The 144,179-nt window shown below is 46.9% G+C and overlaps 5 long non-coding RNA genes and 3 pseudogenes across 10 annotated transcripts in view; 1 reads left to right on the forward strand and 7 right to left on the reverse strand.

Moving 5' to 3' along the window:
- Positions 1-3,665, reverse strand: part of LOC129634788 (uncharacterized) — a 12,329-nt gene extending 8,664 nt beyond the window's left edge. For 4 of the 6 annotated variants that reach the window (XR_008705902.1, XR_008705900.1, XR_008705901.1 and 1 more), the window contains exons 1-4: positions 3,357-3,665; positions 2,942-3,120; positions 2,298-2,391; positions 1,075-1,210 (exon numbers count right to left, since the gene is read on the reverse strand). This is a non-coding gene — a long non-coding RNA (uncharacterized LOC129634788). Of the gene's footprint in view, positions 1-1,074; positions 1,211-2,297; positions 2,392-2,941; positions 3,121-3,333 lie in introns of all 6 variants that reach the window. The other 2 variants (XR_008705899.1, XR_008705903.1) reach the window with 2 other exon arrangements.
- A 1,322-nt stretch (positions 3,666-4,987) lies between these two features.
- On the reverse strand, positions 4,988-7,989 carry LOC129634790 (40S ribosomal protein SA-like; annotated as a pseudogene).
- Positions 7,990-31,408: 23,419 nt separating this feature from the next.
- On the reverse strand, positions 31,409-36,299 carry LOC129634791 (uncharacterized). Its single transcript, XR_008705904.1, has 3 exons — positions 34,536-36,299; positions 33,880-34,133; positions 31,409-33,378 (listed from the first exon to the last, which is right to left on the reverse strand). It is a non-coding gene; the product is annotated as an uncharacterized LOC129634791 (long non-coding RNA).
- On the forward strand, positions 35,443-37,224 carry LOC129634792 (uncharacterized). Its single transcript, XR_008705905.1, has 2 exons — positions 35,443-35,576; positions 36,299-37,224. It is a non-coding gene; the product is annotated as an uncharacterized LOC129634792 (long non-coding RNA).
- Positions 37,225-41,127: 3,903 nt separating this feature from the next.
- On the reverse strand, positions 41,128-44,868 carry LOC129634793 (uncharacterized). Its single transcript, XR_008705907.1, has 3 exons — positions 44,145-44,868; positions 43,472-43,565; positions 41,128-42,913 (listed from the first exon to the last, which is right to left on the reverse strand). It is a non-coding gene; the product is annotated as an uncharacterized LOC129634793 (long non-coding RNA).
- A 2,122-nt stretch (positions 44,869-46,990) lies between these two features.
- On the reverse strand, positions 46,991-65,160 carry LOC129635083 (40S ribosomal protein SA-like; annotated as a pseudogene).
- Positions 65,161-97,145: 31,985 nt separating this feature from the next.
- Positions 97,146-97,944, reverse strand: LOC129635084 (40S ribosomal protein SA-like; annotated as a pseudogene).
- Positions 97,945-124,194: 26,250 nt separating this feature from the next.
- On the reverse strand, positions 124,195-126,023 carry LOC129635193 (uncharacterized). Its single transcript, XR_008706143.1, has 3 exons — positions 125,828-126,023; positions 125,363-125,453; positions 124,195-124,733 (listed from the first exon to the last, which is right to left on the reverse strand). It is a non-coding gene; the product is annotated as an uncharacterized LOC129635193 (long non-coding RNA).
- Between the last annotated feature and the right edge of the window lie 18,156 nt (positions 126,024-144,179).

Raw genomic sequence — 144,179 nt, forward strand, 5'->3', positions numbered from 1 at the left:
AACCTGAAATTACAGGGGAGGCATATTTAATCACTCAAGTGAAACAAGAAGTGTGTTCCCCAGACCAGCCTGAAGCGCAGTCTTAGTGAGGGGAGTGGGTGCGACCCCGCACCCGGCCCATGGGCCCCTTCTGGGGTGGGGTGAGCAGGAGGGAGCCTCCTCCGGGTGTCTAACCTCCGGGTGTCCCTCCTCCGGGTGTCTCTCCTCTAGGGTAGGTGAGAGGGAAGGAGCCTCCGGGTGTCTCTCCGCCGGCTCCTACCCAGGACCCACTCCTCCTCCCCAGACTCTGCTGAGACCTTTGTGCTTTGCCGCCAGGAGGCCCGTTTCATGCCCTCCACTGTCCCCCGCCTACCGTCTCTCTTTCCTGGATTCTCTCGGCTGCCACCGGCCAGGCTGGAGACACAGGCATCACAAGACCTTCCCCGCAGCCCGTGAGCTCTCCTCGCCCCGCCCTCCTCCTTTAGCGCTGGGTTCACGGGGTGCCTGGTGTTCATTACTGAGACCTTCCTTGCTCGCAGTTTCCTCCATTCCTGATGGTGGGATGCGCAGGGCAACTAAAGACATTTCTGAATTTCCCTGAATGTGGATGCTAGATGAACCTAGTTTGCTTATAGCAGAATCATGTCGTTCTAAAGAAAGATTTTTATATTCCTATTTAAAACCACTGGAAAACCCCAAACAGGAAATGGTGACACCTCAAAGTCACACTGTTACATGACAAAAGCAAGTTCTAAAACAACACACATTATTTGTCTAACTGAACTAAAAATGAACCTATATTATCTGCGTAAATAAATATATATTTGAAAATGTATTTTAAAAAGCTGGAGGAATATATACAAATGAACGACAGATACTTTGATAAGGATGAAAGAGAAATTCTACTTTCACTCTAAATTATCCAGTTTCTTTTTGGGTGTACTTTTAACTCAGGAGGAACTTGAACAAGAGTGTATATTGTTTGCATTTAAATAAACACTACATATGATTGTACAGAACCAGCTTATCATAAAAACTGAACCAATGTATTTCAGAGTCAAACAAATGATAAGCTGCGTAGAAGAGAGTGAATACCTGCTGAAGGGCTAGAGACAGAAAGAGCACACGAGCAGCACAAACAGTGAGACGCCGGCTCCACGCTGCTGTGCCTCCAGTCACGGGCCTCTCCCTGAACACCGGCTGGGTTTAAGGCAGCCTGGAGGTCAGTCACCTGTGCAAGGCAAGTCTGAATTTATGCCAGGCCCATAGTAAAGACATGTTTTATTTAGTAGCTCTCAGAGGTAGAAAATGTACACTGTATTCTCTAAACTTATTTTGGCCTGTTCTATAATGGATTGTTCCATTAAAAACAAAACACTCAAACCAACATTAAAAACCACCCTTTTGGTGTACCTGAAAGCTTTTGCCATTTTAGAGCTTTCTCTTTTTCTGTCATCTCTTAAACACATGTAAAATAAATACAGTCAAGTCCCCAGCAGGAGGGGCCACTCAGGGAGCTCTGGGCCTCAGTTGTTACTAGGAATAAAAGTGGCAAAGAGCATTTTTGCTCCAGAACTCTAAAGGCATTTTGGTGTTGGATAATCGGGACCTGTGGAAAGCATATGATAGCCTGGTACTGTTTCTTACATCTGCCACAGCTCAGTGATTTTCAATATCTTACTTTCTGTAACAAAAAATTTAGAATGCTCAGGACAGAGCATAAATATAACTACATAACTCGTTATAAATAGCATATAAGTAGAAAGTATAGTTAGATGTGAGTCTACTACTACTAAGTCGCTTCAGTCGTGTCCGACTCTATGCGACCCCATAGACGACAGCCCACCAGGCTCTCCAGTCCCCGGGATTCTCCAGGCAAGAATACTGGAGTGGGTTGCCATTTCCTCCTCCAATGCATGAAAGTGAAAAGTGAAAGAGAAGTCGCTCAGTCGTGCCCAACTCTTAGCGACCCCATGGACTGCAGCCTTCCAGGGTCCTCCATCCATGGGATTTTCCAGGCAAGAGTCTGCTAACTGCTAAGTCACTTCAGTCGTGTCCGACTCTGTGCGACCCCATAGACGGCAGCCCACCAGGCTCCCCCATCCCTGGGATTCTCCAGGCAGGAACACTGGAGTGGGTTGCCATTTCCTTCTCCAATGCATGGAAGTGAAAAGTCAAAGTGAAGTCGCTCAGTCGTGTCCGACTCTTAGCGACCCCATGGACTGCAGCCTACCAGGCTCCTCTGTCCATGGGATTTTCCAGGCAAGAGTACTGGAGTGGGGTGCCATTGCCTTCTCTGAGGCAAGAGTCTAACTTACCTTAATATCCTAGTTCCTGTGGCTGTCAGTCCATAGGCTCAGACTACATTCCTCGGGCACCTCTACAGATTGGACAGTAGGTGGCACTTTCAGCCTGTTTAAAACACAATTCACGGGCTTTGGCTTGTTTACTTACTTTTCAACTGTTTTACCACCATTGCACAGAAAACAGAGTAATTTGGTACATAAGTGTATGAAGTCCAGATCAATGTCATGGGAGCAATTTCAGAAGAACACAAAGCCATATAACTCAATCTCCAGGAAGCATTTACAAATATCCACAGAAAAAAACCTCTCCATAGATCTAAACTGAAAAAAGAAAGTGAGAGTCACTCAGTCCTGTCCGACTCTCCTCTGCCCATGGAATTCTCCAGGCAAGAACACTGGAGTGAGTTGCCATTCTCTTCTCTAGGGAACCGTCCCAACCCAAATTATCCAGTAATAAAATGCTTTTAGGGTTTGTGTCACAGATGCTCTTTGCTACTTTGATTCCTGGTAATGACAGAATCTCAGGCCGACCTGGGACCCGCCCTAAAGTACTTTGTGTCCTGTGACCCTGGTCAGGCACATAGACTTTAGTTCGGTTTTCTTGTTTGGAAACAATTTGACCTAGCTGCTCACAAGCGAAAAGCAAACTACTAGACCTTAAAATGTTCCAGTGGAGTACAGTCAAGTGCTCTTGATTCTAGGAACTTCAAAGGATGATTTTAAGCCTTGTCAGCCACCAGCTTCTCTTGATTCTGAAAGCTGGGTTTACTAGGGACCGGCAGTAGTGGAAGTGTGATGAAATCACTTCAGCGGTGTCGGCTTCAAAGCACAGGATCTGTACAGACCAGGAACAAAGATAAAATATTCTGAAGGGGTGAATCCAGGGCATTTACTCTTATCTGAACAAAAGCTTGTGCACAGATGCGTTTTATGCATCACTTCAGGGAGGCCACAGGCTCCCTGGGCTCTCCAAATCCCTCAGGTTAAGAGCTCCTGGCCTGGGAGTGAAAGAAAGCAAAGGCAGCCCTTCCATCTTCCCCATTCCGACCTCTGGTCCCATCACGTTCCAACCTCTGGTTCCACGAGAGGGACGGTGGACACTCAGCGCGCTTTTCCAGCCGCAGGGCGGCCAGAGGAGTTACAGGAGCGGACCTGCCCAATGGCGCCGCTGCTTGCTGCCTGCTGCCGCGCGCTGTGATAGGCCCCAAGGAGATCTAGGAAAAGCAAAGGGGAGTCCAACTCAGCAGAGCAGCCCCGAAGCACAGGGAGCTAAAGAAACAGGAAGCACGAATCAGGTCAAGGAAGGACCCTTTTCTGCCGGCTGCGCTGATAACGGGTGTGGCTGAAGAGTCCTGCTCCCTGCGCACGGGTCTCTGCGTCTGCAGGCACTTCCGGTTTGCCTCACCGTGAGCGGCCGCTGCTGGTCAGAAGGCAGATCTTTTCCACCATCAGTAAGCTGTCTTTTCCCTGCTGTCAGCCCTGTAATCTGGCACTATATGCGCCTTGCTCCATTGGCTGCTAACACTTCTGTAAAGGGAGATCTAACTCTCGAGAGTTCAAAATCCCAGGGGTCTGTGAAGTCCCGCCACAAATTCACCCCCCAGAGTTGTGTTTGAATCAGGTAAAAGCTCTCATTACAGGCTTAGGATTGAAGATATAAAGTGAGAACATGAATGAATTTAGAACGTTTGGAAAGTCTGATTTTAAAAGTATTTGTTTATCTTTAAAGTCCAATAAGAAAATTTTACTCTTGCTTATTGTGTCTGAGGAATAAACATGGAAAGATACTTACTGAAAAAAAAAAAAGCTACAAAATTTGAGGCTTTGAAGAAGGGAATTAAAAGAGAATGGGTCTCATGAAGAGTAACTCCTTTCAGATGGAGAAGCTGAGAGGAGAAAGAAATTGATTTAAGAACTATTAGAGCTGAGGCCATCTGCCATTTAGTCAAATTTTCTTTTCTGCATGCAAGGTCACCTTATACAGACTCGGGCAGACACACAATACAGCTACCATCTCCAATGATACGCAGAGGGGTGCCCTGGCCACCGCTTCAGACCACCTTGTGGGCACTTAGGATGCTCAGGACTCTGTCTTGCGTGTCCCTGGGAAGTGACTTCCAGGAGGTCCATCCACTGAGCCGAGTTCCACTCTATTTTCAAACAGCCCTTTCAATCCCTGAGGCCAGCGCCCCTCTCTCTCACCACATAGTGTTCCCCCCTGTGTCACTGCTCCTCATCAACATGGCTGCTTCTTTTATAATCAGTCTTAAGATATGGTCACCAGATTCTATTATTTTTTATTATGCTGAAGTCAGTCAAGTGTCTTATATCTTACTAGCATATTAATATGTCAGATTCAGAGAAATAATTCAAGGATGAAGCCAACTGATTATCCTCCTATCCATATGAAGTATAAATATAATCTCTGGGAGTTGGTGAAGGACAGAGAAGCCTGGTGTGCTGCAGTCCATGGGGTCGCAAAGAGTTGGACATGACTGAGTGACTGAACAATGATAAAATATTATCTCAATTGATAATGAATGTACAGTGCATAGGGGAAAGTGGGAGAAAAGTGTTTTAAAAATTGGATCAAGCTTAGCTAATAAAATTAGTGGTTGCAAATGTTGTTTGGGGGAAGAACATAATGATTTATGAATTAGGAAATTTTCCTCTTATGTGAAAGGAAAAAAGCAAAAGTCACAGAACATTCTCATGAGTAGACATATTTATTTATTTAGAAACTGCTTATTTTCTGTCAACCAACTTCCATTTTAAGAGTTTGTGGGGTTTCCATAATGCCTCATGGTAAAGAATCCTGCCAATGCAGGAGACATGAGTTCAATGCCTGGTCCAGGAAGATCCCACGTGCCTTCAGAGGAACTAAGCCTGTGAACCACAACCATCGAGCCTGTGCTCCACAGCCTGGGGCCACAGCCACTGAGCCCACCCTCTGCCACCACTGACGCCTGGGGGCCCTGGGGCCCACGCTCCATAACAAGGGAAGCCGCTGCAACGAGAAGGCCAGGCACCACAACCAGAGAGTGCGCCCGCTCACCGCAACCAGAGCACACCTGTGCAGCAGCAAGGACCTAGTATGGCCCCCACCCAAGAAAAGAGCCTGTGAAAGAACAGCTGAAGCCCACGCAGTGCTGTGTGTACCCGTCCAGTGGCCTGAGCAGTGGGCGCTGCAGGCCAGCCTTCAGGGGAACTGCGGAGTAGGCAGCGAGCTCGCCTGCCCGCCTGTGCACTAGGCCAGCACCTCAGATCCAGTAGCGTTGCACTCAGCTGCTGAAGTGACCCATTCACGGTGAACTCCTCCTTGGTCAGAGCTTGCTCAGCTGCCACCTGCTCTTCCCTTTTAATCTCTTCAGAATCTGCAGACGTAGAGATCAGGCACGACCTCCCAAGAGTGTTCACAGGAAACGGTGCGCTGGGCAGAACTTCCCGGGTGAGCATCCGCCAAGTCAGACCCACCGACTGAGCTCCCTGGTTGCCGGGAATGGGTGGTCTCCAGAGTGCAGAGGAGAGTCCGTGTCACACAGACTGATGGTAAGAAGTTCACATACATGCCTCTGTGAGAGGCTGGTGGTCAGCCCAGGGATCGTAACCACCAGGAGTCTTGGCTCCTGGAAGCTGCCTGGGTCTGGTTAGTGGAGGCTCCAGGAGCAAAGCAGCCGACCAGAGGAGCGGTGGCAGCAAACTGCAGCTCAGCTCGCTGGCGAGGGTTCCTGAAGGACGCAGCAGGGACAGCAGCTGGGTTTTCAGTGGCAACGATGGCAGGAGCTGCCTACAGAAGCTTCTCCCAGGTTCTCTTCGGATTCCTAGTGTAGACGCCGTCACTTTTCCTTGTGTAGATGTACTGCTCGATTGGGAAGTAAAAGTCGGTGCCACCTAAGAGGGCTCCTGCTGCAAGGAAGGTGATGACGTCATCCTTCATTTGCCGGACATCAAGGACCCAGGATAGTGTAAAAGATTCACTTCACGTTATGACAAGAATCCAGACAGTGCCATATGGACCACTGTCTTAGTAGCGTGGGAAAAGCCTGAGAAGGTGTTTTAGAGAAGCCAGATAATCTTTCTGATAAAACAAACTTGATTTTCACTGTTTGTAGAAATAACGCTGAGTTTTATTCTTTAGAGGTTTAAAAATTTTTTGTAACATCTTGGCGTTTCTGAGAAACTTACAATACATGTACAAGGCTCAAGAAACTAAAAATATAAAATAGTTCATATTACATTGTTCTTCCTACCCCCTCCCTTCTTGTCAAGGCCCTGCTGCTTCCACAGTCAGCCACGTGTTTTGTTTCTCAGGAATAGCTTCCAGAGGTGTATTTTTTTTTTCTAAGTATTTATTTGGCTGTGCCTGCAGTATCTTTTCCATGGGAACTCTTAGCTGTGGTATGTGGGTTCTAGTTTCCTGACAAGAGATTGAACTCAGGCCCCTACAATGAGAGTGCAGAGTCTTAGCCCCTGGATCAGGAGAGATGGCCCAGAATGTCATTTTATGGACACAAGCAACTATGAATATCTATTTGTTCTTCACTCCACATGTGGTGCTAGTGGTAAAGAACCCACCTCCCTGTGCAGGAGACATAAGGGACTCAGATGGCATCCCTGGGTCTGGAAGATCCTCTGGAGCAGGAAATGGCAACCCACTCTAGTATCCCTGCCTGGAGCATCGCCATGGGCAGAGGAGCCCGGTGGGCTACAGTCCATAATGTCACAAAGTGTCAGACATGACTGAGTAACTGAGCGCACAACCACTTTTAAAACCATAAATGGTCACATACTGTGCACAATGTTTTATGGTATCTTGCTTATATTCAGCTGACAATATCTTGGGGACTATTCTCTCTTAGGACACTATTTTCCACAAATCAGTCCAGTGACTAGATGATGTACTATAATACACTTTACTGGTCCACACTGGAATAAACACTAATATAAAATAACATCTTGACATCACAGAAAACAATGTAATGCATAACCGTAGCCTAATTTATTCCATTGCAGGAAAATGTATCAATTTCTAATGCATTAGGAATTTCTACAAATCTAATGGATTTGTAGCCTGAAGTATTTTCAACTGAAATACAGCATCTGATAGGATGTTGCTGGTAAACTAGCACGTTGCTGGAGTCCCTCACCCCCACCCCCCTGAGAAGCTATGCAATGATCATTTCTCTTTCCTCAAGATTCAACCTCTCCTCTCCCAGATTTCTCCCTGATGTGTTTTTAAAAACATTCTCCAACCTCTTCTGCCCTTGTGACTTCTCTATAATCTGCTTTTCTTCTTACCATTGTCCTTCATTCGCACGCCCTCATTGCCTGGCTTGGTCTCTACCTGCCATGTCAACATTGCCCATTATTGCTCCACCCACTCCCCTGGAGACAGTATCAATACGGCCAGATAGATGGTTGAGTATAGAAAAATGGTTCATGGGTGATATTGAATCACTGAGCCTGGATGAGAAAGAGACATCCACAGGGGAGTCTAAGGTAGCTGGGGAAGAAGGAGAATTTAGCTTTTATCTGTGGTCTTCATTCAGGGGAAGATGCTACAGGGCCCACCAGGGAAGAAGAAGTCAGAGTCAGAGGTAAATACTTGGGAGGTGGTGTCCAGAAATTCCAGCAGGAACTCTGGAGAGAAGAGTGAGGGAGAGCGCCTGCTGTGAAGCTGCTGTGAGTGTTGGGCAGGGACACACACGGGGCAGCAGAGAAAGAAGCAGGAAGGTAATAACAGGCTTCCCAAAGGAGGGGAGGGTGTCACGGTGATAGTGATGTGCACATAGTTACACATGTCACGGAGAGACGAGGGAGGATGGAAAAGAGCCAGTGAGAGGGGAGGGTGAATGCAACTAATACATCCTGTACGCTGTTACATGAGAGGCCAAGAGCAGAGGCGGAGAGAGAGGCTGAGCCAGAGCACAGGACACAATGAAGGAGACATCAGTTCAGTTCAGTCGCTCAGTCGTGTCTGACTCTTTGTGACCCCATGAATCGCAGCATGCCAGGCCTCCCTGTCCATCACCAACTCCCGGAGTTCACTCAGACTCACGTCCATCGAGTCAGTGATGCCATCCAGCCATCTCATCCTCTGTCGTCCCCTTCTCCTCCGGCGCCCAGTCCCTCCAATAGACTCAAATCACACAAAGGAACTTTTTCCTGTCACAATGCAATGAAACAAAAATTAATAGTAGAAGGAAAAGTGGGAAAATCCACAAGTATGTGAAGATTAAACACACTCTGAAATAACTAGCAGGCTAAAATAATAATAAAAAGGAACTTAGAAAATACCTGGAGACAAATCAAAATATAAATGGAACATACCAAAATGTATTGGATTCTGCAAAAATATCACCAACAATGAAATGTAAAGCTGTGAATGCATACATCAAAAAGAAAGGTCAAATAAGCGACCTATCTTTACACCTGGGCAGAAAAGGGAGAGCAAACCAAACTCAAAGGTAGAAAAAGGAATGAAAATAGTAAAGATTGGCTCTCAGATAAATATACAGAAGAGGAAAACCAAAGAAATCAACTTTAAACAAAAGTTATTTCCAACAGGTCAACAAAAGTAGCAAATCTTTAGCTATATTGACTAAGAAAAAAGACAACTAAAATCAGTAACAAAGAGGAAACATAACTGCTGATATCAGAAAATAGCACAGCAAGGGAGAACTCTGAGCAGCTGAGTGCTGTGAGATGGGATACCCTGGTGAAATTCTGTTATTCAAGCCTCAGTCTGTGGTATTCTATTCTGGCAACCCTAGCAAACTAGCACAGCTTTATCCTCTTTCTTGCAAATAAAAGTTATGAAAATAGTGCCAAAACCCACAAAGTATATAAAATATCCAAAAGGAGGAAAAAAGAAAAGGACAAACTACCTAGGGTGTTGAGAAAAATCTTTTCTTTGTTTCTTACCAAAGTTAAAATAAAAACATCAAAACAACCAGAAAAGACTCATGAATAGACATTTTAGAGAAGCCAAACAACAACCATGGTAAAACAACCAGACAGTCATTCAGTTGATAAAAACTGTAAAATAATATAGTAAAATAAAAACAGTAAAATGCATTTTATTCTTTGGAGGTTTTAAAAAAAAGTCAATTTATTGAAAATTCCAAAGAGGTTATAATACAGGTACATGATTCAAGATACTGAAAATACACTTTGCCTTAATCTGTGCCTCCTGTCATTTAGCCTGTGTGCCCAGGGCCATCTGGCCACCATAGGTAGTATTTTGTTTCTTACGGATCCTTCTAGAGTTCCTTGTAAGCAAACATGAAAATATATTTCTCCTTCATGCCCTAATTCAAAACATAAATAGTGGCATATTAAGCATGGTGTTTTGTTACATGTTGCTTTTATTCATTTGACAATGCCTTGGAAGTTGCCCTCTATCAGGACATAATTTCCTGCAGAGCAGTGCACTGAGTGGATGATGTAGTAGTATAATCCTTCTTGCCCATCCACATTGGGAGGAACACTGATATGCAACACTCTGTTTATATTACGAGCAATGCTGCAATGGAGAACTGTGACCTGTGCTCTTCTGCTGTGAGCAAGTGGAGGATATATTTCCAAAGGATTTGTAACCTGGAGTACTTGTAACTGAGACAGCATTTGATAAGATGCTACCAGTAAGATCCTTCAGAGCCAGCAATGAGCCTTTGTCCTTAAACTGCAACTTCTCTATCACACAACTCCCCCACCTGTGTTTAAAACTGCTTTCCAATGCTTTCTAACCTTCAGAAACCCTCTACAGTCTTTCCTATAATCAGCACTGCCCTTTATTCTCAGTGCAGTTACAACCTCACCAGGTACGTACCTGTTGTCTCCACTCTTCTCTGGGTCCATCACTGCTCAACTCACTTCTTTAGACCTGAAGCCAACATGGCCAGATAACTCCTTGAGTGTAGAGAAATGGGTCATGGATGATCTGAACCAGGGAGCCTGGTGCCCAGGAGAGAGGGAGGGTCCATAAGGGGTGTAACTGGGGAGAAGCAAAGGTATATTAGGTTTGATCCATGGTAATTTTTCAGGTGAAGATTCTACAGAGCCCAGACATGGGAGCAGGAGTCTTGGTTAGAGAATTTGTGCTTGGGAATTTGTACCCAAATAGCACAGCTAAAATAGGAGGCGGGGACTCCAAAGGGAACAGCATGTGAGTGAGTCTGCTGTGAACCTGCTGTGAGTGCCAGGGAGAGATACACATGGGGACAGGATACAGCAGAGAGGCAGGAAGGCAACAGCAGGCATTCCAAAAGGAAGGGGAGAGCGTCATGGCAATAAGGACGTGTCACAGAAGCATGTGCCACAGAAGGGTGGTGGTAAATGGAAAAGGGATCAGAAGTCATTCATAAGTCCTGGCAAGTTGCTTCATGAGAGGCTAAGGGCAGAATCAGACCATAGGATACAATGAAAAACAGATAAAATCAGTAGGTAACCCATTCATGTTCAAATGGAGATTTTGTTAAAATGTTCTTTTAAGGAACATAGAAATGCAATCTCAGATGGGAGGACGTTGAAGTTCAGGTGATGGCTGACAGAATGACTCCCTGCCTAAAAGAGATAACATCAGCAACAGTTCTGTGCAGAGTCAGGCAGAGAGCCCATGACACCGGCGGACAGATGTGCTGGGAGACACGTGTGGAAAAGGCTGGTGACCGGAGGTCTTCAGGGAAGAGGGAATTCTTGCAGACTACATGCGCCACTGGGCAGATAACATCAAGGGGGAGCTATTTGGGTCTTAGGAATCACTTAACCTGAAAAAAAATTACTTAAACTGAATTATAAATTGGCATCATGTAAAGTGCAATGGCTTCCCTGGTGGTTCGGGTCGTAAAGAATCTGCCTGCAATGCGGGAGGCACGGGTTTGATCCCTGGGTCAGGAAGACCCCCTGGAGAACAAAATGGCAACCCACTCCAGTATTCTTGCCTGGAGAATTCCATGCACAGAGGAGCCTGGTGGGCTACAGTCCATGGGAAAGCATGGTAGAAATAAACCCAGCAATGTTAGGAAGTGTGCTGTGTGCTGGGTTTTTCATCAGGACAAAGCCTGCGGGCTTTGGATCAACCCCTTTTGTCTCTGAACTTTTCTTGTATTTTAGTGTCTTTCTCTTTTATAATTTAAAAGCCACATTCCTTAAACTTTCCAAGCAGTTTTCCTGGTGCGCTTTCTCCCATGGAAGAAAGATTTCTAGGCATGGGTTCTATGTTTCCTTTCTACATAAACTTCATAAAAAGCCCAACTTTTTTTTGAGGCAACAGTTCTTCAAACTGTAGAAATAAATTTATTTTGGTCCATACTGGCCAAGACTACAAAAATTGCTCGTCAGTCTCCTGAGTTTAAAATAGGCTCTGTGGTGCCATCAAGGTTCCTGCTGATCTCAGATCCTGTGATCTTGCTGGTGCCTTGACTACTGCATGCACTCTGTCTGACTGCCAGGGCCCTGCGTCATCCATCTGTGTGGGCACGTGGCATCAATGTGCTGTATTTATGGAGAAGTATTCAGAGCGGGGTGCCGGGAGCCGGCATATTGCATATTGAGTGCATATTGCATATTGAGTGAGGATCTGTAATAGCTCAACTGGAATTCTATCACTGCCGGGAGCCAGCATGAGGCACTCCGCCCATGACAAAGGTCATGAGGAAGGAGGCTCGGCATACGCAAAGGCGTGATCGAGCCTCAGGAGTCCCCCTGGAAATTCTCGATCATCTACCCCCAAACCAGAGTCTGCCTACTTTCTGCTTTGTGCTTTCACCTACACCTCTGACTTTACGGGGGGCTGTCTCCCACTACCTCTCTCTGAAAAAAGAGTTAGCTTACAGCTCCAGTTAATAATTCTTGGATGTGACAGTGTTTCAACCTACAAACTCCTTTGGAAATCCTCTAGCCTGCCTGAATGGGTTTTTCCGGCCACATGTGATTGTTCAGAGCCTCCCAACTGTGAGAGGCAGGAGATGTTCTAAACTGCCTAAACACAGATTCCTTTGAGTAGTTAAAAGATTGATTAGAAATTGTATTGGTGAAGGGTTTTTCACTTGTTGGGCCAATGTTTGCTGCTAAGTCTCCATACTCCTTACCTACTGTGTCCTTGGCAGTGTATTGATTGATATAATGGGTGTATAGAAATGTAAAATGCAGCTTTGTCCAATGCTTTTTGGAAGGCTGGTGCCTGACTTTGGAATAATGACCTTTAGAGAAAAATAAGTTTCTTAAAATGTTAACAGGCCTCCGGGCCAGAAGATGATGTCAATCACCTGAACTTTTGCATATGATAAGTTTGCAGGAAGAAAGCCTGGCTTGCTGCATGACTCTACCCCTTCCCCCATTATCCTCTATGCATAACTTAAGGTATAAAAACTACTTTGGAAAATAAAGTGCGGGCCTTGTTCACTGAAACTTGGTCTCCCCATGTCGCTGTCTCTTTCAACTTCCGGCTGAGTCTCCATCTGGAGCGCAGAACCCGCCATGCTTGCTAATTATGCCTGGGCTTCTAAGATCCGACCGGGGAGGCCTCAGTGTCTCCTCTCCTTCGGGAGAACGGAAGGACGCCTGCGGCCTACGTAAGTGGTGCAAACTTCTTGTCTTGAAGTTTTATTGGTCTCCCGCGTAAACCAAGCTACTCAGCCTCTTTTCTCCACTGAATTTTCCTACTGAGCTATCCTTATTTCAGCCGCTTTTCTCCACTGAATTTCCTCACTGAGCTATCCTCATTCTATTACTGTTTGTATCCTTAATTAAAGTGTAATTAAGCAGTTGTTTCCTGACCCTCGCCTATGCCGTCTCTCCTTCGAATACCCTGGATCAGCCGGGGCTGGTCCCCGGCAGCGGGGTCAAATCCCGGGATCAGGGCCTGGCAGCACTGAGCTAGCACTGACTCCGCCCCCCGTCGTCCGCCCCGCCCCGACCCCTCCCCTTCACCACGTGTGCGCCTTCATGTCAACTCAGCCACCGCGTGTTTCCACCCTCCAAGTTGGTGCCCATCTCAGGGCCCTTGTCCCTGCTCTTCCCTCTCCTAGAATGCTGTTGTCCTAGAGCTTAAAGTGGCTGCTGTTTTCTGCTCATCTGGATGGCAGCTCAGATATTAACCTCTAGGATGAGCATTCTTAGACCAGCCTGTCTAATGCTGGTGCTTCCCCTTTACCATCCCTCGTGATCCTGATGTTTTCCATCAGTGTTGTTGTTTAGTCACTAAGTCATGTCTGACTCCTGCGACCCCAGGGACTGCAGCCTGCCAGGCTCCTCTGTCCATGGGATTTCCCAGGCAGGAATACTGGAGTGGGTTGCCATTCTCTTCTCCAGGGGATTTTCCTGACCCAGAGATTGAACCCACGTCTCCTGCTTGACAGGTGGATTCTTTACCACGGAGTCTCCTGGAAAGCTCAGTTTTTTCTCTATAATGCTAATCAAAACTTTTTCCCCAATTAAAATTTTTATTTATAAGAGTCTGTGTACTCCAGAAAGTCACATGAGGTCAGGGTCCCTATCTGCTCATTTATTAATGTGCCTCCAGTGATTACAATTCTCAGTTGATAAGTATTTATTGAGTAATGAATACAAGAGCTTTAAAGGTCCCTTTAATTCAAATTCATGGATTAGAAATGAGAAGTGAGCTACCAAGTGTCCCACAAGTGGTCACCTCAAGCCAATCCAGAGATAGTGAGCTGCACACTTTAGAGCAGAATGAACTGCTAGTGACTGAAAAAGAAGATGGACACTGGGATTCAGGTGAAAAAAATTCTCCACAGTGTAAACCGTGGGAAAATTTAGTGTGACTTATTAGACCAACAGATCTTATGAAAACAGGAGCAAAAATGGCCTCAGTGACTTGATATACCTGAAGGATTCAAACTCAGAGACTCCTAAGACCTTACCCAGGATTTATTGGCATAAAGTTCTTCTGGGGGGGGGGGGGGAAGCCATCTAAGCATGTCTCCTGCTGTTTCGTTTTATTTTAACATGTCCATGAGCAAAACAAAGAATATGAAACAAAGGACACCTTCAAGCCTGTATGGTTAGGCAATTTTAAATTATTGATTCAAAAGTATAATTTTCTCTGGAAATGTGATTTCTGCTTCTAAATACAAGAAGGAGTGTCTGGACTTCTTCACCTACTACTGGTAATTAGGAAGCTGAACAAAATACATGAAATGAACCCTGAGCCAGAATGCTTGGCCAGATGCAACCTGGAAACCAACCCCATCACCATAAAACCTGAGACTGCACGTCACGTGGCAGAGAAGTCCCCTGGGCTTCCTCACCCTGCTGCTGTCCTCCTGGGTGCCCTTTCCAATCAAGTCTCTTGCTTTGTGTCAGCAGGTGTGAGCCCACTCTAGGGCCCCAGAAAGGGTTCCCCTTCCTGCAAAGATAAGAGGAACAGCGTCTAGACTTCCTCACCTACGATTGGGAATTAGAAAGCTGAACAAAATAGGAAACGGTTCTCAGACCCTAAACAGCGGGCAGTGTTAGGGTTCCAGGGCTAGGGTCCTCGAGTGAAGGTGAGCACACACATCAACCTGATGACTCCGCAGCTCTCTGCCTTCAGGGGGTTTTCACGCTGCAGCTGCAGGCAGAGGAACCATAAACATTCTGGCAAAAATCTGAATTGAGAACACTGGTGAGCTGGGAGGCCACGGAGGCTATAATCTGTGTGGTAGCGCATCAAAGAGGAGGGAGCTACTCAGAGAAAAAGTTCCACAACTGCTTATGCTATGCTAAGTCACTTCAGTCGTGTCTGACTCTGTGCGACCCCATAGAGGGCAGCCCACCAGGCTCCCCCGTCCCTGGGATTCTCCAGGCAAGAACACTGGAGTGGGTTGTCATTTCCTTCTCCAATGCATGAAAGTGAAAAGTGAAAGTGAAGTCGCTCAGTCGTGTCCGACTCTTAGCGACCCCATGGACTGCAGCCTACCAGGCTCCTCCGTCCATGGGATTTTCCAGGCAAGAGTACTGGAGTGGGGTGCCATTGCCTTCCTCGCCACAACTGCTTAATGATCCCTTTAAGTCTATCAAATATTAATATGAAGAGACACAGGTGAGATTCCATAATGAATAATAACATAAAACATTGGTCTCACAAGTAAAAAAACAATTCCTTCTACATTAATTTTTTTCAAAATATGGCAAATGAAGGCTAGTGCACAGTACACACATACATAAATGGATATGTTTCTAGAAAGCAATTTTAAAAAAGACATTAATAAACCTCTTGTCATTCCAATTTTAGAATTCTACTAAAAAAGTGAAAAAATATATGTCTTTGCATACAAAAGGCATTCGAATAGCTTTAGTATTCTTTCTTAAATTTTATTTTAATTGGACAATTGTTTTACTGTTTTGTGTTGGTTTCTGCCATACACGCATGCAAATTAGCCAATGATTATATATATGTATATATTTATATCACTTGCTTCTTGAGCTTCTCTCCCTTCCTTCAATAGCTTTAGTTTTAGGATGGAAAAGTTATAAGGAGCCCTACATTTAATGTCTAAATACTAAGGAAATCGTTAACAATGTCACACATGTTCCTAACTCAGTATTATCCTTCCATTATGATGTTTATGAATATTTAAAAATACAGATCAGTAAGTGCATTGAGAGGCTACTATTTGCATTGCAAGGAGTCAGCCAGCACCACTTGAATTAGGGCTCAGACTATGGGGTAGGCTTGAGTGCTGGCAAAACAGGAAGGCACGTCCTGCTCAGGGCTTGTGATGTAGGGAAGTTGGAGGCAGGCGGCCAGGAACAGGGGCACCCACGAGCTTGCTTAGAGGAACATATTCCCGCCGATTTGTTTCTAATTGGGAAAGATGAATGAGGAAACAGTCACTGACCAAGACCGGACCTTGAGGCTTATTGCTGCAGAGTTTGGGGGTCTGGATTTCCAGAATAGTTGCTGCGGGGCATGGGGCAGGGCCTCGTGGGTTGCAGTTTCCTCTCCTTTTACTGAAACTCTTTGGTCATCTTCAACTGAGCAGCTAGCTATTTTGTGGGTCAAGTTTATCATTAACTACACACAATAGTAATAATGACAGCAGCGTCGAGTGATAACGGTAATAGTAATTTTCATTATAGATTTCATCTTTCACGTAAAATCTACACTAGAGCAAATTTGAAAGCACCTAAGTTGTCTGGCTATTTGGTCGACCTGTCTGCGGTGATCACCCGGCTACAACCAAACAGCATGAACGCCAGCGGGACGAACCCGAATCGCAGGGCGGAGAAGGCACAGCACCACCATTCCGCACTCGTTTCCTCCGAGTTCGCCGGAGGTTGCATTTCTCTCCCCTAAGCGTTCTCCCGTCCGCGCGTGCTGAGAGGCTCTCCCGGGATTGAAGACCGCGCCAGGCAGGCTTGCGTCTCCTTGTACCCTCACCGGACGGCCCCGGCCACTTTCCGTGTCTCATTTGTTTGGCCCCTCTGACCACCGAGCCCGGGCAGAACTAGAGCCGCGCGTTGGGCTACCTCCTTGCTCGCCCGCCTCGTTCCCTGTTGTCACACGCGGCGAGGGACCTGTGTGTGGTCCACACAAACGCCGAGCCCTCAAGGTGAACAGAAGAAACTACAGACGTTCCCCGCGAAGACGCAGCCCGGCCTCGGACGATCGCAGAGCTTGGCGAGGACGTCCGGCCGGGAGATCCAAGCACGGGGATCTCGGTGCCGCGTGGAGGGCCCGGCGCGCAGCCCAGCGACGCTTTTACGCGTGTCCGGCCAGGCCCCACTCCGTGTGGGGACGCCCGGGATCCAGGGATGGCCGGCGTGAACCTTGCGCCGTCCGCCTACAGAGACACGCGGCCATTCCCAGCCGAGGCGTGAAAACCGGAAAGTGGGGCCCCAGGACACTGCTCCGGGCACCATCACTCTCCTGGACGCAAGCGGTAACCCAGGCGTCCCCGCGGGCGGAGAAAACGTTCGGATCGCCGTACAGCTTGTAGAGACACGGCCGTACTCGCCACGCAAGCCTCACCGTTCAGGTCCAGCGGGAGCATGACGCGTCCAGAGTTGGAGACGGGGCCCAGGCGCCCCCGCCAACGAGCCCTCCAAGCACGGACACGGCCGGTCTGGCCAAGCTCTAGAGCCTGGAGCGGGGTACCGAGGATGGGAAACGAACGCCCCTAACGGTGACCCAGGAGCCTGCCCGACGAGCCATAGGAACTACGGTGCGAAGACTCTCCCCTGCTTGCTCCAAGGCCCCGCGGATAGAAGGACGAGGGGAGATGCTGGTCGACCCCAAGCGCCAGTCACCTCATCCCGCCGCAGCGCCAAGCCAACTCACGAATTCCTGCAGAATCAATCTTCAACAGGAGCAGGCGTGCCCAGGTCTCCGAAGCACCGGGGTTATCGCCGCCAGTGCTGCCGGCCTCTGGAGCTCCGCCTCGCTTTCGCTGGCTGAGTCGCAGCCCTTATGAAGGTCGCCGAAGGAAAGGAACGCTCTGAAAGCGGCCGCCAGGGGCGCCCGACAACCGCTTCGAGTGTCCCCGGGACGAGGCGCCGGCAGGCCTCAGCGGCCCCGACCGCCCTAACGCCCGAGCTCGCCCCGGGCCTCTGCCTCGGAGGGGGCTCCCCGCTCGGGACAGCGCGACGCGGCGTCGCGGAGCGGCCCAGGCGGCAGACGAGGGCGGGCGGAGAGCGGGAGGCCGCGGCGGAGAGGCCCTCCCCTCGAGACTGCAGGGCCGCAGCCAAGATGAGCAAGGGAGATTCTGCAGGAGGCTGGGCTGTGTGAACTGTGAGCTGAAACAGCGAAAGTAAAACAGAAAGAACGAAAGCACGGAAGACATCTTATTCTGTAGTTTCAGAGTTGAGATGTTACTAAAGTACAAAAATACAAGGTTCAGAAGCCAGGAAGGAAATGACTGAAAACTTGACTATGTAATTGGTCTTTTAGTCTTTACCAAGCAAAACCAGATGACAAGAAATGGGTGTGTGAGAACATTTGTGCAACTACATGTATATTAAGAATGTTGACGTCAGCATTACGTAATAACAGAATATTTAGAAAACACGGCAAGGGACCACTTAAGTAAATTTTCAATGCATTCACATAACACAAGACTATCAATTTGCTTTTTGGTTTATTGCTGTTATTTAAATGAGTTAGATCCATAGATATTGACTTGGAAAGATGTCGATGGCAAACTGTCAAATGAAAACAAAGTTTTAGCACTTCCAGTGGTATATGTATATATATACCTTTTTAAAAAATGAATGGAAAAATAGAATAGCTAAAGCGGTTTTAAAGAGCAAGAATCAAGTCTTCCCTGTAGCCTGGTGTCTGGACAGAAAGACGCGCCAGAAACAAAGATGGGCCACACTACGTGCTTCTCTGCTCCCTCCTGCTCTAGTCTTGGGAAGGCAGCTGGCATCTCAGCCCCTGCACCTCTCTGCTCCACTAACACCCACAGCCCCTGCAGGCAATAGAACTCTGACTCTGCAGGCCTGGGGTCCCTATGTACACAGTCTCTTCCTTCACATCAGGAGCCTCGAGCAGTTCACTTGGTTTGCCCAATCCTCCATGCCCAGAGCAGCTGGCTCTAACATACACCTGTGTAGTCCTTCTCTCCATAAGCTTTGAGCTAATATCCCAAGGGAAGACCATTCCCCTCACAAAACAGGTATGAACCACAGAAACAACCGGAAGTTTGCACCTGGACCCATTATACAAACTCTGTGTGCACACTCAACTCCCAAAGACACTACCCTTTTCACTGTGCTGTTTGCATGGCATGGCCATTGCTTACTTGAAGCATCCAGGCTCACTTATGCGGCAGGAAGAAATACGAAGTACACACAAACGCACGCGCACACACACACGCATGCACACACACCCACGTACAAACATAGAGGCACACACATACCCCAGGAGCTAATCTGGATCCTGCTAGGGCTGGCAATGGTGGGAGCAGAAAAGAGATCACTGTTGCTGCTTCTCGGGTCCTCTGCGCTGGCAGACCCTGATTGCTTTGCTGATTTCACCATGGGGGAGTGCGGGCTTGGGGCGTCCTAGTCTGCAGTTTGCTGTCCAGCGCCCTGCGCTTTATTCGGCCCACTCTACCCTTTCTCCTCAATGCAGAGTCACTGTTAAGAAGTAAGAATCGACACACATTGCATTCAATTTTCAAACTTGAACGAAGTTTAAGAACAGAGAGAAACTGAGTTAATGTGAAGAAGGTAGTGAAAACTTTTATTTATCTTTTTTGTAGCTACCAAAATGTTCAAATATAGTCTATAAAAGCTTAATATTTTTTAAAATTAGGAAAAGTAAATAATCCCTCCTTACTCCTTCTTGCCCATCACCACCTCTGCCCCAGCTTCTGTCACACTGGGCTCACCTGACGACAGGCCTGTTCTCCTGGTTGGAGACTTCTGTCACACTCATCACTGTCCTCTATGCTCACTGCACACCTGAGGCCATGGTAGCCGTTCACATGGTAAGTCAGGGGGTTTTTCTCTAGTGAGCCTGATGGTTGTATTTATTCTTTCTTTTAATAGAAACCTCTCCCATCTCTCCTCTAAAGTGACAACCTTTGCAGAAGCTGTAACAAGTGGGCGTGAATGACAGAAAGAGGCTGTTTCCATATCAGTCCCTGAGCTGCCATATGCCTAACACAGTGGTGGATGTTACTGGCATTAGTATTTCCTGGGTGGTGTTAGAAGATCCAGGCCGAAAGGAGAAACCAGACAATTTGGCAAGACACAGATCAAACCAGGAGCCAGAGCAAGTCCCTCTCATTGTTTCAAGGTCAAGAACTCAGCCACCACTGTCCTCCTCTGCATCCTCATGCAGGATGGTTGAAACTGACCAGATAAAGCTGAGGAGATGGAAAGAAGTTATGAGAGCCAAGCCTCTAAAGCCCTGCTAGATACTCCAAGCATGAGTTCCCAACCACTCACCTGAGGCCAAAAGAAATTAATCAATTAGTTAATTTTTTAAAAGACTGAATCCAGCAAAAAAAAAAAAAAAAAAAAAAAAAAAAAGAATGACATTCCATTTCTCTTTATTTTCATTCTTCTTCTGACATTTTGTATCTGATTCTGTTAGATATTTCGGATGCTTACAAAACCCCAGGTCACAGAAAAAGAGGAATTTCCAGTGTGTTTAGTGTCTCAGGGAACAGGCACACATCACTTGTGCTGAATAGTCCAAGGAGATGTGAGGGAAGCAATGAGCCAAAACCACCAGAAGACCCCAAGAGGAGAGTAGCCCATGGACCCTGGAGCAGCTGTCTGCGGGCTCACTCAGGGGCAGCAGAGGACCCGCAGGCTGGCCAGGCTTCCTGAGCCCCCAGACTGCTGGGGAAGGCTGCCATCTTTCAATGATGATTCAGACTCCCCATCAGGAAAACCAGGCCTGATCTCAGCATCTCTGACTCAGTAAATACCTTCAGGATCCACCCCAAGTCCACCCTCTCCTCCTCTCTCTCAGGCAGAATGAATCGACTGCATTCAGTGTGGGCTAGGTCGCTGATCATCCTGGGGTGCGAAGGCCAGGGCTGGCCACATAACTCACCACCTGGGGATTCTTGGGGTCATAAGAACTTACCTACTTCCTCATTCAGGGTGAGGAACAGCAGTGGCTGTGACAGGCAGGACGCCCCAATAAGGCAAGGGACAGGCAGGGTCAAGGTGAAACGACAGGAGGCTGTCTGTGCAGGAAGCTGACCAGGGCACCATGGCCAGCCCCTCTGTTCAGGGACAGGCGGGTGCCCTTGTCACCAGAAGCAAATGCAAATCAGCCAGTGTTCCAGGGCTGTGACTCACAGCAGGTAATGACATCAGCTTCTTGGTCCCTGTACCAGATGGGCACTTGTGAATCTGGGATGGCCAAGGAGAGCCAAGCCAGGTGGAAGATAGGCCCATGGAGCCTGCAGACCTTGACACCCACTGGGCAGAACACAGAGAGAAGGGCTGACTGGTCACCAACTCTCAGTGAGGGGAGGTGGCAGGAAGCTTTGGCCTGAGTCTCATTCCTAGGACCTACCTACAAGGTTAAAGGCTGACCTGACCGTTTCTAGATTCTTTTTACAGAAGCCCAGGGTTCATACTATACCCAGATTCTAATGGGCCAAGGTGAAGATGGAAGCAAATGTTAGCATCATTCCTTCTTGGATTCATTTGTAAATTCATCCTATATTTACTGGACATTTTTTTATCACTAGTGATAAAGAACAAAATCTCTCTTTGAAAAGCTCATTCTCTGCTGGTAATACAGAAAGTAACCCCCATGACAGGGCAGTGGAGCGTCCACTCGCTCCACCCAGGAGTCTAGGGGCCCTGACAGTCTCATAGAGGAGGGGAGGTTCAGGTGAGTCTTTAAAAGTGAGACTTTTTTTACCTGGAGGTGGAGGCAGCTCGTGTGAAGAACGGGAACGTTTGTGAAAATGAACCTCTCCCCCTCCCCCACCCCCGCCTTCTCCTCTCAGGTGCTGGACCACATGGCACCCTGGGCTGTTCTTTGAAATCCCCACCCCCCACCCCCACCCCCCAGTTACAGAGCATTTCCCTTCTCTCTGAAATTCCCCTGAAACACACTTCTCTTCCAGCGACAGACAGCTCATTCCTCCACTGGCTTCAGGCCTTTACATAAACGCTCCCTCCTGGGGGAGAGATCCCACACCTTACATGGAAGCCATCAGCTCCATCCTTCTCTTCCACTTGTCCTGCTGTCTGGCTCTCTCTCTTATTTCTTGCATCTCTGACAGCCTCTAGGGATGGGGCTGTGGGTGAAGGGAGATGTGGGGAGAGGGTAGGGTGCTATCTTCTCTCCACAGGCTTTGCTGGAAAAGAAGCTGTTTTTCTTCAGACAAGGCATGAATATAAATTGCAGGTAAATTGAAACAAATTGAAGGTGTTAATAAATTGCACATTAAGTGTGAAAGACAAAAAACATGAAACCTTTTGGAGCATACCTAACAGAATGCTATTATTATGTCTGGGGGATGAAGAACTTCTTTAAAGAGCCAAACAAATTTGTAATCAAAAAATGGATAAATATGATCATGTTACAAGTAACAACTGCTGCTCATCAGAAGACATCATAAAATGAGGAGAGCAAAAGCCAGGCAGTGGGAAGTGACATGTGCAACAAGTGTAAAGGTCTTTCACCAATAAATATTTTTTAAAGTAGATGTCAAAAACACGCTAACAGGCATTGCATGGAAGGTGAAAAATGGAACCAACGAACACTTACAATGTGATCAATTTCACTTGTGATAAATTAAATACTAGATAAAATTGCAACAAAACACCATCTCACAGCTCACAGTTGAGCAAACATTTGTGAGTGACTATGAAAGGCTGGCTCAGATGTGGAACAGAAGAAGCTGTCATTCCTTGTTAATCAGAATGGCAACTGTTGTAACACAGCAGAGCTGGACAAGTGCACATCCTAGGCTTCATTAATTCCCATCCAGCTCATAAAGCAGATACACGTGAATGATATTCTTAACAGCAAAGAGGTGTAAACAGCGCCAACATCCAGCAATGATAGAATGGATAGATTTGGTACATTTAAAGTATGGACTACTATATAGCAGTAAAAGTAATTCAATTGCATGCATACGAATGAATGAACCTCAGAAACCAATACCACACACAAAATAAATATTATGTCACAAAAGGATAATCACTGTGATTCTATTTACATAAAGGGACAAAAGAGGAAAAGCCTGTCTACTGTTTAGGAACTCATATGCATGTGCAAATCTCAAATAAAAGGCAGAGAATGACATAGAATTGAGATATACAGAAAAAGTAGAATCTTTTAAAATGAGAGTGGGTGTTGAGAACATGAGAATTTGCTTTACTATTATTCTGCAAATTATGTACTTATATTACCTACAAGCTTTTCTTTGTATAATCTATTTCTCAGTAAGATTTGTGCCACATATCAAAATAAATTCCAAGTGGCATTTAATATAAAATTTGATACCATAAACCTTAAGAATAAAGTATAAATATGTATACAACCTTGAGATGGGGAAGACCTTGATAAACTCTGATGGACTGGGTTGTGTCCCCCCAGGGAGATGTGTGGAAGTGTTAACCTGCAGGGACTCAGAATGTGACTGTATCTGCAGACCGAGTTTTTAAAGAGATAAATAAATTGAGGCCTTTAAGTTGTGCCCTAATCCAGTGTGACTCTTGTCCATGTAAGAAAAGGAAATTGAACACAGAAAGACACCCCAGGAAGGGTGCACACAGAGGAAGGGGCAAGTGAGGACCCAGAGAAAGTCCTTGTCTGCCAGTCAAGGAGCAGGGCCTTGGGAGAATCATCCCCATCCACACCATGATCTTGGGTGTCCAGCCTCTGGAGCTGTAAGAAAACAAATGTCTGCCATTCAAGCTTCTGGGGATGTGCGATTTTGTCATGGCAGCCCCAGCAAACTAATATATAAGCATTACATTGAAGGGCAAACTACATAGAGAAGTCGTCGTGGGTTTTACTACAACATTGCTAAGCACTTACATGTCAAAAAGTAAAAGGAAAATTACAAACTCAAAACTATAATACACTTGACAAAAGTCTGACATTACCAATACATAGCTCCTATAAGTGTGTAATAAAACAAGTAATCTAGCAAAAAGTTTGGCAAGATCCATAAACTGAAATGTTCATATAAAGAAATACACATGCTTGTTAGATGACAGAAAAAAAAAAAAGTCAACTTCCCTCAACAAATTAAGGCTGAGATATTATTTTGTCTTCTATTAAATAGAGAGAAGTGCCTCATAAAGTAACAGCATACACATTTAACACAGACTGTAGCTATCATCCTTAGCAGATCTAAGTATTCAACATTCCTTCTTGTTTGGTCCTTTGAAAGTACATACAGATCAAAGAGCTGTAAAAATGATTTATGTTTGGCATGGAAATTTTAGTCTTACTTCTGGGAATTTATACCAAGTAAATAGGTAAATATTCTGATGATTAGAATATGTAGTCTAAAATGAGAAATAATCTTTACTCTCAGCATAAGGATTTGGTTAAACAAAGTACAGCAACTTTCACACCATGGAAATGTTTAAATTGGAAAGGAAATAAACCAAGATATGAAACAAGATCATCTCTGATAGGTAGATTTTCTGAATTGTATACAAGTACATTTAAATGTCTTCTTTCCTAGTTATCAATATTTTTCAAAGTTTGCTACAATAAACTATAGATTGCTTTGATAATAATATGGTGGTGGTTTCTTCACTAAGTTGTGTCTGGCTCTTTGTGAACCCATGGACTGTAGCCTGCTAGGCTTCTCTGTCCATGGATTTCCCAGGCAAGAATACTGGAGTGGGTTGCCATTTCCTTCTCCAGGGGATCTTCCTGAATCAGGGATGGAACCCATATCTCCTGCACTTCAAGCAGATTTATTACAGCTGAGCCTCCAGGGAAGCCCAAGAAATCTATAAAGTCAGAAACACAAAAGCAATTGCTGAGGCGATCTGAGTAGAATGGGAAGTGGAACTCTTGTGGGTCTGAGACCCAGGGACAGGACTCATCTGCATTTGAATCGTTGTCACTCTCACTTGTTCTAATCTTGGCTGGGTTTCTAAAAGTACCAAAGTCTGAGTTTTGTCAGCGGCCTCAGAACCTTGTTTCCTGAACTCAAAGGGCTCAGAGTGGGCACAGAGAAAGGCTGCTTCTCACCAACTTCTCCAACCTTGTACAGTGAAAAGTAGATTTTTAAAGTTGAGAGTAATAAGGTCTTTTGAACCAAGGGGGATGCAGAAGTAGAAACAGGCCAGATGGATGGAAAGAATCCAAAGCAGGACCAGAATCCAGAGGCTGCTAAGCATGATCCCCCTGTGCTCAGTATCACGAGTCATTCCCTGGGATCTGGGGGGATTGCTAGCTACCCTCACAGATGTGAAGAACTGATTCACTGGAAAAGAACTTGATGCTGGGAAAGATTGAAAGTAGGAGAAAGGGACGACAGAGGATGAGATGGTTCCATGGCACCACCGACTCGATGGACATGAGTTTGAGTAAGCTCTGGGAGTTGGTGATGGACAGGAAGGCCTGGTGTCCACGGGGTCACAGAGAGTTGGACATGACTGCATGACTGAACTGAACTGAGCTACCCTCATATAAGTGCCAGTACATGTCTTATCTCATGTAATTTTCCACACAGCTCTATGATGCAATAGGATTGTCATTTCTACTCTAGAAGTAAAGAAACAGGTGATTAAAGACACTACGTGTCCTGTCCAAAATCACACAAGTAGACAGGGGTAGCGATAGGATGTGGATGTTTGTGTGACTCACAGCCAGCTTGTGTTCCCTGCACTCACACAAGCACAGTTTACTTCAGGCTTGTGGACTGAGAATGACTGGCTTCTTACCTCAGCATTTGATAACATGTTGCTGTCACTTTCAGCTAGGTGTCAGAAGAGAAAGATGCAAAGCTAAGTTTACATGGGGCATGTTGTGATATAAGGTCATTTCCCCCCCCCCGCCCCCCCCCCCCCCGGTTACTCTTTCCCTCCAGTGGGACCCCCACCCCCACCCCCACCCCTCCGGTTCTAGATGCTCATCTTTAAGGGACGGCGCTCACCTGGTGGTCAAGATGCAGGTGCAAGGCCCCAGGAGCCCCTTGTGTATCACCCTGTCTCAGCTCAGCTGTCTCCAGATAATCTCCAGATCTAGGTAAGATCAGGAGCACACACCCTCCCAGCTATTTCCCGGAGGCTCCTCTGCCCACAGTCCCTTTCTGCCCCCAGGGAAGGCCTTTCATATCTACCCACATCTTCCCTTCCCTCTTTCTCAGGAGAGTGGCTTCTGAATTGCTTTTCCTAGGATACATATTATGGAATTACCTTTCCTCATTCTAACTCCCTGATACAAAGAAATTCTTCCTACCAGTAGGGGGGCCATGTATCTTTAAAAAAGATACATTTCCCTACCTATATTCATTTCTTATTGTTGGTATAACAAATGAGCACAAGTTCACTTTCTCATCCGTCTGGACTTCTGGTTCTGAATTGCTTTTCTGAGGATACATATTATCGAATTACCTTTCCTCATTCTAACTCCTTGATACAAAGAAATTCTTCCTACCAGTAGGGGGGGCCATGTATCTTTTAAAAAGATACATTTTTTTAAAGAAAACATTTTTAATTTTAAAGATATTCTTCCTACCAGTAGGGAGCCATGTATCTTTAAAAAGGATACATTTCCCTACCTATATTCATTTCTTATTGCTGGTATAACAAATGAGCACAAGTTCACTTTCTCATCTATCTGGAGAAGTCCAATATAGATCTCGCTGTGCGGAGAAGGCAATGGCACCCCACTCCAGTACTCTTGCCTGGAAAATCCCATGGACAGAGGAGCCTGGTAGGCTGCAGCCCTTGGGGGTCTCGAAGAGTTGGACACGACTGAGCGCCTTCACTTTCACTTTTCCCTTTCATGCATTGGAGAAGGAAATGGCAACCCACTCCAGTGTTCTTGCCTGGAGAATCCCAGGGACGGCGGAGCCAGGTGGGCTGCCCTCTGTGGGGTCACACAGAGTCGGACACGACTGAAGCGATTAGTAGTAGTAGTAGTTGTGGACATGGAGGTGTTGGCGGCGCTGGGTTCCTTCTGGAGGATCTGGGGGTGTTGTTTCTATGGGTCAGCGCACTGCTGGCTTGTGGGCCCAGCAGCCACTGCAGCCCCACTGTGGCTCATGTCCTCACGTCTCCTTCACCAGCTGTGACCCTCCTGACTCCCTCTCTGACTTCTGAGGACCCTTGGGACTACATTGCACCCTCACCAGTAACCCAGAGGGCCTCCGGGTGTAGATCCTTTCTTTAATCACACCCACACAAGTCCCTTTTGCCATGTGAGTTAACAGTCACAGGTTCTGGGGATTAGGACCTGGACATATTTTGGGGGAGGGAAACTGTTGATCACACTACTCTTTCTGCACAACTTGAGAGAAAATTATCTTAAAAAAATTGCCAAGTACCTTCACAACAGCTCAGAGTATAATCACCTACGAAAATATGATATACAGCTAATAAAACAATTGGGTCATAATGTGGGTCACAATAAACAGGCCTAGAAGAATGCTTTCCTAATTTTTCACCAGCGAGAAACAAAGATTAGATTGTATTTGGTTGACACCTGTCGGGGTATTTCCTGAAGCCTGAGGTCGGGGAGGGTGGGTGGGGTCTGCACAGACAGGGCTGAGCCTGGAGAGGTCCCAGTGAACACAGGCACAGAATTCAAGGGACAGCTAGGCCTCTGCAGGGTTCAGGCAGGAGGAGGGGAGCCCCAGCATTAGGGTGGGAGCTGGGTGGGCAAGAGGTGGCTGCGGGTGTGGGGATCCCTGAGATGCCGCGTCTTCTTACCACCTATCTGTGCAAGTGCCCACCCTCTTTAACTGCTAGTTACCCCGTGATGTCCTGATCTACAGCGTCCATTCAACACAAAAGCACAAGGTAGTAACAGCAGCGTGGCAGGACTGCAGAGGGCGGTTCGGACCGCTGAGATCAAGAAGCACTTGAGAAACAGCACCACTGCTGAGCCTGGAGCCCCGGGAGACGCCTTCCGCCCCGGCTAGTCTGTGATCCCCAGTCCCAGAGCTTCCCGCTCAGGTCCTCTGCTGGAGAGGGGCCCGGGCGCCCGCACGTCTGAGCCCTGGGCCCCGCGACCGAGCTCGAGTGTGCCGCGCGCGCCCCTTCTCCCGGTCCTCCGCTCCCGGTTCCCGCAGCGGCCGGAGGCCCAGGGTCGGGCCCGGTGAGGCGAGCGGGCGGGGACGCGCGCCCCGTGGGTGGCCGCGTGCCGGGAGCCGGTGCAGTTTCTCCCCGCGGGGCCGAGCCCGGTCGGTCGGAAGCCCTTAGCCCGGCGGAGGGCCGCTGTGCCGCCGGCGGGATCCCCGGGTCCTCCGCATCTCCGGCCCACGGGGGATCGGAACCGTCTCTGGGGCACGGAGACCGCCCCGCTCTCTCCCCGTCGCTTCCCGGCTTCTTGGGGCGCACCCGGCTGCCGGGTTCCAGCGGCGGCCAGCGGCCCGGAGCTCCTGCGGGGACGAGACCCCAGATCCCGCCCGGCGCCGGGCCCTCCCTGCGCGTCGCCTGCCCCGCGGGCGCGGCTTCCCGGAGCGGCCGGCCGAGAGGCAGCCCCAGCTGGGGAGATGCGGCCGCTGGAGGCGCCGTCGGACGGGGACACGGGGCCGCCTCGGCTTCTGGCTCCGCCGGCCGCCCCGTCTGCAGCCCGAGGGCGAGGGGACACCAAGCGAGGCGGCTTGGCCGTCTGCCCCCGGAGCGCAGGGGCGGCCCCGAAACTAGGACTTGGGGTCAACTGCACGCGCGCCGCTTCTTTGATCCATGTCTCTGGTGTGAAAGAACCCAGATTTCTCACCCTGGGCGGAAGAAAGGTTCTTTATAAATGTTTTGTAGAAGGCGTTCTTTCCCCGGCCAAAAAAAGCCGGTTGGTGATTTGAAACGCCACCGTCACCCGCACAGTTGGCGCTGAGACTGAAGGGCAGGTCTGAGCCCGACCCGCTGTGGGTGCGCAGAGCACAGAAGACTGCCAGCCTAGGCTGGTCATCAGCCGTCAGAGAGTCAGACTCTCAGGGCTGGACTCCAGCTCCAGGGCTGGGGCTGGAAAGGCGGCTTCTGTCCCTCTGGGAGCCTCAGCAGGTACTGACGACTTGATGGGTGAGGAACTGTGCCCAGCAAGTAACTGCTGCTCAAAACTCAATGGGCGCCAGCGCGCAGCAGGAAAGGGCGTACCGGACAGGAGAGCTTCACTCCCTGCTGGATGCTGGCGACGCACAGATGAGGTTGTTGCAGCAAAAATAGAAATGAAGTGTTTCCTCACCTGAGAACAAGGACAGTATACAGCGAAGACTAGAGAAGAAACATGACCGGTCGTCAGAGTTATTTGCTCCTAGTTTTATTTGAAGTGTTACTAACCTGTAGTGTGTGTAATCAGAAGTCCCGTAATTCTACGTAATTTTCATCCTGTACCGCATTTTTGCTCTCCCTGCACCCTCCTGTAGCAAGTCACCCCATAGGGCTGTTTGCGTTTCAGAAGGAAGTTGGCAGGCTGAGGGACCCAGGAGACCCCGGCTGTATAGAGTCTCTCAGGTCCCCCAGGTGGGGACAGGGCACTGTTCCTGGGGTGCTAGCCTGCTGTGTGCTCCCCTTGGCCAGCTGAGGAGTAAAGTCGTCTACTTCCTCCAAAATTCCATCTCCGTATCTTTTAATTGGGCATTGGTGGGCAGAGAAATGCAAGATTTTGGCAGTAACAAGGCGGCCACGCATGAGCGGGAGGTGGGGGGTGGGGGAGCATCCGGGTGGGGGGAGGACTTGAACCCCTCACACCTCAGGCAGATTTTTGGTAATTTGGGTTTTGATTTTTGAGTATAGGTTTCATAGTTACAGCACATAGCTCAATCCCTCTGTTTTGGAATGGTGGTCCCTATGGGTGGGAGAGTCCACTATAAATGGATAGAATAGGCCATTGCGTCTTAGGTCCTATGAACCAAATTCCACTCCCAGATTGTGCTGGTAGGCCCTGAAAGCTTAAAATGGTTTTTATATCTTTAAATGGTTGAAAATAATTCTTAAAGATAATATTTTCAGCATGAACATTATATTCATTATACTCATATTCATCCAGATTTTGTAGTGCTTTCTTGAAACAGGCTCTTTCATGTGCTTTTTATTTGTGGTGCTTCTTGGATACAATGACTGAACTGAGTGGATGCAACAGATGTCATATGGCAAAGCTAAAATACTTACTCTCTGGATCTTTATAGAAGTTTGCCCACCTCCACTGTAGAAATATGGTAGGTTTTTTGTCTGTTTGTTTGTTTTAACACATATGCCGAGAGGTATAATTTAGAAACATTGTGAATTATGTGAATTTAATTCACATTACATTGTGAATGTTGTTCTTTGAAACAAACCTCCTGTAGGGAGATGTAAAACTGGTTACATTGCTCTCAGTGATCTAGGCCAGTGAACACTGTGCCTGTGTACTCAGTTGCTACTCAGTTGCTAAGTTGTGTCTCTTTATGACCACATGGACTGTAGCCCTGCAGGCTCTTCTGTTCATGGGGATTCTCCTGCCAAGAATACTGGAGTGGGTTGCCATGCCCTCCTCCAAGAGATCTTCCGAACTCAGGGATCGAACCCAGGTCTCCCTCATTGCAGGTGGATTCTTTACCATCTGAGCCACCAGGAAAACCTCTCAGGAGAATGGTCAAGCTGAATCGAGCTCTCAGAGTGATGTTTACTCTACTTTCTGTCTTAAATGTCACCCCTTAATTGAATCTCCCATCCTTTCCTGCCTTGATTTGTCACATTTTCCATCTCTGCCTGCCCCCTCCCCCAAAGGATCTCTCTGCATTCCCTCCAACCTATCCTTCCTACAGCAGAAAATGTAACTAAAAAAAATAAAAACCCAAATCCTCCTTAAAAACTTCAGTAGTTTCTCACTACCACCAGGCCGAAGATTCCAGGACCTTCCATGAGTGACCCCTGTGTTCCTCCTCACTCTAATCTCCCCGCCACCCTGGACTTCTTTTAGTGCCTGGCACCATGTTTCCCCCTGAGTCATTGCTTTATAGACGCTGTTCCTCCCGCCTGGGGAGCTCTTCTCCCTACCCCTTGTTCCACCAGCTCCTCATCATTTCATCTTCATGTTCAATACTCCTTGTTCAGGGGAGTCTTCCCTAACCCTTCCATCAGCTCCCAGAGCACCTGTATTGACCCTCTGTAACATTCATCAGATTGCCAGTTCTCATGTAATCTCCTGCTGCACTGAAAACTCTGCGAGAGCAGGGCTGTGTCTTGCTCACGGTTCTTTTCCTGGCTCCTGACACGAGTTGATTCTCCGTCACTGTTAAATGGATGATTGACGGATGAGTGACAGGGGTGTGCTGGAAAGGGCCTGGCTCTAAGATGATCTGGAGATGCCACACATCTTCAGAGGATTTGGAAACTGGACTAGGTAATTGCTAACATTCATCAGCTCTGACATGTATTAATATTTAGGCTTACCCCCAGCCTGTTCCATTTGCTCCTAGATATTTGGTTGAACATTCATTGTACTGAACTTGAGATTCAAGATTAGGCTGTGGATAAAAGAGTTAAAAGTGACAGTTGCTTGGTACACACATAAAATAATCTGCATAATTTCTGTGATCTTTCTCCAGTTACACAGTTCAGAGAATAGTCACCAAATCACATTGTCATGCACTTGGCCATAGTTTCCTGGGTACTAAAGCACTGTAGCCAAAGAACCAAGTGTTATCTCTGAAGGTCTAGGAACTAGCCATGCTTGGACAATGGAGAAGTTAACTTATGGCAGTTTTTATCTTCCGGTAAATACTGACACTGGAAAGTGAATGATGATCAACTGGCTTTAATTCCCTCACCCCAGGTCCCTCTGGGGGGACTAATCAATCAGGTTGAAACGTGTACTCTAGAAACACAAGGGGTCCTTCCCAAGGGAATTTCACTTTATTCAAAGCTTTTAACAATCTCTGAAATGGGAAATATTCAGGGCAAAACTCTGCCAGCCATACGTGCAATTAGAATTTGAGAAAGAGTTAAGATCTTTGCTGGTGGCTTTTTATATGAGTGAATTCTCATTCCTATCTGTCCATAGATTCCAAGAGCACAATTAATGTTTCCTGAGTTACAGAAGTCAGTTCTGCACCACCTAGGATTAGGGCAGGTTCAAACCCACTCCTGTGGTTTATTTAATGTAAAAGCAACCTTCTGTAAAGGCCTATAGAACATGTGAAGTTTTCATGGTTTGCTGGCTCTGTGACTAAAATCTGGGGGGAAAGTCTCCTACGGAGTTGTTTTCCTGCCAGATGTTTGATATTTCAAAGGGAGAGATTCAGGTCTGGACTTGTGTTTCCAAACAGCAGTTGCTCTAATTAATGAAGCATTTATCAAAGGTGATGTCCATTATCACGATTGTTGGAAACAGAGTGATTACTGAGTGACCACACACTTTACTGATGTGGAGTGGAAGTGCCCCAGAGCCACACAGCAGGGCTGGGAGAATCTGCCCCATGACAGGTGGTGGGAGGAGATCACATTCCCATCTTGCCGAGTTTACCATCCACTGAATGATCATTCTCACACAGCAGCCCCAGACTCCACATGGAATGTTGAGAGGGTAACAGATCCAGGACCTACTAAGACCTGCACTAGTCTTACAGGTGCACAGAAAAAGGGTGAGCTCACTTACATGTGGCATCTTAAAAAAATAAATAACTAAAATAAAAGGCAAAGCACCAAGGTCCTCAATCCAGGGCACAGATTGGTGTTTGCAGAAGGTGGGCTGTGGGGGTGTGTGAAGTAGGTGAAGGTGGTCAAAAGGTACAAAGTTCCAATTACAGAAAAGTAACACATGGGATCATTATGTGTAGCATGGCAACTATAGCTAATAATACTATTTTTTTAAAAATTATTTTGTATATTTGAAAATTGCTAAAAGAGTGGATCTTAAAAGTCCTCATCACACACACACACAAAAGATGAAACAATGTGAGATGATGGACGTCGATGGACTTATCATGGTGATGATTTTATAGTACATACAAATATTGAGTCATTAGGTTGCTCATCCAAAGTGAATATGAAGGGATATGTCAACTATGCATCAGTTAAAGAAAATGGAGGAAAGACGATATGCACTCTCACAATTGCTGAGAAAGAGGAAGCACCGAGCTTTGCCTCAGGGTCTGCAGTCTCCCTTCCTCTCAGTGATGTAAAGGATACTTACGGCCTTGGGCGCAGCAGATGGGATAGGTCTGGGGCTCTGCGTTTCTCACAAGCTCCCAGGAAATGCCAATTCCTGCAGATCCCTGGCTGCACGTTGAGTAGCAAGGTGTTAAAGCTCCTGAGGGTGGAGATTAGCTGGGCTGGTTTCTAAGGGATCCAGTTACACTTATGAGTACAGCACAGGGGCTTTTTAGCCTCCATTCCTGACAGTGTGAAATAGCTGCGGGGTGAGCCGAGGTGGTGTTTCCTTTGCAGAGAAGAGGAAAATGGCAACTTTCATCAGACTGGAAATGATGCTGTTTCATGTTCATATACCGATCTCCTCAGACAAATGGGGCCCACCAGCAAAGACCTTCAGAAATAAAGGCCAAAAGACCATTATGACTTCTACAGTATTATTTTGGAGTGCTATCCACAATGAATAAACTAGATTAAAGGAAATGATTTTATGTCACAGCTCAAGTGGCCTAGGAGCTTTTTTTTTTTTTTTAAGTTTTATCTTGAACCCTTCTTAGAAGTGTCTACAATTACATGAGGGCTTGATGGAGTGTGTCGCTGCTTGTTCAAAGGTCTGGTGGCAAATAAAATATACAATGACAGGAAGGACCCTTCACTACACTTGTTAAAATATGGAAGGGCCCTCCTTGGGAAGCTATAAATTATTGGTTACCGCGAGGAGTAGAAAGTAAGCCTGCAGAAGACACAGCTGGGCACAGGAGAGGAGCCGGCTGAGCTCCCGCCCCTCTCAGCCCCTCTGATAAAGGCTCTGTCTAATCCCCAGACCCTCAGACATGCCTCCCAGGGCCCACAGGCCCTGAGAGGCCTGGCATGGGTCCCGGTGCTGTCCTCTGACCTGGGGGAGGAAGCGTTGGGCTCAGGAGAGACCCTGGGCATGGAGTGAGGGCCCAGGCCCGAGCTGCAACACGCGCCGAGGGACACCATCTACGCGCTCCGCTGGTGTTGGCTTCCACCTGTGTAAGACGAGCGGCCCGGCTGCTCTTGGGTGTTTCTTGATTCTTCAACGGTCCTTGGGCCTCAGCAAAATTGGCAGAAGTCAGAAATGTGTTATCTCAGGCATCCCTGCTGACTCAGTGGTAAAGAATCTGCCTGCCAACGCAAGAGACACAGGTTCGATCCAGAAAGATCCCACACGCCGTGCAGCAGCTAAGTCTGCGCACCACGACTATTGCTCCTGTAAAGCCCAGAGCCACAACCCCTGATGCCCGTGCCTCCCAGAGCCTGTGTTTGCAACAAGAACGTGGGGGGCCTTCTTGGAGTGAAAGCTGCTCCCCCACAGCACGGACAGTGCCTAGATGAGAGCCAGATGGCCCAGCAAGCCTGACGGGGGAGCCACAGCCTTCAGTCACCATGCAGGTGAGCAGTGAGCACCTCTGGGCCTCAGAGAGTCGTGGAGGGTCGTGGGGCCTGGATTCCTGTCCTCAGGAAGCCCTGCGCCTAAAAGGGGCATCAGACAAGACATACGTGCCCCACCATGTGGCACGTGCTCACCGAGAAAAGGCACACAGGAGCAGAAGAAAGACAAGGAGTTACGACACAGCCCGAGTAAGTCAGAGGAAAATCAGCAGAGCAGATGGTTCAAGCCAAGGCCTCAGAGGAATGCAGTTCAGCAACCAGGAATCCAGAGCCAGGACCCAGTGGTAGGTGCAACAGACAGCAAGTTCCCTCAGAAAGGCAGATGTGAAGGCAGAGTGTTCATCTCAACTCCTGGATGATGTCAAAGGCGGTGTGGACTGCTGGGTGGATGCAGGGGGTGAGGGCTGGCAGAGGAAGGGGGCAGGGGAGAGAGAGTGAAAGGCATTTAGAGCCTGGCCTGGGGTGCCACTATCCTTCCTGGGAAGTGGGAGCCACTCAGATGCTGTGAATAGAGAATGGAGATTTCAGAACTGCAGTTAAAGCAGATCAGTTATCACAGGGAGAAAGCGAACGGGAGGGCAGAGGGGCTGCAGTCAGAGGGTGGTCAGGAGCCCAGCAAGAGCGCCGCTGAGAGGAGCCCAGACTGAACTCAGGAGGCGGAGCTGGAGGGAGGAAGCCCATCAGAGCAGGGGGAGGAGAAGAGGGGAGGGTAGGAACATGGAGAGCAGCTGTTGCAGAGGCTGAGGGTCCTCATTGTTTAGTGATGAAGCGAAGCTCAGAGAAGTCAGTCCCTGAAGGAGGAAACCTGACTCCTCATCCCTGTCCAGATGTTTGTTTGCCTACAGACCTTAGAAGGGTAAGAACCAAACAAAACTCAGGATAAGATGTGTTTCTTGTATGAATTCTTAAAAAAAAAAACCAATCCTTTATCAATCACAATTTTTAAGTTGGAGTCTAGTTCCCATATCATAACATTTACTCTGTAATATGTGCAACTCAGCGATTCATCATCTGTGTGCAAAGTTGTGCCGCTATTGTTGCAGGAAGGCGGATGCCTTCCAGGGCCCGAAACTGGTCTCTTGTCTAACACTCAGAAATGAATTGTCCAAGGAGAGACATGTGCTGACAAAGCAAGAGATTTTATTGGGAAAAGGCACCCGGGTGGAGAGCAGTAAGGTAAGGGAACACAGGAGAACTGCTCTGCCACGTGGCTCGCAGTCTCGGGTTTTATGGTGATGGGATTAGTTTCAGGTGGTCTTTGGCCAAACATTCTAATTCAGAGTCTTTCCTGGTGGTGCACGCATGGCTCAGCCAAGATGGATGTTAGTGAGAGGGATTCTGGGAAGTGGACGGACATGCGTTGTCTCCTTTCGACCTTTCCCGAACTCTTCCTGTTGGTGGTGGCTTATTAGTTCTGTATTCCTTATCAGGATCTCCTGTCATAAAACAACTCGTGCAAATGGTTACTACGGCGCCTGGCCAGGGTGGGCGGCTTCAATCATGTGCTCCCCCTAACTCTATCACCGCTATCTAAATCAGAGCACTTCATCTCCTCACAGAGAAGGCCACTACCCACTAAACAGGCACTTCCCCTTCCGCCTTCCCCCAGCTTTTGGCAATTGTCTGTGTGCTTTTTGACCCTAATGATTTGCCTATTCTGCATATTTAAAGTACATGGATTTGTACAACTGTGGCCACGTATGCTGGTTTCGTACACGTGGTGCTATGTCTTTGAGACTCATCTATGGTTTAGCACACGATTCATTCCTCTGTTTGACTTGACAATTTTCCTTTCTAGGCCATTATAATACACACACACACACCCGAGTTCTTTTTTTTTAATTGTGAAAAACTCACAGAATATAAAATTACCATTGTCACTCCGTCCATGTCACTAGGAACCATCTTTGTGCAGGAAGCCTCTTTGCTTCATTGACCCTGAGCCACCGGCGAGCATAGAGCAACCAGCCCAGCCATGACACCCCTTCTCGGGACGCTCCGTGCCACCCACCCGACCAGGACTCCACATGGGCCTCCCCACGGCGGCCTAAGAAGAGAACTACATGGGGGTGGGGGGTGGGCGGGCAGAGGTGGTGAAGGAGAGAGAGACCCAGGAGAGAGGAGAGCAGAGGCAGGTGGAGGAGCCGCCCACGCTGAGCTCCTGTCTCAGATGGGTGTCTGCCAGGCCAGCCCTGCTTAACTGCTGGGATCAGAAATGGTCAGATGGCTGAGGGAGCTGTGACCACGGATGTCAGCAGCTTCAGCCAGACACCCGACAGTCTAAAGTGCAAACCTGCCAGGCCCAGCTCCACTCCCGGGCCAGCTTCAGAGCCCCAGAGCCCCAGCCTCATGTGGGGGGCTATCCCAGCCCCATCCTCCAGAGCGCCACATCCCAGCTCTCAGGACGGTTTTCTGAGCTCCCAGGAGATCGTGTCCACTCATGATGTATGACAAGTGGCATTAGGCTGGGACCAGCTGGAAGTGGCCAGAGTGAAATCCAGTTTTTCTGTATCTCTTCTGCCCCTGAAGCGCCCACTCTCTCCTACTCGCTCATGCCTGTTTTGTCCAGGCGTCCCCTGAACACAGCCAGGCTGCAGCGAGGGGTTTCAGGGCAGAGCAAGAGCTGCAGTGTCTCACGGTGAGCAGGGCTGGCCACCAACTCACGCCCGACTCAGGGAGAGCATCACTGTGGGTCAGAAACTGGCCCTCTGAAGTCACAGGTGACCACTCCTGGATCACACGGGGGCTCCAGAACTCAGGTTTGCCTTGTGACCTCTACAGCTGGCTCTAAAGGACAGAACATCAGCAAGGACACATCTGGACGCTAGTAATCACAGTCAGGTTGGTTAAGTACAAAGGGGGTGGGGCGGGGCAATGAGGATGGGGGTGGGCGCCGCCTGCCTCTTCTGCTTCACACCGCCTCCCCCCACCCCCCCGCCCACACCAACTCCCCTGACCTTCTCCTCCTCAGCATCCTACCCCCTTATTGGGCTTTCTTGGCCCAGCACAACAGAAGTGATCATTAAGTTACTCAGTATTCAGTGGAACAGTCACGAAGTGACTTCAAGTGTAAAAAGAAATAAAATGGAAAATAAAATCCACCCAGACTGTTAACGTTTTGGATGATGTTAGTGTCATAGAAGATCCTTGGGCTCCTGGTAAAGGTCCCCCTGAAACTCTGGCTCTGGAAGGAGGGAAAAGAAGATGACCTTTGGTGAATATGACCTAAGCCTGGTTTGTGTTTGACCAGCTCATTGATTTGATTATTGGTCATCTTCACATTTTTTGAGCCCCGTTCTGCATCTGCTCGAGGTCCTCACAGGGCTTACATGCTGGAGAGCTCATCGCAGTGTGCTTAAAGACTCGAGGGGTCCTGGGTGAGGCAGAAAATGGTGCGGGCAGAGCATGGGATCAAAAAAGGCATCGTCGACCCGGTTTGTGGAAGCGATAAGGGGAATGTTAGTCAGGCGGGATGTTTTGGGTATTCTTTAGTTGAGATGGCATTTGTACTGGGGCAGGAGGTGATAAATCCTCTGGACAAGGGGTGATAACTCCCAGGTAGATGCAACCAGCCTGGAGCATCAGGGCGGGACCTAAAGTTTGGTTTTGTTTTCCCCGAAGTTAGATGATTCAGCAAGGGCCTATGAGACTGCTGTTTTCTTTTCTAGGCCCAAAGCCTCTTTCACTTGTCAGAAGCAACACTCACCTGTGCCCCTCCCTGATCAAGCCCAAGCAAACCAGCTGCCCTCACCTGAAAGGGTGTTAGTCTCTCAATCATGTCCTTATGACCCCATGGACTGTAGCCCACCAGGCTCCTTTGTCCATGGGATTTTCCAGGTAAGAATACTGGAGTGGGTTGTCATTTCCTTCTCCAGTGGATCTTCTCGACTCAGAGATGGAACCCAGGTCTCCTACATTACAGGTGTATTCTTTACCATCTGAGCCACCAGGGACATGCATAAGAAACTGCTACCTCCCAAAACTGGGGTCAGAAGGCTGGGCATGTGGTTCAGGCTCTACAAGGCATTTCACATCCTCCTAGTATCTCCTCTTGTCTCCCTAAGAAGCTCTTACATCTCGGGACACCTCTAACCAATACCCTCTTTTGGTGGGAGCTAGTGCTCAGCGGTTAATATTTTCAGCCCAGAGAGACACAGCCTGTGCTTTAGACCATGGCGAACCCTCCCAGCTAGCCCCAGTCCATGCAAATCTCTCCTGTTCCTCAGATCCCATGGCCAACAGGCAGTCCCTGAGTCTGTTCAGCAGACAAGCTCCCCCAGTGTCCAGAGCTGAGGCTTCTCCCACTCCCATGTTCCCTCAGCCCTGCACAATGAGCCCACACTCCTGGGAATGGAGGGTTCCCTGTGCACTTCTTCCAGGGATGCTATTGGGACTTCTTCCTCCTTCAACCAGAGCAGGGAATTGGCTCGTGCAGGCCCTTGAGTAGGGGGAGGAGGGGATGAGCAGTCAGTCCCTGTGTCTTCTGCAGGCTGCGGCCCCTGGGAGGAGGCGCTGGGGGCTGAGAGCGGGCTTGGCCTGCTCAGTGGTCAGGACTCAGGGCACATTCGGGGGAGGCTGAACCTACTGGGGAACGGTGACAATGTTGACGGTGACAAGCTGTTTCCATCTCTGTACGAGCTGGTCCAGTTCACCAAATTCTCCCCAAACTAACATCCGTATATCAACACTCTTCCTCTGGCAACAGGGGGTGAGCTGAGTGTTTTCCAGGAAACTCCTCACTAACCTCTGGGAAAGATTCTGACAGAGTCTCTGATGATGCAACAAATGTCCGCTTTGGTTAGGAATCAACAAGGACTCCCTGCTTGGCACATGGATGTCAATGCTATGTAGCAGCCTGGAAGGGAGGGGAGCTTGGGGGAGAAAGGACGCATGTGTGTGTTTGGCTGAACTGTTCCCCTTGGTGTCACTTGAGACTGTCACAGCACTGTTTGTTAATGGGCTACACCCCAAACACAAAGTAAAAGTTAAAAAAGTCAACAACATGTGACCAAACACTCACCAAAAGAAGACACTGGATGATTTGAACATTGGCTTCAAAAGTGCATTTTGGTAACACAGAAAACTACAGTATTTTAAAATCCTAGTTTATGATTTAGAATCTATGATATTTAGGTGACTGATCAATTGTTTAATACAGGCACTGATAAGAATACAAGCTAAAGGCTAACCAGTTTTAATATCATAAATTTCACCCTACACTCTAAAGCCAGGGTACATAAGTCTATTTATCTGTCTCCCTGCCTCCAACTCCCTCTCTCTGTAGTTTTAAGATTTGTGTCACCAGTGAGCTCGCTCAAGCTCTCCTGCAACACACACCCTTCATTCTGTGGGAGAAGTGATAACACTCGTTTACACTAGTGTAAGTGAGGAGGTGATGCACGGTGACAGAAGGAAGGAGACTGGCGGGGGGCTCGGCCCGGCCTCGGCCTGGGGGCTTTGCCTGGACCCTCACTCCCTCTTTCACTGCTGACCATAACAGGGCCCTGGGAAAGCCTGTGAGGAGCCATGGCCAAGAATCTTCATGCACGTTTTGCCATTTACATCGTGAGCATGGAATTTGCACAAAGATCTTCAACTTTCTGTTTTTTTCTGACCTCTTTAGTCTTCATTAGTCTTCTAAATGTTGTTAACTAAAGCAGCTTATATACTAATATTAACATATATCATTGATCTATAAATATTACATTAAAATAATAATAGTACATAACATTTTATATTTATTTACATTATACATGCATATACTTATGATGATGCTGTGAAAGTACTGCACTCAATACGCCAGTAAATTTGGAAAACTCAGAAGTGGCCACAGGACTGGAAAAGGTCAGTTTTCCTTCCAGTCCCAAAGAAAGGCAATGCCAGAGAATGCTCAAACTACCGCACAATTGCACTCATCTCACATGATAGTAAAGTAATGCTCAAAATTCTCCAAGCCAGGCTTCAGCAATATGTGAACTGTGAACTTCCTGATTTTCAAGCTGGTTTTAGAAAGGCAGAGGAACAAGAGATCAAATTGCCAACATCCGCTGGATCATGGAAAAAGCAAGAGAGTACCAGAAAAACATCTATTTCTCCTTTATTGACTATACCAAAGCCTTTGACTGTGTGGATCACAATAAACTGGAAAATTCTGAAAGAGATGGGAATACCAGACCACCTGACCTGCCTCTTGAGAAATTTGTATGCAGGTCAGGAAGCAACAGTTAGAACTGGACATGGAACAACAGACTGGTTCCAAATAGGAAAAGGAGTACATCAAGGCTGTATATTGTCACCCTGTTTATTTAACTTCTATGCAGAGTACATCATGAGAAATGCTGGACTGGAAGAAGCACAAGCTGGAATCAAGATTGCTGGGAGAAATATTAATAACCTCAGATATGCAGATGACACCACCCTTATGACAGAAAGTGAAGAGGAACTAAAAAGCCTCTTGATGAAAGTGAAAGTGGAGAGTGAAAAAGTTGGCTTAAAGCTCAACATTCAGAAAACGAAGATCATGGCATCCGGTCCCATCACTTCATGGGAAATAGATGGGGAAACAGTGGAAACAGTGTCAGACTTTATTTTGGGGGGCTCCAAAATCACTGCAGATGGTAACTGCAGCAAGGAAATTAAAAGACGCTTACTCCTTGGAAGGAAAGTTATGACCAACCTAGATAGCATATTGAAAAGCAGAGACATTACTTTGCCAACAAAGGTCCGTCTAGTCAAGGCTATGGTTTTTCCAGTGGTCATGTATGGATGTGAGAGTTGGACTGTGAAGAAGGCTGAGCACTGGATAATTGATGCTTTTGAACTGTGGTGTTGGAGAAGACTCTTGAGAGTCCCTTGGACTGCAAAGATATTCAACCGGTCCATTCTGATGGAGATCAGCCCTGGGATTTCTTTGGAGGGAATGATGCTAAAGCTGAAACTCCAGTACTTTGGCTACCTCATGCTAAGAGTTGACTCATTGGAAAAGACTCTGATGCCGGGAGGGATTGGGGGCAGGAGGAGAAGGGGATGACAGAGGATGAGATGGCTGGATGGCATCACTGACTCAATGGACATGAGTCTGAGTGAACTCCAGGAGTTGGTGATGGACAGGGAGGCCTGGCGTTCTGTGATTCATGGGGTCGCAAAGAGTTGGACACGACTGAGTGACTGAACTGAAATGACTGATGTTATAGTAAATTAAATTAATAAATATAAATAAAGTATCATAACGATATGAGTATATATTACTCCTGAGAGGCAGACCTTTGCCTTTTATGCAGTCAACTCTGCCTGCTGACCATATTTTGTTTGCCAGAAAAAAATGAAGACTGAGGGCAGAGTGAAAAGTGAGGGGAAGGTAGGCAGAGAAGACCCAACCTGAAATTACAGGGGAGGCATAATTGAATCACTCAAGTGAAACAAGAAGTGTGTTCCCCAGACCAGCCTGAAGCTCACAGTCTTAGTGAGGGGAGCGGATGTGACCACACCCGGCTAATCTCATGGGCATCTTCAGGGGTGGGGTGAGCGGGAGGGAGCCTCCTCTGGTGTCTCTCCACCGGCTCCTCTGAAGACCTGCTCGTCACCCCAGGCTCTGCTGCGCCCTTTGTGCTTTGCTGCCAGGAGGCCCGTTTCCTGCCCTCCACTGTTCTCCTCCTACTGTCTCTCTTTTCTTGATTCTCTCGGCTGCTACCAGCCAGGCTGGAGACATAGGCATCACAAGACCTTCCTTGCAGCCCATGAGCTGTCCTCGCCCCGCCCTCCTCCTTTAGCACTGGGTTAACGGGGTGCCTGGTGTTCATTGCTGAGACTTTCCTTGCTTGCAGTTTCCTCCATTCCTGATGGTGGGATATGCAGGGCAACTAAAGACATTTCTGAATTTCCCTGAATGTGGATGCTAGATGAACCTAGTTTGCTTATAGCAGAATCATGTCGTTCTAAAGAAAGATTTTTATATTCCTATTTAAAACCACGGGAAAACCTCCAAACAGGAAATGGTGACACCTCAAAGTCATACTGTTACATGACAAAAGCAAGTTGTAAAACAACACACATTGTTTGTCTAACTGAACTAAAAATTAACCTATATTATCTGTGTAAATAAATATATATTTGAAAATGTTTTTAAAAAAGCTGGAGCAATATATACAAGTGAACCACAGATACTTTGATAAGGATGAAAGAGAAATTCTACTTTTACTCTAAATTATCTAGTTTTTTTTTGTGTACTTTTAACTCAGGAGGAACTTGATCAAGAGTATATATTGTTTGTATTTAAATAAATACTTTACATATGATTGTACTGAACCAGCTTATCATAAAAACCGAACCAATGTATTTCAGAGTCAAGCAAATGATAAGCTGCGTAGCGAGTGAATACCTGCTGAAGCGCTAGAGACAGAAAGAGCACACGAGCAGCAGAAACAGTGAGACGCCGGCTGCACGCTGCTGTGCCTCCAGTCACGGGCCTCTCCCTGAACACCGGCTGGGTTTAAGGCAGCCTGGAGGTCAGTCACCTGTCCAAGACAAGTCTGAATTTATGCCAGGCCCATAGTAAAGACATGTTTTATTTAGTAGCTCTCAGAGGTAGAAAATGTACACTGTATTCTCTAAACTTATTTTGGCCTGTTCTATAATGGATTGTTCCCTTAAAAACAAAACACTCAAACCAACATTAAAAACCACCCTTTTGGTACACCTGAAAGCTTTTGCTATTTTAGAGCTTTCTCTTTTTCTGTCATCTCTTAAACATGTAAAATAAATATAGTCAAGTCCCCTCAGGAGGGGCTACTCAGGGAGCTCTGGGCCTCAGTCGTTCCTAGGAATAAAAGTGGCAAAGAGCATTTTTGCTCCAGAACTCTAAAGGCATTTTGGTGTGGGATAATCGGGACCCGTGGAAAGCATATGAAAGCCTGATACTGTTTCTTACATCTGCCACAGTTCAGTGATTTTCAATATCTTACTTTCTGTAACCAAAGATTGAGAATGCTCAGGAGAGAGCATTAATATAACTACATAACTCGTTATAAATAGCATATAACTGGAAAGAATAGTTAGATGTGAGTCTAATTTACCTTAATATCCTAGTTCCTGTGGCTGTCAGTCCATAGGCTCAGACTACATTCCTCGGGCACCTCTACAGATTGGACAGTAGGTGGCGCTTTCAGCCTGTTTGAATCAGTTCACGGGCTTTGACTTGTTTCCTTGCTTTTTAACTGTTTTACCACCATTGCACAGAAAACAAAGTAATTTGGTACATAAGTGTATGAAGTCCAGATCAATGTCATGGGAGCAATTCCAGAAGAACACAAAGCCATATAACTTATCTGTAGGAAGCATTTACAAAAATGCACAGAAAAGACTTGACCTCTCCGTAGATCCAAACTGAAAAAAGAAAGTGAAACTCACTCAGTCTGACTCTTTGGGATCCCTTAGACTGTAGCCAGCCAGGCTCCTCTGCCCATGGAATTCTCCAGGCAAGAACACTGGAGTGAGTTGCCATTCTCTTCTCTAGGGAACCATCCCAACACAAATTATCCAGTAATAAAACGCTTTTAGGGTTTGTGTCACAGATGCTCTTTGCTACCTTGATTCCTGGTAATGACAGAATCTCAGCCCCAACCTGGGACCCACCCTAAAGTAGTCTGTGTCCTGTAACCCTGGTCAGGCACATAGACTTTAGTTCGGTTTTCTTGTTTGGAAACAATTTGACCTAGCTGCTCACAAGCGAAAAGCAAACTACTAGACCTTAAAGTGTTCCAGTGGAGTACAGTCAAGTGCTCTTGATTCTAGGAACTTCAATGGATGATTTTAAGCCTTGTCAGCCACCAACTTCTCTTGATTCTGAATGCTGGGTTTACTAGGGACCGGCAGCAGTGGAAGCGTGATGAAATCACTGCAGCGGTGTCGGCTTCAAAGCACAGGATCTGTACAGACCAGGAACAAAGATAAAATATTCTGAAGGGGTGAATCCAGGGCATTTACTCTTATCTGAACAAAAGCTTGTGCACAGATGCGTTTTATGCATCACTTCAGGGAGGCCACAGGCTCCCTGAGCTCTCCAAATCCCTCAGGTTAAGAGCTCCTGGCCCGGGAGTGAAAGAAAGCAAAGGCAGCCCTTCCATCTTCCCCATTCCGACGTCTGGTCCCATCACGTTCCAACCTCTGGTTCCACGAGAGGGACGGTGGACACTCAGCGCGCTCTCCCAGCCTCAGGGCTGCCAGAGGAGTTACAGGAGCAGACCTGCCCAATGGCGCCGCTGCTTGCTGCCTGCTGCCGCGCGCTGTGATAGGCCCCAAGGAGATCTAGGAAAAGCAAAGGGGAGTCCAACTCAGCAGAGCAGCCCCGAAGCACAGGGAGCTAAAGAAACAGGAAGCACGAATCAGGTCAAGGAAGGACCCTTTTCTGCCGGCTGCGCTGATAACGGGTGTGGCTGAAGAGTCCTGCTCCCTGCGCACGGGTCTCTGCGTCTGCAGGCACTTCCGGTTTGCCTCACCGTGAGCGGCCGCTGCTGGTCAGAAGGCAGATCTTTTCCACCATCAGTAAGCTGTCTTTTCCCTGCTGTCAGCCCTGTAATCTGGCACTATATGCGCCTTGCTCCATTGGCTGCTAACACTTCTGTAAAGGGAGATCTAACTCTCGAGAGTTCAAAATCCCAGGGGTCTGTGAAGTCCCGCCACAAATTCACCCCCCAGAGTTGTGTTTGAATCAGGTAAAAGCTCTCATTACAGGCTTAGGATTGAAGATATAAAGTGAGAACATGAATGAATTTAGAACGTTTGGAAAGTCTGATTTTAAAAGTATTTGTTTATCTTTAAAGTCCAATAAGAAAATTTTACTCTTGCTTATTGTGTCTGAGGAATAAACATGGAAAGATACTTACTGAAAAAAAAAAGCTACGAAATTTGAGGCTTTGAAGAAGGGAAGTAAAAGAGAATGGGTCTCATGAAGAGTAACTCCTTTCAGATGGAGAAGCTGAGAGGAGAAAGAAATTGATTTAAGAAAAGATATTATTAGAGCTGAGGCCATCTGCCATTTAGTCAAATTTACTTTTCTGCATGCAGGGTCACCTTATACAGACTCGTCCAGGCACACAATACAGCTACCATCTGCACTGATCCACAGAGGGGTGCCCTGGCCACCGCTTCAGACCACCTTGTGGGCACTCAGGATGCTCAGGACTCTGTCTTATGTATCTCTGGGAAGTGATTCCCAGGAGGTCCATCCATTGAGCCGAGTTCCTCTGTTTTCAAGCAGCCCTTTAAATCCCTGAGGCCAGCGCCCCTCTCTCTCAACACATAAAATGTCCCCCTGTGTGTCACTGCTCCTCATCAACATGGCTGCTGCTTTTATAATCAGTCTTAAGATATGGTCATCTGATTCTATTATTTTTTATTCTGCTGAAGTCAGTCAAGTGTTTCATATCTTACTAGCATATTAATCAGAGAAGGCGATGATGGCACCCCACTCCAGTACTCTTGCCTGGAAAATCCCATGGACGGAGGAGCCTGGTGGGCTGCAGTCCATGGGGTCTCGAAGAGTTGGACTGAGCGACTTCACTTTCACTTTTCACTTTCATGCATTGGAGAAGGAAATGGCAACCCATTCCAGTGTTCTTGCCTGGACAATCCCAGGGACGGCGGAGCCTGGTGGGCTGCGGTCTATGGGGTTGCACAGACTAAGACACGACTGAGGCGACTTAGCAGCAGTAGCAGCAGCAACATATTAACATATTAATATGCCAAATTCAGAGAAATAATTGAAGGAAGAAGTCAACTGATTATCCTCCTATCCATATGAAGTATATAAATATAATCTCTGGGAGATGGTGAAGGACAGGGAAGCCTGGTGTGCTGCAGTCAACGGGGTCACAAAGAGTTGGACATGACTGAGTGACTGAACAATGATAAAGTATTATCTCAATTGATAATGAATGTACAGTGCATAGGGGAAAGTGGGAGAAAAGTATTTTAAAAGTTGGATCAAGCTTAGCTAATAAAATTAGCAGCTGCAAATGTTGTTTGAGGGGAAGGACATAATGATTATGAATTAGGAAATTTTCCTCTTATGTGAAAGGAAAAAAGCAAAAGTCACAGAACATCCTCATGAGTAGACATATTTATTTATTTAGAAACTGCTTATTTTCTGTTAACCAATTTCCATTTTAAGAGGTTGTGGGGTTTCCATAATGCCTCATGGTAAAGAATCCTGCCAATGCAGGAGACATGAGTTCAATCCCTGGTCCAGGAAGAACCCACGTGCCTCAGACGAACTAAGGCTATGAACCAAAACCATCGAGCCTGTGCTCCACAGACTGGGGGCCACAGCTCCTGAGCCCATGCTCTGCCACCACTGAAGCCTGGGGGCCCTGGGGCCCACGCTCCATAACAAGGGAAGCCGATGCAACGAGAAGGCCAGGCACCACAACCAGAGAGTGTGCCCTGCTCACTGCAACCAGAGCACACCTGTGCAGCAGCAAGGACCCAGCACAGCCCCCACCCAAGAAAAGAGCCTGTGAAAGAACAGCTGAAGCCCACGCAGTGCTGTGCCTACCCGTCCAGTGGCCTGGGCAGTGAGCGCTGCAGGCCAGCCTTCAGGGGGAACTGCGGAGTAGGCAGCGAGCTCGCCTGCCCGCCTGTGGAGTAGGCCAGCACCTCAGATCCAGTAGCGTTGCACTCAGCTGCTGAAGTGACCCATTCACGGTGAAGTCCTCCTTGGTCAGAGCTTGCTCAGCTGCCACCTGCTCTTCCCTTTTAATCTCTTCAGAAGCTGCAAACGTAGAGATCAGACACGACCTCCCAAGACTGTTCACAGGAAACGGTGCGCTGGGCAGAACTTCCAGGGTGAGCATCCGCCAAGTCAGACCCACCGACTGAGCTCCCTGGTTGCCAGGAATGGGTGGTCTCCAGAGTGCAGAGGAGAGTCCGTGTCACACAGACCGATGGTAAGAAGTTCACATGCATGCCTCTGGAAGAGGCTGGTGGTCAGCCCTGGGCTCATAACCACCAGGAGTCTTGGCTCCTGGAAGCTGCCTGGGTCTGGTTAGTGGAGGCTCCAGGAGCAAAGCGGCCGACCAGAGGAGCGGCGGCAGCAAACTGCAGCTCAGCTCGCTGGTGAGGGTTCCTGGAGGACGCAGCAGGGACAGCAGCTGGGTTTTCAGTGGCAACGATGGCAGGAGCTGCCTACAGAAGTTTCTCCCAGGTTCTCTTTGGATTCCTAGTGTAGACGCCGCCAATTTTCCTTCTGTAGATGTACTGCTCCATTTGGAAGTAAAGGTCGGTGCTACCTAAGTGGGCCCCTGCTGCAAGGAACGTGATGGTGTCATCCTTCATTTGCAGGACATCAACAACCGAGGATAGTGTAAAAGATTCACTTCAAGTTATGACAAAAATCCAGACAGTGCCATATGGACCACTGTCTGGGTAGCATGGGAAAAGCCTGAGAAGATATGTTAGAGAAGCCAGATAATCTTTCTGATAAAACAAACTTGACTTTCACTCAGTTTGTAGAAATAACGCTGTGAGTTTTATTCTTTAAAGGTTTAAAATTTTGTTGTAATGTCTTGGCATTTCTGAGAAACTTATAATACATGTACAAGGTTCAAGAACCTAGAAATATAAAATACTTCATATTACATTGTTCTTCCTACCCCCTCCCTTCTTGTCAAGTCCCTGTTGCTTCCACAGTCAGCCACTTGTTTTGTTTCTCAGGAATAGCTGCCGGAGGTTTATTTGTTTTGTTTTTTTTTTCCCTAAGTATGTATATGGCTGTGCCTTCGGGACCTTGTTCATGGGAACTCTGAGCTGTGGCATGTGGATGCTAGTTTCCTGACAAGGGATTGCACTCAGGCCCCTACAATGAGAGTACAGAGTCTTAGACCCTGGATCAGGAGAGACATCCCAGAATGTCATTTTATGGACACAAGCAACTATGAATATCTATTTGTTCTTCACTCCACATGTGGTGCTAGTGGTAAAGAACCCACCTCCCTGTGCAGGAGACATAAGGGACTCAGATTCAATCCCTGGGTCCCGAAGATCCTCTGGAGCAGGAAATGGCAACCCACTCTAGTATCCCTGCCTGGAGCATCGCCATGGGCAGAGGAGCCCGGTGGGCTACAGTCCATAGTGTCACAAAGTGTGGGACATGACTGAGTGTGAGCACAACCACATTTAAAACCATAAATGGTCGCACACTGTGCACAATGTTTTATGGTATCTTCCTTATATTCAGCTGACACTATCTTGGGGAATATTCTCTCTTTGGACACTATTTTCCACAAATCAGTCCAGTGACTAGATGATGTACTATAATACGCTTTACTGGTCCACACTGGAATAAACACTAATATAAAATGACATCTTGACATCACAAAAAACAATGTAATGCATAACCGTAGCCTAATGTATTCCATTTCAGGAAAATGTATCAATTTCTAATGCATATGGAATTTCTAAAAATCTAATGGATTTGCAGCCTGAAGTATTTCCAACTGAAATACAGCATCTGATAGGATGTTGCTGGTAAACTAGCACGTTGCTGGATTCTCCACCCCCCTCCCCCCGAGGAGCTGTGCAATGATCATTTCTCTTTTCTTAAGACTCGACCTCTCCTCTCCCAGATATCTCCCTGATCTGTTTTCAAAAACATTCTCCAGCCTCTTCTGCCCTTGTGACTTCTCTATAATCTGCTCCTCTTCTTAGCACTGCCCTTCATTCTCACGCCCTCATTGCCTGGCCTGGTCTCTACCTGCCATCTCGACATTGCCATCATTGCTCCACCCACTCCCCTGGAGACGGTATCAATATGGCCCGATAGATGGTTGAGTATAGAAAAATGGTTCATGGATGATATTGAATCACTGAGCCTGGATGAGGAGACATCCACAGGGGAGTCTAAGGTAGCTGGGGAAGAAGGAGAATTTAGGTTTTATCTGTGGTCTTCATTCATGGGAAGATGCTACAGGCCCCACCAGGGAAGAACAAGTCAGAGTCAGAGGTAAATACTTGGGAGGTGGTGTCCAGAAATTCCAGCAGGAATTCTGGAGAGAAGAGTGAGGGAGAGCGCCTGCTGTGAAGCTGCTGTGAGTGTTGGGCAGGGACACACACGGGGCAGCAGAGAAAGAAGCAGGAAGGTAATGACAGGCTTCCCAAGGGAGGGGAGGGTGTCACGGTAATAGTGATGTGCACATAGTTACACATGTCATGGAGAGACGAGGGAGGATGGAAAAGAGCCAGTGAGAGGGGAGGGCGGATGCAATTAATACATCCTGTACGCTGTTTCCTGATAGACCAAGAGCAGAGGCCAAGAGAGAGGCTGAGCCAGAGCACATGACACAATGAAGGAGACATAAAAGTTGATAAATAAAAACATAGGTATTCAAATCAAGGTTTTGTTAAAACACTCTTTTAAGGAATACAATTGGGATTTTAAGGAACTCCTTTTAAGGAATGTAGAAATAAAATTGCAGGTGAGATGATGTTAGTTCTTAGATGATGATTCACAAGAAAGACAACCCTGCCTAAAGAGTGACACCATCAGAAGCAATTCTGTGCAGACGTGAGCTGGGAGATGGCACAGCACAGTGGTGGAGACACGTGGTCGATGGAGACACTGGGCCTTCACGGGAGGAGGGGGTTCCTGTAGACCCCACACGCCGGTGTGCTGAGAACATCGAGCAGGAGTTATTTGAGCCATTGAGAGTCACTGTACTTGAAGGGGTTTTTGTTTACATATAATTTTATTTCTTTCTGGCTGCCCTGGGTCTTCTTGGCTGCCTGCAGGCTCTCTCTACTTGTAGCGAGCAGGGCCTGTGCTCTAGTTGGGTGGCTGGGCTTCCCGCTTTGGCGGCTTCTCTTGCTGTGGAGCACTGGGCTCTAGGAGGCCTGGGCTCAGTATTGGCGGTGTACAAACTTAATTTCTCTGTGGCATGTGGGGTCATCTGGGGACCAGAGATCGAACCAGTGTCCCCTGCACTGCAAGGTAGATTCTTAACCACTGGGCCACCAGGGAAGCCCCTGTACTTGAAGTTTTCATTGGAGCTACCTAAAACATGATAAAAGTGAGCTCAACAAAAGGGGGAAGGAGCAGCGAGTGCACAGCCTGCCTTCCAGCAAAGAGAGCCTGCACATCTTAGATCCCTTTCCATTTGTGAACCGCACTTGCCATTTACTCACTTCCTCTTTCTCCACCTAAAACCCACACATCTCTTAAATTCTCCAAGCAATCTCCCTGGTGGCTGTCTTCCATGGAAGTAGAATTTCTAGGCAAAATATTCTATGCAATCTTTCTATGTGAATATCAGAAGAAGGTAAACATTTTGTTTGAGCTAATTGTTCTGGAAATTCAGAATTAAATATGTTTCAGCTCACATTGGCCAAACGTGCTGTACCTGGCCTCAGCCTCCTGTATTTTTGTTGGCTCACTGGTGTCATTAAGGTCCTGGGATCTCTCTAGCCCCTCAACCACTGCATTCCACCTCCTACAGCATGGCAAAAAAAAAAAAAAAAAAAAAAAAAGGCTCTCTGGTACCATTAAGATCCCTGTTGATTGCAGATCCTGTGATCTTACTGGTGCCTTGACTTACTGCAGCTTCCTAAGTCCTTACCTAGGATTTGTTGGTATAAAGTTCAACCAGGAAAAACAGAAAACAAAACCTTTTTAGTGTGTCTCTTGATATTTGGTTTTGTTTTTACATTTGCAAGAGCAAAACACAGAAAATGAAGCAAAAGATACTTTCAAACATATATGGTCAACTGATTTAGAATTACTGATTCAAAGAGTGTTTGTAAAAATAAAATGTGACTTCCACTTCCAGTTTTAAGAGGAACAGTATCTGAACGTCCTCATCTGGCACTGGTAATTAGAAAGCTGAACAAAATACTGGAAACAACTGTTCTCAGATCCTGGACAGCAGGCCATGCAGGACTAAGTGCCTAGAGTGAAGATGGATACACAAATCCATCTGATGACTCCCGGCTGTCTGCCTTCAAGCAGTTTCCATGCTGCAGGTACAGGGAGGGGAAGCCAGATGCAGCCCAGCAAAGTGCTGATCTGAGAACACAGGTGAGCCAGGAAGGCACAGAAGGTGATATGTGTTGGGCAGGGGATCGAAAAGAGAGAGCTACTCAGGCAGAAAGAATGATTACAAGTACCTAATGAGCCCACTGAGTCTCTGTCATCTGATCACACACATGTGAAATTCCACAATGCTGGGCAGGAACAACTTTTGAGGAAAGAATTATTAGTGGAGATCTATACATTGAGTGGGATGGATGCCATGATCTTCGTTTTCTGGATGTTGAGCTTTAAGCCAACTTTTTCACTCTCCTCTTTCACTTTCATCAAGAGGCTCTTTAGTTCCTCTTCACTTTCTGCCATAAGGGTAGTGTCATCTGAATATCTGAGGCTGTTGATATTTCTCCAAGCAATCTTGATTCCAGCTTGTGCTTCCTCCAGCCCAGCATTTCTCAGGATGTATGCTGCATATAAGTTAAATAAGCATGGTGACAATATACAGCCTTGATGTACTCCTTTTCATATTTGGAACCAGTCTGTTGTTCCATGTTCAGTTCTAACTGTGGCTTCCTACAGGTTTCTCAAGAGGCAGGTCCAGTGGTCTGGTATTCCCATTTCTTTCAGAATTTTCCAGTTTGTTCTGATCCACACAGTCAAAGGCTTTGATATAGTCAATGTTTTTCTGAAACTCTCGTGCTTTTTTGATGATCCAGGGGATGTTGGCAATTTGATCTCTGGTTCCTCTGCCTTTTCTAAAATCACCATGAACATCTGGACGTTCATGGATCATGTATTGCTGAAGCCTGGCTTGGAGAATTTTGAACATTACTAGCGTGTGAGATGAGTGCAATTGTGTGGTAGTTTGAGCATTTTTTGGCATTGCCTTTCTTTGGGATTGGAATGAAAACTGGCCTTTTTCAGTCCTGTGACCACTGCTGAGTTTTCCAAATTTGCTGGCATATTGAAAGCAGCACTTTCACAGCATCATCTTTTAGGATTTGAAATAGCTCAACAAATAGATGGAGAAACAGTGGAAACAGTGGCTGACTTTATTTTGGGGGGCTCCGAAATCACCACAGATGGTGATTGCAACCATGAAATTAAAAGATGCTTATTCCTTGGAAGGAAAGTTATGACCAACTTAGACAGCATATTAAAAAGCAGAGACAGTACTTTGCCAACAAAAGTCCATCTAGCAAAGCTATGGTTTTTCCAGTAGTCATGTATGGATGTGAGAGCAGGACTATAAAGAAAGCTTAGCATAGACGAATAGATGCTTCTAAACTGTGGTGTTGGAGAAGATGCTTGAGAGTCCCTTGGACTGCAAGGAGGTCCAACCAGTCAATCCTAAAGGAGATCAGTCCTGGGTGTTCATTGGAAGGACTGATGCTGAAGCTGAAACTCCAATGCTTTTGCCACCTGATGTGAAGAGCTGACTCATTAGAAAAGACCCTGATGCTGGGAAAGATTGAAGGCAGGAGGAGAAGGGGACGACAGAGGATGAAATGGTTGGATGGCATCACCAATTCAACGAACATGAGTTTGGGTAAAATCAAGGAGTTGGTGATGGACAGGGAACCCTGGCGTGCTGCGGTTCATGGGGTTGCAAAGAGTCGGACACGACGGAGCAACTGAAATGAACTGAACTGAATGGATTGAAAAGTGTCCAACATTCATGTGGGGCTAAGAATCCTCACCAGCCAGAGTGAAGAGACCTCCTTGAATATGTGGGGCATTCAACTGAGACAGAAAATGCATGTATTAGAGCTGAAACTAAAAAAAGAGAGAGAGAGGGAGATGAAACTAATCACAAGCCTTAAAATAAAGGGCACATAGAATTGCACTAACAAGCCTTAGCAATAATCCTCAAAAGTGTCTGTTATGAAGGTAATCATTTCCTACCAGGAAAAAGCAAAATTAGCACTTTCAGAAGAAATACAAGAAAACAAACCCAAAGACATTTCTATCACCCAGGAAACTTCAAGACATTTAGGGGTCTTGTGTCAGACAGCAGGTCCGATGTATATTTCATATTATCTCATACCCACCCACAAAATAAATATAAACCCCTTTATACACTGCAAATATACTAGAATATTCAAGAAATTGACTACTTTCTGGAAAAATATGAATTCTCAAGACTAATATTTAAAGCAGCTGTAACAAAAGAAAAATAAGCAAGGAAGGCTATAAAATAAATTGTTTTCAAGAATTACTTCTGAAAATCATGTGAAGGTTTTGCAAGCAAAGAACAACTGACTACAAAAGTACCACATAATTTTAGAGAATCAAGAATAGAAGAACAGAAGAAATCTGTATTTTGTGAATATAATTTAACCCTGATATGAGTCAGACAGGACTGAGCGACTTCACTTTCACTTTTCACTTGTGTGCATTGGAGAAGGAAATGGCAACCCCTCCAGTGTTCTTGCCTGGAGAATCCCAGGGGTGGGGGAGCCTGGTGGGCTGCCATCTATGGGGTCGCACAGAGTCAGACACGACTGAAGCAACTTAGCAGCAGCAGCAGCATGAGAACTTGACATAAGTGACAGAAAACAAAACCACACACCAATTTTACCTACTATTCTTGGTCTCCTAATCCATTAAATGCTGATTAATGATATATGAATCATTGCAGAGAAATGCTCCATCTCTAAAAAAACTTAGGTTTACTCACAATTTTTGTTCCTTTAAAGTAAGTCAAGCTGTACAGTCTAAGAAGTGCTTGCTCCAGAAGATGTGGAATATATATACAATGGAAAATTACTCAGTCATAAAATCAGATGAAATAATGCCATTTGCAGCAACATGGATGAACATGGTGATTTCACTTTAAGGGAAGTAAGTCAGACAGAAAGAGACAAGTATCGTATGACATCACACATGTGGAATATTGAAGAATGATACAGATGAACTTATCTACAAAGCAGAGGTCGAGTCACAGACATAGAAAACACGCTTATGGTACCAAAGAGGACACGGGGGTGAGGGGATAGGTGAGTCAGGAGTTTGGGGTCAGTACGCACACACTGCTGTATGTACACCAGGTGGCACAAGGAGCTGCTGTGTAGTGAGGGAGCTGTACTCAGTATCTTGTGACGACCTGTAACGGGAAAGAATCCGGAAGAATATATAGTCGCTCAGTCGTGTCCAACTGCTTGGGACCCCAGGGCCTGTACCTGCCAGGCTCCTCTCAAAGGAGGGGTCACAAGGAGCTGGACACAACAGAGGGACTAACCACACGAGTCCTACTCTGCTCGTTCTTAGCCATCTTGGAGAAAGACATGACACCTTATCAGCGCTGCAGTAAAGTTTTGCTCTAAGATGCCTGCCCTGTAGGGAACAATTTGACCATATTCTGAATTTCAATTGTGCTTGCAAGTAATTTTGTCAGGAGAAACAGTTGGTGAAAGAAAGCACAGCTGACCCAGAGGAAACTAACCAGGTGGGAAAACACAAAACACACGCTTAATACACAGTCAAACATTAGACTGATTGAGGACATTGCGGGAAGTGTCCTAATTCATGCTCCATTTGTCCACACTTCATTGAGTGTGCTCAGTTAAGACACTCTGTGTCTACAGAGTGTGCTGTCATTCTGGGCTAATTTAAAATATAGTGTATTAATAGGAAATTGGAGGTGTAATAAGGCAAACAGATCAGGAGACAACTGTCCTCGAAAAGAGAGTTGATGACTTAGAGTTCCCAAGAGGAGGGACAGGCCACGCCATTGGGCCACACGGGAAAGGACCGGCCTTGTCCAGAGAGGGAGGGAGGGGAACTCAGCACAGGGGCCTTTACTGTGACTCCTCAGGAGGGAACAGTGAGCTGGGTGCGCAGGCTCAGGACTGGCTGGTGCGTGTGATGTTAGCGGCCATCCTCGGTGTCTGCCTCTGGGTGACAAGGGAAGGGGACAGTGGCCCGGAGCACAGCTTAAATGTCACCTCCTCAGAGACACGTCCCCATGCGCATCTGCGGTGACAGCTCCCCCATGTCTCCTGCCCTTACCACCTCGGTCCTTCACGGCACCAGGGCCAGCCCTGTCAGCACCCACTGGGGCTCCTCACCCATCAGTTCTCGGGCCCCAGGACTCCTCTCCTCCCCGCCCTCCTCTGCCGCAGCCACCCCATCCCGCTGTGCCGTGTCCTGCCCTTCACTCCATGGAGCTGATTCTTCTACAAGCTGTTCTGTTTATTCCTTGTCTCCCTCCACAGCGTCAGCTCTGTGGGAGCAGCAGGATGGTTTCTTTCTAAAGTGTGGTGGTTTTCTGACTTGCTCTCCTCTTGAATGTCAAGGACTGTGAGGTGTCATGGCTGGACCCCTGCCCCCAGCACAGACCTAGCACACAGCATATGCGCTCTCAGTATTTGGGGATGAACACACGAGTCACTGTACTTAGCAGTTCAGTTTAGTCGCTCAGTCATGTCCGACTCTTTGCGACCCCATGAATTGCAACACACCAGGCCTCCCTTTCCATCACCAACTCCTGAAGTTCACTCAAACTCATGTCCATCGAGTTGGTGATGCCATAAAGCCATCTAATCCTCTGTTGTCCCCTTCTCCTCCTGCCCCCAATCCCTCCCAGCATCAGAGTCTTTTCCAATGAGTCAACTCTTTGCATGAGGTGGCCAAAGGACTGGAGTTTCAGTTTTATCATCATTCCTTTCAAAGAACACCCAGGACTGATCTCCTTTAGAATGGACTGGTTGGATCTCCTTGCAGTCCAAGGGACTCTCAAGAGTCTTCACCAACACTACAGTTCAAAAGCATCAATTCTTCGGCACTCAGCTTTCTTCACAGTCCAACTCTCACATCCATACATGACTACTGGAAAAACCATAGCCTTGACTAGACGGACCTTTGTTGGCAAAGTAATGTCTCCGCTTTTGAATATGCCATCTAGGTTGGTCAAAGCTTTTCTTCTAAGGAGTAAGGGTCTTCTAATTTCATGGCTGCAATCACCATCTTCAGTGATTTTGGAGCCCCCCAAAATAAAGTCTGACACTGTTTCCACTGTTTCCCCATCTATTTCCCATGAAGTGATGGGGCCAGATGCCACGATCTTTGTTTTATGAATGTTGAGCTTTAAGCCAACTTTTTCATCTTGTTTTTCACTTTCATCAAGAGGCTTTTTAGTTCCTCTTCACTTTCTGCCATAAGGATGGTGTCATCTGCAGATCTGAGGTTATTGATATTTCTCCCGGGAATCTTGATTTCAGCTTCTGCTTCTTCCAGCCCAATGTTTCTCATGATGTACTCTGCATATAAGTTCAATAAGCAAGGTAACAATATACAGCCTTGACGTACTCCTTTTCCTATTTGGAACCAGTCTGTTGTTCCATGTCCAGTTCTAACTGTTGCTTCCTGACTTGCATATAGGTTTCTCAAGAGACAGGTCAGGTGGTCTGGTATTCCCATCTCTTTCAGAATTTCCCACAGTTTGTTGTGGTCCACACAGTCAAAGGCTTTGGCATAGTCAACAAAGCAGAAATAGATGTTTTTCTGGAACTGTCTTGCTTTTTCGATGATCCAGCAGATGTTGGCAATTTGGTCCCAGGTAAATAGCAGAGATGGAACACAGCACCAGCCATCAATAGAAAAATGGATTAAAGATTTACTGAGCATGGCCCTGGCCATCAGAACAAGACCCAGTTTCCCCCTCAGTCAGTCTATCCCATCAGGAAGTGTCCATAAGCCTCTTATCCTCTCCATCAGAGGGGAGTCAGATTGAAAACCACAACCACAGACAACTAGCCAATCTGATCACATGCACCACAGCCTTGTCTAACTCAATGAAATTAAGCCATGCCATGTGGGGTCACCCAAGAGGGATGGGTCATGGTGGAGAGGTCTGACACAATATGGTCCACTGGAGAAGGGAATGGAAAACCACTTCAGTATTCTTGCCTAGGGAACCCCATGAACAGTATGAAAAAGCAAAATATAGGACACTGAAAGATGAACTCCCCAGGTTGGTAGGTGCCCCATATACTACTGGAGATCAGTGGAGAAATAACTCAAGAAAGAATGAGGGGGCGGGCCCAAAGCAAAAACAACACCCAGTTGTGGATGGGACTGGTCTCAGAAGGTTTGATGCTGTAAAGAGCAATATTGCATAGGAACCTGGAATTTTAGGTCCATGAATCAAGGCAAATTGGAAGTGGTCAAACAGGAGATGGCAATGAAGGAGGAAACAGATAGAACAGGCTCCATTTGAAGGCAAGACTGCATCTTGGGCCGGACCGTGGACTTTGAGCTATATTTCCAGTATCTATGGAAACGACATGCCAACTGGAAAACCAGGCCCCCTGGATGGAAGAGCCCCAGGGGTCGTACCTAGACTCTCCGTTTCCTAAAAGAATACCCTAATTATCTGTGTAACTGAATAGAATCATAAATTCTATTATGCTTATTGGGGTATGACCTATTGATAATTGTCCGCTGTTAACTACCTAGGCTTAAGGCTTATGAATCACGGGTTAACTTTGATTGTATCTTTCTTTTGCTTTGTTCAGACTAGTTTCAGGGAATTTGGGGAGGTGAGTTTGGACACGTACACTTAGGGTATATAAGGTTTTCAGAAAAACTGGTCAGCATCCTTGGAGAAGAGGAGACTCTGCCTCGGGCCCGCCGGTGTGATAAACTGCACTCCACTCTCTGCATCGTCCTTCTGGGTGAGTTTGTTTCACAGAATGTGTGGCTACAACAGCAAGAGTGAACATCGAGTTGGACTATAAAGAAAGCTGAGCACTGAAGAATTGATGCTTTTGAATTGTGGTGTTGGAGAAGACCCTTGAGAGTCCTTTGGACTGCAAGGAGATCCAACCAGTCAATCCTAAAGGAGATCAGTCCTGGGTGTTCATTGGAAGGACTGATGCTGAAGCTGAAACTCCAATACTTTGGCCACCTGATGCGAAGAGCTGACTCTTTGGAAAAGACCCTGATGCTGGGAGGGATTGGGGCAGGAGGAGAAGGAGACAACAGAGGATGAGATGCCTGGATGGCATCACCAACTCAATGGACATGAGTTTGAGTAAGCTCCGGGAGTTGGTGATGGACAGGGAGGCCTGGCGTGCTGCAGTCCATGGGGTCACAAAGAGTCAGACACGACTGAACGACTGAACTGAACTGAGTTTGTATTGGGGCCAGGCCTTTTGCAGGGTTAAAATTTCCAGTTTCTGAGAATGTAGCCAAGGGGTGAGTCTGAGAGAGGCTCCCGGGACATACCAGAGCTCACTCTTAGCCTATCTGCCATAGAATGGGGTACTGAGAGTCACCGGCTGACAGAAAGGCATCCCTTTTGTCCCAGTGATCTCCCTGTGTGACTAATGCACGGAAATGGCCGACCGACCCAACAGTCGCGCCCGACAATGAGAGGTGACCCCTAAGAACCGTGCAGCTAGGGCACTGTGTGACCCGGACAGAGACAGATTCCATCCTTTTCACAAGTGCAGGGGAACATTCTCCAAAATTGACCATATGTTAGGCCAGAAAATAAGTCTACTCTAAATAGACTCAAATCGTACAAAGGAACTTTTTCCTGTCACAATGCAATGAAATGAAGTTAATAGTAGAAGGAAAAGTGGGAAAATCCACAAGTATGTGAAGATTAAACACACTCTTAAATAACCAGCAGGCTAAAAAATAATTTAAAAAAGAACTTAGAAAACACCTGGAGAGAAATCAAACTATAAACAGAACATACCAACATGTATGGGATTCTGCAAAAACATCACCAACAATGAAATGTAAAGCTGTGAATGCATACATTAAAAAGAAAGCTCAAATAAGCAACCTATCTTTACACCTAGGCAGAAAAGGGAGAGCAGACCAAACTCAAAGCTAGCAGAAGGAATGAAAAGAGTAAGATTAGTTCTCAGATAAATATACAGAAGAGGAAAACCAAAGAAATCAATTTTAAACAAAAGTTACTTCAAACAGGTCAACAGAAATAACAAATCTTTAGCTATATTGACTAAGAAAAAAGACAACTAAAATCAGCAACAAAGAGGAAGGGTAAATGTTAACGTGACACAATAGGACAACGAGGGAGAGCTCTGAGCAGCTGAGCGCTGTGAGATGGGATAACCTGCTGCAATTCTGTTGTTTAAGCCTCAGTCTATGGTATTCTATTCTGGCACCCCTAGCAAACTAGATAACTTTATCCTCTTTCTTGCAAATAAAAGTTATGAAAATAGTGGCAAAACCCACAAAGTATATAAAGTATCCAAAAGGAGGAAAAAAGAAAAGGACGAACTACCTAGGGTGTTGAGAAAAATCTTTTTGTTTCTTATCAAGGTTAAAAACGTCAAAACCACCAGAAAAGACTCATGAATAGACATTTTAGAGAAGCCATACCATAACCGTGGTAAAACAACCAGAAAGTCATTCAGTTGGTAAAAAACAGTAAAATAATATAGCAAAATAAAAAGAGTAAAATGCATTTTATTCTTTGGAGGTTTTAAAAATTCAATTTATTGAAAATTCCAAAGAAGTTATAATACAGGTACATGATTCAAGATACTGAAAATACACTTTGCCTTAATCTGTGCCTCCTGTCGTTTAGCCTGTGTGTCCAGGGCCATCTGGCCTCCGCAGGTAGTATTTTGTCTCTTACAGATCCTTCTAGAGTTCCTTGTAAGCAAACATGAAAATATATTTCTCCTTCATGGCCTAATTCAAAACATAAATAGTGGTATATTAAGGATGGTGTTTTGTTACATGTTGCTTTTATTTATTTGACAATGCCTTGGAAATTGTCCTCTATCAGGACATAATTTCCTCCAGAGCAGTGCACTGAATGGATGATGTACTATTATAATACACTTTGCCCATCCACAGTGGGATGATCACTGATATGAAACAATCTGTTTATATTACGAACAAGGCTGCAATGTAGAACTTTGGGCTGTGTTATTCTGCTGCTAGCAAATGTGTAGGATATATTTCCAAAGAATTTGTAACCTGGAGTATTTGTAACAGAGAGAGCATTTGATAAGATGCTACCAGTAAGATCCTTCTGAGCCAGCAATGAGCCTTTCTTTTTAAACTGCAACTTCTCCATCACACCACTCCCCCACCTGTGTTTAAAACTGCTTTCCAACGTTTTCTAATCTTCAGAAACCCTCTACAGTCTTTCCTATCATCAGCACTGCCCTTTATTCTCAGTGCAGTTACAACCTCTAGGTACGTATTTGTTGTCTCCACTCTCCTCTGGGTCCATCACTGCTCAACTCACTCCATTAGAGCTGGAGCCAACGTGGCCAGATAACTCCTTGAGTGTAGAGAAATAGATCATGGATGATCTGAACCAGGGAGCCTGATGGCCAGGAGAGAGTCAGGGTCCATAAGGGGTGTAACTGGGGAGAATGAAAGGTATATTAGGTTTTATCCATGGTAATTATTCAGGTGAAGATTCTACAGAGCCCAGACATGGGAGCAGGAGTCTTGGTTGGAGAATTTGTACTTGGGAATTTCTACCCAAATAGCACAGCTAAAATGGGAGGCAGGGACTCTAAAGGGAACAGCATGTGAGTGAGTCTGCTGTGAACCTGCTGTGAGTGCCAGGGAGAGACACACACGGGGACAGGATGCAGCAGAGAGGCAGGAAGGCAACAGCAGGCATTCCTAAAGGAAGGGGAGAGCGTCATGGCAATAAGGACGTGTCACAGAAGCATGTGCCACAGAAGGGTGGTGGTAAATGGAAAAGGGATCAGAAGTCATTAATAAGCCCTAGCAAGTTGCTTCATGAGAGGCTAAAGGCAGAATCAGACCATAGGATACAATGAAAAACAGATAAAATTGGTAGGTAAAACCCCATTCATGTTCAAATCAAGATTTTGTTAAAATGTTCTTTTAAGGAACATAGAAATACAACCTCAGATGGGAGGACGTTGACGTTTAGGTGATGGCTGGCAGAATGACTCCCTGCCTAGAAGAGATGCCATCAGCAACAGTTCTGTGCAGAGTCGGGCAGAGAGCCCACGACACCGGCGGACAGATGTGCTGGGAGACACGTGTGGAAAAGGCTGGTGACTGGAGGGCTTCAGGGAAGAGAGGGTTCTTGCAGACTACATGTACCAGTGTGCAGATAACATCAAGGGGGAGCTTTTTGGGTCTTAGGAATTACTTAACCTGAAAAAAATTACTTAAAATGAATTTTAAATTGGCACCATGTAAAGTGCAATGGCTTCCCTGGTGTTTCGGGTTGTAAAGAATCTGCCTGCAATGCCGGAGGCACAGGTTTGATCCCTGGGTCAGGAAGACCCCCTGGAGAAGAAAATGGCAACCCACTCCAGTATTCTTGCCTGGAGAATTCCATGCACAGAGGAGCCTGGTGGGCTACAGTCGATGGGAAAGCATGGTAGGAATAAACCCAGCAACGTGAGCAAGTGTGCTGTGTGCTGGGTTTTTCAGGACAAAGCCTGCTGGCTTTGGATCAACCCCTTTTATCTCTGAACTTTTCTTGTATTTCATTGTCTTTCTCTTTTATAATTTAAAAGTCACATTCTTTAAACTTTCCAAGTAGTTTTCCTGGTGGGCTTTCTCCCATGGAAGTAGGATTTCTAGGCATGGGTTCTACGTTTCCTTTCTACATAAACTTCATAAAAAGCCCAACATTTTTTTTGAGGCAACAGTTCTTCAAACTGTAGAAATAAATTTATTTTGGTCCATACTGGCCAAGACTACAAAAATTGCTCCTCAGTCTCCTGAGTTTAAAATAGGCTCTGTGGTGCCATCAAGGTTCCTGCTGATCTCAGATCCTGTGATCTTGCTGGTGCCTTGACTACTGCATGCACTCTGACTGCCAGGGCCCTGTGCCATCCATCTGTGTGGCCACGTGGCATCAATATGCTGTATTTATGTGAGAAGTATTCAGAGCAGGCTCAAATCCCGGGATCAGGGGCCTGGCAGCACTGAGCTAGCACTGACTCCGCCCCCCACCATCCCCACCTCCCCCCACGCCCCCTTCACCACGTGTGCGCCTTCATGTCAACTCAGCCCCCATTTGTTTCCACCCTCCAAGTTGGTGCCCATCTCAGGGCCTTTTTACCTGCTCTTCCCTCTCCTAGAATTCCGTTGTCCTAGAGCTTAAAGTGGCTGCTCTTTTCTGCTCATCTGGATGGCAGCTCAGATATTAACCTCTAGGATGAGCATTCTTGGACCAGCCTGTCTAATGCTGGTGTTTCCCCTTTACCATCCCTCGTGATCCTGATGTTTTCCATCAGTGTTGTTGTTTAGTCACTAAGTCATGTCTGACTCCTGCGACCCCAGGGACTGCAGCCTGCCAGGCTCCTCTATTCATGGGATTTCCCAGGCAGGAATACTGGAGTGGGTTGCCATTTTCTTCTCCAGGGGATTTTCCTGACCCAGAGATTGAACCCCTGTCTCCTGCTTGGCAGGTGGATTCTTTACCACTGAGTCACCTGGAAAGCTCAGGTTTTTCTTTATAATGCTAATCAAAACTTTTCTCCAATTAAAATTTGTATTTATAAGAGTCTGTGTACTCCAGAAAGTCACATGAGGTCAGGGTCCCTATCTGTTCATTTGTTAACGTGCCTCCATTGATTACAATTCTCAGTTGATAAGTATTTATTGAGTAATTAATACAAGAGCCTTAAGGTCCCTTTAATTCAAATTCATGGATTAGAAATGAGAAGTGAGCTTCCAAGTATCCCACAAGTGGTCACCTCAAGCCAATCCAGAGATAGTGAACTGCACACTTTAGAGCAGAATGAACTGCTAGTGACTGAAAAAGAAAATGGACACTGGGATTCAGGTGAAAAAAATTCTCCACAATATAAACTGTGGGAAAATTTAGTGTGACTTATTAGACCAACAGATCTTATGAAAACAGGAGCAAAAATTGCCTCAGTGACTTGATATACCTTAAGATTTCAAACTCAGAGACTCCTAAGGCCTTACCCAGGATTTATTGGCAGAAAGTTCTTCTGGGGACGGCGGGGGGAAAGCCATCTAAGTGTGTCTCCTGATATTTCATTTTAACATGTTCATGAGCAAAACAACGAATATGAAACAAAAGACACCTTCAAGCCTTTGTGGTTAGGCGATTTAAAATTATTGATTCAAAAGTATAATTTTCTCCTAAAATTAAATGTGATTTCTGCTTCTAAATACAAGGAGGAGTGTCTGGACTTCCTCACCTACTATTGGTAATTAGAAAGCTGAACAAAATCCATGAAATGAACCTTGAGTCAGAAAGCTGGGCCAGAGGCAACCTGGAAACCAACCCCATTACCATAAAACCTGAGACTATACATCACGTGGCGAGAAGTCCCCTGGGCTTCCTCACCCTGCTGCTGTCCTCCTGCGTGCCCTTCCCAATCAAGTCTCATGCTTTGTCCACACGTGTGAGCCCACTCTAGGGCCCCAAACAGCGTCTAGACTTCCTCACTTACTACTGGGAATTAGAAAGCTGAACAAAATAGGAACCGGTTCTCAGACCCTGAACAGCAGGCAGTGTTAGGGTTCCAGGGCTAGGTTCCTCGAGTGAAGGTGAGCACACACAACAAACCTGATGACTCCGCAGCTCTCTGCCTTCAGGCAGTTTTCACGCTGCAGCTGCAGGCAGAGGAACCATAAACATTCTGGCAAAAATTTGAATTGAGAACACTGGTGAGCTAGGAGGCCAGGGAGGCTATAATCTGTATGGCAGAGCATCAAAAAGGAGGGAGCTACTTAGAGAAAAAGTTCCACAACTGCTTAATGATCCCTATAAATCTTTATCGAATATCAATATGAGGACACACAGGTGAGATTCCATAATAAATAAAAACACAAAAACATAAAACAGTGGTCTCACAAGCAAAAAATCAATCCCTTCTACATTAATTTTTTTTTCAAAATATGGCAATTAAATGAAGGCTAGTGCACAGTACACACATACATAAATGGATGTCTTTCTAGAAAGCAATTTTTTAAAGATGTCAATAAACCTCTTGTCATTCCAACTTTAGAATCCTACTAAAAGTGAAAAAATTAACGTGGCAATATGTCTTTGCATATAAGAGGCATTCGAATAGCTTGAGTATTCTTTAAAAATTTTTTTTAATTGGTGGAAAATTGTTTTACCATTTTGTGTTGGCTTCTGCCGTACAATGCAAATTAGCCAATAATTATATATATGTATATATTTGTATATCACTTGCTTCTTGAGCTTCTCTCCCCTCCTTCAGTAGCTTTAGTTTTAGGATGGAAACGTTACATAAGGAGCCCTACATTTAACGCCTAAATACTAAGGAAATTATTAACAATGTCACACATGTTCCTAACTCAATATTATCCTTCCATTATCAGGCTTATGAATATTTAAAAATACCGATCAGTTCGTGCATTGAGCAGCTACTGTTTGCATTGCAAGGGGCCAGCCAGCACCTCTTGCATTAGGCTGAGACTAGGGGTACCCATAGGAGTGGTAGCAAAACAGGAAGGCATGTCCTGCTGAGAGCTTGTGATGTAGGGAAGTTGGAGGCTGACAGGAACAGGGGCACCCACGGGCTTGCTTAGAGGAACATATTCCCGCCGATTTGTTTCTAATTGGAAAGGATAAATGAGGAAACAGTCATTGACCAAGACCGGACCTTGAGGCCTAGTGCTGAAGACTTTGGGGGTCTGGGTTTCCACCATGGTTGCTGCGGGGCATGGGGCAGGGCCTCGGGGGTTGTAGCGAGTTTCCTCTGCTTTTAAACGAATATTTAAGACATACTGAAACTCCTCTTTGGTCATCTTCAATTGAGCAGCTAGCTATTTTGTGGGTAAACTTTATCATTAATTACAGACAATGGTAATAACTACAGTAACGGCGAGTGATAATAAGTAATTTTCATTATTATAGATTTTAGTATCCTTCATCTACTACAACCTACAGTATAGTGAATTTGAAAGCGCCAAAGTTGCCTGGCCACCTGTTGGCATTGACCATCCAGCTACGACCAAACACCATGAACGCCAACTGTACAATTCCAGAACGGAGGGCGGAGAAGGTACAGCACCACCACTCCGCACTCATTTCTCTCCCCTAAGCGTCCTCCCATCCGACGCATGTTCAGAGGCTCTTCCAGAACTAAAGACCGAGCCAGGTTCGGTATCCTGGTACCATCAACGGACGTCTCTGGCCACTTTTTGGACCTCAAAGTTTTGTTTGGCGCTTCTCACCACCGAACCCTGGCAGGCTAGAGCCTCGCATTGCGCGACCCCCTTGCTCGCCCGCGTCGAGGGACCCGTGTGTGGTTCACACAAACGACGACCCCTTAAGAACAGCAGAAACTACAGGCGATCCCCGCGCAGACGCAGCCCGCTCTCGGACGGTCGCAGGGCTTGGTGACACGACAGCGTCCGTCGGGGAGCAGCTCCCCCGCCCCCCGGCCCTGGTGCGGACCTGGGCCCTCAGGCGGCGAGGACGTGGCGCCGGGAGATCCGAGCTTGGGGAGGGCTGGGCGTGCAGCCCGGAGCAGCCTTGTTCCACGCGTCCGGCCAGGCCCCACTCCGGGGTTGGACGCCCGGAATTCATGTATGGCAGGCGGGAACCCTGCACCGTCTGCCGACGGAGACACACGGCCATTCTCAGCCGAGAGGGGAAAACAGGAAAAGGTGGAACCAGGACAACGCGCAAGGCACCGTTACTCCCCTTGCCGCGAGCTGTACCCCAGGCGGACGAAACGTTCGGATCGCCTCACAGTTTCTAGAAACACGGCCCGTCCTCGCCACGCAAGCCTGACCGTTCATGTACGGCGTGAGCAGGACGCGTCCGGGCTCGGAGACGGGGCCCAGGGGCTCTCGCCAACAAGCCCTGCGAGCAGCATCTCGGCCAGGCTGTCCAAGACCCAGAGCCTGGAGCGGGGGACCGCAAAGGAGAGACGAACGCCCCTAACGGTGACCCAGGAGCGTGGCCGCCGAGACCCTCTCCCTGCCCGCTCCAAAGCCCCGCGGATGAAAGGGCGCGGGGAGATGCTGGTCGACCAGAGTGAGCGGCAACTTACGCAAGGCTGCAGCACTAGACCGCCTCCCGTAGTCCTATAGATCCAATCTTCCGCAGAAGCAGGCGTGCCTAGGTCTCCACAACACCGGGGATATCGCCGCCAGTGCTGCCGGCCTCTGGAGCTCTGCGCCGTTTTCGCCGGCTAAGCCGCAGCCCTTATGAAGGTCGCCGAAGGAAAGGAACGCTCTGAAAGCGGCCGCCAGGGGCGCCCGACAACCGGTTCGAGTGTCCCCGGGACGAGGCGCCGGCAGGACGCAGCGGCGCCGACCGCCCTAACGCCCGAGCTCGCCCGGGGCCTCTGCCTCGGAGGGGGCTCCCCGCTCGGGACAGCGCGACGCGGCGTCGCGGAGCGGCCCAGGCGGCAGACGAGGGCGGGCGGAGAGCGGGAGGCCGCGGCGGAGAGGCCCTCCCCGCGAGACTGCAGGGCCCAGGCCAACCTGAGCAAGGGAGATTCTGCAGGGGGCTGGGCTGTGTGAACTGTGAGCTGAAACAGCAAAAGGAAAACAGAAAGAAAAAAATCACGGAAGACATTTTATTCTGTAATTTCAGAGTTGAGATGTTACCAAAGTATAAAATTACAAGGCTCAGAAGCCATAAAGGTAACGACTGAAAACTTGACTATGTAATTGATCTTTTAGTCTTCACCAAGCAAAGCCAGGTGACAAGAAACGGGTGTGTGAGAACATTTGTGTGACTACATATATATTAAGAATGTTGATATCAGCATTACGTAATAACAGAATATTTAGAAAACACGGCAAGGGACCAGTTAAGTAAATTTTCAGTGCATTCACATAACACATGACTATCAATATGCTTTTTGGTTTACTGCTGTTATTTAAATGAGTTAGGTCCATAGGTATTGACTTGGAAAGATGTCCATGACAAACTGTCAAATGAAAACAAAGTTTTAGCACTTGCAGGGGTGTACATCGGAGAAGGCAATGGCACCCCACTCCAGTACTCTTGCCTGGAAAATGCCATGGATGGAGAAGCCTGGAAGGTGCAGTTCGGACACGACTGAGCGACTTCACTTTCACTTTTCACTTTCACGCATTGGAGAAGGAAATGGCAACCCACTCCAGTGTTCTTGCCTGGAGAATCCCAGGGACAGGGGAGCCTGGTGGGCTGCTGTCTATGGGGTCGCACAGAGTCAGACACGACTGAAGTGACTTAGCATAGCATAGCATAGCGTAGGGGTATATATATATGTATGTATATATATATATACATACATATATATACCTTTTTAAAAAGTGAAGTGGAAAAATAAAGTTAGAATAGCTAAAGCGGTTTTAAAGAGCAAGAATCAACTCTTCCCTATAGCCTGGTGTCTGGACAGAAAGACGCGCCAGAAACAAAGATGGGCCACACTACGTGCTTCTCTGCTCCCTCCTGCTCTAGTCTTGGGAAAGCAGCTGGCATCTCAGCGCCTGCACCTCTCTGCTCCACTAACACCCAGAGTCCCTGCAGGCAATCAGAACTCTGAGTCTGCAGGCCTGGGATCCCTATGTCCACAGTCTCTTCCTTCATGTCAGGAGCCTCGAGCAATTCACTTGGTTTGCCCAATCTTCCATGCCCGGAGCTGCTGGCTCTAACATACACCTGTGCAGTCCTTCTCTCCATAAGCTTTGAGCTGATATCCCAAGAGAAGACCATTCCCCTCACAAAACAGGTATGAACCATGGGAACAACCGGAAGTTTGCACCTGGACCCATTATACAAACTCTGTGTGCACACTCAACTCCCAAAGACACTGCCCTTTTCACTGTGCTGTTTGCATGGCATGGCCATTGCTTACTTGAAGCATCCAGGCTCACTTATGCGGCAGGAAGAAATACGAAGTACACACACACACATGCACACACACCCACATACAAACATAGAGGCACACACATACCCCAGGAGCTAATCTGGACTCCTGCTAGGGCTGGCAATGGTGGGAGCAGAAAAGAGATCACTGTTGCTGCTTCTCGGGTCCTCTGCGCTGGCAGACCCTGGTTGCTTTGCTGACTTCACCGTGGGGGAGTGCAGGCTTGGGGCACCCTAGTCTGCAGTTTGCTGTCCGGCGCCCTGCGCTTTATTCGGCCCACTCTACCCTCTCTCCTCAATGCAGAGTCACCATTAAGAAATAAGTATCGACACACATTGCATTCAAGTTTCAAACTTGAACAAAGTTTACTAACAGAGAGAAACTGAGTTACTGTGAAGAAGGTAGTGAGGAAACTTTATTTATCTGTTTTGTAGCTACCAAAATGTTCAAATATAGTCTATAAAAGCTTAATATCTTTTAAAATTAGGAAAAGTAAATAATCCCTCCTTACTCCTTCTTGCCCATCACCACCTCTGCCCCAGCTTCTGTCACACTGGGCTCACCTGACGACAGGCCTGTTCTCCTGGTTGGAGACTTCTTTCACACTCATCACTGTCCTCTATGCTCACTGCACACCTGAGGCCATGGTAGCCATTCACATGGTAAGTCAGGGGGTTTTTCTCTAGTGAGCCTGACGGTTGTAGTTTCTTCTTCTTCTTCTTCTTTTTTCTTCTTTTAATAGAAACCTCTCCCATCTCTCCTCTAAAGTGACAACCTTTGCGGAAGCTGTAACAAGTGGGTGTGAATGACAGAAAGACGGTGTTTCCATATCAGTCCCTGAGCTGCCATATGCCTAACACAGTGGTGGATGTTACTGGCATTAGTATTTCCTGGGTGGTATTAGAAGATCCAGGCTGAGAGGAGAAACCAGACAATTTGGCAAGACACAGATCAAGCCAGGAGCCAGAGCAAGTCCCTCTCATTGTTTCAAGGCAAGAACTCAGCCACCACTGTCTTCCTCTGCATCCTCATGCAGGATGGTTGAAACTGACCAGATAAAGCTCAGGAAACAGAAACCATCATGAGATCCAAGCCTCTAAAGCCCTGCTAGATACTGCAGATATGAGTCCCCAACCACTCATCTGGGGGTGACCCCTCCTACCAAACCACAGGCATGCAGAGATATTGGGAACCCTCCTCTCTGGGGTCAAAACAGTATGGGCTACTCCCCACATAAACAATGTAGTAATATTTCCATTTTACACAGGAAAAAAAAAAAAGAAAGTCATGAGCTGTTATACTCTGATTAGACCTACTTCTTCAGAGTTATTTAATTAATATTCAATTCCTATGATTTACATCAAATCCCAGGAAACCCTCACAGTGATCACTTGGGGAATCTTGACTCCACAGAACAAACACCACTCTCAAACATTTCCATAACTAATTCTTGATCAAATGCATCAGGCTTTGTTCTCTGATACCCACTGAAGTCGTTTAGAGTCCCCACCCTTCCTGCTGTGGCCTCCCCTGACCCTCTGGATGCAAGTGCCTTCAGTCATCTTGAGTCCTCCCCATGTGGGAATCAGGCAGCTTTGGAGCCCTAACCTTACTTCTGTCATGGCCTCAGATATGTGGCCAAGCCACTGTGAACCTTTTCAGTGGCGGGTGAAACAACCTCAGGGGTCATGTCTTGGTGGAAGGTCAGGCACTCTGGCTGCACAGATAAGCTCTTAAACCCCCGTGCACAGGAAAGAAGCAGGAGCACGGACATCATGGGTCCCCTGGTGGGTGTCACAGTCCCACAGGGCAGACACGCTCATCAAATGCAGAGGAAGTTTACTTTGGGGTGAAATCTAGTTGACACCTTCAGAGACATGGTGAAATACTACATGGATTTCTGTCCTGCTAAATATTATTGGCAGAAACATTCTTCATTTCATAATTTTTGTATAAGAAGGTATTTGTCTCTAAGGAAGGAAAATTAAAATAATTACTTTCTTCATTGAACAAATTTGTGTGCTCACTCAAAACATATTCTGACATTTAGTTGACACTCTCCATCTTCTTCAAAGATAAGAAATATAATCATTTGTTTCATTTCACCCTGCTCATCTCCAGGTTTCCCATTTTCCCAGAAGGGTGTGCTTCCTCTGAGTACAAGTCTCACCTACTCTCTTGTCTTCATAAGAGAGCTTAAGCCTCAGCCATAAGTTCAGCGTTTGAAATAAATACCTCAGATGATCTAGTCACCCCAGGAGAATGAGAAGCTGTCCCTAATGTGGTGAGAACTTGAGTTCCCTCCCCAACTCATCTGCCAAGTCTCCCCTGCTCAGGGCTATTGTCCTAAATGATGTCTGTGGACAGCAGCTTATGTGAAAGAGAAGAGTGTGCCCAGAGGCCCAGCACCACCCCATTCTGTCCCCAGCAGCTCTAATTCTGGGTCTGGCTTCTTGTTTCATTATTTTATCACGAGCGCTCTTTCCAGCCATCCTAGGACTTCCTTTAGAGCAGTTCTTTAAAGACCCCCAACCACCAGTGACCGCGTTTGCCACTGCTATACTTCCCTTCTGAAACTAAATTCAGTTCTTTCAGAAAGATTGAGTCCGGGGACTTCCCTGGACGTGCAGTGGTTAAGAATCCACCTGCCAATGCAGGGGACACAGGTTTGATCTCTGGTCTGGGAAGATCCCACAAGCCACAGAGCAACGAAGCCTGTGCACCCTGACCACTGAAGTGTATGCACCCTGGAGCGGCTGCTCCACAGCAAGGGAAGCCGCCACAGTGAGAAGCCAGGCGCCGCAGTAGAGGAGCCTCTGCAGGTCACACTACAGACAGCGGGTGCACGGCAGTGACGGCCCAGTGCAGCCAAAAGAAATCAATTAGTTAAATTTTTAAAAGACTGAGTCCAGCAAAAAAAAAAAAAAAAAAAAAGACATTTCATTTCTCTTTATTTTCATTCTTCTGACATTTTGTACCTCGTTCTGTTAGATATTTAGGATGCTTACAAAACTCCAGGTCACAGAAAAGGAGGCATTCCCAGTGTGTTCAGCATCTCAGGAAACAGGCACATGTCACTTCTGCTGAATAGTCCAAGGAGATGTGAGGGGAGCAATGAACCAAAACCACCAGAAAACCCCACGAGGAGAGCAGCCCATGGACCCCGGAGCAGCTGTCTGTGGGGCTCACTCAGGGGCAGCAGAGAGCCCGCAGGCTGGCTGGGCTTCCGGAGTCCCCCGACTGCTGGGGAAGGTTGCTGTCTTTCAATGATGATTCAGACTCCCCATCAGGAAAACCAGGCCTGATCTCAGCATCTCTGACTCAGTAAATACCTTCAGGACCCACCCCAAGTCCACCCTCTCCTCCTCTCTTTCAGGCAGAATGAATCGAATGCATTCAGTGAGGGCTAGGTTGCTGATCATCCTGAGGTGCTAAGGCCAGGGCTGGCCACATAACTCACCACCCGGGGATTCTCAGGGTCATAAGAACTTACCTACTTCCTCATTCAGGGTGAGGAACAGCAGTGGCTGTGACAGGCAGGACGCCCCAATAAGACAAAGGGACAGGCAGGGTCAAGGTAAAACGACAGGAGGCTGTCTGTGTGGGAAGCTGACCAGGGCAGCATGGCCAGCCCCTCTGTTTAGGGACAGGCAGGAACCCTTGTCACCAGAAGCAAATGCAAATCAGCCAGGGTCCCAGGGCTGTGACTCACAGCAGGTAATGACATCAGCTTCTTGGTCCCTGTACCAGATGGGCACTTGTGAATCTGGGATGGCCAAGGAGAGCCAAGCCGGGTGGAAGATCAGCCCATGGAGCCTGCAGACCTTGTCACCCACTGGGCAGAACACAGAGAGAAGGGCTGACTGGTCACCAACTCTCAGTGAGGGGAGGGCGGGAAGCTTTGGCCTGAGTCTCATTCCTAGAACCTACCTCCAAGGTTAAAGATGGACCTGACTGTTACTAGATTCTTTTTAACAGAAGCCCAGGGTTCCTAATATACCCAGTTTCTAATGGGCCAAGGTGAAGATGGAAGAAAATGTTAGCATCATTCCTTGGATTCATTTGCAAATTCATCCTATATTTACTGGACATTTTTATCACTAGTGATAAAGAACAAAATCTGTCTTTGAGAAGCTCATTCTCTGCTGGTAATACAGAAAGTAACACCCATCACAGGGCAGTGGAGAGTCCACTCGCTCCGTCTGGGAGTCTGGGGGCCCTGACGGTCTCACAGAGTAGGGGAGGTTCAGGTGAGTCGTTAAAAGTGAGACTTTTTTTACCTGGAGGTGGAGGCAGCTCGTGTGAAGAACAGAAATGTTTGTGAAAATGAACCTCATTCCCCGCTTCTCCTCTCAGGTGCTGGACCACACAGCACCCCGGGCTGTTCTTTGAAATCCCCACGCACCTCCAGGCACAGAGCATTTCCCTTCTCTCTGATTCCCCTGAAACACGCTTCTCTTCCAGCGACAGACAGCTCATTCCTCCCCTGGCTTCAGGCCTTTACATAAATGCTCCCTCCTGGGGGAGAGACCCCCACGCCACACATGGAAGCCATCAGCTGCATCCTTCTCTTCCACTTGTCCTGCTCTCTCGCTCTCTCTCTTATTTCTTGCATCTCTGACAGCTTCTAGGGATGGGGCTGTGGGTGAAGGGAAAAGTGGGGAGAGGGTAGGGTGGTATCTTCTCTCCACAGGCTTTGCTGGAAAAGAAGCTGTTTTTCTTCAGAGACAAGGCATGAATATAAACTGCAGGTAAGTTTAGAAACTTAAATTGAAGGTATTAATAAACATTAAGTGTGAAAGACAAAAAACATGAAACCTTTTGTATAATACCTAACAGAATGCTATTATGATGTCTGGGGGATGAAGAACTTCTTTAAAAAGCCAAACAGATGGGTAAGCAAAAGATGGATAATTATGATCATGTTACAAGTAACAACTGCTGCTCATCAAAAGACATCATGAAATGAAGAAAGCAAAAGCTAGGGAGTGGGAAGTGACATGTGCAACAAGTGTAAAGATCTTTCCCCAATAAATATTTTTTAAAGTAGATGTCAAAAACACGTTAACAGGCATTGCATGGAAGGTGAAACGTGGAAGTCCAACGAACATTTAAAATGTGATCAATTTCATTTGTGATAAATTAAATACTAGTTAAAATTGCAACAAAATACCATCTCACAGCTCACAGTTGAGCAAACATTTGTGAGTGACTATGAAAGGCTGGCTCAGATGTGGAACAGAAGAAGCTGTCATTCCTTGTTAATCAGAATGGCAACTGTTGTAACACAGCACAGCTGGACAAGTGCACACCCTAGGCTTCATTAACTCCCATCCAGCTCATAAAGCAGATACATGTGAATGATATTCTTAACAGCAAAGAGGTGTAAACAGCGCCAACATCCAGCAAAAATAGAATGGATAGATCTGGTACATTTCAAGTATGGACTACTATATAGCAGTAAAAGTAATTCAATGGCATGCATACGAATGAATGAACCTCAGAAACCAATACCACACACAAAATAAATATTATGTCACAAAAGGATAATCACTGTAATTCTACTTACATAAATGGACAAAAGAGGAAAAGCCTATGTACTGTTTAGGAACTCACATGCATGTGCAAATCTCAAATAAAAGGCAGGGAATGACATAGAATTGAGATATCCAGAAAAATTAGAATCTTTTTAAATGAGATGGGTGTTGAGAACATGAGAATTTGCTTTACTATTATTCTGCAAACTATGTACTTTTATTACCTACAAGCTTTTCTTTTTATAATCTATTTCTCAGTAAGATTTGTGCCACATATCAAAAGAAATTCCAAGTGGCATTTAATATAAAATCTGATACCATAAACCTGAAGAATAAAGTATAAATATGTATGCAATCTTGAGATGGGGAAGACCTTGATAAACTCTGATGGACTGGGTTGTGTCCCCCCAGGGAGATGTGTTGAAGTGCTAGCCTGCAGGGACTCAGAATGTGACTGTATCTGCAGACCGAGTTTTTAAAGAGATGAATATATTGAGGCCTTTAAGTTGTGCCCTAATCCAGTGTGACTCTTGTCCATGTAAGAAAAGGAAATTGAACACAGAAAGAAACCCCAGGAAGGGTGCACACAGAGGAAGGGGCAAGTGAGGACCCAGAGAAAGTCCTTGTCCGCCAGTCAAGGAGCAAGGCCTTGGGAGAATCATCCCCATCCACACCATGATCTTGGGTGTCCAGCCCCTGGAGCTGTAAGAAAACAAATGTCTGCCATTCAAGCTTCTGGGGATGTGCGATTTTGTCATGGCAGCCCCAGCAAACTAATATATAAGCATTACATTGAAGGGCAAACTACATAGAGAAGTCGTCGTGGGTTTTACTACAACATTGCTAAGCACTTACATGTCAAAAAGTAAAAGGAAAATTACAAACTCAAAACTATAATACACTTGACAGAAGTCTGACATTACCAACACATAGCTCCTATAAGTGTGTAATAAAACAAGTAATCTAGCAAAAAGTTTGGCAAGATCCATAAACTGAAATGTTCATATAAAGAAATACAAATGCTTGTTAGACAACAGAAAAAAAAGAAATCAACTTCCCTCAACAAATTAAGGCTGAGATATTATTTTGTCTTCTATTAAATAGAGAGAAGCGCCTCATAAAATAACAGCATACACATTTAACAAAGATTGTAGCTATCATCCTTAGCAGATCTAAGTACTCAACATTCCTTCTTGTTTGGTCCTTCGACAGTACATACAGATCAAAAAGTGGTAAAAATGATTTGTTTGGCATGGAAATTTTAAGTCTCAATTCTGGGAATTTCTACCAAGTAATAGGTAAATATTCTGACGATTAGAATATGTGCTCTAAAATGAGAAATAATCTTTACTCTCAGCATAAGGATTTGGTTAAACAAAGTATAGCAACTTTCACACCATGGAAATGTTTAAATTGGAAAGGAAATAAACCAAGATATGAAACAAGTTCATCTCTGGTAGGTAGATTTTCTGAATTATATACAGGTAAATTTAAATGTCTTCTTTCCTAGTTATCAATATTTTTCAAAGTTTGCTACAATAAAATATAGATTGCTTTGATAATAATGTGGTGGTGGTTTCATCACTAAGTTGTGTCTGACTCTTTGTGAACCCATGGACTGTAGCCCGCTAGGCTCCTCTGTCCATGGATTTCCCAGGCAAGAATACTGAAGTGGGTTGCCTTTTCCTTCTCCAGGGCATCTTCCTGACTCAGGGATGGAACCCATATCTCCTGCACTGCAGGCAGATTTATTACAGCTGAGCCTCCAGGGAAGCCCAAGGAATCTATAAAGTCAGAAACATGAAAGCAATTGCTGAGGCTATCTGAGTAGAATGGGGAGCAGACCTCCTGTGGGTCTGAGACCCAGGGACAGGACACATCTGCATTTGAATCGTGGTCACCCTCACTTGTGATGTAATCTTGGCTGGGTTTCTAAAAGTACCAAAGTCTGAGTTTTGTCAGAGGCCTCAGAACCTTGTTTCCTGAACTCAAAGGGCTCAGAGTGGGCACAGAGAAAGGCTGCTTCTCACCAACTCCTCCAACCTTGTACAGTGAAAAGTAGATTTTTGCAGTTGAGAGTAATACGGTCTTTTGAACCAAGGGGGATACAGAAGTGGAAACAGGCCAGACGGATGGAAAGAATCCAAAGCAGGACCAGAATCCAGAGGCTGCTAAGCATGATTCCCCTGTGCTCAGTATCACCAGTCATTCCCTGGGATCTGGAAGATTGCTAGCTACCCTCACAGATGTGAAGAACTGACTCACTGGAAAAGACTCTGATGCTGGGAAAGACTGAAAGCAGGAGAAGGAGATGACAGAGGAGGGGATGGCTGGATGGCATCACCGACTTGATGGACATGAGTTTGAGTAAGCTTCAGAGTTGGTGATGGACAGGGAGGCCTGACGTCCATGGGGTCACAGAGAGTTGGACATGACTGCATGACTGAACTGAACTGAGCTACCCTCATCTAAGTGCCAATACATGTCTTATCCCATGTAATTTTCCACACAGCTCTATGATGCAATAGGATTGTCATTTCTACCCTAGAAGTAAAGAAACAGGTGATTAAAGACACTAGGTGTCTTGTCCAAAATCACACAAGTAGACAGGGGTAGCGATAGGATGTGGATATTTGTGTGACTCAGAGCCAGCTCGTGTTCGCCCCGACTCACACAAGCACAGTTTACTTCAGGCTTGTGCACTGAGAACGACTGGCTTCTTACCTGAGCATTTGATAACATATTGCTGTCACTTTCAGATAGGTATCAGAAGAAGAAGAAAAAAGATACAAAGCTAAGTTTACATGGGGCATGTTGTGATATAAGATCATTTTTTCCCCCTGGTTACTCTTCCCTCCAGTGGGAACCCCCCCCCCCCCCCGCCAGGTTCTGGATGCTCATCTTTGAGGGACAGCGCTCACCTGGTGGTCAAGATGCAGGTGCAAGGCCCCAGGAGGCCCCTTGTGCATCACCCTCTCTCAGCTCAGCTGTCTCCAGAGCATCTCCAGATCTAAATAAGATCTTGAGCCCAGCCCTCCTAGCTGTTTCCCTGAGGCTCCTCTGCCCTGAGTCCCTTCCTGCCCCCAGGGAGGGCCTTTCATATCTACCCACATCTTCCCTTCCCTGTTTCTCAGGAGAGTGGCTACTGAATTGCTTTTCAGAGGATACATATTATCGAGTTACCTTTTCTCATTCTAACTCCCTGATACAAAGAAATTCTTCCTACCAGTAGGGGGGCCATGTATCTTTTAAAAAGATGCATTTTTTAAAGAAAAGACTTTAAATGTTAAAGAAATTCTTCCTACCAGTAGGGACACATGTATCTTTAAAAAAGATACGTTTCCCTACCTGTATTCATTTCTTACTGCTGGTATAACAAATGAGCACAAGTTCACTTTCTCATGCCTCTGGAGCAGTCCAATGTGGATCTCGCTGTGTGGACATGGAGATGTTGGAGGGGCTGTGTTCCTTCTGGAGGATCTGGGGGTGTTCTTTCTAGGGGTCGCTGCCCTGTTAACTTGTGGGCCCAGCAGCCACTTCAGCCCCACTGCGGCTCATATCCTCACGTCTCCTTCACCAGCTGTGACTCTCCTGACTCCCTCTCTGACTTCTGAGGACCCTTGGGACTACATTGCACCCTCAACAGTAACCCAGAGGGCCTCCTTTCTTTAACCACATCCACACAAGTCCCTTTTGCCATGTGAGTTAACAGTCACAGGTTCTGGGGATTCGGACCCGGACGTCTTTTGGGGGGAAGGAAACTGTTGATCACACTACTCTTTCTGCACAACTTGAGAGAAAATTACTTTAAAGAATTGCGAAGTACCTTCACAACAGCTCAGAGTATAATCACTTACTAAAATATGATATACAGATAATACAACAATTGGGTCATAATGTGGGTCACAATAAACAGGCCTAGAAGAATGCTTTCCTAATTTTTCACCAGCGAGAAACAATGATCAGATTGTATTTGGGTGACACCTGTCGGGGTCCTTTCCTGAAGCATGAGGTCGGGGAGGGTGGGTGGGGTCTGCACAGACAGGGCTGAGCCTGGAGAGGTCCCGGAGAACACAGGCACAGAATCCAAGGGACAGCTAAGCCTCTGCAGGGTTCAGGCAGGAGGAGCCCGGTCATTAGGGTGGGAGCTGGGTGGGCAGGATGTGGCTGCGGGTGTGGGGGTCCCTGAGACGCAGAGTCTTCTCACCACCTATTTGTGCAAGGGCCCCACCCTCTTTAACTCTTAGTTACCCCGTGATGTCCTGATCTACAGCGTCCATTCAACACAAAAGCACAACGTGGTAACAGCAGCGTGGCAGGACTGCAGAGGGGGGTTCGGACCGCTGAGATCAAGAAGCACTTGAGAAACAGCACCGCTGCTGAGCGCGGAGCCCCGGGAGACTCCTTCTGCCCCGCCCCGTCGGTGATCCCCAGCCCCAGAGTCTTCAGCTCAGGTCCTCTGCTGGAGAGGGGCCCGCGCGCCCGCACGTCTGAGCCCTGGGCTCCGCGATCGAGCTCGGGTGTGCCGCGGCGCCCCTTCTCCCGGTCCTCCGCTCCGGGTTCGGACAGCTGCCGGAGGCCTGGGGTCGGGTCCGGGGAGGCGAGCCGGGGGGGATGCGCGACCCCGTGGGTGGCCGCGTGCGGGGAGCGGGTGCAGTTTCTCCCCGCGGGGCCGAGCCCGGTCGGTCGGAAGCCCTTAGCCCGGCGGAGGGGCCGCTGTGCCGCCGGCGGGATCCCTGGGTCCTCCGCATCTTCGGCCTGCGGGGTATCGGAACCGGCTCCAATGCCCGGAGACCGCCCCGCTCTTTCCTCGCCGCCTCCCGGCTTCTCGGGGCGCACCCGGCTCCCGGGTTCCAGCGGCGGCCAGGGGCTCGGAGCTCCTGCGGGGACGGGACCCCAGATCCCCCAAGGCCCCTGGCCCTCCGTGCGCGTCGCCTGCCCCGCGGGCGCGGCTTCGCAGAGCGGCAGCCCCAGCCAGGGAAATGCGGCCGTTGGAGGCGCCGTCGGACGGGGACACGGGGCCGCCTTGGCTTCTGGCTCCGCCGGCCGCCCCGTCTGCAGCCCGAGGGCCGGAGGACACCAAGCGTGGTGGCTTCGCCGTCTACCCGCGGAGCGCAGGGGCGGCCCCGAAACTGCGACTTGGGGTCAACTGTATGCTCGCCGGTTCTTAGATCCAGGTCTCTGGTGTGAAAGAACCCAGATCTCCCGCCCTGGGCGGAAGAAAGTTTCTTTTTAAATGTTTTGTACAAAGCGTTCTTTCCCCGGCCAAAATAAGCCCGTTGGTGATTTGAAACGCCACCATCACCCGCACTGTTGGCGGTGAGACTGAAGGGCAGGTCTGAGCCCGACCCGCTGTGGGCGCGCAGAGCACATAACATGGCCCTCCTGGGCTGGTCATCAGCTGTCAGAGTCAGACTCTCAGGGCTGAACTCCAGCTCCAGGGCTGGGGCTGGAAAGGCGGCTTCTGTCCCTCTGGGAGCCTCAGCAGGTACTGACGACTTGATGGGTGAGGAACTGTGCCCAGCAAGTAACTGCTACTCAAAACTGGATGGGCGCCAGCGCGCAGCAGGAAGGGGGTACCTGACAGCACAGCTTCACTCCCTGCTGGAGGCTGGGGACGCACAGATGCGGTTGTTGCAGCAAAAATAGAAACGAAGTGTTTCCTCTCCTGAGAACAAGGAAAGTAAACAGCGAAGACTAGAGAAGAAACATGACCGGTCGTCAGAGTTATTCGCTCCTAGTATTTCTTGAAGTGTTACTAATCTGTAGTGTCTATAGCCAGAAGTTTCCTAATGTACGTAATCTTCATCCTGCACCACATTTTTGCTCTCCCTGCACCCTCTTGTAGCAAGTCACCCCTTAGGGCTGTTTGCATTTCGGAAGGAAGGTGGCAGGCTGAGGGACCCAGGAGACCCAGGCTGTATAGAGTCTCTCAGGTCCCCCAGCTGGGGACAGGGCACCGTTCCTGGGGTGCTAGGCTGCTGTGTGCTCCCCTTGGCCAGCTGAGGAGTAAAGCCGTCTACTTCCTCCAAAATTCCATCTCCGTATTTTTTAATTGGGCATTGGTGGGCAGAGAAAGGCGAGATTTTGGCAGTAACAGGGTGGCCACCCATCAGTGGGAGGTGGGGGATGGGAGAGCACCCGGGGAGGGGGAGGACTTGAACCCCTCACACCTCAGGCAGCTTTTGGTAATTTGGCTTTGTTTTTTGAGTACAGGTTTCATCGTTACAGCACATAGCAGTGTCACTCTGTTTGGGAATGGTGGTCCCTCCGGGTGGGAGAGTCCACTGTAAATGGATAGAATAGGCCACCATTGCATCTTACGTCCCGTGGACCAAATTCCACTCCCAGATTGTGCTGGTAGGGCCTGAAAGCTAAAAATGGTTTTTATATCTTTAAATGGTTGAAAATAATTCTTAAAGATAATATTTGCAGCAAGAAAATTATATTCATTATACTCATATTCATTCAGATTTCCTTGTCTATAAGTAGTGCTTTCTTGAAACAGGCTCTTTCATGTACTTTTTATCTGTGGTGCTTCTTGGATACAATGAGTGAACTGAGTGGATGCAACAGATGTCATATGGCAAAGCTAAAATACTTACTCTCTGGATCTTTATAGAAGTTTGCCCACCTCCACTGTAGAAATATGGTAGGCTTTTTGTTTGTTTGTTTTTTTTAACACATATGCTGAGAGCTATACTTTAGAAACATTGTGAATTTTGTTCCCATTACATATTAATGTGAATTTAATTCACGTTACATTGTGAATTTTGTTCTTGAAACAAACCTCCTGTAGGCAGATGTAAAACTGGTTAAATTGCTCTCAGTAATCTCAGCCAGAGTGAACACTGAGCCTGTGTACTCAGTTGCTACTCAGTTGCTGAGTTGTGTCTCTTTGTGACCCCATGGACTGTAGCCCTGCAGGCTCTTCTGTTCATGGGGATTCTCCTGCTAAGAATACTGGAGTGGGTTGTCATGCCCTCCTCCAGGAGATCTTCCCAAGCCAGGGATCAAACCCGGGTCTCCCTCATTGCAGCTGGATTCTTTACCATCTGAGCCACCAGGAGAACCTCTCAGGAGAATGGCCAATCTGAATCGAGTTCTCAGAGTGATGTTTACTCTACTTTCTGTCTCAAACACCACCCCTTAATTGAATCTCCCACCCTTTTCTGCCTTGATTTGTCAAAGTTTCCATCTCTGCCTGCCCCCTGCCCCCAAAGAGTCTCTCTGCATTCCTTCCAACCTATCCTTCCTACAGCAGAAAATGTAACTAAAAAAATAAAAACCCAAATCCTCCTTAAAAATTTCAGTAGTTTCTCACTACTACCAGACCCAAGATTCCAGGGCCTTCCATGAGTGACCCCTGTGTTTCTCCTCACTCTAATCTCCCTGCCATCCTGGACTTCTTTTAGAGCCTGGCACCATACGTTTCCCTCGAGTCATTGCTTTATATACGCTGTTCCTCCCACCTGGGGAGCTCTTCTCCCTACCCCTTGTTCCACCAGCTCCCCATCATTTCATCTTGATGTCCAATACTCCTTGTTCAGGGGAGCCTTCCCTAACCCTTCCATCAGCTCCCAGAGCACCTGCATTCACTCTCTGTAACATTCATTAGATTGTCAGTTCTCCTGTAATCTCCTGCTGGACTGAAAACTTTGCAAGAGTGGGGCTGTGTCTTGCTCATAGTTCTTTCCTGGTTCCTGACACGAGTTGATTCTCTGTCACTGTTGAATGGATGGTTGAAGGATGAGTGACGTGGTTGTGCTGGGAGGGGCCTGGCTCTGCGATGATCTGGAGATGCCACACATCATTGGAGGATTTGGTGACTGGATGAGGTAATTGCTAATGTTCATCAGCTCTGATATGTATTAATCTTTAGGCTTACCCCCAGCCTGTTCCATTTGTTCCTAGATATTTGGTTGAACATTTGTTGTACTGAACTTGAGATTCAAGATTAGGCTGTGGATAAAAGAGTTAGAAGTGACAGCTGCTTGGTACACACATAAAACAATCTGCATAATTTCTGTGATCTTTCTCCAGTTACACACTTCAGAGAACAGTCACCAAAATCACATAGTCATGCACTTGGCCACATAGTTTCCTGGGTACTAAAGCACTGTAGCCAAAGAACCAAGTGTTATCTCTGAAGGTCTAAGAACTAGCCATGCTTGGACAATGGAGAAGTTAACTTCTGGCAGTCTTTATCTTCCAGTAAATACTGACACTGGAAAGTGAATGATGATCAGCTGGCTTTAATTCCTTCACCCCAGGTCCCTCCAGGAAGACTAATCAATCAGGTTGAAACTTGTACTCTAGAAATACAAGGGGTCCTCCCCATGGGAATTTGACTGTATTCAAAGCTTTTAACAATCTCTGAAATGGGAAATATACAGGGCAAAACTCTGCCAGCCATACCTGCAATTAAAATTTGAGAAAGGGTTAAGATCTTTGCTGGTGGCTTTTTATATGAGTGAATTCTCATTTGTATCTGTCCATAGATTCCAAGAGCATAATTAATGTTCCCTGAGTTACAGAAGTCAGTTCTGCATCACCTAGGATTGGCCCAGGTTTAAACCCACTCCTGTAGTTTAATTAATGTAAAAGCAACCTTCTGTAAAGGCCTATAGAACATGTGAAGTTTTCATGGTTTGCTGACTCTGGGACTAAAATCTGGGGGAAAGTCTCCTAGGGAGTTGTTTTCCTGCCGGATGTTTGACATTTCAAAGGGAGAGATTCAGGTCTGGACTTGTGTTTCCAAACAGCAGTTGCTCTAATTAATGAAGCATTTATCAAAGGTGATGTCCATTATCAGGACTGTTGGAAACAGAGTCATTACTGAATGACCACACACTTTACTGATGTGGAGTGGAAGGGCCCCAGAGCCACACAGCAGGGCTGGGAGAATCTGCCCCATGACAGGCGGTGGGAGGAGATCACATTCCCATCTTACTGAGTTTTCCATCCACTGAATGATCATTCTCACACAGCAGCCCCAGACTCCACATGGAATGTTGAGAGGGTAGCAGATCCAGGACCTACTAAGACCTGCACTAGTCCTACAGGTGCACAGAAAAAGGGTGAGCTCACTTACATGTGGCATCTTAAAAAAATAAATAAATAAAATAAAAAGCAAAGCACCAAGGTCCTCAATCCAGGGCACAGGTTGGTGGTTGCAGAAGGTGGGCTGCGGTGGGGGTGGGAAGTAGGTGAAGGTGGTCAAAAGGTACAAACTTCCAATTACAGAAAAGTCACTCATGGGATCATCATGTGTAGCATGGAACTATAGCTAATAATACGATTTTATAAATTATTTTGTATATTTGAAAGTTGCTAAAAGAGTGAATCTAAAAGTCCTCATCACACACACACAAGATGTAACAATGTGAGATGATGGATGTGGGATGGACTCATCATAGTGATGATTTTACTGTACATACAAATATTGAGTCATTAGGTTGCTCATCCAAAATGAATATGAAGGGATATGTCAACTATGCATCAGTTAAAAAAAAGAAAATGGTGGAAGGACGATATGCGCTGTCACAGTTGCTGAGAAAGAGGAAGTACTGAGCTTTGCCTCAGGGTCTGCAGTCTTCCCTCCTCTCAGTGATGTAAAGGATACTTACGGCCTTGAACGCAGTGATGGGATAGGCCTGGGGCTCCGCGTTTCTCACAAGCTCCCAGGAAATGCCAATTCCTGCAGATCCCTGGCTGTACTTTGAGTAGCAAGGTGTTAAAGCTCCTGAGGGTGGAGATTAGCTGGCTGGTTTCTAAGGGATCCAGTTATACTTATGAGTACAGCACAGGGGCTTTTTTGGCCTCCATTCCTGACAGTGTGAAATAGCTGCCAGGTGAGCCAAGGTGGTGTTTCCTTTGCAGAGAAGAGGAAAATGGCAACTTTCATCAGACTGGAAATGATGCTGTTTCATGTTCATATACCGATGTCCTCAGACAAATGGGGCCCACCAGCAAAGACCTTCAGAAATAAAGGCCAAAAGACCATGATGACTTTTAAAGTATTATTTTGGAGTGCTATCCACAACGAATAAACTAAGGAAATGATTTTATGTCACAGCTCAAGTGGTTCAATTGCCTAGGAGCTTTTTTTTTTTTTTTAAGTTTTATCTTGAACCCTTCTTGGAAGTGTCTGCAATTACATGAGGGCTTGACGGAGTGTGTCACTGCTTGTTCAAAGCTCTGGTGGCAAATAAAATATACAATGACAGGAAGGACCCTTCACTACACTTGTTAAAATATGGAAAGGCCCTCCTTGGGAAGATATACAATCTCGGTCACCGTGAGGAGTAGAAAGTGAGCTGCAGAAGACGCAGCTGGGCCACAGGAGAGGAGCCGGCCGAGCTCCCGGCCCTCTCAGCCCCTCTGATAAAGGCTCTGTCTGACCCCCAGGCCCTCAGCCACGCCTCCTGGGGCTCACAGGCCCTGAGAGGCCTGTTGTGGGTCCCGGTGCTCTCCTCTAACCTGGGGGAGGAAGCGGTGGGCTCAGGAGAGACCCTGGGCGTGGAGTGAGGACCTCGGCCCGAGCTGCGCCGCGCGCCGAGGGACACCATCTACGCGCTCCGCTGGTGTCGACTTCCACGTGTGTAAGACGAGCGGCCCGGCTGTTCTTGGGTGTTTCTTGATTCTTCAACAGTCCTTGGGCCTCAGCAAAATTAGCAGAAATCAGAAATGTGTTATCTCAGGCATCCCTGCTGACTCAGTGGTAAAGAATCTGCCTGCCAATGCAAGAGACACCAGTTCGATCCATTAAGATCCCACACGCCGCGGTGCAGCTAAATCCGAGCACCAAGACTGTTGCTCCTGTAGACTCCGGAGCCACAGCCCCTGATGCCCGTGCCTCCCAGAGCCTGTCTTTGCAACAAGAGCGTGGGGGTTTTCTTGGCGTGAAAGCTGCTCCCCCACAACACGGACAGTGCCTGAGATGAGAGCCAGATGGCCCTTCAAGCCTGACGGGGGCGCCGCAGCCTTCAGTCACCATGCAGGTGAGCAGTGAGCACCTCCAGTCCTGAGAGACTCGTGGAGAGTCGTGGGGCCTGGATTCCTGTCCTCAGGCTGCCCTGGGCCTAAGAGGGGCATCAGACAAGATGTAAGTGCCCCACCATGTGGCTCATGCTCACCGAGATAAAGCACGCAGGACCAGAAGAAAGACAAGGAGTTACGACACAGCCTGAGGGAGTCCGGAAAATTAGCAGAGCAGATGGTTTTCAAGCCAAGGCCTCCGAGGAATGCAGTTCAGCAGCCAGGAATCCAGAGCCAGGGGCAGTGGTAGATGCAACAGAGAGCAAGTCCCCCCAGAAAGGCAGATGTGAAGGCACAGCATTCATCTCAACTCCTGGATGATGTCAAAGGTGGTGTGTACTGCGGGGTGGACGCAGGGGGTGAGGGCTGGCAGAGGAAGGGGGCAGGGGAGAGAGAGTGAAAGGCATTTAGAGCCTGGCCTGGGATGCCACTATCCTTCCTAGGAAAGTGGGAGACACTCAGATGCTATAAGTAGAGAACAGACACGTTCAGAACTGCAGTTAAAGCAGATCAGTTATTACAGACAGAAAGCAAATGGGAGGGCAGAGAGGCTGCAGCCAGAGTGTGGTCAGGAGCCCAGCAAGAGCACCAGTGAGAGGAGCCCAGAGTGAACTCAGGAGGCGGAGCTGGAGGGAGGAAGCCCATCAGAGCAGGGGGAGGAGAAGGAGAGGTGAGGGTAGGAACATGGAGAGCAGCTCCTGCAGAGGCTGAGGATCCTCATTGTTTGGTGATGAAGGGAAGCTCAGAGAAGTCAGTCCCTGAAGGAGGAAGCGTGAATCCTCATCCCTGTCCAGAAGTTTGTTTGCCTACAGACTTTAGAAGGGTGAGAACCAAACAAAATTCAGGATAAGATGTGTTTCTTGTGTGAATTCTTTAAAAAAACCAATCCTTTATCAATCACAATTTTTAAGTTTGAATCTAATTCACATATCATAAAATTTACTCTGTAAAATGTACAATTCACTGGAGTGGATTGCCATTTCCTTCTCCAAATGATTCACCATCTCTTTGCAAAGCTGTGCCGCTATCACCGCTATCTAAATCAGAGCACTTCATCTCCTCACAGAGAAAGCCACTACCCACTAAACAGGCACTTCCCCTTCTGCCTTCCCCCAGCTTTTGGCAATTGTCTGTGTGCTTTTTGACCTGAATGTTTTGCCTATTCTGCATATTTAAAGTACATGGATTTGTACAACTGTGGCCACATATGCTGGTTTCTTACACGTGGTGCTATGTCTTTGAGACTCATCTATGTTTAGCACACGATTCATTCCTCTGTTTGACTTGAGAATTTTCCTTTGTAGGACATTATAACACACACACACACACACACACGAGTTCTTTTCTTTTTAATTGTGAAAAAATCACAGAATATAAAATTACCATTGTCGCTCAGTCCACGTCGCTAGGAACCGTGTTTGTGCAGGGAGCCTCTTTGCCTCACTGACCCTGAGCCACCGGCGAGCACAGGGCAACCAGCCCAGCCATGACACCCCTTCTTGGGACCCTCTGTGCCACCCACCCAACCAGGACTCCATGCAGCCCTCCCCTGGCAGCCTAAGAAGAGAGGTGGTGAAGGAGAGAGAGACCAGGAGAGAGGAGAGCAGAGGCGGGTGGAGGAGCCGGTCATGCTGAGCTCCTGTCTCAGTCGCATGCCTGCTAGACCAGCCCTGCTCAACTGCTGGGATCTGAAACAGTCAGATGGGTGAGGGAGGTGTGACCACGGATGTCAGCAGCTTCAGCCAGACATCCGACAGTCTACACTGCAAACCTGCCTGGCCCAGCTTCACTCCCCAGGCCAGCTTCAGAGCCCCAGAGCCCCAGCCTCATGTCGGGGGCTATCCCAGCCCCATCCTCCAGAGGTCCACATCCCAGCTCCCAGGAGAGTCTTCTGAGCTCCCAGGAGATTGTGTCCACTCATGGTGTATGACAAGTGGCATTAGGCTGGGACCAGTTGGAAGTGGCCAGAGTGAAATCCAGTTTCTCTGTTTCTCTTCTGCCCCAGAAGCACCCATTCTCTCCTACTCGCTCATGCCTGTTTTGTCCAGGTGTCCCCTGAACACAGCCAGGCTGCAGGGAAGGGTTTCAGGGCAGGGCAAGAGCTGCAGCATCTCACGGTGAACAAGGCCAGCCACCAACTCATGCCCAACTCTGGGAGAGCATCAATGTGGGTCAGAAACTGACTCTCTGATGGCACAGGTGACTGCTCCTGGATCACTCAGGGCCCCAGAACTTAGGTTTGTCTTGTGACCTCTACAGCTGGCTCTAAAGTACAGACCCTCAGCAAGGAGACATCTGGACCCCGGTAATCACAGTCAGGTTGGCTAAGTACAAAGGGGGTGGGGCGGGGCAGTGAGGACAGGGGTGGGGGCCACCTGCCTCTTCTGTTTCACATCCCCCCACCCCCAACTCCTCTGAGCTTCTCCTCCTCAGCATCCTACCCCCAGGGTGGGGCAGTGAGGACGGGGTGGGCACCGCCTGCCTCTGCTGTTTCACACACCACCCCCACCCCTTCCCCTGACCTTCTCCTCCTCAGTATCCTACCCCTGTATTGGGCTTTCTTGGCCCAGACACAACAGAAGTGATCATTAAGTTACTCAGTATTCAGTGGAATAGTCATGAAGTGATTTCAAGTGTAAAAAGAAATAAAATTGAAAATAAAATCCACCCAGACTGTTAATGTTTCGGATGAGGTTAGTGTCAGAGAAGATCCTTGGGCTCCTGGTAAAGGTCTCCCTGAAACTCTGGCTCTGGAAGGAGGGATAAGAAGATGACCTTTGGTGAATGTGACCTAAGCCTGGTTTGTGTTTGACCAGCTCATTGATTTGATTCCTGGTCATCATCACATTTGCTGAGCCCCGTTCTGCCTCTGTTCGAGGTCCTCACAGGGCCCACAAGCTGGAGAGCTCATCGAAGTGTGCTTAAAGACTCGAGGGGTCCTGGGTGAGGCAGGAAATGGCGCGGGCAGAGCATGGGATCAAGAAAGGCATCGTGGACCCGGTGAGGTCTGAGCTCTAAGGGTGAGTTCGGCAGGGCCTGGCTCTGAGCAGGACTCAAATACATGATGAATGACTAAATGAATGAAAATGGAAATCTTCCCAAAAAAGAGCAAGACTGTCAGCTCTTCTGTAACTGAGTCCAAGCTTGTCCTGCTCACCTCACAACAGGCCAATAAATTGAGAGATGAGTTCTTGGGGCAAGGAACAGTGACTTTATTCAGAAACCCAGGACCCTTGTCCCAGGACTCATCTTGAGTTAGAATTCAGGCTTATTTTATATTAATTCTCAAAGGTGGTGGGGGAGGAAAGTCAAATATTTCCTCATTCTGATCAGGCTCCAGAGGGCATGTGTTAATGTCTGCCTCCCTGCCATTATTCACAGGTAAGTCTAGTCAGGAAGTTTCCTGTGAGCTAAACAAAGTTATTTTAGCTTGGTGCTCATTACCTGGGATGCAAGGCTGCCAGAGATGGGGCTTTATGTATAAGCTTATAGGCAACATTCCTTTAGTGGTTAACTCGTAATAGGCAGAGTACAAAGGCTCCTTCTTTATGATGTTTTCAGGCCAAAGTTCGGAACTGCAGGGCACCCAGGGACAGCGGGAGAGGTCCGGTGGGGTGCCCACTCCAGCCCCTCACAGCTGTCTTGCTGACTAAGCAGCCTGTGTCTTGACTCCCTGGAGGCACCTGTTTGCTCTCTTCTCTCGGACAGTGCTGGTTGTAAAGTATAGATTGGGCTGAGGCAGAAAAGGAGAGATGACCTCAACGGAAGTAGATGACCTTTATTCAGGCAAGGAGGGGTGGCAGTCGGCCTATCAACCAGGCTGAGCCTGAGAGGGATCAGGGAGGCTTCATATTGAAAGGGAGATTTGTGGGAGCGATAAGGGAAACGTTAGTCAGGTGCGATGTTTTGGGTATTCTTTAGTTGAGATGGCATTTGTAGCTGGGCAGGGGGTGATCAATCCTCTGGACAAGGGGTGATAAGTCCCAGGTAGATGCAACCAGCCTGGAGCATCAGGGCAGGACCTAAGGTTTGGTTTTGTTTTTCTGAAGTTAGAAAATTCAGCAAGGGCCTATGAGATGGCTGTTTTCTTTTCTAGGCCCAAAGACTCTTCCATTCATCAGAAGCAGCACTCACCTGTGCCCCTCCCTGATCAGGCTCAAGCAAACCAGCTGCCCTCAACTGAAAGGGCGTTAGTCTCTCAATCATGTCCCTGCGACCCCATGGACTGTAGCCCACCAGGCTCCTTTGTCCATGGGATTTTCCAGGTAAGAATACTGGAGTGGGTTGTCATTTCCTTCTCCAGGGGATCTTCTTGACTCAGAGATCGAACTCAGGTCTCCTACATTACAGGTGTATTCTTTACCATCTGAGCCACCAGGGACATGCATAAGAAACTGCTACCTCCCAAAACTGAGGTCAGAAGGCTGGGCATGTGGTTCAGGCTCTACAAGGCATTTCACATCCTCCTACTATCCCCTCTTTTCTCCCTAAGAAGCTCTTACATCTCAGGACACCTCTAACCAATACCCTCTTTTGGTGGGAGCTAGTGCTCCGCGGTTAATATTTTCAGCCCAGAGAGACACAGCCTGTGCTTTAGACCATGAAAAACCCTCCCAGCTAGCCCCAGTCCATGCAAATCTCTCCTGTTCCTCAGATCCCATGGCCAACAGACAGTCCCTGAGTCTGTTCAGCAGACAAGCTCCCACAGTGTCCAGCGCTGAAGCTATTCCTGCCCCCGTGTCTCCTGGGCCCTGCACAATGAGCCTGCACTCCTGGGAATGGAGGGTCCTCTGTGCGCTTCTTCCAGGGCTGCTGCTGGACCTTCTTCCTCCTTCAACCAGAGCAGAGAGCTGGCTCGGGCAGGCCCGTGAGTAGAGGGAGGAGGGGACTAGCTGTCAGTCCCTCTGTCTTCTGCGGGCCATGGCCATGCGGAAGGAGGCGCTGGGGGCTGAGAGCGGGCTTGGCCTGCTCAGTTGTCAGGACTCAGGGCACATTAGGGAGACGCTGAACCTACTGGGGAACGATGACAATGTTGATGGTGACAAGCTGTTTCCATCTCTGTACGAGCTGGTCCAGTTCAGCAATTCTCCCAAAACTAGCACCCGTATATCAACCCTCTTCCTCTGGCAACAGGGGGTGGGCTGAGTGTTTTCCAGGAAACTCCTCGCTAACCTCTGGGAAGGATTCTGACAGAGTCTCTGATGATGCAGCAAATTTGGCTTTGGTTCGGAATCAACAAGGACTCCCTGTTTGGCACATGAATGTCAATGCTATGTAGCAGCCTCGAAGGGAGGGGAGCTTGGGGGAGAAAGGACGCATGTGTGTGTTTGGCTGAACTGTTCCCCTTGGTGTCACTTGAGACTGTCACAGCACTGTTTGGTAACGGGCTACACCCCAAACACAAAGTAAAAGTTAAAAAAGACAACAACATGTGACCGAACATTCACCAAAAGAAGACAGTGGATGATTTGAATATTGACTTCAAAAGTGCATTTTGGTAACACAGAAAACTACAGTATTTTAAAATCCTAGTTTATGATTTATAATCTATGATATTTAGGTGACTGATCAATTGTTTAGTACAGGCACTGATAAAATACAAGCTAAAGGCTCACCAGATTTAATATCATAAATTTCACCCTACAGTCTAAAGCCAGGGCACATAGTCTATTTATCTGTCTCCCTCCCTCCAACTCCCTCTCTCTATAGTTTTAAGATTTGTGTCACCAGTGAGCTCACTCCAGCTCTCCTGCAACACACACCCTTCATTCTGTGGGAGAAGTGATAACACTCGTTTACACTAGTGTAAGTGAGGAGGTGATGCATGGTGACAGAAGGAAGGAGACTGGCGGGGGGCTCGGCCCGGCCTCAGCCTGGGGGCTTTGCCTGGACCCTCGCTCCCTCTCTCACTGCTGACCATACAGGGGCCTGGAGAAGCCTGTGAGGAGCCCTGGCCAAGAACCTTCATGCACGTCTCACCATTTACATCGTGAGCATGGAGTTTGAGGAAAGATCTTCAAATTTCTGTTTTTTTCTGACTTCTTTAGTCTTCATTAGTCTTCTCACCAGGGGTGTCATTAACTAAATCAGCCTATATATTATTAATATTAACATATATCATTGATATATAAATATTATATTAAAAGAATAATAGTACACAACATTTAATATTTATTTACATTATATAAGCATATATTTATGTAGCATTATGTTATACTAAATTAAATTAATAAATATAAATAAAGTAGCATAGCGATATGAGTATGTATTACTCCTGAGAGGCAGACCTTTGCCTTTTACGCAGTCAACTCTGCCTGCTGACCATATTTTGTTTGCCAGAAAAAAATGAAGACTGAGGCCAGAGTGAAAAGTGAGGGGAAGGCAGGCAGAGAAGACCCAAGCTGAAATTACAGGGGAGGCATAATTGAATCACTCAAGTGAAACAAGAAGTGTGTTCCCGAGACCAGCCTGAAGTGAGGGGAGTGGATGCGAACCCGCACCCGGCCAGGCCAGTGGGCACCTTCTGGGGTGGGGTGAGCGGGAGGGAGCCTCCTCTGGGTGTCTCTCCGCCTGCTCCTCTGAGGACCTGCTTGTCCTCCCCAGGCTCTGCTGTGACCTTTGTGCTTTGCCGCCAGGAGGCCCGTTTCCTGCCCTCCACTGTCGTCCTCCTCCTGTCTCTCTGTCCTGGATTCTCTCGGCTGCCACCGGCCAGGCTGGAGACACAGGCATCACAAGACCTTCCCCGCAGCCCGTGAGCTGTCCTCGCCCCGCCCTCCTCCTTTAGCGCTGGGTTAACGGGGTGCCTGGTGTTCATTACCGAGAGCTTCCTTGCTCGCAGTTTCCTCCATTCCTGATGGTGGGATGCGCAGGGCAACTAAAGCCATTTCTGAATTTCCCTGAATGTGGATGCTAGATGAACCTAGTTTGCTTATAGCAGAACCGTGTTGTTCTAAAGAGAGATTTTTATAGTCCTATTTAAAACCACTGTAAAACCCCCAAACAGGAAATAGTGAGACCTCAAAGTCAGACTGTTACATGACAAAAGCAAGTTGTAAAACAACACACACATTATTTGTCTAAGTGAACAAAAAATGAACCTATATTATCTGTGTAAATAAATATATATTTGAAAATGTTTTTTAAAACGCTGGAGGAATATATACAAATGAACCACAGATACTTTGATAAGGATGAAAGAGAAATTTTACTTTTACTCTAAATTACCAGTTTCTTTTTGGGTGTACTTTTAACTCAGGAGGAACTTGAACAAGAGTGTATATTGTTTGCATTTAAATAAACACTACATATGATTGTACAGAACCAGCTTATCATAAAAACTGAACCAATGTATTTCAGAGTCAAACAAATGATAAGCTGTGTAGAAGAGAGTGAATATCTGCTGAAGGGCTAAAGACAGAAAGAGCACACGAGCAGCACAAACAGTGAGACGCCGGCTGCAGGCTGCTGTGCCTCCAGTCACGGGCCACTCCCTGAACACCGGCTGGGTTTAAGGCAGCCTGGAGGTCAGTCACCTGCCCAAGGCAAGTCTGAAGTTATGCCAGGCCCATAGTAAAGACATGTTTTATTTAGTAGCTCTCAGAGGTAGAAAATGTACACTTTATTCTCTAAACTTATTTTGGCCTGTTCTATAATGGATTGTTCCACTAAAAACAAAACACTGAAACCAACATTAAAAACCACCTTTTTGGTATACCTGAAAGCTTTTGCCATTTTAGAGCTTTCTCTTTTTCTGTCATCTCTTAAACACATGTAAAATAAATACAGTCAAGTCCCCAGAAGGAGGGGCCACTCAGGGAACTCTGGGCCTCAGCTGTTACTAGGAATAAGTGGCAATAAGTGGCAAATAGCATTTTTACTCCAGAACTCAAAAGGCATTTTGTTGTGGGACAATCGGGACTCGTGGAAAGCATATGATAGTCTGATACTGTTTCTTACATCTGCCACAGTTCAGTGATTTTCAATATCTTACTTTCTGTAACCAAAGATTGAGAATGCTCAGGAGAGAGCATTAATATAACTACATAACTCGTTATAAATAGCATATAAGTAGAAAGTATAGTTAGATGTGAGTCTAACTTACCTTAATATCCTAGTTCCTGTGGCCCTCAGTCCATAGGCTCAGACTACATTCCTCGGGCACCTCTACAGATTGGACAGTAGGTGGCGCTTTCAGCCTGTTTGAATCAGTTCACGGGCTTTGGCTTGTTTACTTACTTTTAAGCTGTTTTACCACCATTGCACAGAAAACAGAGTAATTTGGTACATAAGTGTATAAAGTCCAGATCAATGTCATGGGAGCAATTCCAGAAGAACACAAAGCCATATAACTGGATCTGCAGGAAGCATTTACAAATATTCACAGAAAAGACTTTACCTCTCCATAGATCCAAACTGAAAACAGAAAGTGAAAGTCACTCAGTCATGTCCTACCCTTTGTGATCCCTTAGACTGTAGCCGGCCATGCTCCTCTGCCCACGGAATTATCCAGGCAAGAACACTGGAGTGAGTTGCCATTCTCTTCTCTAGGGAACCATCCCAACCCAAATTATCCAATAATAAAATGCTTTAGGGTTTGTGTCACAGATGCTCTTTGCTATTTGATTCCTGGTAATGACAGAATCTCAGGCTGACCTGGGACCCGCCCTAAAGTAGTTTGTGTCCTGTGACCCTGGTCAGACACATAGAGTTTAGTTTGGTTTTCTTGTTTGGAAACAATTTGACCTAGCTGCTCACAAGCAAAAAGCAAATTACTAGACCTTAAAACATTCCAGTAGAGTACAGTCAAGTGCTCTTGATTCTAGGAACTCCAAAGGATGTTTTTAAGCCTCGTCAGCCACCAGTTTCTCTTGATTCTGAAAGCTGGGTTTACTAGGGACCGGCAGCAGTGGAAGTGTGATGAAATCACTTCAGCAGTGTTGTGCTTCAAAGCACAGGGTCTGTAGAGACTAGGAACAAAGATAAAATATTCTGAAGGGGTGAATCCAGGGCCTTTACTCTTCTCTGAACAAAAGTTTGTTCACAGACTCATTTTATGCATCACTTGGGCTTCCCTGGTGGCTCAGAGGTTAAAGTGTCTGCCTGCAATGTCAGAGACCTGGGTTCGATCCCTGGGTCCGGAAGATCCCCTGGAGAAGGAAATGGCAACTCACTCCAGTATTCTTGCCTGGAGAATCCCATGGACGGAGGAGCCTGGTGGGCTACAGTCCACGGGTTCAGAAAGAGTCAGACACGACTGAGAGACTTCACTTTCACTTTCAGGGAGGGCACAGGCTCCCTGGGCTCTCCAAATCCCTCCGGTTAAGAGCTCCTGGCCCGGGAGTGAAAGAAAGCAAAGGCAGCCCTTCCATCTTCCCTATTCCGACCTCTGGTCCCATCACATTCCGTCCTCTGGTCCCATGAGAGGGACGGTGGACCCTCAGCGCGCTGTCCCAGCCGCACGGCTGCCAGAGGAGTTACAGGAGCAGACCTGCCCAGTGGCGCCACTGCTTCCTGCCTGCTTCCGGGCCTTGTGAGAAGGCCCCAAGGAGATCTAGGAAAAGCAAAGGGGAGTCCAACTCAGCAGAGCAGCCCCGAAGCACAGGGAGTTAAAGAAACAGGAAGCACGGCTCAGGTCAAGGAACGACCCCTTTTTGCCGGCTGCGCCAATAAGGGCTGTGGCTAAAGCGTCCCGCTCCCTGTGCACGCGCGTCTCTGCGTCTGCAGGCACTTCCGGTTTGCCTCACCGTGAGCGGCGGCTGCTTGTCAGAAGGCAGATCTTTTCTACCATCAATAAACTGTCTTTTCCCCGCTGTCAGCCCTGTAATCTGGCACTATATGTGCCTTGCTCCATTGGCTGCTAACACTTCGGTAAAAGGAGATCTAACTGTCGAGAGTTCAAAATTCCAGGGGTCTGTGGAGTCCCGCCACCAATCACCCCCTAGAGTTGTGTTTTAATCAGGTTCAGTTCAATTCAGTTGCTCAGCCGTGTCCGACTCTTTGTGACCCCATGAATCACAGCACGCCAGGCCTCCCGGTCCATCACCAACTCCCGGAGTTCACTCAAACTCACGTCCATCAAGTTGGTGATGCCATCCAGCCATCTCATCCTCTGTCGTCCCCTTCTCCTCTTGCCCCCAGTCTCTCCCAGCATCAGAGTCTTTTCCAATGATTCAATTCTTCACATGAGGTGGCCAAAGTACTGGAGTTTCAGCTTTAGCATCATCCCTTCCAAAGAAATCCCAGGGCTGATCTCCTTCAGAATGGACTGGTTGGATCTCCTTGCAGTCCAAGGGACTCTCAAGAGTCTTCTCCAACACCACAGTTGAAAAGCATCAGTTCTTTGGCGCTCAGCTTTCTTCACAGTCCAACTCTCACATCCATACATGACCACTGGAAAAACCATAGCCTTGACTAGACGGACCTTTGTTGGCAAAGTAATGTCTGCTTTTGAATATGCTATCTAGGTTGGTCATAACTTTCCTTCCAAGGAGTAAGCGTCTTTTAATTTCATGGCTGAAGTCACTATCTGCAGTGATTTTGGAGCCCAGAAAAATAAAGTCTGACACTGTTTCCACTGTTTCCCCATCTATTTCCCATGAAGTGATCTTCATTTTCTGAATGTTGAGCTTTAAGTCAACTTTTTCACTCTCCACTTTCACTTTCATCAAGAGGCTTTTTAGTTCCTCTTCACTTTCTGCCATAAGGGTGATGTCACCTGCATATCTGAGGTTATTGATATTTCTCCAGGTGAGTCAGGTAAAAATGCTCATTACATGCTTATGATTGAAGATACTAAAGTGAGAACATGAATGAATTTAGAACTTTTGGAACATCTGATTTTAAAAGTATTTGTTTATCTTTAAAGTCCAATAAGAAAATTTTACTCTTGCTTATGTTGTCTGAGGAATAAACATGGAAAGATACTTACTGAAAAAAAGCTACAAAATTTGAGGCTTTGAAGAAGGGAAGTAAAAGAGAATGGGCTTCATGAAGAGTAACTCCTTTCAGATGGAGAAGCTGAGAGGAGAAAAAAATTGATTTAAGAAAAGATCTTACTATTAGAGCTGAGGCCATCTGCCATTTAGTCAAATTTGGTTTTCTGCATGCAGGGTCACCTTATACAGACTCGTATAGACACACAATACAGCTACCATCTCCACTGATATGCAGAGGGGTGCCCTAGTGCAGCTTCAGACTACTTTGTGGGCACTCAGGATGCTCAGGACTCTGTCTTTCGTGTCCCTGGGAAGTGACTCCCAGGAGGTCCATCCACTGAGCCGAGTTCCACTCTGTTTTCAAGGAGCCCTTTAAATCCCTGAGGCCAGAGCCCCTCTCTCTCACCACTTAAAATGCCCACCCGCCCCCCAACCCGTGTCACTGCTCCTTATCAACATGGCTGCTGCTTTTATAATCAGTCTTAAGATATGGTCCCCTGATTCTATTATTTTTTATTATGCTGAAGTCAGTCAAGTGTCTTATATCTTACTAGCATATTAATATGTCAGATTCAGAGAAATAATTCAAGGATGAAGCCAACTGATTATCCTCCTATCCATATGAAGTATATAAATATAATCTCTGGGAGATGGTGAAGGACAGGGAAGCCTGGTGTGCTGCAGTCCATGGGGTCGCAAAGAGTTGGACATGACTGAGTGACTGAACAATGATATAATATTATATCAATTGATAAAGAATGTACAGTGCATAGGAGAAAATGGGAGAAAAGTATTTTAAAAATTGGATCAAGCTTAGCTAATAAAATTAGCAGTTGCAAATGTTGTTTGAGGGAAGAACATAATGAATTAGGAAATTTTCATCTTATGTGAAAAGAAAACAGCAAAAGTCACAGAACATCCTCATGAGTAGACATATTTATTTATTTAGAAACTGCTTATTTTCTGTCATCCAATTTCCATTTTAAGAGTTTGTGGGGTTTCCATAATGCCTCATGGTAAAGAAACCTGCCGATGCAGGAGATATGAGTTCAATCCCTGGTCCAGGAAGATCCCATGTGCCTCAGAGGAACTAAGGCCATGAACCACAACCATCAAGCCTGTGGTCCACAGACTGGGGGCCACAGCTCCTGAGCCCATGCTCTGCCACCACTGAAGCCTGGGGGCCCTGGGGCCCATGCTCCATAGCAAGAGAAGCCGCTGCAATGAGAAGGCCAGGCACCACAACCAGAGTGTGCCCCACTCACCACAACCAGAGCACACCTGTGCAGCAGCAAGGATCCAGCATAGCCCCCACCCAAGAAAAGAGCCTGTGAAAGAATAGCTGAAGCCCACGCAGTGCTGTGTGTACCCGTCCAGTGGCCTGAGCAGTGGGCACTGCAGGCCAGCCTTCAGGGGGAACTGTGGAGTAGGCAGCGAGCTTGCCTGCCTGCCTGTGGACTAGGCCAGCACCTCAGATCCAGTAGCGTTGCACTCAGCTGCTGAAGTGACCCATTCACGGTGAAGTCCTCCTTGGTCAGAGCTTGCTCAGCTGCCACCTGCTGTTCCCTTTTAATGTCTTCAGAAGCTGCAGACGTAGAGATCAGGCACAACCTCCCAAGAGTGTTCGCAGGAAACGGTGCGCTGGGCAGAACTTCCCGGGTGAGCATCCACCAAGTCAGACCCACCGACTGAGCTCCCTGGTTGCCGGGAATGGGTGGTCTCCAGGGTGCAGAGGAGAGTCCGTGTCACACAGACGGATGGTAAGAAGTTCACATACATGCCTCTGGAAGAGGCTGGCGGTCAGCCCTAGGCTCATAACCAGCAGGAGTCTTGGCTCCTGGAAGCTGCCTGGGTCTGATTAGTGGAGGCTCCAGGAGCAAAGCGGCCGACCAGAGGAGCGGCGGCAGCAAACTGCAGCTCAGCTCGCTGGCCAGGGTTCCTGGAGGACGCAGCAGGGACAGCAGCTGGGTTTTCAGTGGCAACGATGGCATGAGCTGCCTATAGAACCTTCTGCCAGGTTCTCTTCGGATTCCTAATGTAAAGGCCGCCACTTTTCCTTCTGTAGATGTACTGCTCCATTGGGAAGTAAAGGTCGGTGCTACCTAAGTGGTCCCCTGCTGCAAGGAACGTGATGGTGTCGTCCTTCATTTGCGGGACATCAAGGACCAAGGATAGTGTAAAAGATTCACTTTAAGTTATGACAAGAATCCAGACAGTGCCATATGGACCACTGTCTGGGTAGCGTGGGAAAAGCCTGAGAAGATGTGTTAGAGAAGCCAGATAATCTTTCTGATAAAACAAACTTGACTTTCATTCAGTTTGTAGAAATAACGCTGTGAGTTTTATTCTTTAGCGGTTTAGATTTTTTTGTAATGTCTTGGCATTTCTGAGAAACTTATAATACATGTACAAGGTTCAAGAACCTAGAAATTGAAAATACTTCATATTACATTGTTCTTCCTACCCCCTCCCTTCTTGTCAAGGCCCTGCTGCTTCCACAATCAGCCACGTGTTTTGTTTCTCAGGAATAGCTTCCAGAGGTTTATTTATTTTTTCTAAGTATTTATTTGGCTGTGTCCATGGGAGGAACTCTTAGCTGTGGCGTGTGGGTTCTAGTTTCATGACAAGGGATTGAACTCAGGCCCCTACAGTGAGAGAGCAGAGTCTTAGCCCCTGGATTAGGAGAGACATCCCAGAATGTCATTTTATGGACAGAAGCAAATATGAATATCTATTTCTTATCCACTCCACATGTGGTGCTAGTGGTAAAGAACCCACCTCCCTGTGCAGGAGACATAAGGGACTCAGATTCAATCCCTGGGTCTGGAAGATCCTCTGGAGCAGGAAATGGCAACCCACTCTAGTTTCCCTGCCTGGAGCATCGCCATGGGCAGAGGAGCCCTTTGGGCTACAGTCCATAGTGTCACAAAGTGTCGGACGTGACTGAGTGTGAGCACACAGCCACATTTAAAACCATAAATGGTCGCACACTGTGCACAATGTTTTATGGTATCTTGCTTATATTCAGCTGACACTATCTTGGGGACTATTCTCTCTTGGGACACTATTTTCCACAAATCAGTCCACTGAATAGATGATGTACTATAATACGCTTTACTGGTCCACACTGGAATAAACACTAATATAAAATGACATCTTGACATCACAGAAAACAATGTAATGCATAACCGTAGCCTAATTTATTCCATTTCAGGAAAATGTATCAATTTCTAATGCATTAGGAATTTCTACAAATCTAATGGACTTGTAGCCTGAAGTATTTCCAACTGAAATACAGCATCTGATAGGATGTTGCTGGTAAACTAGCACGTTGCTGGATTCCCCACCCCCCTCCCCCCAAGGAGCTGTGCAATGATCATTTCTCTTTCCTTAAGACTCAACCTCTCTTCTCCCAGATATTTCCCTGATGTGTTTTTAAAAACATTCACCAACCTCTTCTGCCCTTGTGACTTCTCTATAATCCGCTCCTCTTCTTATCACTGCCCTTCATTCTCACGCCCTCATTGCCTGGCCTGGCCTCTACCTGCCATCTCAACATTGCCCATCATTGCTCCACCCACTCCCCTGGAGACGGTATCAATATGGCCTGATAGATGGTTGAGTATAGAAAAATGGTTCATGGATGATATTGAATCACTGGATAAGAAGGAGACATCCACAGGGGAGTATAAGGTAGCTGGGGAAGAAGGAAAATTTAGCTTTTATCTGTGGTCTTCATTCAGGGGAAGATGCTACAGGGCCCACCAGGGAAGAGGAAGTCAGAGTCAGAGGTAAATACTTGGGAGGTGGTGTCCAGAAATTCCAGCAGGAACTCTGGAGAGAAGAGTGAGGGAGAGCGCCTGCTGTGAAGCTGCTGTGAGTGTTGGGCAGGGACACACACGGGGCAGCAGAGAAAGAAGCAGGAAGGTAATGACAGGCTTCCCAAGGGAGGGGAGGGTGTCACGGTAATAGTGATGTGCACAGTTACACATGTCACGGAGAGACAAGGGAGGATGGAAAAGAACCAGTGAGAGGGGAGGGCAGATGCAACTAATACATCCTGTATGCTGTTTCATGAGAGGCCAAGAGCAGAGGCCAAGAGAGAGGCTGAGCCAGAGCACAGGACACAATGAAGGAGACATAAAAGATGATAAATAAAAACATAGGTGTTCAAATCAAGATTTTGTTAAAACGCTCTTTTGAGGAATACAATTGGGATTTTAAGGAACTCCTTTTAAGGAATGTAGAAATAAAGTTGCAGGTGAGATATTAATTCTTAGATGATGATTCACAAGAATGACTCCCCTGCCTAAAGAGTGACACCATCAGAAGCAGTTCTGTGCAGAGGTGAGCGGGGAGATGGCACAGCACAGGGGTGGAGACACGTGGTCGATGGAAACGCTGGGCCTTCACGGGAGGAGGGGGTTCCTGTAGACCGCACATGCCGGTGTGCTGAGAACATCGAGCAGGAGTTATTTGAGCCATTGAGAGTCACTGTACTTGAAGGGGTTTTTGTTTAGATATAATTTTATTTCTTTCTGGCTGCCCTGGGTCTTCTTTGCTGCCTGCAGGCTCTCTCTACTTGTAGCGAGCAGGGCCTGTGCTCTAGTTGGGTGATTGGGCTTCCCACTTTGGCGGCTTCTCTTGCTGTGGAGCGCTGGGCTCTAGAATGCCTGGGCTCAGTATTGGCGGTGTACAGACTTAATTTCTCTGTGGCATGTGGGGTCATCTGGGGATCAGAGATCGAACCAGTGTCCCCTGCACTGCAAGGTAGATTCTTAACCACTGGACCACCAGGGAAGCCCCTGTACTTGAAGTTTTCATTGGAGCTACCTAAAACATGATAAAAGTGATCTCAGCAAAAGGGGGAAGGAGCAGCGAGCACACGGCCTGCCTTCCAGCAAAGACGGCCTGCTGGGTGTGCACAGACCCCTTTCCATTTCTGAACCACACTTGCCATTTACTCACTTCCTCTTTCTCCACCTAAAAACCACACATCTCTTAAATTCTCCAAGCAATCTCCCTGTTGGCTTTCTTCCATGGAAGTAGAATTTCTGGGTAAAAGATTCTGTGCAATCTTTCCATGTGAATATCAGAAGAAGGTGAACATTTGTTTGAGGTTATGGTTCTGGAAATTCAGAGTTAAATATGTTTCAGCTCACATTGGCCAAACGTGCTGTACCTGGCCTCAGCCTCCTGTATTTTAGTTGGCTCACTGGTGTCATTAAGGCCCTGGGATCCCTGTGGCCCCTCAACTACTGCATCCACCTCCTACAGCATGGGAAAAAAAAAAAAAAAAAAAAAGGCTCTCTGGTACCATTAAGATCCCTGTTGATTGCAGATCCTGTGATCTTGCTGGTGCCTTGATTTAGGAAGCTTCCTAAGTCCTTACCTAGGATTTGTTGGCATAAAGTTCAACCAGGAAAAACAGAAAACAAAACCTGTTTTAGTGTGTCTCTTGATATTTGGGTTTTTTTTTACATTTGCAAGAGCAAAACACAGAAAATGAAGCAAAAGATACTTTCAAACATATACAGTTAGCTGATTTAGAATTACTGATTCAAAGAGTGTCTGTAAAAATAAAATGTGACTTCCACTTCCAGCTTTAAGAGGAACAGTATCTGAACTTCCTCACCTGGCACTGGTAATTAGAAAGCTGAACAAAATACTCGGAACAACTGTTTTCAGGTCCTGGACAGCAGTCCATGCAGAACTAAGTTCCTAGAGTGAAGATGGATACACAAATCCATCTGATGACTCCCGGCTGTCTGCCTTCAGGCAATTTCCATGCTGCAGGTACAGGGAGGGGAAGCCAGATGCAGCCCAGCAAAGCGCTGATCTGAGAACACAGGTGAGCCAGGGAGGCACAGCAGGTGATATGTGTGGGGCAGGGCATCGATAAGAGAGAGCTACTCAGACAGAAAGAATTATTCCAAGTGCCTAATGAGCCCACTGAGTCTCTGTTATTGATCACACACAGGTGAAATTCCACAAGGCTGGGCAGGAACAACTTTTGATGAAAGAATTATTACTGGAGACCTATGCATTGAGTGGGACTGGATGCCATGATCTTCGTTTTCTGAATGTTGAGCTTTAAGCCAACTTTTTCACTCTCCTCTTTCACTTTCATCAAGAGGCTCTTTAGTTCCTCTTCACTTTCTGCCAGAAGGGTGGTGCCATCTGAATATCTGAGGTTGTTGATATTTCTCCCAGCAATCTTGATTCCAGCTTGTGCTTCCTCCAGCCCAGCGTTTCTCATGGTGTACTCTGCATGTAGGTTAAATAAGCAGGGTGACAATATACATCCTTGATGTACTCCTTTTCCTATTTGGAACCAGTCTGTGGTTCCATGTCCAGTTCTAACTGTTGCTTCCTGACCTGTATATAGGTTTCTCAAGAGGCAGGTCAGGTGGTCTGGTATTCCCATCTCTTTTAGAATTTTCCACAGTTTGTTGTCATCCACACAGTCAAAGGCTTTGGCATAGTCAATAAAGTGGAAATAGATGCTTTTCTGGAACTGTCTTGCTTTTTTGATGATTCAGGGGATGTTGGCAATTTGATCTCTGGTTCCTCTGCCTTTTCTAAAATCACCTTGAGCATCTGGAAGTTCACAGTTCACGTATTGCTGAAGCCTGGCTTAGAGAATTTTGAGGATTACTTCACTAGTGTGTGAGATGAGTGCAATTGTGCGGTAGTTTGAACATTCTTTGGCATTGCCTTTCTTTGGGATTGGAATGAAAACTGACCTTTTCCAGTCCTGTGACCACTGCTGAGTTTTCCAAATTTACTGGCATATTGAGTGCAGCACTTTCACAGCATCATCTTTTAGGATTTGAAATAGCTCAACAAATAGATGGGGAAACAGTGGAAACAGTGGTTGACTTTATTTTGGGGGGCTCCCAAATTACCACAGATAGTGATTACAACCATGAAAGGAAAATATGCTTATCCTTGAAGGAAAGTTATGATCATCCTAGACAGCATATTAAAAAGCAGAGATGGTACTTTGCCAACAAAAGTCCTTCTAATCAAAACTATGGTTTTTCTAGTAGTCATGTATGGATGTGAGAGTTGGACTATAAAGAAAGCTTAGCACAGAAGAATTGATGCTTTTGAACTGTGGTGTTGGAGAAGATGCTTGAGAGTCCCTTGGTCACCAAGGCGATCCAACCAGTAAATCCTAAAGGAGGTCAATCTTGGGTGTTTATTGGAAGGACTGATGCTGAAGCTGAAACTCCAATGCTTTTGCCACCTGATTTGAAGAGCTAACTATTAGAAAAGACCCTAATGCTGGGAAAGATTGAAGGCAGGAGGAGACGGGGATGACAGAGGATGAGATGGTTGGATAGAATCACCAATTCAATGAACATGAGTTTGGGTGAACTCAAGGAGTTGGTGATGGACAGGGAGGCCTGGCACGCTGCGGTTCATGGGGTTGCAAAGAGTTGGACATGACTGAGTGACTGAAATGAACTGAACTGAATGGATTGAAAAGTGTCCAACATTCATGTGGGGCTGAGAATCCTCACCAGCCAGAGTGAAGAAACCTCCTTGAATATGTGGGGCATTCAACTGAGACAGAAAATGCATGTATTAGAGCTGAAACTAAAAAAAGAGAGAGAGCGAAATGAAACTACTCACAAGCCTTAAAATAAAGGGTGCATAGAATTGTACTAACAAACCTCAGCAATAATCCTCAAAATGTCTGTTATGAGGGTAATCATTTCCTACCAGGAAAAAGCAAAATTAACACTTTCAGGAAACATACAAAGAAAACAAACGAAAAGACGTTTCTATCACCCAGGAAACTTCAAGACATTTAGGCCTGGCACACTGGTCCTGTGTCAGACAGCAGGTCCAATGTATATTTCATATTATCTCATACCCACCCACAAAATAAATATAAACCCCTTTATATACACTGCAAATATACTAGAATATTCAGGAAATTGACTACTTTCTGGTAAAATATGAATTCTCAAGACTAATATTTAAAGCAGCTGTAACAAAAGAAAAATAAGCAAGGAAGTCTATAAAATAAATTTTTTTCAAGAATTACTTCTGAAAATCATGTGAGGGCTATGCAAGCAAAGAACAACTGACTGCAAAAGTACCACATAATTTTAAAGAATCAAGAATAGAACAGAAGAAATCTGTATTTTGTGAACATAATTTAACCCTGATATGAGTCGGACAGGACTGAGCAACTTCACTTTCACTTTTCACTTGTGTGCATTGGAGAAGGAAATGGCAACCGTCTCCAGTGTTCCTGCCTGGAGAATCCGAAGGACGGAGGAGCCTGGTGGGCTGCCATCTATGGGGTTGCACAGAGTTGGACACGACTGAAGCGACTTAGCAGCAGCAGCAGCATGAGAACTTGACATAAGTGACATAAAACAAAAGCACACACCAATTTTACCTACTATTCTTTGTCTCCTACTCTATTAAATGCTAATTAATGATATATGAATCATTGCAGAGAAATTCTCCATCTCCAAAAAAACTTAGGTTTACTCACAATTTTTGTTCCTTTTAAGTAAGTCAAGCTGTACAGTCTAAGAAGTGCTTGCTCCAGAAGATGTGGAATATATATACAATGGAAAATTAGTCATAAAATCAAATGAAATAATGCCATTTGCAGCAACATGGATGAACATGGTGATTTCACTTTAAGGGAAGTAAGTCAGACAGAAAGAGACAAGCATCGTATGACATCACACATGTGGAATATTGAAGAATGATACAGATGAACTTATCTACAAAGCAGAGGTCAAGTCACAGACATAGAAAACACGCTTATGGTACCAAAGAGGACACGGGGGTGTGGGGAGAGGTGAGTCAGGAGTTTGGGGTCAGTATGCACGCACTGCTGTATGTACACCAGGTGGCACAAGGAGCTGCTGTGTAGTGAGGGAGCTGTACTCAGTATCTTGTGACGACCTGTAACGGGAAAGAATCCGGAAGAATATATAGTCGCTCAGTCGTGTCCAACTCTTTAGGACTCCAGGGCCTGTAGCCCGCCAAGCTCCTCTCAAAGGAGGGGGTCACAAGGAGCTGGACACAACAAAGGGACTAACCACACGAGTCCTACTCTGCTCGTTCTCAGCCAACTTGGAGAAAGACATGACGTCTTAGCAGCGCTGCAGTAAGTTTTGCTCTAAGATGCCTGCCCTGTAGGGAACAATTTAAGCTTATTCTGAATTTCAGTTGTGCTTGCAAGTAATTTTGTCAGGAGAAAGAGTTGGTGAAAGAAAGCACAGCTGGCCCAGAGGAAACTAACCAGGCGGGAAAACACAAAACACACGCTTAACACACAATCAAACATTAAACTGATTGAGGACACTTCTTGAAATGTTGAACTTCTTGAAAAGAGTAAACCATTTCAAGAAGTGTCCTAATTCATTCCCCGTTTGTCCACACTTAATTGAGTGTGCTCAGATAAGACACTCTGTGTCTACAGAGTGTGCTGCCATTCTTGGCTAATTTAAAATATAGTGTATTAATAGGAAATTGGAGGTATAATAAGGCAAACAGATCAGGAGACAACTGTCCTTGAAAAGATAGTTGATGACTTAGAGTTCCCAAGAGGAGGGACAGGCCACGCCTTGGGCCACCCGGGAAAGGACCGGCCTTGTCTGGAGAGGGAGGGAGGGGAATTCAGCGCAGGGGCCTTTACTGTGACTCCTCAGGAGGGAACAGTGAGCTGGGTGCGCAGGTTCAGGACTGGCTGGTGCGCGTGATGTTAGTGGCCATCCTCGGTGTCTGCCTCTGGGTGACAAGGGAAGGGGACAGTGGCCCGGAGCACAGCTTAAATGTCACCTCCTCAGAGACACGTCCCCATGTGCATCTGCGGTGACAGCTCCCCCATGTCTCCTGCCCTTACCACCTCGGTCCTTCACGGCACCAGGGCCGGCCCTGTCTGCACCCGCTGGGGCTCGTCACCCATGAGTCCTCTGCCCCGGGACCCCTTTCCTCCCTGCCCTTCCTGCCCCAGCCCCCCCCTTCCCGCTGTGCCCTGTCCGCCCTTCACTCCATGGAGCTGACTCTTCTACAAGCTGTTCTGTTTATTCCTTGTCTCCCTCCACAGGGTCAGCTCTGTGGGAGCAGCAGGATCGTTTCTTTTTAAAGTGTGGTGGTTTTCTGTCTTACTCTCCTCTTGAATGTCAAGCACTGTGAAGTGTCGTGGCTGGGTCCCTGCCCCCAGCACAGGCCTGGCACAGAGCACATGCACTCTCAGCATTTGGGGAAGAACCAGCAGTGGTAAGCCTTGTTGCTGCCCCCAGGGGACTGTTAAAAACAAGACAACAGCCCCAAAGGAGTTGCTTAGTTAGGAACCATGCTAGCAAAAGACTTAAATGCAGTTTTGGCTCTTCCAGAAATGAAATCTTGGAACAGTCAGCCAGGAATCTTCTGATTATCACTAGTTGAGTCATCTGTCTGTGAAAGCTTTCCAGCCTTTAATGGAAAGTAACCTCACAGTAACCACTGGGATTCTTTGCCCAGTACAACTTCCTTGTTCCCGATCCCTTATGCCTATAAAAATCTTTTGTTTTGTGCAAATCCTCAGAGTTTCTAACTGCTACGTTGGATGTTGCCTGATTCATAAATCTTTAAATAAAGGCACTAAGATTTTAAAATTTTCCTGAGTTGAATTTTATTTTATTTTAATAGGGCGAATAGCTTAATTTGGAGAAGGCAATGGCACCCCACCCCAGTACTCTTGCCTGGAAAATCCCATGGATGGAGGAGCCTTGTAGGCTGTGGTCCATGGGGTCGCTAGGAGTCGGACACGACTGAGCAACTTCATTTTCATTTTTCAAATGGCAACCCTCTCCAGTGTTCTTGCCTGGAGAATCCCAGGGGCAGGGGAGCCTGGTGAGCTGCTGTCTATGGGGTCTCACAGAGTCGGACACGATTGAAGGGACTTAGCAGCAGCATAGCTTATTTTAAGATTATATTTGGCTTTTAAGAGATTGTTATAGATTCAATTGAGCTTACTGTGAACGATGTCGGATTCAGGATCTCCGAAGAAGATTTACCTTCAGGACCAGGGATCAGGATTGATCACTCAAGAGCATTTGTGTAGCAGAGTTTTATGACAGTGGAAAAGGTCAGAGAAAGCTTCTGACATGGTCAGCAGAAGGGGTTGAGAGTGCCCCCCTTGCTAGTGTTAGCGAGGGAGGTATATACTTTTTAAATTAGTTACTACAATAAATCAGAAGAATATCCCAAGTGTGTGAAAGTTTTACCAGACCCACTCCCATAATTAACATTTTAGGATAACAGGACTAGAATTTAACAAGAAGATCCTACCAGACCCATTCCCATAACATACATTCTAAGATATCAGGATTAATCAGAAGGTTTTCAGGAAGGTGAAACTGTCCTCAAGCAGGATGCATTGTTATTATATAATCCCTAGTACAGACTTTAAGTGGCTCAGATGGTAAAGCATCTCCGTACAATGTGGGAGACCCGGGCTGGATCCCTGGCTTGGGAAGATCCCCTGGAGAAGGAAATGGCAACCCACTCCAGTACTCTTGCCTGGAAAATCCCATGGACAGAGGAGCCTGGCAGGCTACATTCCATGGGGTTGCAAAGAGTCGGACATGACTGAGCAGCTTCACTTTCTTTCACAGAGTTTAAACTGAGTTGTGTAATCATCAGTTCTGGGTCTAAAGAAAGAAAGAAAAACAAATGTTTTAAGTGACTAAGACTAAGGATTGCAGAGAAAAAAAGATGTTTGTCCTTTCCTCCTCCTTGAGAACTCCAGACCCCTCTCTCCTCGGCTTCCCCCGGACTTCTTATCAACCTGCCTAGGAATTGACTCTCTCACTTTGAGCACCTCTTCAGCCTGTGAGCTCCATGAGAACATCAGGCCAGAAAGAGAAAAGACCTTGAGTAAATGTTATGATGACTGAATAACTGTACAGATAAAATGACTAAACAGAGTCCATGTGAGGGTTACATTCACTGAAGATCAGCTTTTTCTTCCTCCTCTGTCCGTCTTTCCAGAACAGAAGTTCAAGGGACCTTATATCATCCTCACCTCATAAGGAACTCCAGTGGTCTGGGTGATTTTTATCTTTTCTTTATTTGTACACTGGAAGACATTTCATGAGTGTAGCCCTCAAAACTGAGAAAATCACTACTTGAGGGGCAGGGACCCTCCATGTTGTCTGAGTCAAAACAGAACACTACATGAACACAGGATATTGAGGAGGTGGCTGGGCCCCTGGGCAGCTGGAAGGAGGGAGACAAAGGCCCAGGGGTGCTGTTTCCACCTCCCTCCTCCCAACATGACACATTTGCCCTCCTTGTACTTAACCAATCTGATTCTGATTATCTGGAGATTGACATGTCTGCTGGCAGATGGTGTGGTCTTAGGTCACGGCGTTAAAGGCCACCAGACCTCAGTTCTGAGCTGTTTGCAAGGCCTAGGACAAGTCTTCAGTGTCTTAGGTCTGCTGTTTTTATCCCTAAGCATTGATAGCGGTACTACCTATGTGAGGGTCCAGAGGTAGAGGCATAGGCACTTGGGATTGGTCACTGGGAAAGGCTGCAACCCTATGAAGGCTGCCCCTAGAATCCCAGCCTGGAACACAAGTGGTATGTGGAGTATCTGGATGAAGCAGTGAAGATGTCAGCGAGAGACACTCAGTTGGTGCCAGGACAGCATTGAATTAGAGCACTGGGCTTTTCTCCACTCACTTCCAGAAGGTCAGGCCCTATTGCCACTGGCCACATACCCTGAGTGATAACCATCTCCTGGGAACTCCAAGTCACAGCCTGATGGCTGGGCCTCCACAGGGCTGAAGGATGTGTCAGGAGTGGTTTGCCCACAGATGCTGGGCACCCCAGGGCTCTGACAGGGGCTGGTGAGGCTGGCATGTCAGGCCCCACAGCACAGGATATTGGGGTGCCTGGTTGGGGCTGCCATCATCTAGGGCCATAGCACCATGAAGGCACCTGGTAATTTCTGAGCTCAGAAGCTAAAGCAAAGTTGAGCCTGATTAGTACTTGGTTGCAAGACCACCTGGAAAGACCAGGTGCTGTGGACTTTCCCACTTGTCTCTCCTTTCATCTCTCTCACCCTTGGCCACCGCTCCCTCCCCTGGCACAGATGGGCTCTCCTTTGGCCACGGGGAGGTGCACCTATTGTTGAGTCTTGGCCTGGGTGGGTGCTGTGGGGGTTCTGAGAATGGGCAGAACAGTTGGGCTAGCGCCGTCTGTGCTTGCTGGCTGCTGTGGGTTGGTGGGCAGGTTGAGTGCCCACAGGAAGGCAGTACTTTATGCCATGGAACTGTGTGCATAAAATGGTTCTCATGGCGACATTGGACCTCTGTGCATTTTCCACATATTAAAAACTGTAGCATGCCTGTGTGTGTGTGTGTGTGTGTGTGTGCGCGTGCATGTGTTAAAGACTTAGGAAAATTCTGAAGCCAAACAAAAAATTGGATCCATGATAAAATATGAATAAGCTTCAAAAACATGACACTGTGTAAGAAACTGGACCTAAATGGCCACAGTTGTACAAACCCATGTGCTTGAAATACACAAAATAGGCAATTCATGAGGATGAAAGAGTGAGGAATGTGGAATTTAAAGTGACTGATTAAGGAACACTAGGTGTTTTTGTAGGGAGATAAAATATAAACTATTCTGGATCAGATAGTGATAATGGCTATACAATATAGAGATAGGCAATCACTAAAATATAGTGCTCAGAGGAGAATTTTTTGGCATATGAAATATATCTCAACTTAAAATGATTAATTTGATTTTTTTTCCCCAAAAATAACAAAACCCACATATTTCCTCAGTGCTGTATTTGGTTCGCACTCTAAGCTCTGTAGACAGAAACGAAGACGCCTGTGTCTGTGTGTGCATGCTCAGTCGTGTTTGACTCGTTGTGACCCCACGGCCTGTATATGGCCAGGCTCCTCTGTTCATGGAATTTCCCAGGCAAGAATACTGGAGTGGGTGGCCATTTCCTTCTCCAGGATATTTTCCCGATCCTTCACTGTTTCTTCAGAATTTGTCTCCAGAGCAAGGAGTCAGACATCACCACTCGCCTAGGCTGAGACTCAGGGCACACTTAGGAGTGGGGACGCGCTCTGGTGGGAAAGAGGGGACGCGTGTCCTGCTCAGACTGTGTAATATGGGGTAGCTGGAGGCAGGCTGGCAGGAAGAGGGCCGTCCCAGGTGACTGCTTAGACGACAGATTTGGTTTCCCCCATATTGTACTAAATTGAAAGGAAGGAAAATAAGTAAGGTGGCAGTCACTGACCACGCACTGAATCCTGGAGCCCATTGCTTCAGGGGCTGGGTCTGGTTTTCCAGGTCGGTTGCTGCAGGGCAGGGCCTCGTGGCTGGAAGGAGAGTTTGCCCGACTTCCCAGTGTGTTAAGAAAGTTCCTCATTTCAACATCCTTCTCTGGTCGTCTTCAATTGGATACTCTGTGGATAAACTTGAAACAGTGTTTCTTAAATTAACTGCAAACAAAGAATAATTACGTTATTGTTGAGTAACAATGATAACGGTGATTTTTATTTTAATTAATTTCAAGATTTCTCACTGAATACCCACATTACAGTACATATATTAAGAAAAATCCACAGCAACCTGTCAGGCCATCTGGTCGACCTCGCCACAGCAGCCACCAATCTGTCGGCTTTGTGATCTTCACACAGATGTATCCGTGTCTCACACCCGCGAAACACAGCGCCTCCACACGGACACCATCCTTTCTACTTCTGAGCCCGAGGAGAATAGAAGGGACGCCTGGCGCCCCTCGAATAGATGCAGCCCGACCCGCAGGAAACCCGTCTGCAGAGTCCTGAGCACGTCACCCGGAACCGTGGCCGCCTGGGAGCAGCCTCAGCGCCATGAAGGCAGCGGACGGCCTTTCCCCCAAGGTGGCAGGGGAGCGCTTCTGGGCGCCCTTTGGGGAGGAGGAAGGGCGGCCCGTGGTCCCTTCCGGTGCCTCCTGTTGTGGACACCAGGGCCGGCCTTCTCCGGGGAGAGGACACACGTTGTGAATCGGGACTATCGGGGTCCATGGGGGAGGCTGGGAAGACTGGACATGTCTGCGTGCGTCCGTGTGGCCCGCACCTCCGGGTGAGTGAAACATCGAGAAGGTGTAACCCCGCGGACGCTGGCGCAGTGCCCTTTCCTGCTCGCGGTCAGCTGCCCCGGATGTGCCGGCGGGCAGAAGGGGCCCGACGGCGCGCTGGTCCACCGTGCCGGGCAGCGACACCGACCGACACCGCCCGCCACCGCCCGCCCAGGCCGCGGACCTGCAGCCCGAATCTCCGGCGACAGCAGGCTCTTGACTCCGGTCTCATGGCACCGGGAACGTTGCCGCTGTCCCCGCTGGCCTCTGGAGCTCTGCCCCTAGCTCGGCGGCCGAACCGTAGCTTTCGCGGGAGTCGCCAACGTTCCCCAGGAAGGGACCGGCTCACGGCGGCCGCGGAGTGGCTCCCGCCGGGCGGCGCACACGTTCCCGGGCCGACCCCGACCGCCGCGCCGCCCTGACGCTCCGCTTGTCCCGGGCGTCCGCCTGGGAGCCGGCTCCCGGCCCGGCAGGGCGTGGAGACCCAGACACCAGACCGGAGGGCGGGAGCTGGGAAGACCTCCCCGGGCAGCTGCGGGAGAAGGCGCGCTCCTCAGCGATTCCCGAGGCTGGGACCCAGGCGGCCCAGAGGGCAGGCCCTGCTCCCGGGCCAACTTAGGAATTTAGTGAGACTTAGACTGTGGGGAGTGTAAAACTGAAACCATGAAAGGATTCGGTAAAAACATGTATGAATGATTTTTATTCTGTGGAATAAAAAGAGTGGAATCTTGATACAACATTAAAAAAAAAAATCCAGAAGACATTAAAGAAATGAATGATAAACAGCTATATATCCACCTTTTCATATTCCACACGGAAGGGCCAATGATAACAATTCAGCGTGGGAGGAATATTTGCGCAAATACTTGTGTAATAAGATTATTGATATTAGTATCACTCAGTATAAAAACAGAACATTCAGGAAACAGCCATTAAGAGGGATCTGGTAAGGAAAGTTTTATTGGTACTGACTTGGAAAGATCTATATGATGAATTGTTGGATAAAAATAGCCAAATTATAGGATTTCCATTGGTGCTAAAGAAAAAATATATACATTTGTACATTTATCTTTTAAATGAACTAAGATGGAACGGCAAATGAATTAGAACAGCTAAAGCAGTTTTATAAAAAGAATACAATCTTTCCCATAGCTTGGCACCTGGTGCCAGAAAGAAGTGTCTTCAGAAACCAAGACGAGCCACACTGCCTGCTTTTCTGCCCCCTCCTCCTGTGGCCTCCAGGCAGGCAGCTGGCATCCTAGCCCCTTAAAGTCACTGCTCCACTCAGACAGACGCAGATCCAAGGAGGGGTTGGTATAACCTTGGCTTTGCAGACTTGGGCTCCTCAGCCTCTTGCCTCATCCTGGGAGCCCCCAGCCAGTCAGTCATCACCCCAGTCTTCCTCACCAGATGCTACTGGCCCCACTCTGCAGGGGAGAGCCCTTGTCTCTATGAGCTCTGAGCTGTTTTCCCAAAGGAAGGATTTTCCCTTTGCACAGCAGGTATGAAGCAAGGGGATAACTGATTTTTGCACCTGGACCCATTGCACACTTTGTCCTCACATGTGGCCCCAATTATCCCCATGAGGGTAAAAGAAGGTCCTTCCCTTTACATAGGAGGTGTGAGTCAGTGGGACGCCTGAGCTTTCACATCTGGACCTTTCATGCACATTTGGTATGCACTCAGCTTCTGAAGACACAAGACAGAGACAGGGTTAGGCCTCTTAGCGTGGTGTGGCCATTGCTTCCATGAAATATCCAGGGTCCTAAGCACCTCCAGGGTGGCAAGAATAAAGAAGCATGCAATCATTAAAGCCACACACGCACACACACACACACACACACACACACACACAGGCGAGGCTATAGAATTCACCTGATCCTAAGGGAAACTCCAACTCTGGAATCAACCATGTCAATAAGTCATGTAGAAGTAAGATCATCTAAATGACCTCATTCTTTAACAAATTTTCAATTATCAATAAATATTTGATGTCCTTGTGTTTATTCTGAGAGTAACGTGGCCAGTTTAACATTACTTAAAAAATATTTATTTCATAGGGCAAAATTTACAAAAATTTTACTTTCTTCAAGCAAAATTCCAGCATAGAGTATTTAAAATACTACTTTACTGGGTGGAGTTGTGAGCGAGGACACTACTTCTGTTACGTCCGAGCGGGGAACGGCCAATGGTATAAGATGGACGATGCCAAGGTGACCGCCTGTGACGAGACAGCTGCTCTGAGCCAGAGCGCCTACGTCCTGTTCTACGCTGGGGAGGGTGCGTGGGAAGGGGGCTCTGGGCGAGGGGCAGCGGCCCCCGTCGGGGCTGACCCCACAGACCCCGGGCAGCCTGCAGGAGACGCCGGCGGCAGAGCTCCTGGGTCAGAGGAGTCCCCGGGGGACACAGAGGTCGAAGGGATGAGCTTAGAGCAGTGGAGACGCCTGCAAGAACTCAACCGACTGAAGCCGGCCTTGGAGCTCCGGCAGGTCCAGTCTGCCCTGCCTGCCGGCGCAGTCGTGATTCACCAGTCCAAACATGGAGGAGGGAGAAACCGCACACCGCCCCAACAGGAGCAGGAGCGGCTCGACCGTCCCAGCACGGACACCCCGCCTCCGGGGCCGAAGAACGTCGGCAACGGCCCTTGTGCCAGCAGGAGGGCCAGAGCGACCAAGGGGAAGAACAAGAAGCCGCGGCCATCTCTGGGGCTGTGGCGGTAGGTCGGCTCTGACGCACATGCGTGCAGACGCCCAGGCACACGCTGTGTGCGGCACACCCTGTGTGACGCACCAAGAGTTCCGACGAGGAGCGAGTTCCTCTCGGCCGTGTGCATGATGCAGCCTCCTGGGAAAAGGCAGGGACTGGAGTGTGCCCGGGGTCTCGGTGTTCACTTGGAACGGGCTCGTGCCTGAGCGGCTGAGCTCTCGAGGGCTGGCTCTGCTGGGAAGTCGCTGGAGAGGATGGGGTGATGGGGTGCACAAGCGGGTCTGGGCACGGGCCGAGGGCCTCCCACTTCCGCGAGGGTGGGAGAGTCCTCTCTGCATGGGACTTTGGGTGTGGGTTTGCCTTTCTTTCCCCGTCTCTGTTCCCTGGCCGCACCGCTGGCCTCGGGTGTGTGGCGCGGCCTGGAGACGCCTCACAGAACGCCCCCAGCCAGCCGAGCAAGGAGACGATCTCCGGAGCCCTTCGGGGGGCAGGGAAGAGCGGGTGCAGGTCCACGCACCGACTCCTTCCGGCCGGTCAGGCTCTCGAAAATGCCCCAAACGTCGAGCAGCGTCCGGGGAGGAGATGGGCAAGCAGTCTTTATGGGTGGCTGTCCTTTGGGAGGCCTCGTGCTACTTGGCAGAGGGTCCAGCAGGAATGAGGCGGGGATGCGTGCGTCCCCGGCACCACGCTCGTCCGCAAAGATCCCTGGGGCTCCATGTCCGGTGCGAGGAGTATGCTGGAGAAGCTCCAAGTGCCAAACAGGAGAAGCGATCCACAAGGCCATGAGCACCGCCACCAGGCCACCCAACCAGTCCCAAAGAAACTTCTCCACCAGCATCGCACTGGTGCCTAAGTGGAGATATGTTGCACAACGTTCATTTCTGAAAGCAAAGGTCCTCCCCGCACTGAGCAAAGACCCAAGCCTACCCTACATCGTGATAGCAAGACAACTGGACTTCCGACTCTGCCCGTCCTGTCTGGCAGAATCAGCCAGCTGGGCCCCGGACAAACGCCTCTGGACGCCAGGAGATGCGGCCGGCCTCCAAAGTGCCTGGGGTGGTGGGGAAGCTGTCTTCCCCTGGCCTCTTTCTCGACTGCCTCATGAGCCCGTGACCCGCTGGAGGGGCACCTGAGGCCCCTTATCGACCACCTCTTGCGTTTTCTTTCCTTTGCTTGGCTGATGGCTTCAAACCCCAAACCCTCCATCACACAGCAAACCGGGAATTTGCGATGTAGCATCTCAGACCTCGAGGGGAAACTCTGGCTCCTGACTGCGCTAGTCGGCGTGGCAAGGAACAGAGAACGTTCCGATGGCTTGTTTCCCCCTCACGGTTACCTACACTGCAATTGCCCTCCGCACGTAGAGAGGAAAAAGAATGATGAGCGGTATCTTCCCCCAAGAACATGTACAAGCGTGCCCTGCACGAGGAAGTGGAGCCACCTACAGCCCGCCCTCATCAGCACCACCCATCTTCCTCTGCCCCATCGTCTCAAATGGACTTACTGCTTACCTCATCCATACCCTCTGAAGAAGAAGAAGGAGGAGGAGGAGGAGAAATGGAGAAGAATATCGATTGAAGCGGCGTGGCCTAGGGAATGGGAAGGTGGCCTTATCCTGGGGGAATTCCATGCAAAAGAGAGGAAAATACTGTGTGATCTCGCTTCTGCATGCCATGGGAAGGAGGCAAGAAGACAAGGATTTGAGCACTGGGCTCATAGTGCACAAAGCAGTAGGCTACTGGAAAGGGATTGGGGAACGGGAAGTGGGACGGATGGAATAGGCTAAGGAGAAAGCAGGGTCAAGGCCCTTCTTTCCTTGTAAGGATCAACGGAATCAACACTGCAGCTATGGTAAACCCGTGGACGGTTAAACCCCCATAGTCCTGGAAGGCAAGCATAATGTCCTGAACGGGATAGCAAACAAACACACATGTCACACTCCGAGAAGGAAAGCAACAGTCATCCTCCTTCAGGAGGGACTTTCATTCACTTCATTTTAGTTCAGTCTGTAACTCGTATTCCTCTCTTTCCAGCTGCATGTACTGCAACTTGCCAGGATTGTATATCCATTGGGTCATCTCCAAATTTAGTGTGTCTAATATCCTTTGTGTTGGTGGTACCATCCAGGCATCTCATCGTGAATTGTCTTCTTTTCCTGCCTTCAATTTTTCTCAACCTCAGGGTCTTTTCAAATGAATCATTTCTTTTCATCAGATGTCCAAGTTATTGGAGTTTCACCTTCAGTATCCGTCCTTCCAGTGAACATCTAAGACTGATTTCCTTTAGGAAGGACTGGTTTTATCTCTTTGCAGCCAAGGTACTCTCAACAGTCTTCTACAACACCACAGTTCACAAGCATCAGTTCTTCGGTGCTCAGCTTTCTTTATAGTCCATTTCTCTCTTTCATACATGCCTATTGGGCAAACCACAGCCTTAACTAAAAGTACCTTTGTTGGCAAAGTATTGTCTTTGCTTTTTCATATGCTGAGTTGATTAGTCATAACTTTTTTTTTTTTCCCAAGGAGCAAGCGTCTTTTAATTTCATGGCTACAGTCACCATCTGCAATGATTTTGAAGCCCCAATGTAATATAAGCTGATTTCTCCTCCATAGCAGCAGAGAGACTTTGAGGCAGAAAAGCCCAGATAAGCCATTTCTAGCTCATAGACTCTGAGGAGTTTAATAGGCAAGGTTTAGTAGTGCAGTCTTGGAGTAATGCTGCCAGAGAGGAACAGAAAGCACAGTCTACCAGGAACCAGGAACTGAACTCACCACCCACCACCATCTCCTACCAGCCTCCCTCCAGAGACAATGCTCACATTCCGAGCCTCACCTGGCCAGCTCACTTCTGCCTTCATGTTTCTGTGTAAGGGCTGCCTGCTCTCAGACGTGCTTCTCCTAGAATTGTGCAGGCCCAGCTCCTTCCTTTCATCCTGGTCACCACAGCAAGGCCTATTAGACCCTCCTGACCACTGACTCCAAGCCCTCCCTCACAACGCCCTTTTTTATTTTCAGTAGAGCACTTGTTCTTGTCCTTCCCCTGTCTGGCTTCCATACTTTTCTCTTTCTTCACTATAGGCCGAGAGCTCCTTGAAAGGCAGGGGCCGCTGGTCATTTTCAGCACTGTTCTCGGTACCACTGAGTCACCTGGCATAAAGTGAGTACTCACAGCCTGGGTGCTGAGTAAATAAACGGGAAGATCCTGGGGCTCCCCTTCCTCTTCTGTCCAGGTCAGTCTCTTGAGATGATCACTCTTACTAGGAAGCGCATGCTGTTTCTGAGGCAGGAGCATGGCCAGAATGACCTCCACCATCCTTTTTCTCTCTCCAGTTGCTCCAGCAAAGCTCAGCCAGCAGCCCCGACCCGGTGCCTCCTGGTGGCCCGCGCTAGCATTGCGGGACTAACCGGAACCTTCATTCAGGTCTTCAAGGCGGAGGCTCTCCAGAGTTCCAGAGGTGAAAGTGTACTTCAGGCAGGCTTCCAGGGCTATGGAAAGACCCAGGAATCTCCTTCTCATTTTTCATTTCCTCTCCTCTCTGTGGGGTTTAGTTCGTTCATGTTGCCTCCTCGGCTCAGAAAGGGCAATAATTTCCTCCTACTTTCAAATTAGAACTTCTAGAATCCGGTTAGGGCTGGTCTTCTTTCTGGAACCCTGACTCTGGGTCCACAACTGTGTCCTCTCCTGCTCACCACAAGCCCTTGTTCCTTCAGCTCCTCTCTTCTCTGAGGGACCTCTGTGAGTGGAAAGCATTTTTCCAAGCTCTCAGAACACAGGGGGCCAATGGTGGAGAACCAAGGTCGACAGATTTCCCAAGCATACTGAGTGAACCCTTGGGGGGGTCCAATAGCAAACACACAATGTTTAGGAAAGGAAAGCAAGTCCTTCTGTCCTGTAGCACCGTTTATACTGGGGAACGGGGTGTGTGCTCAGCCTGGTTTTAACAGCCCAGAAAAGTGGACTGTGGGGCTGAGACTGTGTTCACTGGAGAACACTGAGGAGAGGGCCCACACCCAGGCAGAACTCAGGGAACGTGGAGAATCCCCCTCACGCTTTGGACTTCTGAACGCATTGCCCGTTGCCAGGAGCAGGGTGTGGAGGCCCCTGCTCCATGGCAGAGCTGCCTCCAGCCCTTCCTGCTCTCCCAGCCCTGACACTGTATGTTCTCTTCCTTTACCATCTCACATCGTCCCCCAGTATGGACACTATTTCTGTCTGTGCCTGCTTGTGTGAGCATGAAAATGCAGAGAGAATAATGGCCCAAATGGGGCCAGGTTGGTAGAGTTCACCAGGAACTTAGGGTCTCACACCCAAACCAAGCATGATGGATAAGACTGCGAACTGGCTTAGGGAGCTGGGGTCCTCACTTTCCTACTGGCCTGTGGTCACATACTGTTTTCCAGACAAGTCTGCCTCTTTCTAGGCTTTAGTTTTCAAATTATACCAAGAGGGCTTGGATAAAAAGCTGCATAAGCGCATGCGCAGGCTAACGTGTTCTCTGCCTCCAGCAGCAATAGATGTGTGTTTGGCATGGTGGTCTCAGGAGGCCTGTGCTCCTGATGTGGGCAGAGGCGGGCGGGCTTGTAGCAGGAGTGGCCAGGACACCTGCCCTGTCCCAGCACCAGCCAGAGCGCATGTGCAGGCCCAGGGACAGTGGGTGCACCTGTGCCCGCCTCCCTGCACAGTCACCGACACTGGACCAAGGGCTCTGCTCAGAAGGGGAGTTCTTTCTGATACCCCACCTGCAGCCTCTAATAGGCCCGCATTTTCTGGAGCCCCAAGGACAGATAATTCACATGGAAGTGGTTCCCAGCAAGTAAATGGAATGTGGAAGGATATTTGCCGTGTATACGCTCAGGCTGTGAAAACACACACTGTGATGTGCCATACATTTCCCCTTTACAACGGAGTGAAATAAGCCCATGGAACATGCCTGTATTTGAAAGCACATGTTGATGATGGAAATCCACAGATTAAGGTTGCTGAGTCCCAGAATCTCTGACTGGAGGAAAATCAACAAGAAGAATCGCTTGCTATTTGAAAGCGATTTTTCTTTTATTTGTATTGAGCTGTTAAATGAAGAGAGCCTGCCAGGTGGCGCTAATGGTAACAACTGAGAGTGTTAGCAGCCTGGGTAGGGAGGCCAGAGGTCCCAAAGCAGCAGGAAGAAGTGAGCTGCAAGTGGCAGACTTCTTTCCCTTCTCTGTTGAGGACACCTGGTTTCCTCTGAACTTGACTTTTCTCAAACCTTGAGCTAACCAATGTGTTTTTCTTAAGCTATGCTAATGAAACTATGTACTTGCTTTGGGATCTCACTTTCTTCAAATCAGTTCTGCCTAAGAGTAACTTTTGTCTCAAACCTTGGGCTGATAATGGCTCAACAGATCAGTATTCATGCCAATTGTTTCCTGGCTGGGGAAGACACACCTTGTGCCATTCTATCTCAAAAATGCTTATTGTGGGAGAGGGGCCTGGTGATGCTCCCTCAGCCTTGAGGCGTCTCTCTACCCGAGATGGGTCCAAACCCATGTCCATTGAGTCCGTGATGCCATCCAACCATCTCATCCTCTGTCGTCCCCTCCTGCCCTCAATCTTTCCCAACATCAGGGTCTTTGCAAATGACTCAGCTCTTCTCATCAGGCGGCCAAAGTATTGGAGTTTTAGCTTCAGCATCAGTCCTTCCCATGGATAATCAGGACTGATTTCCTTTAGGATGGACTGGTTGGATCTCCTTGCAGTCCAAGGGACTCTCAAGAGTCTTCTCTCTCAGGACTACGTGTCTGGTAGCCATGGGGATAAGATGCCTTTGGCTGAACTGGCCTTCCAGACTGACAAACATGAAATTCCATGCCAAGATTTCCCATTTCCAAAAGGATTGTAATAATCCGCTATATAGTCAGTCACCTTTGTAAGCTTTATGGCACGCATTGGTGTAGGCTACAATGTCTAACCAGCTGACTCTTCCGATTATGAGTCATGACTGTAACCTGACTGTATCTCCCTTTAACACTTTCCAGGCTAGGTTTAAGGCATTTGGGGATGAGTACAATTAAGGTATATGAGGTTTTCACAAAAGTTGGTCAGGGTCATTGGCTAAGTGGAGACTCTGCCTTGGGCCTGCCGGTGTAATAAACTGCACTCCACTATCTGCATGCCAAAGCCTTTGACTGTGTGGATCACAATATATGTGGAAAATTCTGAAGCAGATGGGAATTCCAGACCACCTGCCCTGCCCTTGAGAAACCTGTATGCAGGTCAGGAATCAACAGTTAGAACTGGACATGGAACAACAGACTGGTTCCAAATAGGAAAAGGAGTACGTCAAGGCTGTATATTGTCACCCTGTTTATTTAACTTATATGCAGAGTACATCATGAAAAACGCTGAGCTGGAGGAAGCACAAGCTGGAATCAAGATTACCGGGAGAAATATCAATAACCTCAGATATGCAGATGACACCACCCTTATGGCAGAAAGTGATGAAGAACTAAAAAGCCTCTTGATGAAAGTGAAAGAGGAGAGTGAAAAAGTTGTCTTAAAGCTCAACATTCAGAAAACTAAGATCATGGCATGTGGGCCCATCACTTCTTGGGAAATAGATGGGGAAACCGTGAAAACGGTGTCAGACTTTATTTTTTTGTGCTCCAAAATCACTACAGATGATGATTGCAGCCATGAAATTAAAAGATGCTTACTCCTGGAAGGAAAGTTATGACCAACATAGATAGCATTATTAAAAAGCAGAGACATTACTTTTTCAACAAAGGTCCATCTAGTCAAGGCTATGGTTTTTCCAGTATTCATATATGGAGGTGAGAGTTGGACTATAAAGAAAGCTGAGCGCTGAAGAATTGATGCTTTTGAACTGTGGTGTTGGAGAAGACTCTTGAGAGTCCTTTGGACTGCAAGGAGATCCAACCAGTGAATCCTAAAGGAGATCGGTCCTGGGTGCTCATGGGAAGGACTCTGAAACTCCAATACTTTGGCCACCTGATGCAAAGAGGTGAGTCATTTGATAAGGCCCTGATGGTGGAAAAGATTGAGGGCAGGAGGGGAAGGGGATGAGAGAGGATGAGATGGTTGGATGGCATCACCAACTCAATGGACATGGGTTTGGGTAGACTTGGGAGTTGGTTATGGACAGGGAGGCCTGACGTGCTGCAGTTTGTGGGGTCACAAAGAGTCAGACACGACTGAGCGACTGAACTGAACTGAGTATCTGCATTGTCCTTCTGAGTGAGTTTGTTTCCCAAAACGCGTGGCTACAACAGATTTGCTAAATGAGGGAAAAGCACAGTTTGATTCCCTGCCTGACAAGCTCCAAGGTATGCCGGCTGTATCCCATTGCTTTAGATAGCTATTGATTTCTTGGAATTAACTCTGGACTCCTATTCTGAAATGGCGAAAAGTCCATAGATTTTCCACTTCCATCTTCTGTTTCAGTTATTTGTGATTGTGATCAAGGCTGGATAGTAGTTTAGAAAATTTTATTCCAAGCAGAGCAGCTTTCCTCTGTGTCTAATGGGTTAAACATCCAGTGCAGAATCTGACGGTGGATACTGGGGGCTCTTTTCTAGGAATTGAAATGGATATGGTCACTGTGGCACAGAATAGAGGCATTCCCTCCCCCTGCCCAGAAGACCTAAAAGCCAGATGACACTCTTATTCTTCAAGCATGGCTCCAAGGAGTCGGGCACACCCTAGGCATGAGAGCAGGCGTGGATGGATCAGAGCATCACAAGTGCCATCTGCAGATAGGCTGAGCACTGAGATTTTCCATGACTTAGCATTCATAAACAGTATGAAAAAGCAAAAAGATATGACACTGAAAACCCCCTCAGGTCGGTGGGAGTCGGTGTACTACTGGAGAAGAGTGGAGAAATAGCTCCAGAAAGAATGAAGAGGCTGAGCCAGAGTGGACCTGGCGCCCAGTTGTGGAGGTGTCTCGTGGTGCAAGTAAAGTCGGATGCTGTAAAGAACGATATTGCCTAGGAACCTGGAATGTTAGGTCCATGAATCAAGGTACATTGGAAGTGGTCAAACAGGAGATGGCAAGAGTGAACATTGACATTTTAATCAGTGAACTAAAATGGATGGGAATGGACGAATTTAATTCAGGTGACCATTATATTTATTACCATGGGCAAGAATCCCTTAGAAGAAATGGAATAGTCCTCAAAGTCAACAAAAGAGTCTGAAACGCAGTACTTGGGTGCAGTCTCAAAAATGACAGAAAGATCTCGGTTCATTTCCAAGACAAACCATTCAGCATCAAAATAATTCAAATCTATGCCCCAACCACTAATGCAAGAGAAGAACAAGACCTTCCAGAATTAACAACAACAACAAAAAAAGTTCTTTTCATCATAGGGGTTGTTGTTCAGTCGCTCAGTCGTGTCTGACTCGTTTGTGACCCTATGGACTGAAGTACAGACTCTCTGTCCTTCAACATCTCCCAAAGTTTGCTCAAACTTATGTCTATTGAGTAAGTGATGCCATGCAACTGTCTCATCCTCCGTCATCCCCTTCTCCTCCTGCCCGCAGTCTTTCCCAGCATCAGGGTCTTTTCTAATGAGTCAGCTCTTTGCATCAGGTGGCCAAAGCATTGGAGGTTCAGTTTTAGCATCAGTCCTTCCAGTGAATATTCCAGGTTGATTTCCTGTCAGATAGACTGGTTTCATGTCCTTGCTGTCCAGGGGACTTTCAAGAGTCTCCTCTAGCACAACAGTTCGAAGGCATCAATTCTTTTGTGCTCAGTCTTTTTTATTGTCCAACTCTCACATCCATACACGACTACTGGGAAAACCACAGATTTGACCATATGGACCTTTGTAGGCAAAGTCTCTCTGCTTTTTAATATGCTGTCTAGGTTCATCCTAGCTTTTCTTCTAAGGAGCAAGCATCTTTTAATTTCATGGCTGCAGTCAACAAACTACAGTGATTTTGGAAACCAAGAAAATAAAGACTATTACTGTGTCTGTTTTCCATTCTATTTGCCATGAAGTGAATATGCTGTGATCCTCATTTTTTTTTTTTTTTTATGTTGAGCTTTAAGCCAGCTTTTTCAGTCTCCTCTTTCACCTTCAACAAGAGACTCTTTTGTTCCTCTTTGCTTTCTGCCATATGGGTGGTGTCATCTGCATATCTGAGGTTATTGATATTTCTCCTGGGAAATCTTGATTCCAGCTTGTGGTTCATCCAGCCGGCATTTTGCATGATGTATTCTGCATATAAGTTAAATAAGCAGGGTGACGATATACAGCCTTGACATACTCCTTTCCCAATTTTGTACCAGTCAGTTGGTTCCATTTCATGTTCAAACTGTTGCTTCTTGACCTGCATACAGCTTTCTCAGGAGGCAGGTGACATTATGTGGCATTCCCATATTTTGAAGAATTTTCCACAGTTTGTTGTGATCCACACAGTCGAAGCCTTTAGCATAGTCAAGGAAGCAGAACTAGATGTCTTTCTGGAACTCTCTTGCTTTTTCTATGATCCAACGGACTTTGGGAATTTGATCTCTGGTTTCTCTGTTTTTTCTAAATTCAGCTTGAACATCTGGAAGTTCTTGGTTCACATACTCTTGAGCCTGGCTTGGGGAATTTTGAGCATTACTTTGCTAGCATGTGAAATAAGTGCCATTGTGCAGTAGTTTGAATATTCTTTGGCATTGCTCTTCTTTGGGATTGGAATGAAAACTGACTTTTTCTAGTCCTGTGGCCACTGCTGAGTTTTCTAAATTTGGGGGGCATATTGAGTGCAGCACTTTCACAGCATCATCTTTCAGGATTTCAAATAGCTCAGTTGGAATTCCATCACCTCCACTAGCTTTGTTTGTAGTGACTGGAATGCAAAAGTAGGAAGTGAAGTGATATCTGGAACAACAGGCAGGTTTGGTCTTGGAATACAAAATGAAGCAGGGCAAAGGCTAACAGAGTTTTGCCAAGAGAACGCGCTGGTCATAGCAAACACCCTCTTCCAACAACACAAGAGATGACTACACATGGACATCACCAGACTGTCAATACCAAAATCAGATTGATTATATTCTTTGCATCCAAAGATGGAAAAGCTCTATACAGTCAGCAAAAACAAGACCAGGAGTTAACTACGGCTTAGATTATGAGCTCGTTATTGCAAAATTAAAACTTAAATTGAAGAAAGTAGAGAAAACCATTAGGCCATTCAGGTATGATGTTATCAAATCCCCACCCCACTCCAGTGTTCTTGCCTGGAGAATCCCAGGGACGGGGTAGCCTGGTGGGCTGCTGTCTATGGGGTCTCACAGAGTCGGACACGACTGAAGCAACTTAGCAGCCGCAGCAGCCTGGTTATACAGTGGAGGTGACAAATAAATTCAAGGGATTTAGGTCTGATAGAGTGTCTGAAGAACTATGGATGGAAGTTCATAAAATTTTACAGGAGCAGTGACAAAAACCATCCCCAAAAGAAAGAAATGGTTGTCAGAGGAGGCCTTACAAAGAGCTGAGAAAAGAAGAGAAGTGAAAGCAAAAGAGAAAAGGAAAGATATACCCATCTGAAGGCAGAGCTCCAAAGAATAGAAAGGAGAGATGAGAAAATCTTCTTAACTGAACAATGCAAAGAAAAGGGGGAAAGCAATAGAATGGGAAAGACTAGAGAGGTCATTGAGAAAGCTGGAGATACGCACGATGTGATAGTTGCCAAGCTACATTTTATTTGGGGCAAAATGAGGACTGAGCACAGGAGACAGCACCTCAGATAACTCTCAGAGACTGCTCCAAAGAGGCAGTGGGGGGAGGTCAATATATAGGATTTTGGTGAATGGGGAGTTCAATGCAATCAAGCAGTTATTTTGCAAAAGGTTTTCTGCTGGTCACGAGGAGCTGATGTCACCATGAAGGGATTCAGTGATTTTCTAGATATGAAGAAATGTAAGAGTTGGGATCAAGAAATCAGTTCCTGAAAATATCTGACTATGTAAAAGACCCGTTCCACCAGTTTCCCTGGAGCATGCCTGGTTCTCCACTCTGAATTCCCCTCAGCGGATGTTGAAGGTCGGCAGCTTCAGCAGCACAGGGTCAATCTCCGCTGAGGCAGCTGGCAAATCCCCTGTTGCAGGTCAGTCTCTGGCCAATGCTCGTCACAAGTGCCAATTTGTAGCTGACATAGATATCACGTGGACGTAGTTGAGAAAATACTGAAAAGGTAAAGCAGAGAGGTATTAAAGCGCGCTAGGTTAGGTTTGTCCACCGCAAATTGGCACCTGCAATGGTCACTTGCCTTCCAGCTCTACAAGGTCAGATAGTGTGCTGCTGCAGCTGCTGACTTTCAACACCCCTGAAAGGAGTTCAGGCTGGAGAGCAGAAATGAAGCCCCCTGTGCTGTGGGAAAACTGGTGGAACAAGTCTTCAGATAGATATTTTCAGGAGTCAAGTTTATAAGGCCAATTCTTGTATCCCCTGGTATCTAGAAAGGGGCTAAAACCCTTCATGGTGGTTAAGTCGACAGGTTTTATATTTTAAGGAATCAGAATTTACTATACTTCTGCTTTGCCATTGAGAAATGGAATGTTTCCTGCCATGTCAGTAACAAATGATTTCACAGTCCTCAGTGATTGCGGCCACCAGCCAAAGGTGAGCTGGTGAAGCCCTGAGGGGACTCAGGAGGGAAAGCCTATCTGCCCTCTGGCAGCCTTCAGACTGCAGCTATGCCCCATGGCGAGCCCCGAGGGAACTCAAGATGTGAAAATGCGGTAGGATATAGATGGGTCCCAGGCTGGACACCTGGCGATTGTCAAGGGGAGTAAAGTTGAAGCTCTGCTCTCACCCAGACACTCCAAGGACAAAGCTAGTGGCAAACACTGAGCTCTGCTGAAGTAGAGATACAGCGCCCGCTCCTTAGGTCAAGGAGGACTTCTCTGTGCACGCAAGAGCAGGAAGGCTTGTTGAGGGTCAAAAAGGGAAGGGAGTCCCATCCCATAAGTGTGGACATACACCTACAGGCTTGTGTGGTGGAATCCGTATTAGCAAAAATTTGCACAAGCATCTTATGGTCGAAGGACCAGCCAGGTGTGAGAAAAGAAACAAAATAATTGGCCAAATGTAAACGAAAACCCTATATAAGGACACTCCTATATGAGTGCTTTAAATCAGCTTCTTACTGTGCTCCCCGTTCAGGACACCGTGCTCCTCTCCCAGTGTGTGTTACTGTCATGCTTCTGACGTAAATAAATTATTTCTCTGAGTGCTCTCCTATGTGTTGTGCTGTGTCTCTATATAAAAAACTTTGCACCTGTTCTGCAGTTTTTGCCTCCTTGAAATATTTTTGCTTTCAAATCAAGTAAGAATCAAGGAACTTCACTTGTAGCCTCTAGCCACCGGTGGACTGGCAGCTAGGTTCGTTTCCTAGATGGGGAAATAAGATCCTACTTCAAGACTAAGACTGTGCCCCCAGTGCAGGGGGCCCGGTTTCGTCCCTGGTCAGGGAATTAGGTCCCACATGCATCAACTAAAATGTCCCACGTGCCACAGCCCAGTCTTGGCACAGCCAAATAAATAAATAAATAAAGACTCCTATTCCTTCCAGCACAAAACCACAGGATCCTGCCCCCAAACAGCTGAGATGCATATCAAAGGAATGATTTCAGTGAGCCCAGCCTCTTGCATCTTCCCACACACATAAAAGTGCTAAATTCATTCACTTGAGATACCTGGTTTTCTTTTAATTAACAATAATCTTTGATGTTCTGACTACTTGCCCTTTGTGCAAAACTTCTATGTAACCTGGCTCCCCCCTCACCTCAGAGCAGTTCCCTCGGGTTTTCTTGAGGTGCTGTCTCCCTGTTTTGAAATCCTAAAAAATCCTGCTAAATAAAACATAACTCTAAACTTTTAGGTTGTGCATAATTTTTAAGCCAGCACTTTACTGTCTTTAAGGGAATAAAATTATTTGTACCATATGTAATATATACTTCTTAGGGGCTTCTGTAGTGGCTCAGATGGTAAAAAAACCCACCTGCCAATGCAAGAGATTTGGGTTTGATCCCTGGGTCAGGAGGATCCCCTGGAGAAGGAAATGGCAACCCACTCCAGGACTCGTGCCTGGGGAATCCCATGGACAGAGGCTCAGAGACTCAGACGCACCTGAGTGACAGCAGCATCTGCGACAACAACGGCCTCCTGAACGCGCCCGTGTCCCGTCCATCACCTTATCTGTCCAGGGGAGGTTTTGTGTAGACCTAGGAAGACGTGTATTCTGGTTCCATTGGGTGGAATGTTCTATATATGTCTCTTAATTTAATTTGGTCTCAAGTTTGGTTTAATTTCAACACGTCATTCTTGATTTTCTGTTTGGATGATCTATCCATTGCTAAGAGTGAGATGTTGAACCCCCCTACATTGTTGTAATGCTGTCTATTTTTTCCTATAGGTCTGTTATTATTTGCTTGAAATACTTAGGTGATCCAATGTTGTTTTATATCTTTGCATATGTATGTGTGTGTGTGTGTGTGTGTGTACTTTTAGATGTATTAACACTTTGTCATACAATGGCTTCCTTTGATGTTTGTTATCGTTTTTTCTTAAAGTCTATTTTGTCCGATATAAGAATTACCACGCCCTCTTTCTTTCTGTTTTCATTCCTGTGAAATACCTTTATCTATCCCCTCACTTTGAGCCTTTGTGTATTCTTAAAGCTGAAGTGAGTTTCTTGTAGACAGCATATAGTTGGGTCTTTTTCTTTTTAAGCATCTGTGTCTTCTTATTGGTGAACCCACTCTCTTTGCATTTAGACTGCGTATTGATATGTAAGAGCTGACTCCTGCCATCTGAGTGATTGCTTTCTGGTGGTTTTTTTTGTCTCCATTGATTCCCTTTCCCTTTGTTTCTGCCTACTTTTGTAAATTGGTGGCTTTTCATCGGGGTATTGTTTCCCCTTTCTATATTTCTTGCATCTACTTTAGATTTTTACTGTGGTTACCATGGAGCTTACATTAAAATTTTATACCTAAAACAGTTTGTCTTGTGCTGATTGCAACCTGGGTTTTTTAGCCAATTAAGTGGCTCCACCATGTAACTCTTCCTCTGCAATGTTCTGATGTTCCAGCTCTCTCTTTTATGCTGTGTGCTTGGTAATAAGGTATATTAGCTGTAGTTACTTTTAGTCATCCTTTCCTTGAACCTTTATACTTGAAGTTGTTAATATACCATTCTTCTAAGTAGCTGGAATTAACTAAATCTGACTATACATTTTTACCTGACCTAGTGTGTTATATACTTTTGTGTGTGTTCATGTGTTACTTTGTGTCTTTTTTATTCTGCTTGAACTTCTTCAGCATTCTTTGCAAGACAGGTCTGGTGGTGATGAACTCCCTCAGCTTTTCTTTAGGAAAGCCTTTATTTTCCCTTCATATTTGAAGGATAACTTTGGTGAATAGAATTTTCCTGGTTGGCAATTTTTTTTTGCTCTACCCTTTGAATATTCATTTTACTCTCTCCTGGCCTGTACTTTTCTTTTGAGAAATCCCCTGATAGTCTCGTGGGATTTCCTGTGTCAGTTATAGTCATCCCTCTAAGTAAATCAGACATTCCTATTTTAGATAGGAAAATTTAATCAGCATTTTGTAACAACAGTAAGGAAAATTGTCGTGGTCTGGACACTGGTTGGAAAATAATTTCCTGACATGAGACAGAATGAGAGGGAAATAAAGTTCATTAGCGTTGAGACGCTATTAGAACAGCGGCCAGCTCAAGAGAGAACCGTTTTTGAACAGGGGCCCTTAGTCCAATTTTATACCCAGAGTACAGGGAGCAGGATAGGGGTCTTGCGGGTCATTGCTGATTAGATGAGAAAGGGGGTGGGGCGGAGAGTAAAGCAAAGACCTTCTCCCTATGGGCTAGGAGGGGAGACAGGTTATACTGCTCAGGAGAACCTGAAATCCGTTAGTAGTGACACCATGGGGGAGGGAGGACGATCAGGGTCTGGTTCTCTGTTCCTGTATTCCGTTCCCCCTTGGTTTTCTCTGCACTTTTGTCTTTGGGTCTCCACCTTCCTCCCTCTCTTTATTTTTAGGGCCAATTCTTTGGCCCCTTTTGACACCCTGCTCACGTCTAACCATCTGTCTATTTCCCATCTGAGGGATTTGGAAACCCGGTCTCAGGGGAAAAGGGGTGATGACCGCTTTGGCTTCTTCAGGCTATAGGGGCATCGTGGGGCTCTAGGGTCCCTTTGTCTGCTCTCTGCCAGGATGCATTTACGGAAGGAGATGAGAGTCCATGGAATGATAAGGCAGGTTGCTTCAGTGTTGTCTGGGTGTTGGCCAGGGAATATTGTTGTCAAACTATCACTTGGAGATTTGTTGTATTCTAGAAGAAACAAACTTAACAAGAAAGTTAAAGATACATGGCCCAAGGACTGAGAGAAGCAGAAAAGCTCCCGAGGAGCTAGACAGGAGAACCAGGACTAGACACTGGATCATGACATTAGTGTTTCTCTAGGTGCAAGAAGAGGCGAGAAGCTGGGCTCATAAAAACCTTTACCTGAAAACATCTGACTCTCTGAAGGCCGGTTCTTCTGGGTTTTTCCCAGAGCACAGAGTGTCTTATTTCTGATCTCCACCCTGAACTCCTTTCAAGGTCAGCATCTTGCAGTGGTCATGATGTAATCTTGGTAGAGACAGCTGGCAAGTGCCAACTTCCAGTCAGCAGGGTCCCTTCATAACCACATATTTGACCATGCTTTGGGGGCATTTCAGGGCCCTTGTGTCCCAGGTCTAATGAAGATTCCATTGACAGGCCATTGTGTGTGTTACTAGATGAGACCCTGCAAGTAGCAAAGGTCTCAGGACCATACCTGTCTTACTAGCCTCTTGGCCCAGGAGAATATTCCCTTTTGTTGCTTCTTTCCATATCTAGAGTTACATTATTACATTCATTGATTTCATCAGTTCAGTTCAGTTCAGTCACTCAGTCCTGTCCGACTCTTTGCAACCCCATGAATCACAGCACGCTAGCCCTTCCTGTCCATCACCAACTCCTGGAGTTCACTCAAACTCATGTCCATAAAGTCGATGATGCTATCCAGCCATCTCATCCTCTGTCATCCCCTTCTCCTCCTGCCCCCAATCCCTCCCAGTATCAGAGTCTTTTCCAATGAGTCAACTCTTCGCATGAGGTGGCCAAAATACTGGAGTTTCAGCTTTAGCATCATTCCTTCCAAAGAACACCCAGGACTGATCTCCTTTAGAATGGACCGGTTGGATCTCCTTGCAGTCCAAGGGACTCTCAAGAGTCTTCTCCAACACCACAGTTCAAAAGCATAAGGAACTGCATATCAGCATTTTATCACAACAGTCGCACATTTATTAATGTAATAAACAATCTTCTGAAACAAGCAACATGGAAAATAATATAGCTAGAAGGTATTAGTAAGGTCACAAGCAAGAATTTAAGTCAAGAACTTTCATTAGGTAGAGCCCAGTATACCCCAGGTCATCTGACACAGTTAAGTGATTATGTTGCTGCTAAGTCACTTCAGTCGTGTCCGAGTCTGTGCGACCCCAGAGACAGCAGCCCACCAGGCTCCACCGTCCCTGGGAGTCTCCAGGCAAGAACACTGGAGGGGGTTGCCATTTCCTTTTCCAATGCATGAAAGTGAAAAGTGAAAGTGAAGTCTCTCAGTCGTGCCCGACTCCCAGCGACCCCATGGACTGCAGCCCACCAGGCTCCTCCATCCATGGGATTTTCCAGGCAAGAGTACTGGAGTGGGGTGCCATTGCCTTCTCCAAGCCAGGTGTTAATCTCCTGGTTGTACATCATGGAGGATCTGACCTTTATCCAAAGATTGGTTACTAAGATAAGCTTTAGAAACAAACATAGAGTGTCCTTTTAAATAACTTAATTAAACCTTTTAGCAATATAACATAACAACAGGAAACTATCTCAGAAGTTAGTCATGGTAAACACAGACCTTAACTAACAAAACTAGAACTTAATATTAAGTGAAATATATATATTTTTGTCATTGTGAGGGCATTAGCCCTGTAGCCAGGGAAGGCTTTAACCCATCAAATAAAAACGAGGTTTGTCAGGGAGCCAGGAAAAGCCAAGTGGCCGCCTTGGATTTCCCATAGCCCTGACTCCTAATTTACAGCTTTTGTTCATGCACTTTTAATTCCCCATTTTAGGAGTAGATTGTTGCCATGTTTTAAGGACATCAGAATAGCAAAAGTCAAACAGTGAGGCGTTATTTTTTTTGTGGAAGCAGAATGAGCTTTTACATGTTCCATAATCTTAAATAATGCTTATTTACTTTACCAAAGTAACAAAAGGTTTTAAAAACAAAGATAAATCACTTAAAGGCAAAGAAATTCATAATCTGTTTTTGAAAGCTTCATTCAAAGAAAACTTTGTTCTCTTAACATAGAGAGTAGACTAAATCCCAGTCTTGTACCAGCTTACCAGATAACAAACAAACAAAACGAGTTTAACGGTGAATCTTAAAAGTCTTTTCCATAAATCTTGAAGTAGCAGTATTCTTGCAAAGGCATCAGAATGAGACCATAGAAAGCATGTTTAAAATCTGATTAAATTGCAATTCACAAAGTAGCCTGGTCATTGCTGTGATATGTAACACTTTAATATGATAACTAGAATTATAACTGACAGCATTTTACCAGGACATATCAATTTTTCATGAATTTCACATAATTTCTAGGATATCTATATTAGTAACATCAACCATACAATATAACCTGACAAGATTCACCACTCCTCCAACAATACTTCCCATGTAATTTAACATGTCAAATGAACTCAGGTAGTTTAATATCTCTCTTTGGGATGTCTCAGGGGCCCTCTGAAGCACCCTAATGTTAGCTAGAGGTCAAATGATTTAGGAAATATTTTCAATAAATATCAAACAGGTTTATAACAGTCGCATAGGATCATGTAAGTCGCTATGAAACAATAGTTACTCACTTAGCCAAAGGTAACAAAAGATTTCAAAGGTAAACATAGATCACTTCAGAGATAAAGAAACCTAAAATCCAGTATCAAAGGCAGTTCAACATCTCAAGAAAACTTGTATTTATGCACAAAACTCTTCCCTTGAGGTCCACTTCCCATAAAAGCTTCTCATCACGTTCTGTACCCATTACTTTGTTCTCCCATCCTGAAACAGCCACCTGTAAGTCAGACCCACTTCCTTCTCCCTTCATAAAATGTAATTTTATTCTTCATATCTTTTTTACTGAAAACACACATCCTACTTTCCATAAGCAACCAATAACTGACCTTTATATTAGCATTCTATAGATTGGTGAACATAATTACCAGTGATAATTTCTAAAGAAAATTCTAGAGGACATCTCAGGATGGCATCAAACATTATTCATTAATAGTCCAAAACCTCTAGTTTCTCTCTAAGAGGAAGTTAGTGTTCAATAATGAATGTTTCAGAATCTTATTTTATTTGGAAATGACCTAGCTATTCAAAAAACTTCTGTCACTTAGTTTAGCACACCCCTGGAAATTCAAGTTGAGAAGGCAATGGCACCCCACTCCAGTACTCTTGCCTGGAAAATCCCATGGACGGAGGAGCCTGGTAAGCTGCAGTCCACGGGGTTGCTGAGGGTCAGACACGACTGAGCGACTTCACTTTCACTTTTCACTTTCATGCATTGGAGAAGGAAATGACAACCCCCTCCAGTGTTCTTGCCTGGAGAATCCCAGGGACGGGGGAGCCTGCTGGGCTGCCATCTATGGGGTCATACAGAGTCGGACACGACTGAAGCGACTTAGCAGCAGCAGCAGCAGCAGCAGCAGAAATTCAAGTTACCCCCAATCTGGAGAGACTATTTTAGACAGACATTCCTAAAATATAAATAGTCTTAATAGTTTTTCTAAAAGTTCATATCTCATTTACATTTTTTACGAGTTTTTTTTTTTTTTTTTTTTTTCTGGAGGTACTTTCCTTGTTGACAAACTTGTAACAGATATAATAATATAACAATATTTAACTTACAATAAACCTAGGCACAATTAAAATATTATGCTTAATGTTAATGACTCTTAGACATTTCTATATTAGATTAGCAAACAAATATTAATACTAGATATTTAATATTAAATATTTGCCAGTTCACGTGAATCTGATATTCATTTAGGTTAATTTCTCTTGTTTTTAGAATTGTTTGATTTGTAAGTAGCTATTTTTCTTTGAAATGAAGTGAAGTCGCTCAGTCGTGTCCAACTCTTTTCAATGGCATGGGCTGTAGTCTAACAGGCTCTTCTGTCCATGGGATTTTCCAGGCAAGAATACTGGAGTGGGTTGCCATTTACTTCTCCAGGGGATCTTCCTGACCCAAGGATTGAACCTGGGTCTCCTGCATTGTAGGCAGATGCTTTACCATCTGAGCCACCAGGGAAATGTGACCTGCAAATGTATGGCCAGCTGACTTTCAACCAGCATCCTGAAAGGATAGTCTTTTCAACAAGTGGTGGTGGAACAATTAGAGAGCCGTTAAGTGAAATAAACCAACCAACTACCCCCAACCCTTACCTTAAGAATTTTTATTCTTCAACTTTTTTTTTAGGCCAATTAAATTAGAACTCATTTACCATTTTGGCAATATTATGAAAATAAACAAACAAACAAAAGACACACACTGAGACATACATAAATTGAGACAGACAGACAGAAATCTCATAGTTTTCCACTAGACATTTAAAATGTCTCTTTGCCTCCCCCCACCCCCCCTTTTTTTTGAAGTTCTAATTTGCCCAAGGCTGAGGTCTCAGGCAAAGTGGGCTGTGTATTTCAGGGACATGAAAAGGGTTAACTTCAAGCTTTTCCCTAGGCAGTCTTTTTTAACAAACTTGTTGTTTTTAATTGCATATGCAAAAAGAACTGATTTTGCAGTTTCCAAGAAAAAAATTTTCAGTTTAACCAGTTTTCTCCAGAGTCTAAAGAACATCATGGCCATCCTGTGTCAGAAAGTCACCTTTCCTTTCTGTAGTCATAGTTTTATACCTAAATTATAGGCCGAATAGTGCTCAAATTGACTCTGATATCAGGGGCAGATCAGCTGATAAAAATCTTGGATTGTCCCTCTGGTGGGAAAGGAGGTCTTTCTCCCATCAGAAGGATCTGAAGGGTTAAGGGAATTTGCAGGAGTGGGGGAAGCTTGGTCCTTCCCCATCCTGAGAAGCAGGAGTAGTTACAAGGGAATTCTTTAGGATGTTCAGGGGTGGGGGAAGCTTGGTTCCCTCCCCACCTGAGAGAAGGATAGTTAGAAGGGGATCTTCAGAACGTTAGGAGAGCTTTTGATCCTTCAGGCTTTTGAATATAGGAGAAAGACCTGGACCAAAGGGAACCTCAGAATCCTCTCCAAGAGATCATGTGGGCATGAAAGGTCGAGTAGGGGTCGTCTAGGAAACCTGATGGAGAGAGACAGAGGGGGACAGGAGACAGAGAGGCAACAGGGAGACATGTGGCATGAGTCCCTGAGACCCGGATTCCAACTGAGGGCCCTGAAGGACTGAACGTAAGGAGATTCTGAGTTCTCTCACTGCTTTTGGCAAAAGCTAGTGTGCCTTTCAGAGGCCATTTTTTGGGGTCTCCCATGGCGCAGGAGTGCGGTGGATGTGACGGTGCAGGAGTGCGTCCGGGAGGAGCTACTGCGTGTCCAAGGTCAGGGGCGGTAGCTGAGAGGAGATACCTCACGTCCGAGGTAAGGAGCCACGGCTGTGCTTGGTTGGAGCTGCCGTGAAGAGATACCCATGTCCAAGGTAAGAGAAACCCAAGTAAGATGGCAGGCACTGAGAGAGGGCATCAGAGGGCAGACAGACAGAAACCACAATCACAGACAGCTAGCCAATGTGATCACATGGACCACAGCTTGTCTAACTCAATGAAACTAAGCCATGCCCTGTGGGGCCACCCAAGACAGACGGGTCGTGGTGGAGAGGTCTGACAGAATGTGGTCCACTGGAGAAGGGATGGCAAACCACTTCAGTATTCTTGCCTTGAGAACCCCATGAACAGTATGAAAAGACAAAAAGATAGGACACTGAAAGATGAACTCCCTAGGTCGGTAGGTGCCCAATATGCTACTGGAGATTGGTGGAGTAATAACTCCAGAAAGAATGAAGGGATGGAGCCAAAGCAAAAACAACACCCAGTTGTGGATGGGAATGGTCCTAGAAGCAAGGTTTGATGCTGTAAAGAGCAATGTTGCAGAGGAACCTGGAATGTCAGGTCCATGACTCAAGGTACATTGGAAGTGGTCAAACAGGAGATGGCAAGAGCGAACATCGAGTTGGACTATAAAGAAAGCTGAGCACCGAAGAATTGATGCTTTTGAACTGTGGTGTTGGAGAAGACTCTTGAGAGTCCCTTGGACTGCAATGAGATCTAACCAGTCCATCCTAAAGGAGATCAGTCCTGGGTGTTCATTGGAAGGACTGATGTTGAAGCTGAAATTCAAATACTTTGGCCACCTGATGTGAAGAGCTGACTCATTTGAAAAGCCCCGGATGCTGGGAGAGATTGAGGGCAGGAGGAGAAGGGGATGACAGAGATGAGATGGTTGGATGGCATCATCAACTCAATGGACATGAGTTTGAGTAAGCTCCGGGAGTTGGTGATGGACAGAGAGGCCTGGCGTGCTGCAGTCCATGGGGTCACAAAGAGTCGGACACGACTGAGCGACTGAACTGAAATTAGTTTGGATTTGGGCCAGGCCTTTTGCAGGACTAAATTTTCCAGTTTCTGAGAATGTAGCCAAGGAGTGAGTCTGAGAGAGGCTCCCGGGATGTACCAGAGCTCACTCTTAGCCTATCTGCCATAGAATGGGGGTACTGAGAGTCACCGGCTGACAGAAAGGCGTCCCTTTTGTCCCAGTGATCTCCCCGTGTGACTAATGCACGAAAATGGCCGAGGGACCCAACAGTCGCGCCCGACAATGAGAGGTGACCCCTGAGAACCGTTCAGCTAGGGCACCGTGTGACCTGGGCAGAGATAGATTCCATACTTTTCACAAGTGCACGGGGAACATTCTCCAAAACTGACCATATGTTAGGCCAGAAAATAAGTCTACTCTAAATAGACTCAAATCATACAAAGGAACTTTTTCCTGTCACAAAGCAATGAAACGAAAAATCAATAGTAGAAGGAAAAGTGGTAAAATCCACAAGTATGTGAAGATTAAACACACTCTTCAATAACCAGCAGGCTAAAAAATAATTTAAAAAAAGGAACTTAGAAAATACCTGGAGACAAATCAAAATATAAACAGAGCATACCAACATGTATGGGATTCTGCAAAAACATCATTAACAGTGAAATGTAAAGCTGTGAATGCATACATTAAAAAGAAAGCTCAATAAGCAACCTATCTTTACACCTAGGCAGAAAAGGGAGAGCAGACCAAACTCAAAGCTAGAAGAAGGAGTGAAAATAGTAAAGATTAGCTCTCAGACAAACATACAGAAGAGGAAAACCAAAGAAATCAATTTTAAACAAAAATTACTTCAAACAGGTCAACAAAAGTAACAAATCTTTAGATATGCTGACTAAGAAAGAAGACAACTAAAATCAGCAACAAAGAGGAAACATAACTGCTGATAAGACAAAGTAGCACAGTAAGGGAGAGCTCTGAGCAGCTGAGCACTGTGAGATGGGATAACCTGATGCAATTCAGTTATTTAAGCCTCAGTCTGTGATATTCTATTCTGGCAACCCTAGCAAACTAGCATAGCTTTATCCTCTTTCTTGCAAGTAAAAGTTATGAAAATACTGCCCAAGCACACAAAGTATATAAAGTATCCGAAAGGAGGAAAAAAGAAAAGGACGAACTACCTAGGGTGTTGAGAAAAATCTTTTTCTTTGTTTCTTACCAAAGTTAAAATAAAAACGTCAAAACCACCAGAAAAAACTCATGAATAGACATTTTAGAGAAGCCAAACAACAACCATGGTAAAACAACCAGAAAGTCATTCAGTTGGTAAAAACAGTAAAATAATATAGTAAAATAAAAACAGTAAAATGCATTTTATTCTTTGGAGGTTTTTAAAAATTCAATTTATTGAAAATTCCAAAGAGGTTATAATACAGGCACATGATTCAAGATACTGAAAATACACTTTGCCTTAATCTGTGCCTTCTGTCATTTAGCCTGTGTGCCCAGGGCCATCTGGCCTCCACAGGTAGTATTTTGTTTCTTATGGATCCTTCTAGAGTTCCTTATAAGCAAACATGAAAATATAGTTCTCCTTCATGCCCTAATTCAAAACATACATAGTGGTATATTAAGCATGGTGTTTTGTTACATGTTGCTTTTATTTATTTGACAATGCCTTGGAAGTTGTCCTCTATCAGGACATTATTTCCTGCAGAGCAGTGCACGGAATGGATGATGTAGTAGTATAATACTTCTTGCCCATCCACATTGGGATGAACACTGATATGCAACAAACTGTTTACATTACGAACAATGCTGCAATGGAGAACTGTGACCTGTGCTCTTCTGCTGCTAGTAAATGTAGGATACATTTCTAAAGGATTTGTAACCTGGAGTACTTGTAACTGAGACAGCATTTGATAAGATGCTACCAGTAAGATCCTTCAGAGCCAGCAATGAGCCTTTCTCCTTAAATTGCAACTTCTCTATCACACCACTCCCCCACCTGTGTTTAAAACTGCTTTCCAACGTTTTCTCACCTTCAGAAACCCTCTACAGTCTTTCTTATCATCAGCACTGCCCTTTATTCTCAGTGCAGATACAACATCACTGGGTACGTACCTGTTGTCTCCACTCTTCAATGGATCCATCACTGCTCAATCACTCCATTAGAGCTGGAGCCAACATGGCCAGATAACTCCTTGAGTGTAGAGAAATGTATCATGGATGATCTGAACCAGGGAGCCTGGTGCCCAGGAGAGAGGGAGGGTCCATAAGGGGTGTAAATGGGGAGAAGGAAAGGTATATTATGTTTCATCCACGGTAATTTTTCAGGTGAAGATTCTACAGAGCCCAGACGTGGGAGCAGGAGTCTTGGTTGGAGAATTTGTACTTGGGAATTTCTACCCAAATAGCACAGCTAAAATTGGAGGCGGGGACTACAAAGGGAACAGCATGTGAGTGAGTCTGCTGTGAACCTGCTGTGAGTGCCAGGGAGAGACACACACGGGGACAGGATGCAGCAGAGAGGCAGGAAGGCAACAGCAGGCATTCCAAAAGGAAGGAGAGAGCGTCATGGAAATAAGGACGTGTCACAGAAGCATGTGCCACAGAAGGGTGGAGGTAAATGGAAAAGGGATCAGAAGTCATTCATAAGTTGTGGCAAGTTGGTTCATGAGAGGCTAAGGGCAGAATCAGACCATAGGATACAATGAAAAACAGATACAATCTGTAGGTAAAACCCCATTCATGTTCAAATCAAGACTTTGTTAAAATGTTCTTTTAAGGAACATAGAAATACAGCCTCAGATGGGAGGACGTTGACGTTTAGGTGATGGCTGACAGAATGACTCCCTGCCTAGAAGAGATGCCATCAGCAACAGTTCTGTGCAGAGTCGGGCAGAGAGCCCACGACACCGGCGGACAGATGTGCTGGGAGACACGTGTGGAAAAGGCTGGTGACTGGAGGGCTTCAGGGAAGAGGGGTTCTTGCAGACTACATGCGCCACTGTGCAGATAACATCAAGGGGGAGCTATTTGGGTCTTAGGAATTACTTAACCTGAAAAAAATTACTTAAAATGAATTTTAAACTGGCACCATGTAAAGTACAATGGCTTCCCTGGTGGTTTGGGTTGTAAAGAATCTGCCTGCAATGCTGGAGGCATGGGTTTGATTGCTGGGTCAGGAAGATCCCCTGGAGAAGAAAATGGCAACCCACTCCAGTATTCTTGCCTGGAGAATTCCATGCACAGAGGAGCCTGGTGGGCTACAGTCCATGGGAAGGCATGGGATTCCCAGCAACGTGAGGAAGTGTGCTGTGTGCTGGGTTTTTCACCAGGACAAAGCCTGCCAGCTTTGGATCAACCCCTTCTGTCTCTGAACTGTTCTTGTCTTTTAGTGTCTTTCTCTTTTATAATTTAAAAGTCACATTCCTTAAACTTTCCAAGCAGTTTTCCTGGTGGGCTTTCTCCCATGGAAGAAGGATTTCTAGGCCTAGGTTCTATGTTTCCTTTCTACATAAACTTCATAAAAAGCCCAACATTTTTTTGAGGCAACAGTTTTGCAAACTGTAAAAATAAATTCATTTTGGTTCATACTGGCCAAGACTACAAAAATTGCTCGTCAGTCTCCTGAGTTTAAAATAGGCTCTGTGGTGCCATCAAGGTTCCTGCTGATCTCAGATCCTGTGATCTTGCTGGTGCCTTGACTACTGCATGTACTCTGTCTGACTGCCAGGGCCCTGTGCCATCCATCTGTGTGGGCACGTGGCATCAATGTGCTGTATTTATGTGAGAAGTATTCAGAGCAGGCTCAAATCCCGGGATCAGGGACTGGCAGCACTGAGCTAGCACTGACTCCGCCCCCCGCCCCGCCCCGCCCCGCCCCTCCTCCCCTTCACCACGTGTGCGCTCACTCAGGTCAACTCAGCCCCCATGTATTTCCACCCTCCAAGTTGGTGCCCATCTCAGGGCCCTTGTCCCTGCTCTTCCCTCTCCTAGAATGCCGTTGTCCTAGAGCTTAAAGTGGCTGCTGTTTTCTGCTCATCTGGATGGCAGCTCAGATATTAACCTCTCGGATGAGCATTCTTGGACCAGCCTGTCTAATGCTGGTGTTTCCCCTTTACCATCCCACGTGATCCTGATGTTTTCCATCAGTGTTGTTGTTGAGTCACTAAGTCATGTCTGACTCCTGCGACCCCAGGGACTGCAGCCTGCCAGGCTCCTCTGTCCATGGGATTTCCCAGGCAGGAATACTGGAGTGGGTTGCTATTTTCTTCTCCAGGGGATTTTCCTGACCCAGAGAATGAACCCATGTCTCCTGCTTGGCAGGTGGATTCTTTACCACGGAGTCACCTGGAAAGCTCAGATTTTCTTTATAATGCTAATCAAAACTTTTTCCCCCAATAAAATTTGTATTTATAAGAGTCTGTGTACTCCAGAAAGTCACATGAGGTCAGGGTCCCTATCTGTTCATTTATTAACGTGCCTCCAGTGATTACAATTCTCAGTTGATAAGCATTTATTGAGTAATGAATACAAGAGCCTTAAAGGTTCCTTTAAATCAAATTCATGGATTAGAAATGAGAAGTGAGCTACCAAGTGTCCCACAAGTGGTCTCCTCAAGCCAATCCAGAGATAGTGAACTGCACACTTTAGAGCAGAATGAACTGCTAGTGACTGAAAAAGAAGATGGACACTGGGATTCAGGTGAAAAAAATTCTCCATAATATAAACCGTGGGAAAATTTAGTGTGACTTATTAGACCAACAGATCTTATGAAAACAGGAGCAAAAATTGCCTCAGTGAGTTGATATACCTTAAGCATTCAAATTCAGAGACTCCTAAGACCTTACCCAGGATTTATTGGCATAAAGTTCTTCTCGGGGACAGGGCGGGGCGTGCAAAGCCATCTAAGCGTGTCTCCTGATACTTCATTTTATTTTAACATGTTCATGAGCAAAACAAAGAATGTGAAACAAAAGACACCTTCAAGCCTGTGTGGTTAGGCAATTTTAAATTATTGATTCAAAAGTATAAAATTTTCTCTTGAAATGTGATTTCTGCTTCTAAATACAAGAAGGAGTGTCTGGACTTCCTCACCTACTACTGGTAATTAGAAAGCTGAACAAAATCCATGAAATGAAGCTTGAGTCAGAAAGCTTGGCCAGAGGCTAACTGGAAACCAACCCCATCACTATAAAACCTGAGACTGCAGGTCACATGGCAGAGAAGTCCCCTAGGCTTCCTTACCCTGCTGCTGTCCTCCTGCCTGCCCTTCCCAATCAAGACTCTTGCTTTGTCAGCACGTGTGAGCCCACTCTAAGGCCCTGGCAAGGGTTCCCCTTCCTGCAACGATAAGAGGAACAGCGTCTAGAATTCCTCACCTACTATTGGGAATTAGCTGAACAAAATAGGAAACGGTTCTCAGACCCTGAACAGTAGGCAGTGTTAGGGTTCCAGGACTAGGTTCCTCGAGTGAAGGTGAGCACACACATCAACCTGATGACTCCGCAGCTCTCTGCCTTCAGGGGGTTCTCACGCTGCAGCTGCAGGCAGAGGAACCATAAACATTCTGGCAAAAATCTGTATTGAGAACACTGGTGAGCTGGGAGGCCAGGGAGGCTATAATCTGTGTGGCAGAGCATCAAAAAGGAGGGGGCTACTCAGAGAAAAAGTTCCACAACTGCTTCACGATCCCTTTAAATCTATCGAATATCAATATGAAGAGACACAAGTGAGATTCCATAATGAATAAAAACATAAAACATTGGTCTCACAAGCAAAAAAATAATTCCTTCCACATTAAATTTTTTCCAAAATATGGCAATTAAATGGAGGCTAGTGCGCAGTACACACATACATACATAAATGGATATGTTTCTAGAAAGCAATTTTTTAAAGATGTCAATAAACCTCTTGTCATTCCAATTTTAGAATTCTACTAAAAAAGTAATGTGGAAATATGTCTTTGCATACAAAACGCATGCACATAGCTTTAGTATTCTTTCTTAAAAATTTAATTGGTGGAAAATTGTTTTACCATTTTGTGTTGGTTTCTGCCATACAACCGTGCAAATTAGCCATAATTATTTATGTATATGCATATCACTTGCTTCTTGAGCCTCTCTCCCCTCCTGAATAGCTTTAGTTTTAGGATGGAAAAGTTATAAGGAGCCCTATATGTAATGTCTAAATAGTAAGGAAATCGTTAATAATGTCACACATGTTCCTGACTCAATATTATGCTTCCATTATCACGTTTATGAAGATTTAAAAATCCAGATCAGTAAGTGCATTTAGCAGCTACTATTTGCATTGCAAGGGGTCAGCCAGCATCATTCGCATTAGGCTGAGTCTAGGGGTACCCATAGGAGTGGTAGCAAAACAGGAAGGGATGTCCTGCTCAGAGCTTGTGATGTAAGGAAGCTGGAGGCAGACTGAGGGGAAGAGGGGCGCCCATGGGATTACTTAGAGGAAGCTGTTCCCACCGATTTGTTTCTAAGTGGAAAGGACACAGAAGGAAACAGTCACTGACTAAGACCGGACCTTGAGGTCTATTGCAGCAGAGTTTGGGGATGTGGATTAGCCAGAATGGTTGCTGCGGGGTATGGCCTCGTGGGTTGTAGAGTTCCCTCTGCTTTGAAACAAATATTTAGACATACTGAAACTCCTCTTCGGTCATCTTCAACTGAGCAGCTGTTCTGTGGATAAACTTTATAATTACAGACAACAGTAATAATTACAGTAACGTCGAGTAACAACGATAATAGTAATTTTCATTATTATAGATTTCAGTACTTTCATCTAAAACCTGCTGCTGCTGCTAAGTCGCTTCAGTTGTGTCCGACTCTGTGCGACCCCATAGATGGCAGCCCACCAGGCTCCCCCGTCCCTGCGATTCTCCAGGCAAGAATACTGGAGTGGGTTGCCATTTCCTTCTCCAATGCATTAAAGTGTCAAGTGAAAGTGATATGAGTCGTGTCCGACTCTTGGAGACCCCTGGACTCCAGCCTACTAGGCTCCTCCGCCCATGGGATTTTCCAGGCAAGTGTATTGGAGTAGATTTTCATTGCCTTCTCCCTACTAAACCTAAAGTGATAAATTTTAAAGTACTAAAGTTGTCTGGCCATCTGGTCGACCTGTCGGCGGCCCAGCTACAACCAAACAGCATGAATGCCACCGGGACAAATCCGGAACGCAGGGCGGAGAAGCCACAGCATCACCACTCCGCACTCGTTCCCTCCGAGTACGCCGTAGGTTGCCTTTCTCTCCCGCGTTCTCCTTTTCACGCGTGTTCAGAGGCTCTTCTGAGACTAAAGACGCGCCAGGCTCGCGTCTCACCAGGACCCTCACCGGACGGCCACGGACGCTCTCAAACATTTGGCGCTTCTGACCGCCGAGCCCAGGCAGGACTGGAGACGCGCATTGGGCGACCTCCTTGCTCGCCTGCCACGTTCCCTGTTGTCACCCCCGGTGAGGGGACCCGTGTGTGTGGTGTCCACACAAACGCCGAGGCCGCAAGAACAGAAGGGACCACAGGCTGCGAAGACGCAGCCCGGCCTGCGGACCATCGCAGAGGTTGGAGAAACGATAGTGGCCGTCGGGGAGCAGCTACCCCGCTTCCCGTCCCTGGTGCGGAATTGAGCGCCAGGCGGCGAGGACGCAGGCACGGGGAACGCGGTGACGGCCGGGCGCGCAGCCCAGCGCCACCTTGTTCCGCGCTTTCGGCCCGTCCCCACTCAAGGGGAGGAGGGCCGCGATGCAGGGACGGCCGGCGGAAACCAGCGCTGTCCGCAGACGTAGACACACGTTCACTCGCAGCCAAGACGGGAAAACTGGACAATGTGGCCCCAGGACAACGCTTGGGGCACGGTCACTCAGTCGCGAGCTATAGCCCAAGCGGTACCAGGGGGCAGAAGAAACGTCCCCACCGCCCTCCAGCTAATACAGACACGGCCTGTCCTCGCCACGCAAGCCTACACGTTCAAGTCAAGCGGGAGCAGGACGCGTTCAGGCACGGCAACGAGCCCTCCGAGCACGGACTCGGGCGGGTTGGCCAAGCCCCGGAGCCTAGCACGGTGGTACCGCGGAGGGGAAACGAACGCCCTAAACGGAGACCCAGGAGCCTGGCTGCGGAGCCACAGGCGCTCTGGCGCGGAAGACCCTCTGCCTGCCCGCTCTGAGGCCCCACGGATGGAGGAGCTCGGGGAGATGCTGGTCGACCCGAGCGACCAGCCACCACACATTACTCCCGCTACTCCAATCCACCCCCCAAAATATTGCAGGTCCAATCTTCAGCTGGAGCAGGCTTGCCCAGATCTCCGAAACACCGGGATTGTTGCTGCCAGTGATGCCGGCCTCTGGAGCTCTGCGCCGTGTTCGCTGGCTGAATCGCAGCCCTTGTGAAGGTCGCCGAAGGAAAGGAACGCTCTGAAAGCGGCCGCCGGGGGCGCCCGACAACCGGTTCGAGCGACCCTGACGACGCCCCGTCGCCGGCAGGCCTTAGCGGCGCCGACCGCCCTAACGCACGAGCTCGCTGGGGGCCTCTGCCTCGGAGGGGACTCCCCGCTAGGGACAGCACGGCGCGGAGCGGCCCAGGCGACCCCGGGCGGGCGGAGAGCGGGAGGCCGCGGCGGAGTGGCCCTCCCCGCGAGATTGCAAGGCTCAGGCCAACCTGAGCAAGGGAGACTCGGCAGGGGGCTGGGCTGTGTGAACTGTGAGCTGAAACAGTGAAAGTAAAACAGAAAGCAAGAAAGCACGGAAGACATCTTATTCTGTAACTTCAGAGTTGAGATGTTACTGAAATATAAAAAATCAAATCTAAGAAGACATAAAAGAAAAGTCTGAAAATTTTAGTATAAAATTGGTCTTTTAGTCTTTACCATGCAAAGTCAGACGACAAGAAATGGGTGTGCGGGAACGTTTGTGGAACTACACGTATAATAAGAATGCTGATATCAGCAT

Source organism: Bubalus kerabau, chromosome 20 (assembly GCF_029407905.1).
Source record: "Bubalus kerabau isolate K-KA32 ecotype Philippines breed swamp buffalo chromosome 20, PCC_UOA_SB_1v2, whole genome shotgun sequence".
Lineage (NCBI taxonomy): Eukaryota > Metazoa > Chordata > Mammalia > Artiodactyla > Bovidae > Bubalus > Bubalus kerabau.